This window comes from Oncorhynchus nerka, linkage group LG15 (assembly GCF_034236695.1).
Source record: "Oncorhynchus nerka isolate Pitt River linkage group LG15, Oner_Uvic_2.0, whole genome shotgun sequence".
Classification (NCBI taxonomy): domain Eukaryota; kingdom Metazoa; phylum Chordata; class Actinopteri; order Salmoniformes; family Salmonidae; genus Oncorhynchus; species Oncorhynchus nerka.
Window position 1 is genome coordinate 16,792,500 of NC_088410.1, and position 130,481 is coordinate 16,922,980.

At 42.8% G+C, this 130,481-nt stretch overlaps 2 protein-coding genes, 3 long non-coding RNA genes and 3 pseudogenes across 9 annotated transcripts; 5 read left to right on the forward strand and 3 right to left on the reverse strand.

The window, feature by feature from the left end:
* The window catches only part of LOC135560069 (zinc finger protein OZF-like), a 9,763-nt pseudogene extending 8,610 nt beyond the window's left edge, over positions 1-1,153 (reverse strand).
* A 19,920-nt stretch (positions 1,154-21,073) lies between these two features.
* LOC135560070 (zinc finger protein 501-like) lies at positions 21,074-29,050 on the reverse strand (annotated as a pseudogene).
* A 6-nt stretch (positions 29,051-29,056) lies between these two features.
* On the forward strand, positions 29,057-29,607 carry LOC135560076 (uncharacterized). The gene is made up of 2 exons (XR_010458673.1): positions 29,057-29,154; positions 29,377-29,607. It is a non-coding gene; the product is annotated as an uncharacterized LOC135560076 (long non-coding RNA).
* A 3,432-nt stretch (positions 29,608-33,039) lies between these two features.
* On the reverse strand, positions 33,040-41,201 carry LOC135560073 (uncharacterized). 2 transcript variants are annotated; one of them, XR_010458669.1, is made up of 4 exons: positions 41,116-41,201; positions 37,270-37,429; positions 35,452-35,681; positions 33,040-34,150 (listed from the first exon to the last, which is right to left on the reverse strand). It is a non-coding gene; the product is annotated as an uncharacterized LOC135560073 (long non-coding RNA). The 2 variants fall into 2 exon arrangements; XR_010458668.1 differs by lacking the exons at positions 33,040-34,150; positions 35,452-35,681 and having other exon boundaries at positions 36,492-37,429.
* An 8,208-nt stretch (positions 41,202-49,409) lies between these two features.
* LOC115127166 (zinc finger protein 883-like) lies at positions 49,410-61,287 on the forward strand. 2 transcript variants are annotated; one of them, XM_029656808.2, is made up of 3 exons: positions 49,410-49,761; positions 50,821-50,986; positions 59,213-61,287. In XM_029656808.2, the coding sequence occupies exons 1-3, from the start codon at positions 49,753-49,755 to the stop codon at positions 60,736-60,738; spliced, it is 1,701 nt and encodes a 566-aa protein (XP_029512668.2). In that variant the 5' UTR covers positions 49,410-49,752; the 3' UTR covers positions 60,739-61,287. The 2 variants fall into 2 exon arrangements, with proteins under 2 accessions (XP_029512668.2, XP_064857187.1); XM_065001115.1 differs by having other exon boundaries at positions 50,821-50,974.
* Positions 61,288-75,875: 14,588 nt separating this feature from the next.
* LOC115122756 (zinc finger protein 271-like) lies at positions 75,876-82,334 on the forward strand (annotated as a pseudogene).
* Positions 82,335-90,070: 7,736 nt separating this feature from the next.
* On the forward strand, positions 90,071-94,917 carry LOC135560067 (zinc finger protein 135-like). Of its 3 annotated transcripts, none has more exons than XM_065001116.1 (3): positions 90,071-90,995; positions 92,035-92,206; positions 93,209-94,917. In XM_065001116.1, the coding sequence occupies exons 1-3, from the start codon at positions 90,957-90,959 to the stop codon at positions 94,657-94,659; spliced, it is 1,662 nt and encodes a 553-aa protein (XP_064857188.1). In that variant the 5' UTR covers positions 90,071-90,956; the 3' UTR covers positions 94,660-94,917. The 3 variants fall into 3 exon arrangements, with proteins under 3 accessions (XP_064857188.1, XP_064857189.1, XP_064857190.1); XM_065001117.1 differs by having other exon boundaries at positions 92,035-92,194; XM_065001118.1 differs by lacking the exon at positions 92,035-92,206.
* A 28,968-nt stretch (positions 94,918-123,885) lies between these two features.
* Positions 123,886-127,961, forward strand: LOC115121988 (uncharacterized). Its single transcript, XR_003862392.2, has 3 exons — positions 123,886-123,936; positions 124,232-124,303; positions 124,647-127,961. It is a non-coding gene; the product is annotated as an uncharacterized LOC115121988 (long non-coding RNA).
* The last annotated feature ends 2,520 nt before the right edge of the window (positions 127,962-130,481 follow it).

Here is a 130,481-nt window from a genome sequence, read left to right on the forward strand (position 1 = left end):
TCTCCCTTTCCTTAAATAAACCTCGGAAATGATCAGTTGTCACCCTGACCATTTCCTCTGGTTTACTTACTATACTACCATTTTCTTCCCTAACGCCATGCATTACCTTCCTACTCTGCCTGGCCCTAACCGACTTAAAGAACATAGCGGAACAAGTCTCATTATGTTCTAAAAAGCCATTATGCGCATGCTCCAGGAAAGCTCGAGCCTTCTGCTCCTGCAGCTCCCTGAGCTGCGCCTTTAGGGCTGAGAATCTCTGCCAGTCAATCGACCCGCCGAGGTTGCCCGCCTCGTACTAGAGTTCAATTAACCTTTGGATACGATCCACCTCCCTCCTTTCCCTTTTACAATATCCTATTATAAAAGCCCTAATCCTCACCTTAACTAAATCCCACCACTCTAACACCCCCTCGCACATGGACCGGAGGCCGTCAAGCCTCCGAAAGAAACAAAAAAATGCGTCAACGAAAGCCTGCTCCTCCAGTATATCCCGATCTAACTTCCAGTACCCCCTACCGAAGAGGCAGACTGGCGACCCCACCTGCAGGAACACCCCGTCGTGATCCGTGAAGAAAACAGGCAACAGCCGCCCAGACAACTGACCCAAAGACCTGGATACAAAAATGTAGTCGAGCCTCCGCGCAACCCCCCTGGAGTTGCGCCATGTAGGACCGACCATTGCCGGAGTAGTGTGCAGGCCACCATCAACCAGACCATGGCAAGCCATTAGCCCAGAGATGGCACCTGCACTGCTATCACCGCCTACCCCTAAATCTATATTAAAGTCTCCTCCTATCACCAAGTGTCTGTTTGTAACACACAGGGGCGCCAGACAGTCCACCATCTCCCTCCTATCTGCCGCCACCTGTGGCCCATACACCCCAATTAACCTATATCTAGCTTCTCTATACTTTACATCTATCCCCAATACTCTACCCTGCATTATAACAAAAGTGCTCTCTACCTTAACCTCTCTATTCCCACACAGAATCCCTACTCCTGTTGAGTGCACCCCTCCTATGCCCCAAAAAGATTCCCCCTTATCCCACTCCCTCCTAAATCTACACACATCCCCACCACCTACCCGATCCATTGTGGAAGCTACTGTTTCTTGTATGATATGAACTGTTCGACCCTAGCTGTTCTCGTCAACAATTTCCTGTTGTCTTGTTCTTCTTTAGGGTTTTATGGCAGACTACACCAATTGGAGTATTACCGCCACCTACTGTACGGCGAGTGAACGAAGAAGAAAAATATCTATCCAAATTATTTATATCGTAGGTAAAGTATTCATGCAGTACATCTCTCCATAATTGTGTAAAATCTTCATGAATATGTTCCATTATAAATCTACTGATGTCTTGCCACAGATTCTTTACTTGAATACCATTAAAAAAAAAGATTCAACACGGTTTCTGGGTGGTCATTTCAAACGGTACAATTTGAATGTGTTTCTTTTTTAAAACTTCTTCATATAGTGGTTGGCAGGATAATATAAATTGATCATTTTATAATAAACATCCTTAATTGTGTTAGTCAGTACGTTTGTGTGAGACAACAAATATGATCAATAAAACAATTCCAATAAGGCATGACATAAGGTGTATAGATAGATACAAAATCCTGTTGATACAAGGCAAGTATCACTCTGTTGTTGAACAGACCAAAACAAGAACAAATCTTTACTACTATTTAGTCAACAGCTGTAATCGAAGGTAGGTTCTGAGGGTCTTAACATGTTCCTGAATAATAATGCAACACCTGAGGGAATTGAGACTAAAACAATTGCAAACTCTTTAGGCGAAATAGGGATCTTGTCAAGTGATAAGGATAGGATATTATTTCTGAACCAATATTCTAAAAACAAAGATTCATTGTTACACAATATGTGCTGATTATTCCAGATTTAATATACGTATGGAGAGAAATAATACTTCTAAATGAAGGATCATGACTAGAAAACCTGCTGATGAAAAGCAGAGCTTCACTGGAACTTTGTCAATAGCAAACCAACATGAAGTTAAGGCCACCAAAAGTAGAAAAGGCATGATGAGGAATAAGGTTTCACATAGAAGTAGGTCTTCTTAGGAAGTGTTTTATCAAATTGATCTTAAAAGTATTATTTAAGGTAGGAATGTCCAGACAATTCAGCCCACCATACTCATAAGTGTTCATTACAACAGTTTCCTAATGTGACGGGTTCGGTTTCTCCACAGAAAGTTAAAAAGCATCTGGTATGTTGAAAGGGTTCTACATGGAACCCTAAAGAGTTCTACCTGGAACCAAAGAGGTTCTAACTGAAACACAAAAGGGTTCTTCAAAGGGTTCTCCTATGGGGACAGCCGAAGAACCCTTTCAGGTTCTAGATAGCACCTTTTTTTCTTAGAGTGTAGTACTGCTAAACCCACTCCTCTACAACACTTCAACCGACCAAATAAATGATGTCATGGAGCATCACCATGGTGATGATGATTTGTGAGACGTCATTGGGTCGACAATCCACAATAGCGACTTAATGACATTTGGAGTCCCTGACATCATTTGTTTGGCTTCTAACTATTAGAGAGGATGGCTGCATCTGGAATGTCACCAGACAGTATATAGGTAATAGGATGCCATTTCAGACAGACTATGTGTAGGTCTGTTCTAGTCTGGTGGATGGATGGTGTAATAGATTGGTCCTGAGTGGCGTAGCGTTCTAAGGTACAGCATCTCAGTGCAAGAGTCATCACTGATGGAAGACCAGACTAAATGAAAAGTGGATAGGCGATGGCTAGAAGGTCGGTGACGTCGAACGCCAAACGCCGCCCGAACAAGAGGGGACCAACGTCGGCGGAAGTTGTGACACACGTTTCCTTTCTGGTGTTTTATCATTGACTCTTTCCACTGTGGTGGACATTTTAATATTATAGTTTTATATTATTCTACTATACTGTTAAATTAGACATACTATACTGTTTTTACTTAGAGAATTGTCTATTGTTATATGTTACTATATTGTAACTGACAGTTAGACTTACAGATTATGTCGTTGTCTTTTGTTTGAATTGTTTATGTGTCCGCTGTGCGGGGGAAATGATAATACAAGCGGAACTACGTAGCTAATGCTGTTGTAACGGGGATCCTTATTGTAGCAACACACTTTTGGAGGGAAGGCAATCCTGCACTGCGTTAGCTAAGTTTTCATGTCATCGGGTGTAGTTCATAAAGGTTGAAGAGTGTATGTTAGGATGAAGTGTGTATTCATGCCAGGAATAATAAGTGTGAAGTTTGATTTCCTCCCTTCTGTAATAAGCAGCCAATGAGGTATTTGTTCCTTTATTCATGTGTTTAATCTGAACCCGTTATAACGCCGGTTAAACTGTTATGTATGTAAGCACTTCAGAGTTATACCAAGCTAATAAGTCACTCGTAAGATAAGGTTGTAAGAGTGTGCTTAACTGTATTTTTCATTTACTTTATAGTTCTCACGGAAGGGGATAATTCTCACTGAAACTACAGAATAAAGCCGCCAGTTAAAATCAAGGAACGGTTGTGCTCGTGGTTACTGAAGGGAGCTACAAGACCATTATCCGTTTCGAATTCACCAACTCAAAGACGCTTGCCCGCTCCATCATAACTCCGTAAGTTTTCCCTCCCTGTGTAGATCAAACGTCCTGCCTGTAAATCCTGGGTATGCCCACATCATTAATGAATAAGATGTGTAGAAAACTGTTTAGCCATAGTTAAAGGCCTTTCATAAAGAGGCTGTCATGATTGCATGTGCCACATGTTTAACACGTATTGCTTGTTACCGAATACTACTGTTGTACATTTAATATCCACTAGCAGATTTCGTCGCATTTGCACAAATTCTGTCATGTTACTGTGGTCTTTTTAAAAGTCAATAAATATGTGTGTAAAGTGTACATGTTTGTTTCACTGTAGATCTGTTTAAGACCTCCTAGAAACACCTAATTTCATCCCACAGCATTAATTAATAAACTGTGTAGAAGCTGTTTAGCCATAAGTAAAGGCCTTTCATAAAGCGGCTGTCATGATAAACCTGAATCTGAAAGTACCTTTAGGATCTTTTCTTTGGGGTTCTAATCTCCCCGTGTGTACATGCACTGAAAATCCTTAGGCTGGAGCCATCTGGAAGCTCTGTGCCTGTACATATAAAGAGAACTAAATAGGAAACTAGGCTGAGAAACATTATTTAGATGGCTTTTTAATTGTTGTTTAAAGCCTGAAATGGACACAATGCCAAGGGACCTTGTTTCTAACACACACACACACACACCCACACATTCCTTGTTTCTAACACACACACACCCACACACATTCCTTGTTTCTAACACCCCCCCACACACACACCCACATATTTAGGTCTTAAAAATGGCTTGTTCTGGACATTTATAATGCCTATGCCCCAGATCCATAACCCAGGACATTCCTGCTTAATAGATAACAATCATAAGGGAGATAAAGCTGGGGGTGGGGGACATACACGGTCCCAAAAGTTCAAACACTCAACCCCCACCCTCCCCAGTTCAACCAGCCCCCCTAGACATCAAGCACCATGACTACTTCAAAGCATACCATAGAGATATAAAATAACACACACCCTCTAACACGGGACCACATGAACAGGGGGGGACGGGCCGGAGGCCCATATTCAGACATGTACACGTCATCATGACGTACGGTCATCAATCAATCATTTTGACCCGTGCCGTCTACTGTATTCTCTCTCAAGGCTGCTTTAAAGTGCTCTTTTACAAGTTCTCAGTTTAGGATTGTCCGGGATCAATTCACTTACTTGGGAGTAAAAGTGACGAGGAAATTTTCAAATTTGTTTCAGGAAAACTTTGTTGCTCTAGCAGACAGATTGAAACAATCTTTTACTTTTTGGAATTCGCTACCCCTTTCTCTTATCGGAAGGATTAATGTCATTAATATGAATGTGTTGCCCAAATGTTTATATTTATTTCAATGTTTACCCATTTTTATTCCAAAATCTTTTTTTATTTCACTGGATCAAACATTCATGCATTTGATTTGGGATGGCAAGGTACCACGGATTGGTAGAAAACATTTACAGAAGCCTAGGTCATTGGGGGGGTTTAGCTCTACCAAATTTTCAGACATTACTACTGGGCTGCAAATTTCAGAGCCGTTCTGTACTGGCTGCAGACTGATCCTACTGGCCCTAGACCACTCTGGGTCCAGATGGAGTCTGAATCGTGTAAACCTGCAGCACTTTCCTCTGTGCTGTGCTCGTCTCTCCCAGTGTCCCTAGGCAAAAGGTGTGTCAACCCAATTGTAAAGCAGTCTCTTAAAATTTGGAATCAGTTCCGTTTAGCCTTTAACCTCCGAGGCTTTTCTCTATCAGGCCCAATCAATCAGAACATTTTATTTCCTCCATCTTTGAATGATGGGGCTTTTGGCATTTGGCACTCACTAGGCCTCTCCTCGCTAGCCCAATTATTCTTTGATGATACATTTGCCTCTTTTTCTCAGCTGCAGGAAAAGTTCAATCTCCCCCAATCCCACTTTTTCCGCTATCTCCAGACTAGAAACTTTGTCAGGGCTAACACACCTGGATTTCCCAATAGGCCTGCGAATACAGCTATAGAGAGCATCTTGGAGCTGAACAAGCTTCCTAGGGGCGCAATTTCAGATGTATATACAATCATTCATGACTTACAGAACCCTTCTTTGGTGCCTTTAAAGACTCGATGGGAAAAGAATTTGGGGGAGGAACATGGGGAAGACGCCTGGGAATCTGTGCTGCACAGGGTGCATTCGTCCTCTTTTAGCACTAGACACAGCCTCATTCAATTCAAGGTGGTTCACCGTATCCACTGGTCGGGGGCCAAACTTGGAAGAATATTCTCTGATTTTGATCCTACCTGTGTCAGATGTAGAGTGGAACCAGCCACACTGTTGCATATGTTTTGGGGCTGTCATAAACTGTCAGGTGTCTGGGAATTAATATTTAAATGTTTCTCTGATATATATGACACTGTTATAGATCCGTCTCCCCTTACAGCCCTTTTTGGAGAACTGCCCATGGGTACCCCCCTATCAAGAATCCAGTCGGACACTGTTGCTTATACAACTCTTTTAGCTAGATGGCTAATACTACAGAACTGGAAGATGGCAGCTCCCCCATCTTATAAATATTGGGTGAGGGATGTGTTGTGCTCTCTGAAACTAGAAAAAATCAAATTCAATTCACGTGGGAACACCAAACTGTTTAATGGGGCTTGGGCTCCATTCCGGTCTTACTTTAAACAGTCCATCCTCTGATGGCATTCCAATTAATACTAAAATAAGTCTGTGACTTAAGGGTTGGAGGAGCCTCTCTCTGTGTTTTTGCTGGGGGGGGGCATTAAGGTCCATGTGCTTATTGATTGTGATCCGCAGATGCCTTGTTCATCTTGCTCGGGCAGAGACTGAAGTGTGAGCTTGTTTTTCCCAGTTATTTTTACACTTTGTTCACGCCTACATGAATAATCATTTTATTTTTTTTATTTTAAAGCATTGTAAAAGAAAACCTGTCCAGTGGATGGTCGGTCTGTGGCCATGACTCTCTGTGAGTGGTTGCATTTCTCCACCCTTATCTCTTGACTGTTTACAGGAACAATGGTGAGGTGTTTGCTCTGTCCCTGTACTATAGATTGCCCTTTAACCTCTGTAGCCTTCTGCCTGGTGTGTTTTACTTGTCTAAAGTATGGTATCTTTAAAGATATTTATTTTTGTATTTTTATTTGTATTTTTTTTTCTAGTTGAGTATATTATTTATATTGCTTTGTCTTGTCTATGTGTGTGTGTGTGTGTGTAAAACTTAATAAACAGAGTTAAAAAAATAAAATAAAAAATAAAAACTGTAGACCTCAACAAGTCTGGTTCATCCTTGGGAGCAATTTCTAAACGCCTGAAGGTACCACATTCATCTGTACAAACAATAGTACGCACGTATAAACACCATGGGACCCCGCAGCTGTCATACTGCTCAGGAAGGAGATGTGTTCTGTCTCCTAGAGATAAACGTACTTTGCAGAACGTATTTTGCAGAACAGATCAATCACAGAACAACAGCAAAGGACCTTGTGAAGATGCTGGAGGAAACAGGTACAAAAGTAACTATATCCACAGTAAAACGAGTCCTATATCGATATAACCTGAAAGGCCGCCCAGCAAGGAAGAAGCCACTGCTCCAAAACCGCAATAAAAAAGCCAGACTACGGTTTGCAACTGCACATGGGGACAAAGATCGTACTTTTTGGAGAAATGTCCTCTGGTCTGATGAAACAAAAATATAACTGTTTGGCCATAATGACCATCGTTATGTTTGGAGGAAAAAGGGGGATGCTTGCAAGCCGAAGAACACCATCCCAACCATCAAGCATGGGGGTGGCAGCATCATGTTGTAGGGGTGCTTTGCTGCAGGGACTGGTGCACTTTACAAAATAGATGGCATCATGAGGAAAGGAAAATTATGTGGATATATTGAAGCAACATCTCAAGACATCAGTCAGGAAGTTAAAGCTTGGTCGCAAATGGATCTTCCAAATGGACAATGACCCAAGCATACTTCCAAAGTTGTGGCAAAATGGCTTAAGCACAACAAAGTCAAGGTATTGAGTGGCCATCACAAAGCCCTGACCTCAATCCCATAGAAAATTAGTTGGCACAACTCCAAAAGTGTGTGCGAGCAAGGAGGCCAACAAACCCGACTCAGTTACACCAGCTCTGTCAGGAGGAATGGGCCAAAATTCACCCAACGTTTTGTGGGAAGCTAGTGGAATGCTGCTCAAAACATTTGACCCAAGTTAAACAATTTAAAGGCAATGCTACCAAATACTAATTGAGTGTATGTAAGCTTCTGACCTACTGGGAATGTGATGAAAGAAATCATTCTCTACTATTATTCTGACATTTCCCATTCTTAAAATAAAGCAGTGATCCTAACTGACCTAAAACAAGGAATTTTTACTAGGATTAAATGTCAGGAATTGTGAAAAACTGAGTTTAAATGTATTTGGCTACGGAGTATGTAAACTTCCGACTTCAACTGTACCTTCCTAATACAGGTACATGTCTAGTGGTTCCTGTAAATGATTAACTAATGTGCATGTCCAATAGCCTTCACAATACCAGGCTAATGGTGCCTATAAATGATTAACTAATGTGCATGTCCAATATCCTTCACAAGACCAGGCTAATGGTGCCCATAAATGATTAACTAATGTGCATGTCCAATATCCTTCACAAGACCAGGCTAATGGTGCCCATAAATGATTAACTAATGTGCATGTCCAATAGCCTTCACAAGACCAGGCTAATGGTGCCTATAAATGATTAACTAATGTGCATGTCCAATAGCCTTCACAAGACCAGGCTAATGGTGCCTATAAATTATTAACTAATGTGCATGTCCAATATCCTTCACAACAAAAGGCTAATGGTGCCTATAAATGATTAACTAATGTGCATGTCCAATATCCTTCACAGGACCAGGCTAATGGTGCCTATAAATGATTAACTAATGTGCATGTCCAATATCCTTCACAAGACCAGGCTAATGGTGCCTATAAATGATTAACTAAAGTGCATGTCCAATATCCTTCACAAGACCGGGCTAATGGTGCCTATAAATGATTAACTAATGTGCATGTCCAATATCCTTCACAAGACCAGGCTAATGGTGCCTAAATGATTAACTAATGTGCATGTCCAATATCCTTCACAAGACCAGGCTAATGGTGCCTATAAATGATTAACTAAATTGCATGTCCAATATCCTTCACAAGACCGGGCTAATGGTGCCTATAAATTATTAACTAATGTGCATGTCCAATATCCTTCACAAGACCAGGCTAATGGTGCCTATAAATGATTAACTAATGTACATGTCCAATATCCTTCACAAGACCAGGCTAATGGTGCCTATAAATGATTAACTAATGTGCATGTCCAATATCCTTCACAAGACCAGGCTAATGGTAACTATCAATGATTAACTAATGTGCAAGCTAGCTTTATATTTTTACTGAGATACCAAAAATGCAGGTTGTTGATTAAATTTGACACTTCGCGGGCACCAGAGTTTGACATGTAGTTTGCAATGAATTGTGGGTCATATCAACCCATCAAGTGACCAAAGTTGTTCACTCGCTCCTTCAAGCTAAATCGAGGGCTGAGGGGGCAACGTTGGGATTTGGACCTTCTTAAAATGGCAATCAAACTGCATCCGGTTTCGATGGGGATACCACGAGGGAAAAACAACGTGTTTGGACTGCAGCAATTTCTTTTCTATGTTAGAACGGCCACTTGAATATCTGGTCAAATAATGGCTAATGTGTAAGAAATCAGTGAAGGAATGTGAACACTTCGGGAGAAAGGAGATAATTAGGTCATTGTTACAGATTCCTAAACATGATTGTATGAACTGCCTTAATTTTGCTGGACCCCGGGAAGAGTAGCTGCTGCGTTGGCAGCGAATGGGGATCCATAATAAATACTGTAATGAAACAAGCAGGGAGCAGGTCTGGAACACTCGACATTCTAGCCCGAAGTCAAGCGCGCTATCCACTGTGCCGCAAAAGCATGCTCTGGCGGTATTTTGGCGGTATCCGTGCTTATAAACCCAGTGTGGTTACAATACAAATATAGTTGTTGACAACTTTTAAAAAAGGTTTTTACTTTAGTTAATTAGACAAGTCAGTTAAGAAGAAATTATTATTTTGAATGACGGCCTATAAACAGTGGGTTAAATGCCTTGTTCAGGGACAGAACGACATATGTTTATCTGGTCAGCTCGGTGATTCGGTTACTGACCCAACGCTCTAACCACTAGGCTACCTGCCGCTCCAAACAGAACACAGCAATGTGGAGGTTCAAATATGATGAAAACTAGGCCTAGACATTTTATACAACACAGCGGGCATATAATGTTAAAACCAGAATTACCCGATCCATTGTGGAGGCCACTGTTTCTTTGTATGATAAGAACTGTTCGACCCTAACTGTTCTCGTCAACAATGCCCTGTTGTCTTGTTCTTCTTTAAGGTTTTATGGCAGACTACACCTATTGCCTTATTGCTGCCACCTACTGTACGGCGGGTGAACGAAGAATAAAAATATCCATCCAAATCGTTTATATCGTAGGTGAAGAATTCATGCAGGACTTCTCTCCATAATAGTGTCAAATCTTCATGAATATGTTCCATTATAAATCTACTGATGTCTTGCCACAGATTATTTACATGAATACCATTAAAAAAAGATGCAACACAGTTTATGGGTGGTCTTTACAATTGGAACAATTTAAATGTATCTATTTTTTTTGTACTTCTTCATATAGTGGTTGGCAGGGTAATATGAATGAATAATTGTATAATACACTTCCTTATTAATTGTGTTAGTAAGTACGTATGTGTGAGACAACATATATTATGAATAAAACAATTCCAATAAGGCATGACATAAGGTATATAGAGAGATACAAAATCCTGTTGATACAAGGAAAGTATCGCTCTGTTGTTGAATGGACCAAAACAAAAACAAATCTTTACTACTATTGAGTCAACAGCTGTAAGCTAAGGAAGGTTCTGAGGGTCTTAACATGTTCCTGAATAATAAAGCAACACCTGAGGGAATGGCGAGTTGTCTCACCAATAGGATTTTATTTCTGAACCAAAAACAAAGATTTATTGTTATACAATATGTGCTGATTATTCCAGATATAATAAACTGTGGGGAGAAATTATGCTTCTAAATGAAGGATCATGACTAGAAAACCTGCTAATGAAAAGCGGAGCTTCACTGGAACTTTGTCAATAGCAAACCAACATGAAGTTAAGGCCACCAAAAGGAGAAAAGGCATGATGAGGAATAAAGTTTCACATAGAAGTAGTTCTTCTTGGGAAGTGTTTTATCAAATTGATCTTAAACATATTATTTAAGGTAGGATTGTCCAGACAATTCAGCCCACCATACTCATGTGTTCAATGCAACAGTTTCCTAATGTGACGGGTTCGGTTTCTCCACAGAAAGTTAAAAAGCATCTGGTCTGTTGAAAGGGTTCTACATGGAACCCTAAAGAGTTCTACCTGGAACCAAAGAGGTTCTATCTGCAACCAAAAAGGGTTCTTCAAAGGTTTCTCCTATGGGGACAGCTGAAGAAACCTTTAAGGTTCTAGATAGCGCCTTTTTTCCAAAGAGTGTAGTGTTGTTATGCCCACTCCTCGACAACACTTCAACCGTCCAAATAAATGTCATGGAGCATCACCATGGCGATGATGATTTGTGAGACATCATTGCAAAGACAATCCACAATAGTGACTTAATGACATTTGGAGTCCCTGACATTATTTGTTTGGCTTCTAACTATGGCTGCATCTGAAATGTCACCTGACAGTATGTAGGTAATAGGATGCCATTTCAGACAGACTATGTGTCTATTCTAGTCTGATGGATGGATGCTGTAATAGATTGGTCTATTAACATGGTAATCTGTCTAGATACAATTATCACTTACCTGATTGGTTAATCCTGTGACCTCTTAACTTTAATAAGTTCTCGCCTCAAACATGCTCCTGTGTTGTACTACCATGTATTTGATTAGTAAAGTTTCCCAAATGAGCTGCTCCCTCCTGTCCAGTTATTATTAGTTATTCTATAGGTGATAAAACCTCAAATACTACAGATGGAATGTGATGATTGACACTGTGTACATTTATTGCTAGGCCTCTTAAATAAAGCTGATTACATTGTGATATTTAATACATGGAGAGTACTTCGTCTGGGCTAGAGTTGATTGATTGATTGACTAACTCTGACTAACAACGTTCAGTTCATGTCCTTTGCAGATGCCACATTCCTGACAAAAGTTTGTAAGTGTAACAAATATCTGTAACCGAGTAAAAGGATAGTTAAAGTAAGAATTCAACATGTAAATGTTCATTCAGAGCCGTAACATACGTTTACAGATCGAATTTAACAGTTATGTTTCCTGCATTACTTTTCTTACAATCTTAAACAGTTTACGTATGGATTTTCTTACTCTAAAAATGTGTGGTTTAACAAGGGTTCTTCTAAGATCCTTAAAGTTCTTCAAAGAACCTTAGGGTTCTTGGCACTCAAAATGCCCCCCAAAAGGTTCTTCCAAGAACCCCATAGGAGGTGGGGTTCATCGAGAAACCTCTTTAGTTGGTGGGGGTTCTTGGAGGGTCTTATTTGCCCAACTGAAACACTTGGATTTGAATTTGAAAGGACAGAAGGTGCAGGGACTTAACTGACAAATGTAAAGATCTCAATGTAAGGTAAGGTTTGTCCATTGTATCATCTAAATGTATATTGTTTCATGATTATACCATCTATCTTTTCATATTTGTGAAAATATTTCATAACAAAAAATTGACACAATTCAATGGATATCAATCAACAAAAAGATAACAATATTTAGTCTATAAGAATATGTTGAAGAATAGCTGTGTTGGGTGCAGATGACTGAACTGCTCACTTTTGTGTCTGTAGGTAAACAAGGAGGCAAACAAAGGTATTTCAATTGGTATTGGTGTTATGCAGATCACAATTACCATCCTCCTCCCTTACATCTTCAATGAATATCCCATAGGCCTCTACATTATGGACAAGGTATGTATATGAAAAACATTATCAAAAGTTTTTTTTCATTCACATTCACCACAAAAAACAAAGTATGAATACTGACATGTGCATCATTTGTTAATCTGTATAATGACTATTTTGGCGATTCACAGACTTCTCCCTCTCTACACTCTCCCTCTCATACTCGTCGCCAAACCCACTGGCTCCATGTCATCTACAAGACCCTGCTAGGTAAAGTCCCCCCTTATCTCAGCTCGCTGGTCACCATAGCATCTCCCACCTGTAGCACACGCTCCAGCAGGTATATCTCTCTAGTCACCCCCAAAACCAATTCTTTCTTTGGCCGCCTCTCCTTCCAGTTCTCTGCTGCCAATGACTGGAACGAACTACAAAAATCTCTTAAATTGGAAACACTTATCTCCCTCACTAGCTTTAAGCACCAACTGTCAGAGCATCTTACAGATTACTGCACCTGTACATAGCCCACCTATAATTTAGCCCAAACAACTACCTCTTTCCCAACTGTATTTAATTTATTTATTTTGCTCCTTTGCACCCCATTATTTTTATTTCTACTTTGCACATTCTTCCATTGCAATACTACCATTCCAGTGTTTTACTTGCTATATTGTATTTACTTTGCCACCATGGCCTTTTTTGCCTTTACCTCCCTTCTCACCTAATTTGCTCACATTGTATATAGACTTGTTTTTTTTGTGTTTTTTTTACTGTATTATTGACTGTATGTTTGTTTTACTCCATGTGTAACTCTGTGTCGTTGTATGTGTCGAACTGCTTTGCTTTATCTTGGCCAGGTCGCAATTGTAAATGAGAACTTGTTCTCAACTTGCTTACCTGGTTAAATAAAGGTGAAATAAAAAATAAAAAAAACACTTCTGATGAGTAAAACAGGAAACCTGTTAGATGACCATCCACTGTGAAATCATTCTATAGATACAGAGAACATCTACACATTAACATCAACATCATCCACTGTGAACTCATTCTATAGATACAGAGAACATCTACACATTAACATCAACATCATCCACTGTGAAATCATTCTATAGATACAGAGAACATCTACACATTAACATCAACAGGACAGAGGAAAACCCATTGGACTTGGGGCTCTGCTGGGAGTTTTCCTCATATTTCCATTTTTTTTTCTTCTGCTTTGCCAATAAAATCAGAAAACACAGAACTAAAATACTGTATTTGTTATTGTTATGTATATTATTAATAATAATGGGGTGGGGGGGAAGGGTAGTTATTTGAGAATCCATAAAAAAAGGGGTTATTTGAATTCATAGGGGTTTCCCCAGTTAATTTGAAAAAACCCTAAAGGATACTCCAGGAATCTTTTCTTTTTAGAGTGTACGATCCTAACAATATGTATGTTCAACCATTTGGCAGCTATCTGTCTCCATAATAATTGTTACGCGGAGCGAACACAGGGTGAATGTAACGGCTTTCTTGTGGAGAAGGAGAGTCGGACCAAAATGCAGCGTGATGATGATTCATGATATTTTAATGAAGGAAAAAACTATACATGAAAAAAACTACAAAATAATGAAAACCGAAACAGCCCTATCTGGTGCAAACACAAAGACAGGAACAATCACCCACAAAACACTCACAGAATATGGCTGCCTAAATATGGTTCCCAATCAGAGACAACGATACACACCTACCTCTGATTGAGAACCACTCCAGACAGCCATAGACTTTGTTAGAAAACCCCACACACCCAACGACAAAACACACCACAATAAACCCATGTCACACCCTGGCCTGACCAAATAAATGAAGATAAACACAAAATACCTCGACCAGGGCGTGACAGTGAACTCAGATGTGGAAGCAGGGATGAATGAACCAAAATGTTTATTGTACACAGAGAAATATGGAGTGCAGAACCGGGGTAACTCAGTGTATTTGAGTGAATATTTGTAGAGGTGTTGATTTATGGAACGAGTTGCAGCTGATAGGGATCTGATCTGACTCCAACCACACACACAGAGAGAGAGAGAGAGAGAGAGAGAGAGAGAGAGAGAGAGAGAGAGAGAGAGAGAGAGAGAGAGAGAGAGAGAGAGAGAGAGAGAGAGAGAGAGAGAGGACTGCAGGTCAAGACACTGGACGAACACCAGAGGGCGTAACCAGAGCAAATGTGACAAATAATACACCATAATCCTGGATGCCAACCACCCATAAACCTCAGATTTGATTTGTATTATTATTGTTAGAGGCAACTTGAGTATCTGGTCATATAATCCATAATCTGTGTTTCAAAACAGTGAAGCGATGTAAACAAGTGCATACTTCAGGAGGCAGGAGTAATCGGCATAGATTCCGACGTATGATATTGAAGTTGGCTACGTTGCTGAAGGGAAAAAAAATCTCAAACGAGTTTTATCCTCATGTTTTTTTGTCCAGCAGTTTAAACCGAACACAGGAATGTGGAGGATCAAAGATGATGAAAATTAGTCCTAGATATTTTATACAACACAGCAGACCTATACTGTTAAAAGGAAACCAGGCTTACCGGAATTATCGTGGAAGCTATTGTTTCTTCAGTGTTTCTTACTCATCAAGACATGTGTAGGTGTACAGTTACTTTGTTGTCACAGTATTCAAATAAGGCTTAGGGGAGAATTCCAGTCTCAAGGCAGCAATTGACGCTCCCCAAGACCAGAGCAATCAAACATCTATTTAAATATCCAGCTCAATTACGTTATGACAACATAACTTCTCACATCTCATATAGGCTAATCTTACTTCAGAAAGTTCCTGGAGAAGATTTGACCGGATCTATAAAAGTAGAGTAAAGTCAAGAAAAAACGTTCAACAACAACCCTTTCACTAAGAATCCTGTTGTCTGTAATCATCTACTTTTACCTGACTACTTGGAACAAAGCTCTAAACTCAGCAAAAAAAAATAAACATCCCTTTTTCAGGACCCTGTCTTTCAAAGATAATTCGTAAAAATCGAAATAACTTCACAGATCTTCGCTGTAAAGGATTTAACACTGTTTCCCATGCTTGTTCAATGAACCATAAACAATTAATAAGCATGCAACACTGGAATGGTCGTTAAGACACTAACAGCTTACATACGGGAGGCAATTAAGGTTACAGTTATGAAAACTTAGGACACTAAAGAGGCCTTTCTACTGACTCTGAAAAACACCAGAAGAAAGATGCCCAGGGTCCCTGCTCATCTGCTTGAACGTGCCTTAGGCATGCTGCAAGGAGGCATGAGGACTGCAGACCTGGCCAGGGAAATACATTTCAATGTCCGTACTGTGAGATGCCTATGACAGCGCTACAGGGAGACAGGACGGCCAGCTGATCGCCCTCGCAATGGCAGACCACGTGTAACAACACCTGCACAGGATCGGTACATCTGAAGTGCTTTAAAAGGCTGGTCATGGCTCACATCAACACCATTATCCCAGAAACGCTAGACCCACTCCAATTTGCATACCGCCCGAACAGATCCACAGATGATGCAATCTCTATTGCACTCCACACTGCCCTTTCCTACCTGGACAAAAGGAACACCTATATGAGAATGCTGTTCATTGACTACAGCTCAGCGTTCAACACCATAGTGCCTTCAAAGCTCATCAATAAGCTAAGGACCCTGGGACTAAGCACCCCCCTCTGCAACTGGATCCAGCGGTGTAAAAGGGGGGGGCAATGCAATAGTCTGGGTAGCCATTCAATTAGATGTTCAAAAGTCTTATGGCTTGAGTGTAGAAGCTGTTTAGAAGCCTCTTAGACCTAGACTTGGCGCTCCGGTACCGCTTGCCGTGCGGTAGCAAAGAGAACCATCTATGACTGGGGTGGCTGGAGTCTTTGACAATTTTTAGTGCCTTCCTCTGACACATCCTGGTATAGAGGTCCTGGATGGCAGGAAGCTTGGCCCCAGTTATGTACTTGGCCGTACGTACTACCCTCTGGAGTGCCTTGCGGTTGGAGGCCGAGCAGTTGCCACACCACTACTCTCTTATTATCTATGCATAGCCACTTTAATAACTCTACCTACATGTACATTTACCTCAATTACCTCGACTAACCGGTGCCCCCGCACATTGACTCTGTACCGGTACACCCTGTATATAGTCTCGCTAGTGTTATTTTTACTACTGCTCTTTAATTACTTGTTACTTTTATTTCTTATTCTTATTCATGTTTTTTTTAACTACATTGTTGGTTAGGGGCTTGTAAGTAAGCCTTTCACTGTAAGGTCTACACCTGTTGTATTCGGCACATGTGACTAATAAAATGTGATGTGATCTCTTCAGGCCCTCCGCACCTCTCTGAATGCATTCAGTTGTACAACTGACGAGGTATCTCTTTCACAGACCACTGTAGTTCTCAGTCCACTGATTCCAACACTCACCTGTCCATTCTCTACTGTGTCTCTTCGGTTTCTTGTGTCAGAGGTGGATATGGAGGCCTTCTTCCTGTTTTGTAAATGAAAGAATGAATGAACAGATGAATGGAAGAATCAATCAATCAATCAATAAAAATGTGTCAAGATCAATGATTAAAAAAACAGAATGTGAATAAGGGTAAATTCATCTCACTCACCTGAACCACATGAACCCAATGAGACAGAATATGAGAATCAGAACAACAACAATGATTCCAACAACTGCATTCTTCAAAGACTTCGGTTCCCCAACAAACATAACAGGAGAACGGAGATTCTCGTAGCTTTTAACACTACAGTAGTAGCTGACTGCGTCCACACTGCTGATTTGGTCTAAGTAGAAGTAGTTATCTTGTCTGTTTGGGTTGGTGAGAATATGATAGAAAAATGACATACAGTGCCTTGCGAAAGTATTCGGCCCCCTTGAACTTTGCGACCTTTTGCCACATTTCAGGCTTCAAACATAAAGATCTATACGTCTATACGTGCAGGTAATGTCCACTGTTGACCACTTCAAGGCACAGATACTCCTCTTGGTGTAAGTCACATTCAAACATCTCAGACCATGAACACCTGAAACAAAATGTATCTTATCAATTCCCCAAACGATAATGAGACGATTTCAAGTGTTTAAGATGTATTGGACTGGTTAATTTAAAATGAATAAAATATATAGACACACACAGAGCATTCAGAAAGTATTCAGAACCCTTGACCTTTTTCACATTTTGTTACGTTACAGTCTTATTCTAAAATGGAATAACTAGATAACATACCATCAGCCATTTTCTACCTTGTATATTATACTGTATAATGTCTACTAGTGTTACTATCCAAGAGTGCACAGATTTGTCTGTTTTCCCCAGATGTTCTACTATTGGTCCACAGGCCTTAATGATTGATACTTAAGATGATTATTATAGGTGAGTTCAGACTCACACACTGTAGGAGCGAGAAAATCCTCATGGTCTTTTACAGCACAGGAGTAACTGTCTGCAGAGTAACACCCGACCACTAGAGTATTACAGGAGTATTGTTGGGAAGTAGGGTCATGGAGATGTTGTCCATTGTTGTACCAGATGTAGGTGAGGTTGGGGTTGTCAGTCAGAAGACAGGTGGTGCTACAGGTCAGTGTTCTCTTCTATTCCTCTGTGGAGGAAGACACCTTCACCTGCAGCTCTGAATGATTCTAATGAATTATTAGAATTAGATATTATATATTACCTGTGTCAGTCAGAGTTGTTCCAGGGAAGCTGTACCCCCATTCTGTGTTTTAAATCTGAACATGTACTCAGCTGAATCAGTTTCAGGTCTGTGATTCTCAGGGTGCAGTCTTTCTCTTCAGTCCCAAGGTACTCAGCACAACCTGCATACTCTTGACCGAGCTCAGGATTTTAGGCGCCTCATTACATTTCTCTTGGATATACCAGTTTGGTTCTGAGACTACATGATAACTTGGATGTTGATATGTGCAGGGCAGTTCCACTGTTGAGCCCTTCACAGCACATATACTCTGATGGGTGTAACTCACGTTGACAGTTCTGACCCAGAACACCTAAAACAGTAGTAGGCCCAATCATTTATGCAATTAGTTAATTCTATAATTTTTTCACTCAACACGATTTTACTGAGTTACAGTTCATATAAAGAAATCAGTCAATTGTTATAAATGAATTAGACCCTAATCTATGGATTTCACATGACTGGGAATACAGATACAATTAAAGTCAGAAGTTTACATACACTTAGGTTGGAGTCATTAAAACTTGTTTTTCAACCACTCCACACATTTCTTGTTAACAAACTATAGTGTTGGCAAGTCGGTTAGGACATCTACTTTGTGCATGACACAAGTAATTTTTCCAACAAATGTTTACAGACAGATTATGTCACTTATAATTCACTATATCACAATTCCAGTGGGTCAGAAGTTTACATACACTAAGTTGACTGTGTCTTTAAACAGCTTGGTGTCACATTTGTCGTAAGAACATTCGGACCAAAGCGCATTGTGATATGGGTTCCACATGTTTATTAAACGAAACGCACAAAAACATAGAACGAAAGGAACGTGAAGTAGATGAATTGCTGACAGGCAACTACATATAAACAAGATCCCACAATACACAGTGGGGAAATGGCTGCCTAACCAAAATAGAGAATAAAAAGGCTCTCTACGCTCAGGGCGTGACAGACTGTTGACCGTCGCTGGAGGTTCCAGACTGTTGACCGTCGCCGGAGGTTCCAGACTGTTGACCATCGCTGGAGGTTCCAGACTGTTGACCGTCGCTGGAGGTTCCAGACCGTTGACTGTCGCAGGAGGTTCCGGACTGTGAACCGTAGCAGGAAGCTCTGGACTGGGAACCGTCGCCGGAAGCTCTGGACTACCAAATACTAATTGAGTGTATGTAAACTTCTGACCCACTGGGTATGTGATGAAAGAAATAAAAGCTGAAATAAATCACACTCTACTATTATTCTGACATTTCACATTCTTTGGACACTGTGTTAACAACCCTCCAGGCAAGCTTCAATGCCATACAACTCTCCTTCCGTGGCCTCCAATTGCTCTTAAATACAAGTAAAACTAAATGCATGCTCTTCAACCGATCGCTACCTGCACCTACCCGCCTGTCCAACATCACTACTCTGGACGGCTCTGACTTAGAATACGTGGACAACTACAAATACTTAGGTGTCTCGTTAGACTGTAAACTCTCCTTCCAGACCCATATCAAACATCTCCAATCCAAAGTTAAATCTAGAATTGGCTTCCTATTTCTCAACAAAGCATCCTTCACTCATGCTGCCAAACATACCCTTGTAAAACTGACCATCCTACCAATCCTCGACTTTGACGATGTCATTTACAAAATAGCCTCCAATACCCTACTCAACAAATTGGATGCAGTCTATCACAGTGCAATCCGTTTTGTCACCAAAGCCCCATATACTACCCACCATTGCGACCTGTACGCTCTCGTTGGCTGGCCCTCGCTTCATACTCGTCGCCAAACCCACTGGCTCCATGTCATCTACAAGACCCTGCTAGGTAAAGTCCCCCCTTATCTCAGCTCGCTGGTCACCATAGCATCTCCCACCTGTAGCACACGCTCCAGCAGGTATATCTCTCTAGTCACCCCCAAAACCAATTCTTTCTTTGGCCGCCTCTCCTTCCAGTTCTCTGCTGCCAATGACTGGAACGAACTACAAAAATCTCTGAAACTGGAAACACTTACCTCCCTCACTAGCTTTAAGCACCAACTGTCAGAGCAGCTCACAGATTACTGCACCTGTACATAGCCCACCTATAATTTAGCCCAAACAACTACCTCTTTCCCAACTGTATTTAATTAATTTATTTATTTTGCTCCTTTGCACCCCATTATTTTTATTTCTACTTTGCACATTCTTCCATTGCAAAACTACCATTCCAGTGTTTTACTTGCAATATTGTATTTACTTTGCCACCATGGCCTTTTTTTGCCTTTACCTCCCTTCTCACCTCATTTGCTCACATTGTATATAGACTTGTTTATACTGTATTATTGACTGTATGTTTGTTTTACTCCATGTGTAACTCTGTGTCGTTGTATCTGTCGAACTGCTTTGCTTTATCTTGGCCAGGTCGCAATTGTAAATGAGAACTTGTTCTCAACTTGCCTACCTGGTTAAATAAAGGTGAAATAAAATAAAATAAATAAAAAATTCTTAAAATAAAGTGGTGATCCTAACTGACCTAAAACAGGGAATTTTTTACTAGGATTAAATGTCATGATTTGTGAAAAACTGAGTTTAAATGTATTTGGCTAAGGTGTATGTAAACTTCCGCCTTCAACTGTATGCATCTGTTGTTCACAGATACCTTAAAAAAAACGGTAGTCAGTATCTGGTGTGACCACCATTTGTCTCATGCAGTGCAACATAAGATAAAGGATTTAATGTGTTTTTGTATTGAATACATGTGTCGTGGAAATTACTACCAAGGACTCAGTTAAACTTAAATTAATAATTATTTATTATTAGCCAGCTGGAGAGATTCCAACCAACTTAATGCACCATAGTACACGTCGGTCAGGAGCTCTTTCGGGGCAGTCCCGTTAGTTATCTTATATACTGGTAACACAGACAAGTTATATTTGCATGATTTACATTATTCATCATTAACATTTGGTTCCTGCATGTAAATTATAGAACATATTCTGAGCGTTCTGCCAAAAGGTCTGAGGGGGTCATGACCGTCTCCCCCTCATATCTCTACCCAGCACCTACAGGAACCAATGACTGTATGAGACATGATGTACAATTCAAGACTCTCTCTTCAGATAACATTTCCCCCACACATGAATATACACCTACCATTGGTGAAACATTTTTATTATACATTATTTAATGGATAATATGAGTTCATAAATTAAAAGATAGCTCTGAACACCTCCTCCTCCACCCCACCACACACACAGCACTTCTACTCCAAGACGTTTGTAACAGATGCATATTATGCTACACATGTTACCATGGCAATCAGACATACTAAAGTGTTGGAGAATGGGAGATGGATGACTGTTTACAAGATGTTTTCTATTTAAACTTTATTTAGGGATCTGGAACTGGTGCCAGAGAGAAGGGAGATGAAAGAAAACATGTTTGTGCTTTCTGGTGTTTTATCAGTGACCCTGAACGAGCAAAACTCTTCCCACACTGATCACATCTATAAGGCTTCTCTCCTGTGTGTATGAGTTGGTGTGTAGTCAGGGATCCTGATCGACTGAAGCTCTTCCCACACTGATCACAGCTATAAGGCTTCTCTCCTGTGTGTATGCGTTGGTGTTTAGTCAGGTGATCTGACGTCCTGAAACTCTTCCCACACTGATCACAGCTATAAGGCTTCTCTCCTGTGTGTATGTGTTGGTGTATAGTCAGGTGATCTGACGTCCTGAAAATCTTCTCACACTGATCACAGCTATAAGGCTTCTCTCCTGTGTGTATGCGTTGGTGTGCAGTCAGGTGTCCTGATTGATTGAAGTTCTTCCCACATTGATCACAGCTATAAGGCTTCTCTCCTGTGTGTATGCGTTGGTGTTTGATCAGGTCTCCTGATCGACTGAAGCTCTTTCCACAATGATCACAGTTATAAGGCTTCGCTCCTGTGTGTATGAGTTGGTGTGTAGTCAGGTTTCCTAAATGATTGAAGCTCTTCCCACACTGATCACAGCTATAAGGCTTCTCTCCTGTGTGTATGCGTTGGTGTAGAGTCAGGGATCCTGATTGATTGAAGCTCTTCCCACACTGATCACAGCTATAAGGCTTCTCTCCTGTGTGTATGCGTTGGTGTAGAGTCAGGGATCCTGAATGATTGAAGCTCTTCCCACACTGATCACAGCTATAAGGCTTCTCTCCTGTGTGTATGCGCTGGTGTATAGTCAGGTGTACTAATTGATTGAATCTCTTCCCACACTGATCACAGCTATAAGGCGGTCCTGTGTGTTTTTGTGTAGTCTGGAATCCTGATTGTTTGAAGCATTTCTCACAACCAGAGTAGGGGAAGGCCTCTCCCTGTATGAATTCTCTGATGAGATTTTAAAGTTTTAGATGCAGTGAAACTCTTCCCGCACTGAGAGCAGTGGAACGGTTTCTCTCCGGTGTGAATTTGCTCATGAATAGTCAAGTCTTGTTTAGCAAAACTCTTCCCACAGACAGAGCAGTGGTGATGTTTCTTCCCTGTACCTCTATGCTGGTGTTTGAGGTGTTCTGATCTGGAGAGACTCTTCTCTTTCTTGTCAGCATCATGATGTTGTTGAGGCTCCCCAGATGATAAGCCCCTCCCACTTAGAGAGCAACGATTAGGGATGTCCCCTGTGAAACAAAAGGCATTGAATAGTTAGGTTTTGCAAATATGAGTCCGTAAACAGATGGGTCCTTCCATGAAATGAAGGCCTTTTGGGTCCCTTTCATATTTTTCCAGTAGAAATTGTGCATCAGTATTACATTTTAAATCGTTGACCTGCTTTGAAAGAACAATCTCTCTAATAAACCTGTTTACATGGACACATCTGAAATCAGGCTGATGGGACTTTGATAAACGCAGAAAATGGCCAATCAAAATAAACTTTCTACCACAGCCACTGTGGTTTATGAAGCAATAGGTAAAAATAAGGTTTGTATGTGCAAACTATTTCTAAGCTGCATATTTTCAGTTTCCTGAACTCACTGCAAATAATGTTTTGTGCTGCTTGTGTTAGCACATACACAGATTAAATACACCTCTATAACTCTGATTAAAGTGTTTACATGTCCTAATCATTCTAAAGATTGTTCAGAAAACCAGGTGTTTTTAAAGGTGTATCCTTACTTCTGTTATGACCTTACACCAATTAAGATCAGCAGAGTAAGATGTTTACATGACTAATGACAAACCCAGCCTACTTCCATAATCAGTTTAATAGGAAATGATTAGTGTGCATGTAAAGCCCTAGTTATTTGGTTACTTTGACAGTCATTTCTGAACATTATTCATTTAATTTAATTAGTGATTCATTTACATCTGTCCCCCATTTTAAGGTCAACCCATGTTGTAATATGGTGAAACGGTTCCTTACATTTTTGGGGAAAAAGAAACATTGGACATTAAACAGTCAAATTATAGAGCAAAGGCAGGTAAGCTGGTTCTAGTCTTTTTATTTACATTTACATTTAAGTCATTTAGCAGACGCTCTTATCCAGAGCGACTTACAAATTGGTGCGTTCACCTTAAGACATCCAGTGGAACAGCCACTTTACAATAGTGCATCTAAATCTTTTAAGGGGGGTGAGAAGGATTACTTTATCCTATCCTAGGTATTCCTGAAAGAGGTGGGGTTTCAGGTGTCTCCGGAAGGTGGTGATTGACTCCGCTGTCCTGGCGTCGTGAGAGAGTTTGTTCCACCATTGGGGGGCCAGAGCAGCGAACAGTTTTGACTGGGCTGCGCGGGAACTGTATTTCCTCAGTGGTAGGGAGGCGAGCAGGCCAGAGGTGGATGAACGCAGTGCCCTTGTTTGGGTGTAGGGCCTGATCAGAGCCTGGAGGTACTGAGGTACCGTTCCCCTCACAGCTCCGTAGGCAAGCACCATGGTCTTGTAGCGGATGCGAGCTTCAACTGGAAGCCAGTGGAGAGAGCGGAGGAGCGGGGTGACGTGAGAGAACTTGGGAAGGTTGAACACCAGACGGGCTGCGGCGTTCTGGATGAGTTGTAGGGGTTTAATGGCACAGGCAGGGAGCCCAGCCAACAGCGAGTTGCAGTAATCCAGACGGGAGATGACAAGTGCCTGGATTAGGACCTGCGCTGCTTCCTGTGTGAGGCAGGGTCGTACTCTGCGGATGTTGTAGAGCATGAACCTACAGGAACGGGCCACCGCCTTGATGTTAGTTGAGAACGACAGGGTGTTGTCCAGAATCACGCCAAGGTTCTTAGCGCTCTGGGAGGAGGACACAATGGAGTTGTCAACCGTGATGGCGAGATCATGGAACGGGCAGTCCTTCCCCGGGAGGAAGAGCAGCTCCGTCTTGCCGAGGTTCAGCTTGAGGTGGTGATCCGTCATCCACACTGATATGTCTGCCAGACATGCAGAGATGCGATTCGCCACCTCTTGGGACAAATGTAGGACCTTCCACCCCCACCTGGGATATGGATGCCTGATGAAGACCTTAGGGTCCAAACGTTGTTATAAATAAATATCACCCGAGAGGATGAGCAGCAGTTATCATTTTCTTTCTAATTTACTTCGATGTCAGTCTGCATTAAAGACAGTGATAGTTTTGTGCATGATAGTGACACCTGAATTGATCCATTGTTGAGTTGTATACCTCTGGTGTGATTAGTTATGTTAAAGAGGAACGGTGAGGCTTCCTCATCTGTTGTCTGCATTAGGTTACATAACAAAAATGAAGACTGATGGATCAGACGCCTCAGCTCTTTAGCGGTCCAACAGAAACTGTCTGCAACTCTTCCCCAGAACGTTCCAGTAATCAATGTAGCTAGTGAAAAATCTCAATTAACGTCCTTGGTAAAAATGATGGTCAACAAAAACAAACTTGACATCCGAGGTACATAAGGTGTGATGTGACTTACTCGGCGACATCACTGCGGATCCCACGGAGCTCCTCCAAGAGGTTATCTATCCCAGAATGCCATGCGGTGTTCCAGGCCAGCTGCAGGGTCTCCTTGGCGGGGGTCAGGGAGAGGAGGTCAGAGTAGGGGGGCAGGACGGAGCAGTAGGGGCTCACCGCATGGTGGGACGCGGCCTGGAACGGTAGGCTGTACCTTCGTATGACAGATCAATTCTCTGGTGTTTTTTGTTGAAAACCGAGCAAGTGAACCATTTTGCCCATAAATTGATATGGTAGAATTGAAGCTTGTATTCAATGTTCACTCCCGGTGGAACAAAAGTAGCTTCCATTGACCCTGTCATAAGCAAATTTGTGGCTGATTTAAAGGACTAATTTTACCAATGTAAACTAGTGGTTTTGTTGTTTTCAGTTGTCCCCTGTTACTTTATTTAGCACATTGGCACTTAGTACAGTATTTATTTTCATATAACCTCTGGAGAAAACATGTTTTTATGAAGTTGAACATGTGCTCTTCATGAAAGAATGTTAAAATTAGGTGAAATCTGAAAGTGTTTTGGGGGGAGCTTCTCAAAATTAGGTGGAACGACCAGATATTGTCAGCAATATATAATTAACCAATTAATTGTTAAATAAGCAGACTAATCTAATCCACATGGTTCTTACTTAATGAAATCATATCTCCATGTTCCTCTTCTCCTTCTCCTCTCTCAGTTCCACTCTGCCCTGGTGTTTTCCTGCAGTCGACCAGAACCAGCAGTAGAGTACGGAGAGGCAGTCGACCTGGGGACTCCTGGAGGGTGGAGGGGGACAGGCTTGCTTTGTCCTGTTGGCCGCAATCAGTTTTACAGTTGATCATTAAACCAAATATTGTATTAATTCAGTCTAACCCTCTGATTTGGGTGCATCCCTGGAATATCCCCTTTTACCTGAAATGTTCAATCGTTCACTATAAACCACAAATCTAAGAGCGTTGGATTGGTGGGTATGGGCTAGTTTCCACCATATTTCTTTATAGCAGTCATTTCCTATCAAACAGCGCGGAATTGGAGAAGCAAGAGGGATAACTGGGCCCAAAATCTGGCTTCTGGCTTATTTGATCATATATACATTTTCGTAACGAGTTGGTTGTTATGAGTGTATTGGTAAAAGTAGGCAACTTTGAGAAAGAAAAAAAAACACTTTGTATGGAAGTAGTGCCTGATCGTCACTAGTTACCACAAACAAAGCCATAGAACACACCCATTTCTACAACTGATATTTTTAAATGTGATTTTAACCCTAACATTGAAAACACTACCTTTATGCCTAAACTTAAATACAAATACGATATAGACGTTTGACTTTGTGGCAACACGGACCATTGCCTATAATGGTCCCACCTGATCTTGCATCTTCCTGATTGCCTTCCAGCTGCGTTTCAAACTCAACAGCCTTCGGCTAAACCCTCAACCCTTGAATTGCGTTTTACATCCGAGTGCCTTAAATGTCCCTTGCCCAAGCGAGGGAGAGTGATGATCCGAGAGGCAACGTCCTTGGTGTAAATCTTGAAGTTTAACATAAAAACAACCAACCTAAAGCTATCAATGTACCTAGTAAGCTAACGCACCCAGCTAGCGTCGAGGATACCGGAACATTACATTTATATAGACTTTATTACATGGCTTGGCACAAAACCAAGCTGGTCCATTTCTTTATGTAATCTTAATTTAACTAGGCAAGTCAGATATTCTTATTTACAATGGTGGCCTAGAAACAGTGGGTTAACTGCCCTTTTCAGGTGCAGAATGACAGATTTGTACCTTGTCAGCTCGGGGATTCGACCTAGCAAACTTTCGGTTACTGGCCCAACGCTGTAACCACTAGGCTACCTGCCGCTCCATACCGCCCTAATAGAGGCTACCTGCCGCCCGTAATAGAGGTGCATATTGACTCAGGTGGCACATACACATTGGTTCTGCTTACACATATACTAATAGTTAAGTCCATATCCATATCGATTCTGCTTACTACTTCTAAGAAAACAGTATAGGAACTGGAAAATCCAACACCAGCACTCCTATCAGGTAGCTAGTATTGTGAATTGTTCAGTACATATGTGGCAATTATTTATTTCAGAAGGAGCCAGCAAAACTAGTGCATCTATGTGCTCTCTGTCTTTGGACACCATTAGACAAGCACATGGTTATTCTTGTAACTGTTATGGCCAACTATGGTTACACCTCTTGGGTTTTTCCCAGAACAGGGGTTCCCCTTTCAGTAGAGTCAGCAGGATGTCATGTATTGGTTAATCCTATAGAGTGCCAATGTAACGGATGTGAAACGGCTAGCTCAGTTAGCGGTGCACGCTAAATAGCGTTTCAATCACTGACGTCACTTGCTCTGAGACCTTGAAGTAGTAGTTCCCCTTGCTCTGCAAGGGCCGCGGCTTTTGTGGAGCGATGGGTAACGATGCTTCGTGGGTGACTGTTGTTGATGTTGTGTGCAGAGGGTCCCTGGTTCGCGCCCGGGTATGGGCGAGGGGACGGTCTAAAGTTATACTGCTACACCAAGATCTGTTGCTGTGGCCCTACATGTTTAAAACTATTTATGTGACTCTACAGGTTGCATGTCCTAATATGAAGGCAATATGATAACAGTGGCTAAATGCAACAGGTGATAAGCCATTAAGAGGAGTTAGTATGAATGTGAAGTAAGAAGGACAAATGTATAAATATTCTGTGTCAAGACTGGAAGGCACTCGTTTTCATGATTCCATCTCTGCTTGTATTATTGTTACTGTAATTTACTTATGCTAATGTGTTTTCATTAATTGAAAACCCTTAAACTATTTTATTAGAATTTGAAGATTCTTGTTTGCATAAAATAGACGGAGCCCAGTCTTTTAATAATAGGTAACATAATTTATTCTCGGAGCGCGCTGCCACTTCACCATGAGCAACAGTTTATATACAAAACATGACGTCTTTTCATTGCTTAACAGAAACCCCTCCTCTCTCGACAGGGACAAAGTGAGGTGAAAAGTTCATTCTAACTTACAACACACTCCCAGGTAACTTTTGACCCCTCAACATTATCAATCACCACTTAGATGACAGTTCTAATTAACAGAAAACCTAGGAATGCACTCACTGTCTTATCTAAAACCCCCAGAGGTCAGTTTCGTCGGTTCAACCATAGGTTAACGACCTTATCTGTTTACACAGTTCACTTCTTTCTTCCTAGTTGGAATGGTGTTCATTAACTTTAATTACTCCTTGTCTGTGTCACACAATCACATCTTATGAACTCATATTGTTAATCAGATATAAAACAGAGTATAAGTTTACTTAGTTACAGTTCCATTTAAAATGATTTGTTCAGTCATTTAATCATAATTTTACCAACAATTATGAAGTAATAAAAATCTACTTGAACTCACAGGCTCCAGTATTTGTGAAATGTGATTACCCAAATATTTCCACGACACTAGCTAGTTTACCATAACTGGCTAAACATGATTGTATTTACTGCCTTAATTTTGCTGGACCCCAGGAAGAGTAGCTGCTGCCTTGGCAGCTAATGGGGATCCATAATACATACAAAGTTGGTTAAACTGCCTTGTTCAGGGACAGAATGACATATGTTTATCTGGTCAGCTCGGGGATTCGGTTACTGACCCAACGCTCTAACCACTAGGCTACCTGCCGCTCCAAACAGAACACAGCAATGTAGAAGTTCAAATATGATGAAAACTAGGCCTAGACATTTTATACAACACAGCGGGCATATAATGTTAAAACCAGAGTTACCCAATCCATTGTGGAAGCTACTGTTTCTTGTATGATATGAACTGTTCGACCCTAGCTGTTCTCGTCAACAATTTCCTGTTGTCTTGTTCTTCTTTAGGGTTTTATGGCAGACTACACCAATTGGAGTTTTACCGCCACCTACTGTACGGCGAGTGAACGAAGAAGAAAAATATCTATCCAAATTATTTATATCGTAGGTAAAGTATTCATGCAGTACATCTCTCCATAATTGTGTAAAATCTTCATGAATATGTTCCATTATAAATCTGTCACGGTTCATGAATCCACTGCCTCCTTTTCTCTCTCTCTCTCCCGTGTTTGTGTGGGCGTGGTTCCCAATCTCGGCCTGATTGTCTGCGCCAGCTGGAATCACTTATCTTCCCTTTATATGTTCTGTAACCAGTGTTTCTTGTTGTCAGATCGTTGTTACTTCCCTGAGGTTGTGTCGTGTGTCCGTACTCATCTCTCGCCGCCCTTGTGTGGATTATCTGCTGTGCTCCTTCCTACCCATCCGGACACTCTCACCTGGGTTTCTCAGCACGCTCACATAGGAGGATGCGCCCTAGTCCCTGGGTCGGATTCCGTCTGAGTACAGTCTGTCTGTCCTGTTGCTGCTGTAACCTGTATTCATTAAACCATCGTTGCTTGCATCTTGCATCCGCCTCTGTATTGTTACAAAATCTACTGATGTCTTGCCACAGATTCTTTACTTGAATACCATAAAAAAAAGATTCAACACGGTTTCTGGGTGGTCATTTCAAACGGTACAATTTGAATGTGTTTCTTTTTTAAAACCTCTTCATATAGTGGTTGGCAGGATGATATAAATTGATCATTTTATAATAAACATCCTTAATTGTGTTAGTCAGTACGTTTATGTGAGACAACAAATATGATCAATAAAACAATTCCAATAAGGCATGACATAAGGTGTATAGATAGATACAAATTCCTGTTGATACAAGGCAAGTATCACTCTGTTGTTGAATGGACCAAAACAAGAACAAATCTTTACTACTATTGAGTCAACAGGGGTAATCGATGGTAGGTTCTGAGGGTCTTAACATGTTCCTGAATAATAAAGCAACACCTGAGGGAATTGAGACTAAAACAATTGCAAACTCTTTAGGCGAAATAGGGATCTTGTCAAGTGATAAGGATAGGATATTATTTCTGAACCAATATTCTAAAAACAAAGATTTATTGTTACACAATATGTGCTGATTATTCCAGATATAATATACGTATGGAGAGAAATTATACTTCTAAATGAAGGATCATGACTAGAAAACCTGCTGATGAAAAGCAGAGCTTCACTGGAACTTTGTCAATAGCAAACCAACATGAAGTTAAGGCCACCAAAAGTAGAAAAGGCATGATGAGGAATAAGGTTTCACATAGAAGTAGGTCTTCTTATGTAGTGTTTTATCAAATTGATCTTAAAAGTATTATTTAAGGTAGGAATGTCCAGACAATTCAGCCCACCATACTCATAAGTGTTCATTACAACAGTTTCCTAATGTGACGGGTTCGGTTTCTCCACAGAAAGTTAAAAAGCATCTGGTCTGTTGAAAGGGTTCTACATGGAACCCTAAAGAGTTCTACCTGGAACCAAAGAGGTTCTAACTGAAACACAAAAGGGTTCTTCAAAGGGTTCTCCTATGGGGACAGCCGAAGAACCCTTTCAGGTTCTAGATAGCACCTTTTTTTCTTAGAGTGTAGTACTGCTACACCCACTCCTCTACAACACTTCAACCGACCAAATAAATGATGTCATGGAGAATCACCATGGCGATGATGATTTGTGAGACGTCATTGGGTCGACAATCCACAATAGCGACTTAATGACATTTGGAGTCCCTGACATCATTTGTTTGGCTTCTAACTGTTAGAGAGGATGGCTGCATCTGAAATGTCACCTGACAGTATATAGGTAATAGGATGCCATTTCAGACAGACTCTGTGTAGGTCTGTTCTAGTCTGGTGGATGGATGGTGTAATAGATTGCTCCTGAGTGGCGTAGCGTTCTAAGGTACAGCATCTCAGTGCAAGAGTCATCACTGATGGAAGACAAGACTAAATGAAAAGTGGATCGGCGATGGCTAGAAGGTCGGTGACGTCGAACGCCAAACGCCGCCCGAACAAGAGGGGACCAACGTCGGCGGAAGTTGTGACACACGTTTGCTTTCTGGTGTTTTATCATCGACTCTTTCCACTGTGGTGGACATTTTAATATTATAGTTTTATATTATTCTACTATACTGTTAAATTAGACATACTATACTGTTTTTACTTAGAGAATTGTCTATTGTTATATGTTACTATATTACTGAGGGAATTGTCTATTGTTATATGCTAATATTCTTTGCTGATACAGGCCTGTCTTGTGTGACTTAGTCATAACTCTGAGCGTACAGATGTATGAGCTGTTTGGGTGCTACCACAGTATGTGACCTCCGCTGTTTACAATCAGCAGGAATGTAGCTATGTGGGAAGTGCAGGGAGGAACAGTGAGTGGTGGCGATATCAGCCATCATGATCTACACAGACCAGCTAAATTACTTTGTGCAAATCTGTTTCCAGTGCCTGTTTCTGAACATCTGCTAACTGTCAAAGATTTTTAAAAAGGATGTACTTTCAATAAAAGGCAAAAGACTCATTGAGCTTTCAACACGGACTATTCTTAGTGATGGTTGATTGCTTCATTTCTGCATATCTTACAATAAATATATTGTTTGAAAAGTCTCTCTTCCTATAGCATTTCTCTGACACCACAAAGACAGGAGTAAGGATTCTCTCCAGCGTGTGCAAGCAGGAATTGAGTTTAATAAGAAGAACATTGTTAGATACAGTCGTAAATATTGATACTTTTAAGAGAACGAGGCTGGGAGATAGGATTTAGTTGCTGGCCCACACTCCAGTACAGTAGGTGGTGTAATGTACCATAAAGTTGATAGGATTTAGTTGCTGACCCACACTCCAGTACAGTAGGTGGTGTAATGTACCATAAAGTTGATAGGATTTAGTTGCTGGCCCACACTCCAGTACAGTAGGTGGTGTAATGTACCATAAAGTTGATAGGATTTAGTTGCTGGCCCACACAAGTGCACATTTTGGGAGGAAGTAGAGATATATTAGGTAATATGACAGATTTCCAAACACGATATAGCTGTAGATTAACGTTACTTTGCTGAGGGAAAAAATATCCTAACAAGTTTTTACAATCATGTTTATTTTTGTCCAGCAGTTTAAACCGAACACAGGAATGTGGAGGATAAAGGTGATGAAAACTAGTCCTAGACATTTTAAACAACACAGCGGGCATATGTTAAAACCAGATTTACCTGATCCATTGCGGAAGCCATTGTTTCTTTGTATGGCATGAAATGTTGTAGGGTACAGTTTGACAACTTTGTTGTAGTGTTCGGATAATGACAGCTAGTAATGAATTGCCGAGAGAAAATTCGATTCTCAAGACTGCAACTGATGCGCCCCTAGACCAGTGTAGCCTAGTATTACTTCAGAAAGTTCCTGGATAACATTTTACGTGATCAATAAAAGTCGAGTAAAGTCAAGAAAATGTTCAACAACACCCCTTTCACTTAGAATCCTGTTGTCTGCTATCGTCTACTTTTACCTGGCAGCCACTTGGAACAGATGCACAAAGAGGGAGGATCTCAACAGGCCTCTCTCTCGTGAGGAAGTGTCTGGGAATTAAATGTTCCGGTCTTTCGCTGCTGATACAATGGCAGCTGCTGTTCACTACCAGCACAGATAGGAAAAAAGAGCTAGTTATGCAAGTCTTTGCAATGGATGCATCAAACCTAATTCACAAGTAATTCTCCGGTCAAAAATAAACGTAAGTCCAGTGGTGGAAAAAGTACCCAATAGTCATACTTGAGTCAAAGTAAAGATACCATAATAGAAAATGACTCAAGTAAAAGTCACACAGTTAAATCTACTTGAGTAAAAGTATTTGGTTTGAAATATACTTAAGTATCAAAGGTAAATGTAATTGTTCAAGTATAAGTATGAATAATTCAAATGTCTTTATACAAAGCAAACCGGAAGGCACAAATGTATTGTTTTTTAAATTATTTACTGATAGGCAGGGGCACACTCCAACACTCAGACATAATTTACAAAAAAGTATTTGTATTTAGTGAGTCCGCTAGATCAGAGGAAGTAGGGATGACCAGGGATGTTCTCTTGATAAGTGTGTGAATTGAACCATTTTCCGGTCCTGCTAAGCATTCAAAATGTAACGAGTACATTTAAGGAGTAAAAAGTACATCATTTTCTACAGGAATGTAGTAAAGTAAAAGTTTTCAAATATATAAATAGTAAAGTACAGATACCCCAAAAAACGAATTATGTAGTACTTTAAAATATTGTTTATTTAAGTACTTCACACCACTGTGTAAGTCTTTCTTCTTAACTAAACTACAGTCAAATATACTGTATTTATAACTAACACCCTTCTGTCTATGTATATAACTTGAGTACAATAAATAAACAAAAGCCAAGCACAGCACAGCAGGCCTATACTGTTAAAAGTAAACCAGACTTACCGGATCCATCGTGGAAGCTATTGTTTTCTTCAGTGTTTCTTACTAAGACAAGAAATGGGTAGGCTACATACAGTCCAGTTACTATGTTCTCACAGAGTTCAGATAAGGATTAGGGGGTTGCAGGGGGAGAATTCCTGTCTCAAGTCTGCAACTGATGCACCCCTAGACCAGAGCAATCAAACATCTATTGAAATATCCAAGCTTGATTACATTATGACAGCATAACGTCTCACATCTTTATTCAACTAGGCAAGTCAGATAAGAACACATTTTTATTTACAATGACGGCAGAGGAACAGTGGGATAACTGCCTTGTTCAAGGGCAGAACTAAAGTTGTTTACCTTGTCGGCTCGGGGATTCGATTTAGCAGCCTTTCGGTTACTGGCCCAACGGTCTAACCACTAGGCTACCTGCTGTCCCAGGCTAATCTTATTTCAGAAAGTTCCTCGATAAGATTTTACCAAAACTATACAGATTGAGTAAAGTCAAGAACATGTTCAACAACACCCCTTTCCAAAAGTATCCTGTTGTCTGCTATCGTCTACTTTTACCTGACAGCAACTTGGAACAGAGTTCTATTTGAGTCCAGATGTTCTCAAGGCTGTTGTTGCATCTCCCTCCCTGCAGCATAGAAACATAAAGAGAGACAACAAACACACTTTATAACTGGTGAAAAACTACACCTGATACTTCAATTAAGCAGGAAAAAGTCTCTATTATAACAGATGTGTAGCACTGTAAGACACGTGTTTCTCTGTTGTTGTTTTAAACCTGTTTTATTCTCAGGACCAGGACTATAACACTGAGTATTGGGACCCAGGACAACAACATATCCTGGTCTCTATTCTCAGGACCAGGACTATAACACTGAGTATTGGGACCCAGGCCAACAACATATCCTGGTCTCTATTCTCAGGACCAGGACTATAACACTGAGTATTGGGACCCAGGACAACAACATATCCTGGTCTCTATTCTCAGGACCAGGACTATAACACTGAGTATTGGGATCCAGGACAACAACATATCCTGGTCTCTATTCTCAGGACCAGGACTATAACACTGAGTATTGGGACCCAGGACAACAACATATCCTGGTCTCTATTCTCAGGACCAGGACTATAACACTGAGTATTGGGACCCAGGACAACAACATATCATGGTCTCTATTCTCAGGACCAGGACTATAACACTGAGTATTGGGACCCAGGCCAACAACATATCCTGGTCTCTATTCTCAGGACCAGGACTATAACACTGAGTATTGGGATCCAGGACAACAACATATCCTGGTCTCTATTCTCAGGACCAGGACTATAACACTGAGTATTGGGACCCAGGACAACAACATATCCTGGTCTCTATTCTCAGGACCAGGACTATAACACTGAGTATTGGGATCCAGGCTAACAACATATCCTGGTCTCTATTCTCAGGACCAGGACTATAACACTGAGTATTGGGACCCAGGCCAACAACATATCCTGGTCTCCTCTACATACTCAAATAGTCTTTCTTTTAAACAGTCTTTATTAAAACATTTATGTGGAATCAGCATGAAAATATATTAATATTGGTCTCTCCATGTTCACCAAACATTAGTATGTCCAGATGTAACAAATGTAGTTATGGGTCTTAGCTAATGTAGTCCTGTACATTAGCTAATGTAATTAATTGGCAAGAGTTTTGCTCAGAAACAGCAAATGCACTAGGTGACATCATTTCTGCATTAGCAAAATGTAATTATTGGCCTGATCTCTCCTCAGAAATGGCAAATGTAATTAGTGACATCTAATTATCTCCCACACACTCTCCTTGGGCCATCTAGTGTTGGGAATGACATACACATGAACATACAGTGTAACCAAAGTATAATACTAGAACTAAATTACAGTGAGATTATATATATGTATAGTACTTACATGTGACAGTGAGTCTCTTCAGCAGAGAGGAGATCCTCATGGCTGTTGACAGAACAGGAGTATCTGTCTGTATCCTTACTGCTGACTGGGTCTAGGTAGTTATTTTGGTATTTGGGTTGGTGAGACGTCTGTTCTTGTACCAGATGTTGGTGGGGTTGTCAGTCAGAGTACAGGTGGTGCTACAGGTCAGTGTCAGTCTGTCACTATAGTTTGAACTTTTGCCTTCGGGCCTGTGATGAAAAACAAATAACAAACGACAACCATTGTAATCAAACGATGTCTCTGTGACTGTATGACCTCTGGGATATGTGTAAGAGCAGGACAGATCCACTGTTGACCTCTTTTAAGGCACAAATACTCTGAGGGGTGTAAGTCACCCTCCAATTGAAGTGATTGAAGTTTTTCCCACACTGATCACAGCTATAAGGCTTCTCTCCTGTGTGTATGAGTTGGTGTTTAGTCAGGTGTCCTGACTCATTGTACATCAGTATTACATTTTAAATCTGTTATTAAATAATATGAATAAAGACTTATTTTAAAAGTTCCTCCATCAACCCTGTGTCACTTCTATTAAGATTTTAACCCAACTAATACAATCATTTCTCCAAGTTTTACCATCGTTGAGTAAAGTTACAAGTTCAGAATAATACGATTATTGTGAAGTCAATTAGTATAAGAGTTTGATTTAAACGTTGACATGCTTTGAAAGAACAATTTCCCTCATAAACCTGTTTACATGGACACATCTGAAATCAGGCTGCTCTGATGGGACTTTTACAGCGATTATCAATCAAAATAAACATTCTTCCACAGCGACTATGTTATGTTTTTTAAGCAGTATAAAGTTTGTATGTGAAAGCTATTTCTAAACTGTTTTTCCTGAACTCAGTCAAAAGAAGTTGTGTTAGCACATACACAGATTAAATACACCTCTATAACTCTGATTAAAATGTTTACATGTCCTAATCATTCTAAAGATTGTTCAGAAAACCAGGTGTTTTTAAAGGCGTATCCTTACTTCAGTTATGACATTACACCAATTAAGATCAGCAGAGTAAGGTGTTTACATGACTAATGACACACCCAGCCTACTGCCATAATCAGTTTAATAGCAAATGATTTGTGTGCATGTAAAGCACTAGTTATTTGGTTATTTAACAGTCATTTCTGAACATAATTTATTTCATGTGATTAGTGATTCATTTGCATCCGTCCCTCATTTTAAGGTCTGTTACATGAACTGAACTCTTGTTTTAATATGGTGAAACTGTTCCTTACATTTTTGGGGGAAAAGAAACATTGAATGTCAAATCATAGAGTAAAAACAGGTTTGCTGGTTCTAGTCTTTTTATAGATTCTCTGGTGTTTTTTGTAGAAAACTGAGCAAGTGAACCATTTTACCCATAAAGTAAAATGGTAGAATATATTTTTTTGTGAAGCATTCAATTTTCACTCCCTGTGGAACAAAACTAGCTTCCATTACCCCTGTCATAAGCACATTTGTGGCTGATTTTACTACTTTACCAATGTAAACTAGTGGTTGTTGATTTCAGTTGTCCCCTGTTACTTTATTTAGCACATTGGCACTTAGTACAGTATGTGTTGTCATATAACCTCTTGGGAAAACATGTTTTTATGAAATTGAACATGTGCTCTTCATGAAAGAATGTTAAAATTAGGTGAAATCAAAAGTGTTTTGGGGGGGACCAAGTTACACTTCTCAGAATTGGGTGGAACGACCAAATATTTTCATCAATATATAATTAACCAATTCATTGTTACAGAAGCAGACTGTAATCTAATCCACATGGTTATTACTTAATGAAATCATATCTCCATGTTCCTCTTCTCCTTCTCGTCTCTCAGTTCCACTCTGCCCCGGTGTTTTCCTGCAGTCGACCAGAACCAGCATTAAAGTACGGAGAGGCAGTCGACCTGGGGACTCCTGGAGGGTGGAGGGGGACGGGCTAGCTTTGTCCTGTTGGCCGCAAGAAGTATTACAGGTGATTATTAAACCAAATATTGTATAATTCAGTCTAAACCTCTGATTTGGGTGCATCCCTCGAATATCTCCTTTAACCGGAAATGTTCAACCGTTCACTATAAGCCACAAATCTAAGAGCGTTGGATTGGTGGGTATGGGCTAGTTTCCACCATATTTCTTATACTAGTCATTTCCTATCAAACAACACGGAAGAGGAGAAGCAAGAGGGATAACTGGGCCCAAAATCTGGCTTCTGGCTTATTTGATCATATAAACATTTTCGTAACGAGTTGGTTGTTAGGAGTGTATTGGTAACGAGTTGGTTGTTAGGAGTGTATTGGTAAACGTAGGACGTGTGACATCCTGGCAACTTTGAGAAAAAACAAACACTTTGTTTGGCAGTAGTGCCTGGTCGTCACGAGTTACCACAAACAAAGCCATAAACCACACCCATTTCTACAACAGATCTTTTTAAATGTGATTTTAACCCTAACCTTGAAAACACTAACTTTATGCCTAACCCTAAATAAATAAAATTACGATATAGATGTTTGACATTGTGGCAACTAGTGAAAACACGCATATCTGCCCTCTCATTGGCTATAATGGTCAGACCTGATCTTGCCTCTTCCCGATTGCCTTCGTTTCAAACTCAACACCCCTCAGCCCTTGAATTGCGTTTTACATCCGAGTGTACCTTAAATGTCCCTTGCCCAAGCGAGGGAGAGTGATGATCAGAGGCAACATCCTTGGTGGAAATCTTAAAGTATAACTTAAAAACAACCAACCGAAAGCTATCAATGTACCTAGTAAGCTAATGTATAAAGCTGGTGTCGTGGAAATATTGGTCCAATAATATTTCTCAGATACCGGAACATAAAGACTATTACAAAGCCAAGCTGGTCCAAGGATCATCTGACTTCGCCAGTCTCAGCACACTCCTTTTATAGTTTCATCCTTCCATAACATACAGTCACTCCTCTTTATGCAAAACACCCTTTGACATTTAGCCACCATTATCGTTTTGTCTCACTTCTGACTTATTTACACCCATCTTAGATTATACTGGTGGCGTCACCATATTACTAATACAAAAATATATGTATTTCTTAACTAGGCAGGTCATTTAAGAACAAATTCTTATTTAAAATGACAGCCTAGGAGCAGTGAATGAACGGTCATGTTCAGGACAACAGATTTGCACCTTGTCAGCTCGGGGATTCGGTTACTGGCCCAATGCTCTAACCACTAGGCTACCTGACGCCCCCATACATACATACATACATACATACATACATACATACATACAATAGTACTTAATTAATACAAACATACAGTTGAAGTCGGAAGTTAACATACACTTAGGTTAGAGTCATTAAAACTCGTTTTTCAACCACTCCACAAATTTCTTGTTAAACAGAATTTTTACTAGGATTAAATGTCAGGAATTGTGAAAAACTGAGTTTAAATGTATTTGGCTACGGAGTATGTAAACTTCCAACTTCAACTGTACCTTCCTAATACAGGTACATGTCTAGTGGTTCCTGTAAATGATTAACTAATGTGCATGTCCAATATCCTTCACAAGACCAGGCTAATGGCGCCTATAAATGATTAACTAATGTGCATGTCCAATATCCTTCACAAGACCAGGCTAATGGCGCCTATAAATGATTAACTAATGTGCATGTCCAATAGCCTTCACAAGACCAGGCTAATGGCGCCTATAAATTATTAACTAATGTGCATGTCCAATAGCTTTCACAAGACCAGGCTAATGGTGCCTATAAATTATTAACTAATGTGCATGTCCAATATCCTTCACAAGAAAAGGCTAATGGTGCCTATAAATTATTAACTAATGTGCATGTCCAATAGCCTTCACAAGACCAGGCTAATGTTGCCTATAAATGATTAACTAAAGTGCATGTCCAATAGCCTTCACAGGACCAGGCTAATGGCGCCTATAAATTATTAACTAATGTGCATGTCCAATAGCCTTCACAAGACCAGGCTAATGGTGCCTATAAATGATTAACTAATGTGCATGTCCAATAGCTTTCACAAGACCAGGCTAATGGTGCCTATAAATTATTAACTAATGTGCATGTCCAATAGCCTTCACAGGACCAGGCTAATGGCGCCTATAAATGATTAACTAATGTGCATGTCCAATAGCCTTCACAAGACTAGGCTAATGGTGCCTATAAATGATTAACTAATGTGCATGTCCAATAGCCTTCACAAGACCAGGCTAATGGCGCCTATAAATGATTAACTAATGTGCATGTCCAATAGCCTTCACAAGACCAGGCTAATGGCGCCTATAAATGATTAACTAATGTGCATGTCCAATAGCCTTCACAAGACCAGGCTAATGGCGCCTATAAATGATTAACTAATGTGCATGTCCAATAGCAATCACAAGACCAGGCATGACCCAGAATGGTTAAGCCTGTATTGACTCAGCTTGAACATAAACATTGGTTCTGCTTACACATATACTAATGGTTAACCCTATATCGATTCTGCTTACTACTTCTAAGAAAACAGTATAGGTACTGGAAAATCCCCAACACGAGCACTCCTGTCAGCTAGCTAGCTACAGTTACCCATAGCTGGCTAGCTACAGTTACCCATAGCTAGCTACAGTTACCCATAGCTGGCTAGCTAGTTTTATAATTTATTCCAAAACATTTCAGAATTGCACCCCTCACTACAAAACTAAGGCAATTTGCCAACACTAAGAAATATTTTTATAATTGCAAGCTAGCATCATATGTTTTTTTACTGAGATACCGAAATGCTCGTTGTTGATTAAATTTGACACTTAGCGGCCACCTGAGTTTGACAATGTGACTACAGTTTGTATTGAATTGTGGGTCATATCAACTCCGCAAGTGACAAAAGTTGTTCACGCTAAATCGAGGGCCAACGTTGGGATTTGGACCTCCCTTAAAATGGCAATCAAACTGCATCCGGTTATGACGGGGATACAACAGAGGGAAAAACAACGTGACTGCAGCCATTTATTTTCTTTGTTAGAACGGCCACTTGAATATCTGGTCAAATAATGGCTCATGGTGTAAGAAATCAGTGAAGGAATGAGAATATGTGAACACTACGGGAGAAAGGAGAGAATTAGGTCATAGTCACAGATTCCTAAACATGATTGTATGAACTGCCTTAATTTTGCTGGACCCCAGGAAGAGTATCTGCTGCGTCGGCAGCTAATGGCTTTCCATAATAAATACTGTAATGAAACGAGCAGGGAACAGGTCTCGAACCCTCGACCTTCTAAGCCCGAAGTCCAGCACGCTATCGTATGCCGAAAAAGCAATATCCGCCCTAATAAACCCAGGGTCGTTACAATACAAATTATAGTTGTAGGGTAGTTTTTTTTTTTTAAATGTAACCTTTATTTAACTAGGCAAGTCCGATATAAAAACTTATTTAGAATGACGGTCTATGAACAACGGTTTAACTGCCTTGTTCAGGAACAGAACGACAGGTGTTTATCTGGTCAGCTCGGGGATTCGGTTACTGACCCAACGCTCTAACCACTAGGCTACCTGCCGCTCCAAACAGAACACAGCAATGTGGAGGTTCAAATATGATGATAACTAGGCCTAGACATGTTATACAACACAGCGGGCATATAATGTTAAAACCAGATTTACCCGATCCATTGTGGAAGCTACTGTGTCTCTGTAGGATATGAACTGCTGTCCGCGTCAACAATTTGCTGTTGTCTTGTTCTTCTTTAGTGTTTTATGGCAGACTAGACCTGTTGCCGTATTGCTGCCACCTACTGTACGGGCGTGTGGACGAAGAAGAAAAAAATCCATCCAAATGATTTCCATCGTAGGCAAAGAATTCATGCAGTACATCTCTCCATAATTGTGTAAAATCTTCATGAATTTGTTCCATTATAAATCTACTGATATCTTGCCACAGATTATTTACATAAATACCACTAAAAATAGATGCAACACTGTTTCTGGGTGGTCATTACAAAAGGTACAATTTAAATGTATCTATTTTTTTGTACTTCTTCATATAGTGGTTGGCAGGGTAATATGAATGAATAATTTTATAATAATCTTCCTTATTAATTGTGTTAGTAAGTACGTATGTGTGAGACAACATATATTATGAATAAAACAATTCCAATAAGGCATGACATAAGGTATATAGAGAGATACAAAATCCTGTTGATACAAGGAAAGTATCGCTCTGTTGTTGAATGGACCAAAACAAAAACACATCTTTACTACTATTGAGTCAACAGCTGTAATCGAAGGTAGGTTCTGAGGGTCTTAACATGTTCCTGAATAATAAAGCAACACCTGAGGGAATGGAGACTAAAATAATTGTAAACTCTTTAGGCGTTAAAGGAATCTTGTAAAGTGATAAGAATGAGTCATAATGAAGTAAATGACTCTCTGCATTTACAAGTTGTCTCGCCAATAGGATATCATTTCTGAACCAATATTCTAAAAACAAAGATTTATTGTTATACAATATGTGCTGATTATTCCAGATATAATATACTGTGGGGAGAAATTATTCTTCTAAATGAAGGACCATGACTAGAAAACCTGCTGATGAAAAGCAGAGCTTCACTGGAACTTTGTCAATAGCAAACCAACATGAAGTTAAGGCCACCAAAAGTAGAAAAGAAATTATGAGGAATAAGGTTTCACATAGAAGTAGGTCTTCTTAGGAAGTGTTTTATCAAATTGATCTTAAAAGTATTATTTAAGGTAGGATTGTCCAGAAAATTCAGCCCACCACACTCATAAGTGTCAATGCAACAGTTTCCTAATGTGACGGGTAGCATCTGGTCTGTAGAAAGAGTTCTACATGGAACCCTAAAGAGTTCTAGCTGGAACCAAAGAGGTTCTACCTGAAACTCAAAAGGGTTCTCCTATGGGGACAGCTGAAGAAACCTTTAAGGTTCTAAATAGCACCTTTTTCCCAAAGGGTGTAGTGTTGTTACGCCCACTCCTCTACAACACTTCAACCGTCCAAATAAATGTCATGGAGCATCACCATGGCGATGATGATTTGTGAGACGTCATTGGGTCGACAATCCACAATAGTGACTTAATGACATTTGGAGTCCCTGACATCATTTGTTTGGCTTCTAACTATTAGAGAGGATGGCTGCATCTGGAATGTCACCAGACAGTATATAGGTAATAGGATGCCATTTCAGACAGACTCTGTGTAGGTCTGTTCTAGTCTGGTGGATGGATGGTGTAATAGATTGGTCCTGAGTGGCCTAGCGTTCTAAGGTACAGCATCTCAGTGCAAGAGTCATCACTGATGGAAGACAAGACTAAATGAAAAGTGGATCGGCAATGGCTAGAAGGTCGGTGCCAGAGTCATCACTGTAGTCCCTGGTTTGAATCCAGGCTGCATCACATCCGGCTGAGTCCCATAGAGTGAAACACAATTGGCCCAGCATCGTCCAGGTTTTGACTTGCCTAGTTAAATACAGGTTAAAAAATATATTTTTGAACATGGTAATCTGCCTAGATACAATTATCGCTTACCTGATTGGTTATGTTACCCTTTCTATGAGCTTATAATATAAACAGTGAAGTTGTAAGAAAAATAAATGTTAAGGAAAAAAATTCAACAAATAATGAAGGAGTAGCAGTAAAATAGCATTAGTGAGGGTATATACAGGGGGTACCGGTACAGAGAATCAATCTGCGGGGGCACCGGTTAGTCGAGGTAATTGAGGTAATATGTACATGTAGGTAGAGGTAAAGTGACTATGCATAGATAATAAACAGGTTAGTCGAGGTAATTGAGGTAATAATGTAGGCAGAGGTAAAGGGACTATACATAGATAATAAACAGGTTAGTCGAGGTAATTGAGGTAATATGTACATGTAGGTAGAGGTAAAGTGACTATACATAGATAATATACAGATTAGTCAAGGTAATTGAGGTAATATGTACATGTAGGTAGAGTTAAAGTGAATATGCATAGATAATAAACAGGTTAGTTGAGGTAGTTTGTACATGTAGGTGGGGGTAAAGTGACTATACATAGATAATAAACAGGGTAGTTGAGGTAATATGTACATGTAGGTAGAGGTAAAGTGGCTATGCATAGATAATAAACAGGTTAGTCGAGGTAATTGAGGTCATATGTACATGTAGGTAGAGGTAAAGTGACTATACATAGATAATAAACAGAGTAGCAGCAGCGTAAAGGGGGTCAATAGTCTGGTGGCCATTTGATTAGCTGTTCAGGAGTCTTATGGCTTGGGGGTAGAAGCTGTTAAAAAGCCTTTTGGACCTAGACTTGGCGCTCCGGTACCGCTTACCGTGGGGTAGCAGAGAAAACAGTCTAAGACTAGGGTAGCTGGAGTCTTTGACCATTTTTAGGGCCTTCCTCTGACACCGCCTGGTATAGAGGTCCTGGATGGCAGGAAGCTTGGACCCAGTGACTGGACTGTACGCACTACCCTCTGTAGGGCCTTGAGGTCGGAGGCCGATGGTGCAGTTGTAGAACATTTTGAGGTTCAGAGGACCCATGCCAAATCTTTTCAGTCTGCTGAGGGGGAATAAGATTTAAAGATGTTTGAAGTGTATACAGTTTACACAACTTCCAATGGGGAAAGGGGCGTTACAATGAATGTGACATTGGATGGAAAGGATTTGGACATGCAATTAGACAGAAGCCGCTGTCTCTCTGGTCTCGGAAATGTGTTACCATGATGCTCTGAGTCACCTGCCATTAAGGAAAACGCAGTGAGAAAATTCCTTTGCTAGGTGAGACGATTCCTTTGCTAGGTGAGACAATGCCTTTGCTAGGTGAGACAATTCCTTTGCGAGGTGAGCACGTTCCTTTGCGAGGTGAGAACGTTCCTTTGCGAGGTGAGACAATTCCTTTGCGAGGTGAAACAATTCCTTTGTTAGGTAAGTAAGAACATTCCTTTGTTAGGTAAGTAAGAACATTCCTTTGTGAGGTGAGACAATTCCTTTGTTAGGTAAGTAAGAACATTCCTTTGTTAGGTAAGTAAGAACATTCCTTTGTGAGGTGAGAACATTCCTTTGTGAGGTGAGAACATTCCATTGTGAGGTGAGACAATTCCTTTGTTAGGTAAGTAAGAACATTCCTTTGTTAGGTAAGTAAGAACATTCCTTTGTGAGGTGAGAACATTCCTTTGTGAGGTGAGAACATTCCATTGTGAGGTGAGAACATTCCTTTGCGATGTGAGACAATTCCTTTGTTAGGTAAGTAAGAACATTCCTTTGTTAGGTAAGTAAGAACATTCCTTTGTGAGGTGAGAACATTCCTTTGTGAGGTGAGAACATTCCATTGTGAGGTGAGAACATTCCTTTGTGAGGTGAGAACATTCCTTTGTGGGGTGAGAACATTCCTTTGTGAGGTGAGAACATTCCTTTGTGAGGTAAGAACATTCCATTGTTAGGTGAGAACATTCCTTTGTGAGGTGAGAACATTCCTTTGTGAGGTGAGAACATTCCTTTGTGGGGTGAGAACATTCCTTTGTGAGGTGAGAACATTCCTTTGTGAGGTAAGAACATTCCTTTGTGAGGTGAGAACATTCCTTTGTGAGGTAAGAACATTCCTTTGTGAGGTGAGAACATTCCTTTGTGAGGTGAGAACATTCCTTTACGAGGTGATAATCGACAGCCATTCAAAGTGGTTGGAAGTTTTTCACATAACTTCAATGACATCAACGAACTTCATGAAAAACCTACGATGGCTGTTTGCAGTCTATGGATTGTGCAAATAAATTGTCTCTGATAATGGACTCCAGTTGGTCTCTTCTGATTTCAAACAATTCCTACAAAACAACAGAATCAAACAGACCCTTGTTCCTGCTTACCATCCTGACTCGAATGGCGCAGCAGAAAGGTCAGTCTAGATCCTCAAGCGAGCTCTGAAGAAAAAAGGAATTGGAGGACAACAGACAATCTACTGTCTTTCTCGAGCATCGCTGAGCCAATGTTCCGCAGGACCCCCCCACAGAGTCACATGTCAGACCCCTGCTGAGCTCTTCCTGAAGCGCCAGATCCGAACACGCTTCAACCTACTTCCGACCTGACTTAGCTAAAACAGTGGAAGAAAAACATGCCAAACAAAAGAAACACCATGACCATGGTAGACTACACCTTCGAGTTTTTCAGGAGGAAGAACAAGTGTGACAGGGAAAGAGAAATGGATTCAGGCGACAGTAATCTTACCTAATTCAAGACGGAAAGAGAAAAAGTTTAAATCACTGTGTAGATGTATTGTTAGGCCTCATTAAATAAAGCTGATTATATTGTGTTATTTAATACATGGAGCGTACTAAGTGAAATCAAGTCCAGCAAATACTTTTGTTTTAAAAGAGATGGTTTAACCCCAAATCATTTTCATGATAAATGATGTTGATTTGACAAAAAATCAAAACAATTACAATGTTAATTGCATGATGTGTATGAAGGGCCCGATTCAGACTTGAGATATGTTCACGTAACATGGAGTTTAGTCAAGGACCATATCACCTGCACCCTACCTGACACCCTAGACCCACTCCAATTTGCTTACTGCCCAAATAGGTCCACAGACGATGCAATCTCAACCACACTGCACACTGCCCTAACCCATCTGGACAAGAGGAATACCTATGTGAGAATGCTGTTCATCGACTACAGCTCGGCATTTAACACCATAGTACCCTCCAAGCTCGTCATGAAGCTCGAGACCCTGGGTCTCGACCCCGCCCTGTGCAACTGGGTACTGGACTTCCTGACGGGCCGCCCCCAGGTGGTGAGGGTAGGCAACAACATCTCCACCCCGCTGATCCTCAACACTGGGGCCCCACAAGGGTAAGTTCTGAGCCCTCTCCTGTACTCCCTGTTCACCCACGACTGTGTGGCCACGCACGCCTCCAACTCAATCATCAAGTTTGCGGACGACACAACAGTGGTAGGCTTGATTACCAACAACGACGAGACGGCCTACAGGGAGGAGGCGAGGGCCCTCGGAGTGTGGTGTCAGGAAAATAACCTCACACTCAATGTCAACAAAACTAAGGAGATGATTGTGGACTTCAGGAAACAGCAGAGGGAACACCCCCCTATCCACATCGATGGAACAGTAGTGGAGAGGGTAGCAAGTTTTAAGTTCCTCGGCATACACATCACAGACAAACTGAATTGGTCCACCCACACAGACAGCATCGTGAAGAAGGCGCAGCAGCGCCTCTTCAACCTCAGGAGGCTGAAGAAATTCGGCTTGTCACCAAAAGCACTCACAAACTTCTACAGATGCACAATCGAGAGCATCCTGGCGGGCTGTATCACCGCCTGGTACGGCAACTGCTCCGCCCACAACCGTAAGGATCTCCAGAGGGTAGTGAGGTCTGCACAACGCATCACCGGGGGCAAACTACCTGCCGTCCAGGACACCTAGACCACCCGATGTCACAGGAAGGCCATAAAGATCATCAAGGACAACAACCACCCGACCCACTGCCTGTTCACCCCGCTATCATCCAGAAGGCGAGGTCAGTACAGATGCATCAAAGCTGGGACTGAGAGACTGAAAAACAGCTTCTATCTCAAGGCCATCAGACTGTTAAACAGCCACCACTAACATTGAGTGGCTGCTGCCAACACACTGACTCAACTCCAGCCACTTTAATAATGGGAATTGATGGAAATTGATGTAAAATATATCACTAGCCACTTGTAGCAACAATGCTACTTAATATAATGTTTACATTCCCTACATTATTCATCTCATATGTATATGTATATACTATACTCTATATCATCTACTGCATCTTTATGTAATGCATGTATCACTAGCCACTTTAAACTATGCCACTTTGTTTACATACCCTACATTACTCATCTCATATGTATATACTGTACTCAATACCATCTACTGCATCTTGCCTATGCCGTTCTGTACCATCACTCATTCATATATCTTTATGTACATATTCTTTATCCCTTTGCACTTGTGTGTATAAGGTAGTAGTTTTGGAATTGTTAGGTTAGATTACTCATTGGTTATTACTGCATTGTCGGAACTAGAAGCACAAGCATTTCGCTACACTCGCATTAACATCTGCTAACCATGTGTATGTGACAAATAAATTTGATTTGATTTAGAGGGTTCATCTGTGGAGTGGCCTCCAAACCTGTAGTCCACACACACAGTGTCAATGTTACAATCAACTAACGTTAGTTAAACCTGTTGTCAGCACACAGACAGTGTCAATGTTGCAATCAACTAACATTTGTTAGCTAGCATTCGAGGGCTGACTGTTCTCAAATATTTTTGCAGTGTAAAAATAAAATGTTGGTAATTCGTGTAGTCTGACTACTGCAGCAGGCTACTGCTTGTCCATGTGATAGCTAACAACATGTTATGGGATTTTCATGAATAATGACTAAATTATGTATACATTTCGCTTAGAATTATAACTAAACAGAGTACTACTCTGTTAATGTATGAATCTTATTATAATCATAATACTGAATATAAGGTGTGTAGTTTTAGTCAAGAATTAGAACAAGGACTTTCTGTTCCTTGTTAGAAACGAGCAGAGCTATCGTCAGACCGGCTGGAATACTGTGTTCGTTACTGGACATTCTGTCCCTACCCAGGGAGGGGAGAGACCTTGGGCTTGTAGTAGATTGTTTAAAAGGTGGCAGACAATGTGAGAAGGCTTGTGAACTATATTGCCATTGTATCTGAGAGGAGGGACATTTATGATGAAATGTGAGGTATATAAACCAATGTACATGGTATTATGACCAGAGCTCTCAGGAATAAACGCTACTGATTAATTTTGAGGCTGATCTTTGTCTATTTTATGCAAATAAGAACCTTACAAATTCTTAGAAACGGACAGTGTTTTGCTTTGTTACAATTGAATTGGTTAATGAACATCTAGGAATTCAATTCCTCCAACACACAAGAAACCCAGACGAGGGAAACGTGATAGCATCCAGGCAGCAGCGATGAGCTTGTCATTAGTTCTCCAACGTCAGCTTTATTGTAGCGATAAAGCATTATGTTTATTGTTATGTTTTATTGTATACAAGTTATATACATAGACAGAAGGGAGTTAGTTATAAATAGAATACATTTGGCTGTAATTTAGTTTAGAAGAAAGACTTACGCAGTGGTGTAAAATACTTAAGCAGTACTTTAAAGTATTTTTACTTACGTAGTTTTTTGGTGGGAATCTGTACTTTACTTAAGTATTTAAATATTTGACAACTTTTACTTTTACTTCACTACATTCCCAAAGAAAAGTATATACCTTTTACTCCATACATTTTCCCTGACACTCAAAAGTACTCGTTACATTTTGAATGCTTAGCAGGACCGAAAATGGTTAAATTCACACACTTATCAAGAGAACATCCCTGGTCATCCCTACTTCCTCTAATATGGCGGACTCACTAAACACAAATGTGTTGTTTCTAAATTAAGTCTGAGTGTTGGAGTGTGCCCCTGTCTAACCGTAAATTTTAAAAAAAAAAGAAAATTGTGCTGTCTGGTTTGCTAAGTATAAGGACATTTTAATTATTCATACTTTTACTTTCAATACTTAAGTATATTTGAGCAATTACATTTATTTTGATACATAAGTATATTTAAAGCCAAATACTTTTAGACTTTTACTCAAATAGAATTTTACCAGTTGACTATCACTTGGACTTGTCATTTTCTATTGTGGTATCTTTACTTTGACTCAAGTATGACTATTGGGTACTTTTTCCACCACCAGACTTACGTTTATTTTTGACCAGAGAATTACTTGTGAATTAGTTTTGATGCACCCATTGCAAAGACTTGAATAAACAGCTCTTTGTCCTGTCTGTGCTGTTAGTGAACAGCAGCTGCCATTACAGCAGCAGCCAAAGACCGGAAATAGTCATTCTCAGACACCCCCTCACGAGAGGCCTATTCAGATACTCCCTCTTTGCCTATGTGTTCCAAGTTACTGCCAGGCAAGGGTAGACGATAACAAACTACAAGATTCTTAACGTTTTCTTGACTTTTATAGATCACCTCAAATGTTATCCAGGAACTTTCTGAAGAAATATTAGGATACATGAGACGTTTATTTGTTTGAACTTAATTCCGTGTTGATATTGAAGTAGATGTTTGATTGCTCTGGTCTAGGGACGCATCATTTGCAGCCTTGGGAATCTAATTTTCTCTCCGCAACTCCCTAATCTCTACACTACAACAAAGTAGTCTACTGTACTGTAGCCTACAATTATTCATTCAATACAAAGAAATAATAGCTTCCACAATGGATCGGGTAAGTCTGGCTTTAACAGTATAGGCCTGCTGTGTTGTACAAAATGTTTCGGCCTAGTTTCAATCGTCTTTGATCCTCCACATTCCTGTGTTGGGTTTAAACGTTTCGACCAAAAAAGCATGACGGTAAAACTTGTTGCGATTTTTTTTCTTCGTCAAAGTAGTCTGCTACTATATCATATTTAGGAATATGTAACTATGACCTAATAATCTCTCCTTCCTCCACAAAGTTCACATTCATTCACTGATTTCGAACACATTGTCCATTATTTGACCAGATACTCAAGGGTCCGTTCAAACAAAGAAAATAAATGTCTTCAACAATGGAAGGCAATCGGTAAAGAGGCAAGATCAGGTGGGAACATTATAGCCAATGAGAGGGCAGATATGCGTGTTTCCACTAGTTTCCACAGCCACAAATGTCTATATCGCATTTTTATTTATTTAAGGTTAGACATAAAGCTAGAAGTGGTGTTAAGGTTAGGGTTAAAAAATAAAACATTTAAATCATTGCCACATAAGTACTGGAAAATTCACAATAAGATCAGGTGGGACCATTATTAGGCATAAAGTTAGAACGCACCAATTTGTAAGTCGCTCTGGATAAGAGCGTCTGCTAAATGACTTAAATGTAAATGTAAATGTTAATAAGATCAATGGTAGAAATGGGCGTGGTTTATGGCTTTGTTTGCGGTAACGAGTGACGACAAGTCACTACTACCATATAAAGTTTCCTATTTTTATCAATACACTCCTAACAACCTAATCGTTACGAAATGTATATTCGATCAAATAAGGCAGAAGCCAGATTTTGGGCCCAGTTATCCCTCTCGCTTCACCTCTTCATCGCTGTTTGAAAGGAAATGACTGGTATGAGATATATGGTGTAAACTAGCCCATTCCTCCACCAATCTAATGCTCTTAGATTTGTGGGAAGTAGTGTACAATTGAACATTTGAGGAAAAAGGAGATGTTCGAGGGATGCACCCAAATCAGAGGTTTAGACTAAATTAATATAATATTTGGTTTAATGTTAATCCATGTTGAATATTTCCAACAGGACAAATCTAGGCCGTTCCCCTCCACCCTCCCAGAGTCCCCAGGTCGATCGCCTCCCTGTACTTTACTGCTGGGTCTGGTTGACTGCAGGAAAACACCGGGGCAGAGTGGAACTGAGAGAGGAGAAGAGGAATATGGAGATGTGATTTCATTAAGTAAGAACCATGGTGGGTGGATGAGACTACAGTCTGCTTCTGTAACAATTAATTATATATTGATGAAAATATCTGGTCGTTCCACCCAAAGTGTACCAAAAAAAAGTTTGATTTCACATTTTAACATTCTGTCATAAAAAGCACATGTTCAACTTAATAAAATACATGTTTTGCCATCTCAAGGTTTAATGAAATATAAATACTATAGTCAGAGCCAATGTACCAAATAAAGTAACCGGGTGGGCCGTAACAGGGGACTACTGAAAACAACAAAACACTACATTGGTAAAATAGTCCTTTAAATCAGCCATGAATCTGCTTGTGACGGGGGAATGGAAGCTAGTATTGTGCAACAGGAAGTAGTAATTGAATGCAGTCTTCACATAAAAAGTTATTGTTAAAACATCTCTATCATGTCTGTGTCTGGATAGAAGGGTTGAGATGCTCAGTTTCCCACCACAAAACAGAATTTACAAAAATAGTAGAACCATCATCTGCTTTTACTCTATGATGTGACTATTATATGTTCAATGTTTCTTATGCAAAAAAATATTTATTTTCAAAAAATATTTTTTGAAAGAATAGTTTCACCATATTAAAACAAGAGTTCAGTTCATGTAACAGGGTTGACCTTAAAATGAGGGACAGACGTAAATGAATCACTAATCACACAAAATAAATAATGTTCAGAAATGACTGTTAAAGTAACCAAATAACTAGGGCTTTACATGCACACTAATCATTTCCTATTAAACTGATTATGGCAGTAGGCCGAGTATGTCATTAGTCATGTAAACACCTTACTCTGTAATGGGAAGTAAGGATACACCTTTAAAAACACCTGGTTTTCTGAACAATCTTTAGACTGATTAGGACATGTAAACACTTTAATCAGAGTTATAGAGGTGTATTTAATCTGTGTATGTTCTAACACAAGCAGCGCCAGCTAACATCTTTTGACCGAGGGCAGTGAGTTCAGGAAAAACTAAAAGTATGCTGCTTAGAAATAGTTTTCACATACAAACTACATTTTTAATAACTCAGAATTAAATATGCTTAAAAAAAATAACATGATCGCTTTTACAGAACCTTTATTTTGATAGTAATTTTTATTTATTTATCAAAGTCCCATCAGAGCAGCCTGATTTCAGATGTGTCCATGTAAACAGGTTTATGAGGGAAATTGTTCTACTTTCCAAGCATGTCAACGTTTAAATTAAACTCCTATACTAATTGACTTCACAATAATCATATTATTCTGCGCTTGTAACTTTACTCAATGATGGTAAAAATTGGAGTAATTATTGTATTAGATGGGTTAAAATCTTTCTAGAAGTTACACGGTTGACGGAGGGACCTGTCAAAATGCTGATTTGTGTCACTTTAGTCCCCCCCCCCCAAAAAAAAAATCTGATTAATTGAATTCTCCATGTGTTCTGTATTAAATGGCACTTTATTGAATATTACAGTTTTAAAATGCAATATTAGCATGCAATTATTACAGGAAAAATCTCAAAGGGATCCAAAAGGCAGTCTTTCATAGACATCTGTTTATGGATCCTATTCTGCCCTTGAGTTGCGTTCCCATGCAAAACTAGACAGATAGCTAACAACTAAGTCTTCAATAAAACTCCCAAGGCTTGACTTTTCTTGAATTAATATATTGAAAACGTTTATGTTGTGAAACTGCAAAATACAGAAAATAATATACTTTAGTGTTCAATTCACACCGACATACTGTAGCTGTACATTAAACATTTGAAGTTGCATAAATACAAAGCACGCGCTAAAGTACCATGCATCTGGCATGATGCCAAACCATATAGCTAATTGTTAACCATATGGTAATTGGCTCCTTTCATTACTCTAATAATGTATAACCATCTATGTAGAATAACAAAGCATATTACACTACAAACAGTAACAAAACTACAGTATTGTATTGTAATGACCTGACTAGCTCATAAATGAACAATTGTCCAGACAGAAGCTTGAGTTTGCGAATTGACGGTTTATTGAACCAACTCTACACAGGCTACTGTTTGGGCCGTAGCACACGCCAAATAGATAACCCACAATCCAACCGTGACCTTCTCTTGTGAAGCCCAGATGTAAGAGAGAGAGAACAAAGGCTGAACCTGGTCTTAACTTCCAATGCCCAACCCCCCCTCCACGCCACTCCGCCAACCACCAGGATGCCCGGCATCAGAACATTCCAGGCATTCCCGTGATTGGCAGATAGCAGGTTGATTGACATGTCGGACCCCGCGAACACCGGGTACTGGTCAGTACAACACAACCACCTCCTAGCCTAGCACATAACACACAGCTGTCTGTGCGGGTCGCTACACAGCCCCCCCACCACAAAGTCCCTCGTCCCCGAGGGAACAAACAAAGTCTCTGAAGCGACCCGGAGGTCTCCTTTGCCTGCGTGGGCCGTGATGGTCGCAGAGTGCCCCTCTGGGAACCCGGGGATGAAGGCAGGGATATGGGGGACAAGGAAGCGGGAACGGGTAATACAGTCCGTGGTTCTGGGGAACCACGCGGTGACACAGGGGGGGAGACAGGGGGAGTGGGCTGTCTGGAGCCTTGTCTGTGGCACCTGAGGGTGGGTGCCTGGAGAATGTCATTGCCAGAGAGGGGAATTGTGGGGGTTCCTGGGGTTTGGGGAGAAGAGGCCCCTCTGTATGGGGCTAACCTGTCCCGGTGCAGTGCCACCTTTCTCCCCCTGGGAGGAAGCTGCACCCGGTACACAACCTCCCCTACCCTCTCCAGGACACTGCAGGGTCCCACCCAGTGACTGTCCAACTTGGGGCATCTGCCTTTTTTTCCTTAGGGGGCTGTAGACCCAGACCAGCTCCCCAGCCACAAAGTGCCTTCCCCGGGTGTGCACGTCATAGTTCCTTTTCTGCCTCACACCTGCATTCACCAGCTGCTCTCTGGCGAAGGTGTGGGCTGTCTCCAGGCGGTCCTGGAGTCTCCGGGCATACTCCGGCCCCGGAGGAACATGAGGGCTATCCAGGGGCCGACCAAACGCCATCTCCGCAGGGGTGCGGATCTCTCTCCCCAGCATGAGGAGGGCAGGCGTGCAGGAGGTGGAGTCTTGGACAGCGGAGCGGCATGCCATGAGGACCATAGGCAGGTGCTTGTCCCAGTCACGCTGGTGTTTGGAAGAGACGATGGCCAGCTGCTGTCCAAGCGTTTTGTTGAAGCGCTCCACAAGGCCATCACTTTGAGGATGGAGAGGAGTAGTGCGGGTCTTGTGCATACCCAGCCTCTCACACATGGTGGCGAACACACGGGACTCAAAGTTTCTGCCTTGGTCGCTGTGGATGGACTCTGCAGCTCCAAACCTGCTGAACATCCCCGCTGTCAGGGCGTCGACGATGGTCTCTGCCTCCTGGTCAGGCAGAGCATAGGCCTCGGGCCATTTTGTGAAATAGTCCATGGCCGTGAGCACCCAGCGGTTTCCACTGTCTGTGGTGGGGAACGGCCCAACTACATCCACTCCCACCCTCTCCATGGGAGCCCCCACTGGGAACTGTTGGAGCTGAGCATGAGAGCGGCCTGGGGGCCCTTTCTCGCTGTGCAGTTGTCACAGCGGCGACAAAAGTCCTCCACATCCCTCTTGTGCTGCCCCCAGTAGAAGCCCTGACGGAGACGGCGCAGTGTTTTTGTGACCCCAAAGTGTCCAGTCCCCACCCCCCATGAGTACTCTGGAGCACAGCCTCCCGCAATGCTTTTGGGACCACCACCTGCCACCTCTCCTCTCCCGTAGCTGACTCCTTCCATGCCCGCTGTAGCACGCCATCAGCCAGCCGCAGTCTCTCAAACTTCGACCACAACCCTTTGGTCGCGAGTGAGAGCGCTGTCACCTCTTCCCATGGTGGCCTCACCTGCGCCTCTACCCACTGTAGCACTGGCTGTAGGTCTGTGTCCCGTCCCTGCTGCTGCCGCCATTCAGCCACGTCGACAGTCTGCAGCTCACAGCAGACAGGCCCGCTCGCCCGACACACTGTGGCACAGACACCCTCCTCTGCCCGCAGCTCTCTCTCCCGTCCCTCTCTCCGTTCACAGTGGCGGCAGCCGTCTGCAGTACAGGGCCGACGGGACATGGCGTCGGCGTTGGAGTGGCGTGCTCCTGCCCTGTGCACCACCGTGAAGTCATACGGCTGAAGCTCCTCCAACCAGCGTGCCACCTGCCCCTCTGGCTCTCTGAAAGACATGAGCCACTGGAGAGCAGAGTGGTCAGTCCTTACAGTAAAGGGCAGACCACCCAGGTAGTACTTGAAGTGTTTGACGGAAGCCACAACAGCCAAGAGCTCCCGCCGGGTGACACAGTAGCGGCGCTCATGTTTGTCAAATGTTTTGCTGAAGTACGCCACCACTCTCTCCCCTCTGGCCCCACCTGGGCCAGCACCCCACCCATGCCCACATTGCTCGCGTCTGTGTCCAGGATAAAGGGCAAGGTGAGGTCAGGGGGCGAGCACGGGGCCTCGATCAGTGCACGTTTGAGGGTGTTGAACGCCTCCTCACACTCCACTGTCCAAGTGAAAGCCTTGTCCTTCGGCAGCAGGCGGTTCAGTGGAGCAGCAACGCTTGAGAAGCCCCGTACAAACCTCCTGTAGTATGAGGCCAGGCCCAGGAAGCTCTTCAGCTGACGCTGGTCGGTGGGGTGGGCCAGTCTCTGACAGCCCCTACCTTGTCCTCCATGGTGCTGATCCCCTCCTTCCCCACTCGGTGGCCCAAGAAGGACACCTCTCTCCTCATGAAGTGGCACTTCTCGGGGTGGAGCTTCAGACCTGCGGCAGCCACCCTCTCCAGCACACGCCGTAGCGCCCCAGGGCTGACTGGAAGGAGCTGCCATGGGCCAGGATGTCATCGAGGTATACCAGACACTGCTGTCGGGGGATGCCATCCAGCACCCTGTCCATCAAACGCTCAAAAGTAGCTGGAGCGTTGCACAGGCCAAAGCACAGGACCTTGAACTGCCAGTGTCCTCTGTTAGTGGAGAACGCAGTTTTGGCTCTGGCCTCTGGGGAGAGGGGCACCTGCCAGTAGCCGCTGCGGAGGTCTAGTGAGGAGAACCAGGAGGACCCCCTAACCAGGTCCAGCGACTCATCGATACGTGGTATGGGGTATGAGTCCTTCCTGGTTACCTCATTCAGCCGCCTGTAGTCCGCACAGAACCTCAGCTTGCCCCCTTCTTCGGAACCATGACGACTGGCGCGCCCAGGGGCTGTCTGAGGGCTCAATGAAGTCTGCCCGCTGCATCTCCAACACAGCCTTGTCTGCCGCCTCCTGGCGTGCCAGCGGGATACGGCGGGGACGCATCTTGATGGGTCGAGCATCACCTGTGTCGATCTCATGCTGCACCAGAAGAGTCTGACCCACCTCTTCCTCACTCAACGCAAAGCTGTCTCTGAATTCAAACAGCAACTGCCACAACCGTTCCTGCTGCTCAGGGTCAAGACCAACACAGTTCCTCCCCATATCTCCCTCACTGCAGACAGTGTCCTCTCCTCTCCCATCTGGGGTAGCTGGGCTGGGGGGTGCGGCCCGGGCTCACAGAGGGCTGTGTCATGGAGGTAGCTGGGGGAATGTAACACACCGCCGTAGGTGACAGGGGACTGGGGAAAAGTCACACACAGCTGTGGGGAGGGGGCAGCCATGAGTCTCTGCTGCTTTAACTGTTGGAGTAAAGGGTTTGTTGGGTTGAGTGAATGTGACATTAGGGGGGCCATGGTGACTTCCGTCCCTCCCTGGAAGCTCAGTGTGCCCCTATTTAGGTCTAACTGGCAGCCTGTGCTCCTAAGAAAGTCCAACCCCAGGATACAAGGGTCCTGCACAGCCGCCACCCACACAGGATGACGCACAGTCCTGCCCCTACTGTCAGAGTCATTATTCCCTTCCCTTTCATGGGTGCCAGCTCACCTGTGACTGTGCGGAGCTGCACAGTTGTAGGCTCACACTGAGTCCAACCTGGCACAATATCTGGCCTCACCAGGGTTACTGTGGACCCAGTGTCCACCAGGGCGGAGCAGGGCACCCCTCCACAGTGACAGGGACATGACAAAAGTCCCCAACACAGGTCCGGCCCACCACAACAACAGGCTCCCTCCGCTTGCCCTCGTCTGCTTCTGGGGGAAGTGGAGCCTTGCTTCCCCGTCTGTGCCGGTGGGCTCCTCCTGAAGATGATGGTGGTTGGGATAGAAAGCCAGGGGTCCGCACTACCCGGTCTATGCGGACCCCGAGCCGTTTCCCTGAGCTCTGGGGGACATGGGGCAATCTCGGCGCAGATGGCCTGGCTGGCCACAACCCCAGCAGACCCTGGGACCAGGGCTTGTGTTTCGTGCCGCCTGTAGCGACACAGCCCGAATGAGTTCTGTCATTTCGGCCACCCAAGCAGGCTTTTCCGGCTCCGGGCTGCTCTGCCCCCAGCTCGCACAGAGGGTGTGTCTCCCTGCACCCCCACCAAAGCCCCAGCTGAAGCCCCAGCCCACACCAGCTCCCTCTCCAAAGCCATCTCCAAGGCTGTCTGCAATGACTCAGGATGAGCCAGCTGGGTCTGTATGCGCAGCTCCGTAGGGAGAGCGCCTGTATGAACTGGTCCCGTGCTAGCTCGCTCTGCACGGAGGGGGCATGTGAGCATATGCCCGCCGAGAGAGGCTCTCAATGTCATTAGCTAGCACCCGTAGAGGCTCTCCAGGCTGCCTGCGTCTATTCCTCAGTTCGGAGCGCAGTAGCCCGGGCTGTACACACTGTCCATAGCGCCTCCTCAGTGCTCCCACTAGAGCACCATAATCATGCCTGTCCTCGGGGCTAATCAATATCAAACAGGACACAGCTTCATCCGTGAGGCATAAAGCCAACTGCAGTGCCCTTTCTTCATCCGACCACCCCTAAAATGAGCTAACAGTTCAAACTGAGCATGAAAAGCTTCCCAATCCGCCTTACCGGAATACTTGGGGTCTTAACAGATACGGACGCAGCCGGGAACTGGGCGCCGCCATGTTTGTTTACATTCTGAGCCCCAGATTCCTCGTCACGCCGCGTCGACGTCGCCACTTCGGTCCGCCCACCAGAATCCGCGCGAAATACACTCGACGAAGCACTCATGCCCGCTTCAGCCACCATCACTTTAACGTCCTCCCTCAAGCGGCCTCTGCGCTCCGACGCCCTGGCGATCTCCTCAGACAGAACCCCCGACGTCCATTCACACGCACCTCCTTGGCCATAATCGTCCCCTACCTCCACCTTCACTTTCGGATTCCCTCGAAGCATTTTCAATCCCCGTTCTCACCTACGGTAGCTAGCCACATAAGTCAGCTAGCTAGCTGGCTAACTTGTATCAACGTTTTTACTTCTGACACCAATGTAATGACCTGACTAGCTCATAAATGAACAATTGTCCAGACAGAAGCTTGAGTTTGCGAATTGACGGTTTATTGAACCAACTCTACACAGGCTACTGTTTGGGCCGTAGCACACGCCAAATAGATAACCCACAATCCAACCGTGACCTTCTCTTGTGAAGCCCAGATGTAAGAGAGAGAGAACAAAGGCTGAACCTGGTCTTAACTTCCAATGCCCAACCCCCCCTCCACGCCACTCCGCCAACCACCAGGATGCCCGGCATCAGAACATTCCAGGCATTCCCGTGATTGGCAGATAGCAGGTTGATTGACATGTCGGACCCCGCGAACACCGGGTACTGGTCAGTACAACACAACCACCTCCTAGCCTAGCACATAACACACAGCTGTCTGTGCGGGTCGCTACAGTATATTTTACAATTCGTTTGCATGACGCTTGAGCAAAGTAATACAGCTAACGACATACATTAAAGGCATTGCAATTTGTGAGTAAATGCAACCAACATTGATATGTAAGCAACTCTATCAATAACAAGATTATCATCATTAGCTAAATGCTTGAATCGAACTTACAAACAAATATTTTTCCAAGGCTAAAGCGTGACAAGAAATAACTACATTGAAAGACCTGCACCGTAGCATTGTTTGTAGCTGCTTCTATGCGTGCAAAACAAATTCTGTACTTCCTGTTTGCGTCGTCTTTCTAAGTACCAGAAAGCGCCACTAGGGGCCAAATAACACCATTGAACACAATGAAAATCCAATTTAACCATTGTAATAAAATCATCTGTTACCTTCTAACAGGATGGCAGCACAGATCCATATTTGCAAAATGTAGTTATTCAATGTCTTTTTTTCACAGGCGACAGCCCTAATCGTTGCTCTCTCAGTGGGAGGGGCTTATCATCTGTGGAGCCTCAACAACATCATGATGCTGACAAGAAAGAGAAGAGCCTCTCCAGATCAGAACACCTCAAGAAACACCAGCATAGAGGTATAGGGAAGAAACCTCACTGCTGCTCTGACTGTGGGAAGAGTTTTGCTAAACAGAAGGAATTGACGATTCATGAGCATATTCTCAATGGAGAGAAACCATACCACTGCTCTCAGAGTGGTAAGAGTTTTGCTGCATTTAAAATCTTAAAATCTAATCAGAGAATTCATACAAGGGAGAGGACTTACACCTGCTTTGATTGTGGGAAATACTTTAGTCGATCAGGAGACCTGACTGCACACCAACGCATACACACAGGAGTGAAGCCTTATAGCTGTGTCCAATGTGGGAAGAGCTTTGCTGTATCCGGAAACCTGACTACACACCAACGCATACACACAGGAGAGAAGCCTTATAGCTGTGATCAATGTGGGAAGAGCTTCAATCATTCAGGATCCCTGACTAAACACCAACGCATACACACAGGAGAGAAGCCTTATTGCTGTCATCAGTGTGGGAAGAGCTTCCGTCATTCAGGATCCCTGACTACACACCAACGCATGCACACAGGAGAGAAGCCTTATGGCTGTGATCAGTGTGGGAAGAGCTTCAATCATCCAGGATCCCTGACTAAACACCAACGCATACACACAGGGGAGAAGCCTTATAGCTGTGATCAATGTGGGAAGAGCTTTGCTGTATCAGGAGACCTGACTACACACCAACGCATACACACAGGAGAGAAGCCTTATAGCTGTGATCAATGTGGGAAGAGCTTCAATCAATCAGGAGCACTGACTACACACCAGCGCATACACACGGGAGAGAAGCCTTATAGCTGTGATCAATGTGGGAAGAGCTTCAGTCAATCAGGAGCACTGACTACACACCAATGCATACACACAGCACATAAACCTTATAGCTGTGATCAGTGTGGGAAGAGCTTCAATCAATCAGGAGCCCTGACTACACACCAACGCATACACACAGGAGAGAAGCCTTATAGCTGTGATCAGTGTGGGAAGAGTTTCAATCATTCAGGATCCCTGACTAAACACCAACGCATACACACAGGAGAGAAGCCTTATAGCTGTGATCAGTGTGGGAAGAGTTTCAATCATTCAGGATCCCTGACTAAACACCAACGCATACACACAGGAGAGAAGCCTTATAGCTGTGATCAGTGTGGGAAGAGCTTCCATCAATCAGGAGACCTGACTGCACACCAACGTATACACACAGGAGAGAAACCTTATAGCTGTGATCAGTGTGGGAAGTGTTTTGCTCTAGATTTCACCCTGACAACACACCAGCGAATACACACTGGAGAGAAACCTTACTCCTGTCTATGTGGAAAGAGCTTTGCTCATTCAGGGTCACTGAAAAACCACCAGAAAACACAAACATGTCATCTTTCATCTCCCTCCTCTCCGACACCAGTTCCAGATCCCTAAATAAAGTTTACATAGAAAACATCTTGTAAAGAGTCATCCATCTCCCATTCTCTAACAGTTACTAAGTCTGATTACCATGGTAACCTGTGTAGCATAATATGCATCTCTGGATCCATGTGTATCAAGCGGCTTGGAGTAGGAGTGGTGTGTGGTGGGGAGTAGGAGTGTTCAGAGCTGTATCTTATTTCTATATCTCCTATTATCCATTAAATAACTTTAATGTAGAATGTTTCAACAATACAAGGTGTGTATTCATTTATTCAATAGAAAAATAAATTACATCCATTATCTGCTCAACAATGTCTGCTTATCACATTAATTATATGTTTTTAAAATCTATAATAATTTTTAATGAGGATCATTGGCCTCTTGTATAAATAATTTGGTCCTAAAAGATGTTCTGCCAATTGGTCTGAGGGGGACAGTTACCTGCATGAACCAAAACCGAGTGAGAAAAGAGCGAGCACTCTCTTCAGAAATACAATTCCAGCACAATGTCCTATACATGACCATTCTACTTCTTTTTGGTGAGTTGTTACGTGGAACAAATGCTTGTATGAAAATATTGTAAAACATCTGGAATGTGGTTTCATGTTTTCTTGTTTTGTTTTACATTGCTGATTGCATATTCATTGTTTAATTGTTTAGTTGTATTCTGTAGAAGAGACCAGGATATGTTGTTGGCCTGGGTCCCAATACTCAGTGTTATAGTCCTGGTCCTGAGAATAGAGACCAGGATATGTTGTTAGCCTGGGTCCCAATACTCAGTATTATAATCCTGGTCCTGAGAATAGAGACCAGGATATGTTGTTGTCCTGGGTCCCAATACTCAGTATTATAGTCCTGGTCCTGACAATAGAGACCAGGATATGTTGTTGGCCTGGATCCCAATACTCAATGTTATAGTCCTGGTCCTGAGAATAGAGACCAGGATATGTTGTTGGCCTGGGTCCCAATACTCAGTGTTATAGTCCTGGTCCTGAGAATAGAGACCAGGATATGTTGTTGGCCTGGATCCCAATACTCAGTGTTATAGTCCTGGTCCTGAGAATAGAGACCAGGATATGTTGTTGGCCTGGGTCCCAATACTCAGTGTTATAGTCCTGGTCCTGAGAATAGAGACCAGGATATGTTGTTGGCCTGGGTCCCAATACTCAGTGTTATAGTCCTGGTCCTGAGAATAGAGACCAGGATATGTTGTTGGCCTGGATCCCAATACTCAGTGTTATAGTCCTGGTCCTGAGAATAGAGACCAGGATATGTTGTTGGCCTGGGTCCCAATACTCAGTGTTATAGTCCTGGTCCTGAGAATAGAGACCAGGATATGTTGTTGGCCTGGGTCCCAATACTCAGTGTTATAGTCCTGGTCCTGAGAATAGAGACCAGGATATGTTGTTGGCCTGGATCCCAATACTCAGTGTTATAGTCCTGGTCCTGAGAATAGAGACCAGGATATGTTGTTGGCCTGGGTCCCAATACTCAGTGTTATAGTCCTGGTCCTGAGAATAGAGACCAGGATATGTTGTTGGCCTGGATCCCAATACTCAATGTTATAGTCCTGGTCCTGAGAATAGAGACCAGGATATGTTGTTGTCCTGGGTCCCAATACTCAGTGTTATAGTCCTGGTCCTGAGAATAGAGACCAGGATATGTTGTTGTCCTGGGTCCCAATACTCAGTGTTATAGTCCTGGTCCTGAGAATAGAGACCAGGATATGTTGTTGGCCTGGATCCCAATACTCAGTGTTATAGTCCTGGTCCTGAGAATAGAGACCAGGATATGTTGTTGTCCTGGGTCCCAATACTCAGTGTTATAGTCCTGGTCCTGAGAATAGAGACCAGGATATGTTGTTGTCCTGGGTCCCAATACTCAGTGTTATAATCCTGGTCCTGAGAATAAAACAGGTTTAAAACAACAACAGAGAAACACGTGTCTTACAGTGCTACACATCTGTTATGATAGAGACTTTTTCCTGCTTAATTGAAGTATCAGGTGTAGTTTTTCACCAGTTATAAAGTGTGTTTGTTGTCTCTCTTTATGTTTCTATGGCTGCAGAGAGGGAGATGCAACAACAGCCTTGAGAACATCTGGACTCAAATTGAACTATTTCCCAAGTTGCTGTCAGGTAAAAGTAGACGAAAGCAGACTTACAGGATTATTTTTGAAAGGGGTGTTGTTGAATGTTCCCTTTGCAGAATAACAGCCCCAAAGCATGATGTTTCCACCCCCATGCTTCACAGTAGGTATGGTGTTCTTTGGATGCAACTCAGCATTCTTTTTTTTACCAAAAAGTTATATTTTGGTTTCATCTTTACCAAATCAAATTTAGTTATATAGCCCTTCGTACATCAGCTGATATCTCAAAGTGCTGTACAGAAACCCAGCCTAAAACCCCAAACAGCAAGCAATGCAGGTGTAGAAGCACGGTGGCTAGGAAAAACTCCCTAGAAAGGCCAAAACCTAGGAAGAAACCTAGAGAGGAACCAGGCTATGTGGGGTGGCCAGTCCTCTTCTGGCTGTGCCGGGTGGAGATTATAACAGAACATGGCCAAGATGTTCAAATGTTCATAAATTACCAGCATGTTCGAATAATAAGAAGGCAGAACAGTTGAAATTGGAGCAGCAGCACGGCCAGGTGGACTGGGGACAGCAAGGAGTCATCATGTCAGGTAATCCTGGGGCATGGTCCTAGGGCTCAGGTCCTCCGAGAGAGAGAAGGAAAGAGAGAAGGAGAGAATTAGAGAACGCACACTTAGCTTCACACAGGACACCGAATAGGACAGGAGAAGTACTCCAGATATAAAAAACTGACCCTAGCCCCCCGACACATAAACTACTGCAGCATAAATACTGGAGGCTGAGACAGGAGGGGTCAGGAGACACTGTGGACCCATCTGAGGACACCCCCGGACAGGGCCAAACAGGAAGGATCTAACCCCACCCACTTTGCCAAAGCACAGCCCCCACACCACTAGAGGGATATCTTCAACTTACCATCCTGAGGCAGGGCCGAATATAGCCCACAAAGATCTCCGCCATGGCACAACCCAAGGGGGGGCGCCAACCCAGAGAGGATGACCACATCAGTGAATCAACCCACTCAGGTGACGCACCCCTTCCAGGGACGGCATGAGAGAGCCCCAGTAAGCCAGTGACTCAGCCCCTGTAATAGGGTTAGAGGCAGAGAATCCCAGTGGAAAGAGGGGAACCGGCCAGGCAGAGACAGCAAGGGCGGTTCGTTGCTCCAGAGCCTTTCCGTTCACCTTCCCACTCCTGGGCCAGACTACACTCAATCATATGACCCACTGAAGAGATGAGTCTTCAGTAAAGACTTAAAGGTTGAGACCGAGTTTGCGTCTCTGACATGGGTAGGCAGACCGTTCCATAAAAATGGAGCTCTATAGGAGAAAGCCCTGCCTCCAGCTGTTTGCTTAGAAATTCTAGGGACAATTAGGAGGCCTGCGTCTTGTGACCGTAGCGTACGTGTAGGTATGTACGGCAGGACCAAATCAGAGAGATAGGTAGGAGCAAGCCCATGTAATGCTTTGTAGGTTAGCAGTAAAACCTTGAAATCAGCCCTTGCTTTGACAGGAAGCCAGTGTAGAGAGGCTAGCACTGGAGTAATATGATCAAATTCTTTGGTTCTAGTCAGGATTCTAGCAGCCGTATTTAGCACCAACTGAAGTTTATTTAGTGCTTTATCCGGGTAGCCGGAAAGTAGAGCATTGCAGTAGTCTAACTTAGAAGTGACAAAAGCATGGATTAATTTTTCTGCATAATTTTTGGACAGAAAGTTTCTGATTTTTGCAATGTTACGTAGATGGAAAAAAGCTGTCCTTGAAATGGTCTTGATATGTTCTTCAAAAGAGAGATCAGGGTCCAGAGTAACGCCGAGGTCCTTCACAGTTTTATTTGAGACGACTGTACAACCATTACGATTAATTGTCAGATTCAACAGAAGATCTCTTTGTTTCTTGGGACCTAGAACAAGCATCTCTGTTTTGTCCGAGTTTAAAAGTAGAAAGTTTGCAGCCATCCACTTCCTTATGTCTGAAACACATGCTTCTAGCAAGGGCAATTTTGGGGCTTCACCATGTTTCATTGAAATGTACAGCTGTGTGTCATCTGCATAGCAGTGAAAGTTAACATTATGTTTTCGAATAACATCCCCAAGAGGTAAAATATATAGTGAAAACAATAGTGGTCCTAAAATGGAACCTTGAGGAACACCGAAATTTACAGTTGATTTGTCAGAGGACAAACCATTCACAGAGACAAACTGATATCTTTCCGACAGATAAGATCTAAACCAGGCCAGAACTTGTCCGTGTAGACCAATTTGGGTTTCCAATCTCTCCAAAAGAATGTGGTGATCGATGGTATCAAAAGCAGCACTAAGGTCTAGGAGTACGAGGACAGATGCAGAGCCTCGGTCCGATGCCATTAAAATGTCATTTACCACCTTCACAAGTGCCGTTTCAGTGCTATGATGGGGTCTAAAACCAGACGGAAGCATTTCGTATACATTGTTTGTCTTCAGGAAGGCAGTAAGTTGCTGCGCAACAGCCTTTTCTAAAAAATTTGAGAGGAATGGAAGATTCGATATAGGCCGATAGTTTTTTATATTTTCTGGATCAAGGTTTGGCTTTTTCAAGACAGGCTTTATTACTGCCACTTTTAGTGAGTTTGGTACACATCCGGTGGATAGAGAGCTGTTTATTATGTTCAACATAGGAGGGCCAAACACAGGAAGCAGCTCTTTCAGTAGTTTAGTTGGAATAGGGTCCAGTATGCAGCTTGAAGGTTTTGAGGCCATGATTATTTTCAACATTGTGTCAAGAGATATATTACTAAAACACTTGAGCGTCTCTCTTGATCCTAGGTCCTGGGAGAGTTGTGCAGACTCAGGACAACTGAGCTTTGAAGAAATACGCAGATTTAAAGAGGAGTCCGTAATTTGCTTTCTAATAATCATAATCTTTTCCTCAAAGAAGTTCATGATATTATCACTGCTAAAGTGAAAGTCATCCTCTCTTGGGGAATGCTGCTTTTTAGTTAGCTTTGCGACAGTATCAAAAAGGAATTTCGGATTGTTCTTATTTTCCTCAATTAAGTTAGAAAAATAGGATGATCGAGCAGCAGTAAGGGCTCTTCGGTACTGCACGGTACTGTCTTTCCAAGCTAGTCGGAAGACTTCCAGTTTGGTGTGGCGCCATTTCCGTTCCAATTTTCTGGAAGCTTTCTTCAGAGCTCGGGTATTTTCTGTGTACCAGGGAGCTAGTTTCTTATGAGAAATGTTTTTAGGGGTGCAACTGCATCTAGGGTATTGCGCAAGGTTAAATTGAGTTCCTCAGTTAGGTGGTTAACTGATTTTTGTCCTCTGGCGTCCTTGGGTAGACAGAGGGAATCTGGAAGGACATCAAGGAATCTTTGTGTAGTCTGTGAATTTATAGGACGACTTTTGATGTTCCTTGGTTGGGGTCTGAAAAGATTATTTGTTGCAATTGCAAACGTAATAAAATGGTTGTCCGATAGTCCAGGATTATGAGGATAAACATTAAGATCCACAACATTTATTCCATGGGACAAAACTAGGTCCAGCGTATGACTGTGACAGTGAGTGGGTCCAGAGACATGTTGGACAAAACCCACTGAGTCGATGATGGCTCCGAAAGCCTTTTGGAGTGGGTCTGTGGACTTTTCCATGTGAATATTAAAGTCACCAAAGATTAGAATATTATCTGCTATGACTACAAGGTCCGATAGGAATTCATACCATATGACATTCTCCCAATCTTCTTCTGGATCATCCAAATACTCTCTAGCAAACTTCAGATGGGCCTGGACATGTACTGGTTTAAGCAGGGGGACACGTCTGGCACTGCAGGATTTGAGTCCCTGGCGGCGTAGTGTGTTACTGATGGTAGCCTTTGTTACTTTGGTCCCAGCTCTCTGCAGGTCATTCACTAGGTCCCCCCGTGAGGTTCTGGGATTTTTGCTCACCGTTCTTATGATCACTTTGACCCCACAGGGTGAGATTTTGCGTGGAGCCCCAGATCAAGGGAGATTATCAGTGGTCTTGTATGTCTTCCATTTCCTAATAATTGCTCCCACAGTTGATTTCTTCAAACCAAGCTGTTTACCTATTGCAGATTCAGTCTTCCCAGCCTGGTGCAGGTCTACAATTTTGTTTTTTGTGTCCTTTGACAGCTCTTTGGTATTGGCCATAGTGGAGTTTGGAGTGTGACTGTTTGAGGTTGTGGACAGGTGTCTTTTATACTGATAACAAGTTCAAACAGGTGCCATTAATACAGGTAACGAGTGGAGGACAGAGCCTCTTAAAGAAGAAGTTACAGGTCTGTGAGAGCCAGAAATCTTGCTTGTTTGTAGGTGACCAAATACTATTTTCCACCATAATTTGCAAATAAATTCATTAAAAATCCTACAATGTGATTTTCTGGATTTTCTTTTCTCATTTTGTCTGTAATAGTTGAAGTGTACCTATGATGAAAATTACAGGCCTCACTCATCTTTTAAAGTGGGAGAACTTGCACAATTGGTGGCTGACTAAATACTTTTTTTGCCCCACTGTACACCCACACTTCGAACCCTATTCAGACTTGAGAACTTAACATCGACGAGAGTCCAAAAATATTGCCTAATGTCCACATTTTATTGACTTAAGTCCATGTTACGTCAACATATCTCAAGATTGAATCGGGCCCTTCATACACATCATGCAATATACATTGTAATTGTTGTAGTTTTTAGTCAAATGTTTTGTAAAATGCAGTATAATTTTTCATGACAATGATTTGGGGTTAAACCATCTATTTTAAAACAAAAGTATTTGCTGGACTTGATTTCACTTAGTACGCTCCATGTATTAAATAACACAATATAATCAGCTTTATTTAATGAGTCCTAACAATACATCTACACAGTGATTTAAATGTTTTTTCTTTCCGTCCTGAATGAGGTAAGTCACAGGTCCCAGTCTCCAGATTACTGTCGCCTGAATCCATTTCCCTGTCACACTTATTCTTCCTCCTGGAAAACTCGAAGGTGTAGTCTACCATGGTCATGGTGTTTCTTTTGTTTGGCATGTTTTTCTTCCACTGTTTTAGCTAAGTCAGGTCGGAAGTAGGTTGAAGCGTGTTTGGATCTGGCGCTTCAGGAAGAGCTCAGCAGGGGTCTGACATGTGACTCTGTGGGGGGGTCCTGCGGAACATTGGCTCAGCGATGCTTGAGAAAGACAGTAGATTGTCTGTTGTACTCAAACGTTTTTTATCAGAGCTCGCTTGAGTATCTGGACTGACCTTTCTGCTGCACCATTCGAGGCAGGATGGAAGGAAGGGTCTGCTTGATTCTGTTGTTTTTTAGGAATTGTTTGAAAGCAGAAGAGACCAGCTGGGGTCCATTATCAGAGACAATTCCATTGCACAATCCATAGGCTGCAAACAGCCTTCGTAGGTTTTTGATGAAGTTCGTTAATGTCTTTGAAGTTTTATGAAAAACTTCCAACCACTTTGAATCACTATCGATTATCACCTCATAAAGGAATGTTCTTACCTAACAAAGGAATGTTCTCACATCGCAAAGGAATGTTCTCACATCGCAAAGGTAAAGTAAACTGTATACACCCCAAAAAACCTGAATCATCCTCCTTACTCTTGCCATGGCTCTGAGCAGTATCAACATAGTGTGTCTGTCCTGCTCTGCCGTTCCTACATGCAGAGGCAATGTGTCCAACTTTAGAACAGACATGTATTTCTCATTTTTGAATCTGCAACCACGAGCAGAATGTTTTCCTCTGCACCTGTAGCATGGTTGCTGACCAGAATTCTCTTGCCCTGTGTTATCTTTTTATACTGTTTCTCTACATTGTCATTTCTGCCCTTGAACTGTCCGTTTCCTGTCCTGGGAAATGTTTTAGCATTTCTATTCACTGCATTTACTGGAGACTCTTTTGTTACTCTGTAATATCCCTGGTGTACTTGGAAGCTAACTCCATTGATAATGACATCTCACATGCCTTTCTGAATGTTAGATCCTTCTCTGCTAGCATCTTGTGCTGCAAAGCTTCAGAGCACAGTCCACTAACAAACTGATCACTCAATGCTTTTCCTAGATATGGCCAAAAACACAACTACCTGATAACTATTGCAAAGCCAGCGCATAATCAGACACATACTCTCCTTCCTTCTGGTTATGTTTTTTTTTAATGAAATTGCTCCGCAATCACCAGAGGTTCTGGTTTGTAGTGAGCTAGCAACACTAGCTTCAGTTCCTCATACTGGAAAGTACTTGTATCAGGTGTGATCAGTCTCTTTAATAGTCCATATGTCTCTGCACCGATCACAGAAAGAAACACTGACATTCTTGTCGTCTTTAATGTCATTTGCAAACATCCATAGCTCCAAAAGCTCAAGGTAGCTTTCAAAATCCTCCCGCGATTCTTTGTACTCGTCCACTTGTCCGCCTTGTTTAGTAGCCATTTTCCATCGCTAATGTTCTCTGGGTTAATATCTCTGCAATAGTTCTGTATGTTCTTCCTGACAGATGCATGGCTGCTCCATTTACAATCCTCACGTTTGTTCTTTTGAATCCATTTGTCGTATTTTAGGTTTTATCACCTATAGAACAACTAATAATAACAACTGGACAGGAGAGAGGAGCTCATCTGGGAAACTTTACTAATTCAAAAAATGATAGTACAACACCCGCATGTTTGAGGCAGCACGTTCTGCTGGGTCTGGTCGACTGCAGGAAAACACCGGGGCAGAGTGGAACTGAGAGACGAGAAGAGGAAGATGGAGATTTGATTTCATTAAGAACCATGTGGATTAGATTACAGTCTGCTTCTGTAACAATTAATTGGTTAATTATATATTGGATGAAAATATCTGGTAGTTCCACCCAATTGAGAAGTGTAACTTGGTGCCCACAAGATTTCACCTCATTTTAAAATTCTGTCATGAAGTGCACATGTTCAACTTCATAAAAACATGTTTTCCCATCTCGAGGTTATGTGAAAATAAATACTATACTAAGTGCCAATGTGCTAAATATAGTAACATGGGACAACTGAAAACAACAAAACCACTATTTCACATTGGTAAAATAGTCCTTTAAATCAGCCACATATTTTCTTATGACAGGTGTCGTGTCTTTACTATCATTAAATTGAAGACATAGTTTTATCAAAGATTCCCTGTAATTAGTATAACGCGATCAAAGTAATTAATCCTGTAACTGTAATTAACTAGAAAGTCGGGGCACCAAGGAAAGTATTCCGATTACAAAGTTATAATTTACCAATATAATCTTTCAGATATTTTCATATCTGATCAATAGTCTTCCGATTAATGATTTATTTATTTTACCTCACGTTAGTCTCATTCCAAACGTCGTAAATTGTTGGTTATATCTGCGCGAATCCAGTCTTGACTATGAGTCATCCATACATCAATTGTCTTAAATAATTTATTTATTACTAAGTAATTCACAGAAATGCATAAACAAACAGTAAATATGGTTACATGAAATGATAGAATGTGTCCTAGTGGGCTGACCCGGCATCGCGGCTTGTTTGACAAAAGGGGAGTGGGGGGTCGACTGAGATGTCACAACAGAGTTAATAATTTTACAATTGAAATGCTATTCCTTACACATGGACCCTCACTCAGTCGGGAACAATTGCAATCAATATATATATTTACGCTCAGTATGTCGTCTTGATCGCTGGTGAAAAGTTAATTTATTTTGCAGAATTGTCCTTCTCTCATCCTCACTCTCTCTCTCGGTTGGGGTTAGAGGGGTTATTCGGAGTGACATTCGTTATAGAATGGATGTTTCGGCGGTTGTCGTTCTTCGCGTTCAATGATGCCGAATTCCTAACTGCAGTCTCTCCATTAGGGAGACTGTAGTCCCATGTATGACAACATCTCAGGCTCTGCAGCACAGAGCGCAGACAGAGGAGAGCAGGATGACAGTCACTACACCAGCGTCCACTTCTCTTGGTCCAATAACCAGGAAGTGCCTCTGCATTCCACTGTTCAACTGCCTCAACCCCAGAAAGAGGATGAGGATGTCCAGCGTGATGCTGTGAAATTCTACCATCCCAGTGCTGCCACCCGGTGAGCAAGTCCAGATATTACAACATCTCAGATAAATTATAAAATAAATGGTTAATGTGCTTGCTTGACAGTTAGGAATGCATAAGACTTGTATGTTAAGCAGATCAGCAGTTGTTCAGATAAATGTATTAAGATGTACAATGACTTCAAAGTTGTTTAGTTTAAATGTATTAGCATCTATACAGACTATACGGTGCCTGAGGAAGGCCCCCAGCATCATCAAGGACCCCACACACCCCAGCCACGAGCTGTTCACACCCTTACCGTCGGGCTGACGGTATCAGAGCATGAGGTCTAACACCAACGGGTCAGAGACAGTTTCTATCTACAAGCCATCAGACTGCTTAACACATGAACTGGACTGACCACCTGCACTGTTTCCTCGCACCTTAACACACACACACACACACACATGCGCACACGCACACACTCATGCACAAACACACACGCATGCACACACACATGCACAAACAGATACACACACACACACACACATACATACATACATTCATGCTACACATCACAACTGATCCTACCAGACTCTTATTATGATGGATAAAAACTGTACAATTGAACCCATTGCCCCTCATCCTCCCCTTCCCCAAAACACAAGAAAATATTGTACTATTAATCATCTCCCTTGTATTATACTTATGCTAAAATGTTTATTCTATTCTACTGAGACATTTTCTTTGTTTTTATTATGTCTTATTGTTGTTGCATTATTAAGAAGGAACCTGCCAGTAAGCATTTAGTTGGACAGTGTATACCATGAGTATCCTGTACATACGACTAATATAACTTGAAACGATGACTTTAAATGAGACCCCAGAAGTGAGGATTGATGATAACATGTTGCATCTCCTTTCTCATCAGACCTCTCTCACAGGAAGCTGAGGAGGACATCTCTGTGTTCTATAGAACAGTTAACAAACCCAGAACCAAGAAGACCTGAACACAAGATGATCTTTGTTGCGTCCCAAATGATACCTTGTTCCCTCTAGTGCACTATGTAGTCGTGGGTCGTGGGCTCTTGGCTTGAGACTGAGCTTTGCTTTGTATAACTGAAAGGGAACAAGACAATACCAAACTTGTCATTAAGCAGTATTACTTTAGCTCTTTGCGTGAGGTTTAGCAAGAGGAAAATGTTGCCCTTAATGCTTTAGGTCGTCACGGGTGGTGGCACAACAAATTGGGGAATAATTACTGTAGCTTCAGTACTGTTAAAGATTAATGTACAATACTATACAGCCACACTGTTATTCACTTCAGAACCTATTCAGACTTTAGATAAGTTGACTTCACATGGACATTAGTCCAAAATGGTTGCCTACTTATCTCAAGTCTGAATTGGGCCAAAGATACACATCTTGCTATTAATAATGTTAAAAAAATGTTTTAAATCATTTAGTGTTGAACTATCCTCTTGAATAAAAGTACATGATAAAACTGGGCTTGATTTCACCCCCCAGAAATGTCACCTATGTTTAACTAGGCAAGTCAGTTAAGAACAAATTCTTATTTACAATGACGGCCTACAATGACGGCCTATACTCAGTACGAGCCATGTATTAAAAAAGCACAATGTAATCCGCTTTATTTAACTTCTTATGGCTGCAGGGGCAGTATTGAGTAGCTTGGATGAAAGGTGCCCAGAGTAAACGGCCTGCTCCTCGTTCCCAGTTGCTAATAGATGTATATTATTATTAGTATTGGATAGAAAACACTCTGAAGTTTTAAAACTGTTGGTTTGAATGACGTCTGTGAGTATAACAGAACTCATTTGACAGGCAAAAACCTGAGAAGAAATCCAAACAGGAAGTGTTGTGTAGTGTTGAACTATCCTCTTGAATAAAAGTACATGATAAAACTGGGCTTGATTTCACCCCCCAGAAATGTCACCTATGTTTAACTAGGCAAGTCAGTTAAGAACAAATTATTTTTTACAATGACAGCCTACAATGACGACCTACACTCACTGTGCTCCATGTATTAAATAGCACAATGTAATCCGCTTTACTTAAGAGGCCTAACAATAAATGTACATAGTGATTTGATCATCACATCCCAACTGTAGTATTTTAGGTTTTATCACCTATAGAATAACTAATAATAACTGGACAGGAGGGAGCAGCTCATTTGGGAAACTTTACTAATCCAAAACATGGTAGTACAACACAGGGGCATGTTTGAGGCAGCAAATTCTATCAATGTATTAAAGTTAAGAGGTCACAGGATTAACCAATCAGGTAAGTGATAATCGTATCTAGGCAGATTACCATGTTAAAACCTCTTAGAACTACCCATCCCGGATCCGGAATATTTGTCATCAGCAACGCTGAATAGCACAGTCAAAAAATATTACTAGAAAATATTCATATTCATGAAATCACAAGTGAAATATAGCGAAACACATCTTAGCCTTTTGTTAATCACCCTGTTGTCTCAGATTTTGAAATTATGCTTTACAGCGAAAGCAATACAAGCGTTTGTGTAAGTTTATCGATAGCCTAGCATAGCATTATGTACACTTAGCATCAGGAAGCTTGGTCACGAAAATCAGAAAAGCAATCAAATTAATCGTTTACCTTTGATGAGCTTCGGATGTTTTCACTCACGAGACTCCCAGTTAGACAGCAAATGTTCCTTTTGTTCCATAAAGATATTTTTATATATCCAAATACCTCCGTTAGTTTGATGCATTATGCCTAGGAATAGACCGGAAATAGCGGTCACGACAACTTAGACAAAAATTCCAAATTATATCCATAATATCGACAGAAACATGGCAAATGTTTTTTATAATCAATCCTCAAGGGGTTTTTCAAATATCTATTCGATAATATATCAACCGGGACAGTTGGCTTTTCCCTAGGACCGGGAGGAAAAATGGCTACCTCTCTATTTTGTGCAAAAATCACACTGAGAGCTAACAACAGACCACTTAAGCAATGTGGACGTTTACTCTCATTCTTCAAAATAAAGGCCTGAAACTATGTCTAAAGGCTGTAGACACCTTAGGGAAGCAACAGAAAACGGAATCTGGTTGATATCCCTTTCAATGGACAATAGGGATGCATAGAAAAACAGGGGTTTCAAAATAAGAGTCACTTCCTGATTGGATTTTTCTCAGGATTTCGCCTGCAATAGCAGTTATGTTATACTCACAGACAATAATTTTACAGTTTTGGAAACTTTAGAGTGTTTTCTATCATAAGCTGTCAATTATATGCATATTCTAGTATCTGGTCCTGAGAAATAGGCAGTTTACTTTGGGGACGTTATTTTTCCAAAAATAAAAATAGTGCCCCCTAGCTTCAAGAGGTTTTAATAGACCAATCTATTACACCATCCATCCACCAGACTAGAATAGACCTACACATAGTCTGTGTCTGAAATGGCATCCTATTACCTATATACTGTCAGGTGACATTTCAGATGAAGCCATCCTCTCTAATAGTTAGAAGTCAAACAAATGATGTCAGGAACTCCAAATGTCAAGTCACTCTTGGGGATGGTCTTTGCAATGACGTCTCACAAATCATCAACGCCATGGTGATGCTCCATGACAATTTATTTGGATGGTTGAAGTGTTGAAGAGGAGTTGGAGTAACAACACTACACCCTTTGGGAAAACCTTAAAGAATTGTTTCGGCTGTCCCCATTGGAGAACCCTTTGAAGAACCCTTTTTGGTTGCAGGTAGAACCTCTTTCGTTCCATGTAGAACTCTTTAGGGTTCCATGTAGAACCCTTTCAACAGACCAGATGTTTTTTAACTTTCTGTGGAGAAACCGTACCCGTCACATTAGGAAACTGTTGCATTGAACACATGAGTATGGTGGGCTGAATTTTCTGGACAATCCTACTTTAAGTAATACTTTTAAGATCAATTTGATAAAACACTTCCTAAGAAGACCTACTTCTATGTGAAACCTTATTCCTCATCATGCCTTTTCTACTTTTGGTGGCCTTAACTTCATGTTGGTTTGTTATTGACAAAGTTCCAGTGAAACTCTGCTTTTCATCAACAGGTTTTCTAGTCATGATCCTTCATTTAGAAGCACCATTTCTCTCCACACATATATTATATTTGTAATAACCAGCACATGTTGTACAACAATGAATCTTTGTTTTTTAAATATTGGTTCAGAAATAATATCCTATTGGTGAGACAACTTGTAAATGCAGTCTTTTACTTCATTATGACTCATTGTTATCACTTTACAAGATTCCTTTAACGCCTAAAGAGTTTACAATTATTTTTGTCTCCATTCCCTCAAGTGTTGCTTTATTTTTTATTTACTTATTTAACTAGGCAAGTCAGATAAGAACAAATTTTTATTTTCAATGACAGCGGGTTAAAAATGGCTTTGTTCGGGGGAAAAACAACAGACTTCTACCTTGTCAGCTCGGGGACTCAATCTCACAACCTTCCGGTTACTAGTCCAATGCTTTAACCACTAGGCTACCTGCCGCCCCATTATTCAGGAGCATGTTAAGACCCTCAGAACCTACCTTCAATTACCCCTGTTGACTCAATAGTAGTAAAGATTGGTTTTTGTTTTAGTCCATTCAACAACAGAGCGATACTTGCCTTGTATCAACAGGATTTTATATCTATCTATACACCTTATGTAATTCCTTATTGGAATCGTTTTATTGATAATATCTGTTGTCTCATACATACGTAATTTCTAACACAATTAAGGAAGGTTATTATAAAATGATTCATTAATATTACCCTGCCAACCACTAAATGAAGATTTAAAAATAGATACATTCAAATTGTACCTTTTGCAACAGTTTTGCATCTTCTTTTGAATGGTATTAATGTAAAGAATTTTTGGCAAGACATCAGTAGATTTATAATGGAAAATCTGCATTTAGATTTGACACTATTATGGAGAGACGTATTACATTCATTCTTTACCGACGATAGAAATCATTTGGATGGACATTTTTATTATTCATTCACTCGCCGTACAGTAGGTGGCAGCAATACGGCAATAGGTGTAGTCTGCCATAAAACCTTAAAGAAGAACAAGACAACAGGAAATTGTTTACGAGCACAGCTCGGGTCGAACATTTCATATCATACAAAGGAACAGTGGCTTCCACAATGGATCGGGTAAGTCTGATTTTAACATTATATGCCCGCTGTGTTGTATAAAATGTCTAGGCCTAGTTTTCATCATCTTTGAACCTCTACATTGCTGTGTTGTTTGGAGCGGCAGGTAGCCTAGTGGTTAGAGCGTTGGGTCAGTAACCGAATCCCCGAGCTGTCAAAGTAAACATATGTCGTTCTGTTCCTGAACAAGGCTGTTGACCCATTGTTGATGGTCCGTCATTGGAAATAATAATTTGTTCTTAACTGACTTGCCTAGTTAATATCTTTTTTTAAATAGCCTACAATTATATCATTTGTATTTATGGATACTCTTCCTGGGGTCCAGCAAAATTAAGACAGTTCATACAATCATGTTTAGGAATCTGTGACTATGACCTAATTCTCTTCTTCCGCCCAGTGTGCACATGTTCACATTCCTTCACCGATTTCTTACACATTAGCCATTATTTGACCAGATATTCAAGTGGCCGTTCTAACAAAGAAAAGAAATGGCTGCAGTTCCAAACACGTTGTTTTTCCCTCGTGGTATCCCCGTCGAAACCGGATGCAGTTTGATTGCCATCTTAATAAGGGAGGTCTAATTCCCTAAAGTTGGCCCTCAATTTTGCTTGAAGGAGCGATTGAACAACTTTGGTCGCTTGCGGGGATGATATGACCCACAATTCAATGGAAACTGTAGTCACATGTCAAACTCTGGTGGCCGCGACGTGTCAAATTTAATCAACAACCTGCACTTTCAGCATCTCAGGAATATGAATCGAGCTGTCTAAAAAAATCTATTGATTTTTAGCTTTGGGAAATTGGCTCAGTTTCGTAGTGATTGCAATTCAGAAATGTATTGGAATAAATTACCAAACTATGGGTAACTGTAGCTAGCTACCTGTTAGCTTACTCGGTTCATTAATAGCTTTAGGTTGGTTGTTTTTAAGTTAAACTTCAAGATTTCCACCAAGGACGTTGCCTCTCCCATAATCACTCTCCCTCGCTTGGGCAATGGACATTTTAAGGTACACTCGGATGTAAAACGTCATTCAAGGGCTGAGGGTTTAGAGCCGAGGGCTTTTGAATTTGAATTGTAGCTGGAAGGCAATCAGGAAGATGCAAGATCAGGTGGGACCATTATAGTCAATGAGAGGGCAGATATGCGTGTTTCCACTAGTTACACAGCCACAGAGTCAAACGCCTATAACGTATTTTTATTAATTTAGGGTTATGCATAAAGTTAGTGTTTGCGAGGTTAGGGTTAAAATTACATTTAAAAAGACCAGTTGTATAAATGGACATGGGTTGTGGTAACTAGTGATGACCAGGCACTACTTCCATACAAAGTGTTTTTTTTTCTTCTCAAAGTTGCCTGGATGTGACGTGTCCTACTTTTACCAATACACTCCTAACAACCTACTTGTTTCAAAAATGTATATATGATCAAATAAGCCAGATTTTGGGCACAATTATCCCTTTTGTTACTCCTCTTCTGCGCTGTTCGATAGGAAATGACTGGTATAAGAAATACGGTGGAAACTAGCCCATGCCTCCACCAATCCAACGCTCTTATATTTGTGGGTTGCAGTGAACGATTGAACATTTCTTGTAAAAGGAGATTTACGAGGGATGCACCCAAATCAGAGGTTTAGACTGAATTAATACAATATTTGGTTTAATGATCAACTGTAATACGTCTTGTCGAACAGGAAGAGCTTAGCCTGTCCCCCTCCACCCTCCAGGAGTCCCCAGGTCAACCGCCTCTCCGTACTTTACTGCTGGTTCTGGTCGACTGCAGGAAAACACCGGGGCAGACTGGAACTGAGAGAGGAGAAGAAATGGAAGATGGAGATTTGATTTCATTAAGTATGTGGATTAGATTAGTCTGCTTCTGTTACAATGAATTGGTTCATTATATACTGATGAAAATATCTGGTCGTTCCACCTAATTTTGAGAAGTGTAACTTGCTCCCCCAAACGTTTGATTTCACCTAATTGTAACGTTCTTTCATGAAGCGCACATGTTCAACTTCATAAAAACATGTTTTCCCAAGAGGTTATATGAAAATACATACTGTACTAAGTGCCAATGTGCTAAATAAAGTAACAGGGGACAACTGAAAACAACAAAACCACTAGTTTACATTGGTAAAATAGTCCTTTTAAATCAGCCACAAATGTGCTTATGACAGGGGTAATGGAAGCTACTTTTGTTCCACAGGTGGTGAAAATTGAATGCAAGCTTCAAAAAAAATATTCTACCATATCAATTTATGGGTAAAATGGTTCACTTGCTCAGTTTTCTACAGAAAACACCAGATAATTGATAAAAAGACTAGAACCAGCTTACCTGCCTTTGCTCTATAATTGGACTATTTGATGTTCGATGTTTCTTTTGCCCAAAAATGTAAGGAACCGTTTCACCATATTACAACATGGGTTGACCTTAAAATGGGGGACAGACGTAAATTAATCACTAATTAAATGAAATAAATCATGTTCAGAAATGACTGTCAAAGTAACCAAATAACTAGGGCTTTACATGCACACTCATAATTTCCTATTAAACTGATTATGGCATTAGTCATGTAAACACCTTACTCTGCTGATCTTAATTGGTGTAAGGTCATAACCGAAGTAAGGATACACCTTTAAAAACACCTGGTTTTCTGAACAATCTTTAGACTGATTAGGACATGTAAACACTTTAATCAGAGTTATAGAGGTGTATTTAATCTGTGTATGTGCTAACACAAGCAGCGCCAGCTAACTTCTTTTGACCAAGTGCAGTGAACGTTTATTTTGTCAATTTTTTTAGATGTGTCCATGTAAACAGGTTTATTAGGGAAATTGTTAATTCAAAGCATGTCAACATCTAAATCAAACTCTTCTACTAATTGACTTCACAATTAACCTATTATTCTGCACTTGTAACTTTACTCAACGATGGTAAAACTTGGAGAAATGATTGTATTAGTTCTGTTAAAATCTTTCTAGAAGTGACACAGGGTTGATGTGACACAGGGTTGATGGAGAGACTTTTCAAATTCAGAATTGTCACTTTATCAAGTCTTTATTCATATTATTTAATAACAGATTTAAAATATAATACTGATGCACAATTTCTACTGGAAAATATGAAAGTGACCCAAAAGGCCTTAATTTCATGGTAGGACCCATCTGTTTATGGACCCATATTTGCAAAACCTAACTATTCAATGCCTTTGTTTCACAGGGGACATCCCTAATCGTTGCTCTCTAAGTGGGAGGGGCTTATCGTCTGGGGAGCCTCAACAACATCATGATGCTGACAAGAAAGAGAAGAGTCTCTCCAGATCAGAACACCTCAAACACCAGCATAGAGGTACAGGGAAGAAACCTCACCACTGCTCTGTCTGTGGGAAGAGTTTTGATAAACAAGACTTGACTATTAATGAGCAAATTCACACTGGAGAGAAACCGTTCCACTGCTCTCAGTGCGGGAAGAGTTTCACTGCATCTAAAACTTTAAAATCTCATCAGAGAATTCATGCAGGGGAGAGGCCTTACCCCTACTTTGATTGTTTGAAGCATTTCTCACAATCAGGATTCCAGACGACACAAAAACACACAGGACCGCCTTATAGCTGTGATCAGTGTGGGAAGAGATTCAATCAATTAATACACCTGACTATACACCAGCGCATACACACAGGAGAGAAGCCTTATAGCTGTGATCAGTGTGGGAAGAGCTTCAATCAATCAGGACACCTGACTAAACACCAACGCATACACACAGGAGAGAAGCCTTATAGCTGTGATCAGTGTGGGAAGAGCTTCAATCAATCAGGAGACCTGACTAAACACCAACGCATACACACAGGAGAGAAGCCTTATAGCTGTGATCAGTGTGGGAAGAGCTTCAATCAATCAGGACACCTGACTAAACACCAACGCATACACACAGGAGAGAAGCCTTATAGCTGTGATCAGTGTGGAAGAGCTTCAATCATTCAGATCACCTGACTATACACCAACGCATACACACAGGAGAGAAGCCTTATAGCTGTGATCAGTGTGGAAGAGCTTCAATCAATCAGATCCCTGACTATACACCAACGCATACACACAGGAGAGAAGCCTTATAGCTGTGATCAGTGTGGGAAGAGCTTCAATCATTCAGGACACCTGACTATACACCAACGCATACACACAGGAGAGAAGCCTTATAGCTGTGATCAGTGTGGGAAGAGCTTCAATCAATCAGGAAACCTGACTAAACACCAACGCATACACACAGGAGAGAAGCCTTATAGCTGTGATCAGTGTGGGAAGAGCTTCAATCAATCAGGAAACCTGACTAAACACCAACGCATACACACAGGAGCGAAGCCTTATAGCTGTGATCAGTGTGAGAAGAGTTTCAGGACGTCAGATCACCTGACTATACACCAACGCATACACACAGGAGAGAAGCCTTATAGCTGTGATCAGTGTGGAAGAAGAGCAGATCACCTGACTATACACCAACACATACACACAGGAGAGAAGCCTTATAGCTGTGATCAGTGTGGGAAGAGTTTCAATCTTAACACCTGACTATACACCAGCGCATACACACAGGGGAGAAGCCTTATAGCTGTGATCAGTGTGGGAAGAGCTTCAAGCACTCAGGAGTCCTGACTAAACACCAACACATACACACAGGAGAGAAGCCTTATAGCTGTGATCAGTGTGGGAAGAGCTTCAATCAATCAGGACACCTGACTATTCACCAACGCATACACACAGGAGCGAAGCCTTATAGCTGTGATCAGTGTGGGAAGAGCTTCAGTCGATCAGGAGACCTAACTGCACACCAGCGCATACACACAGGGGAGAAGCCTTATAGCTGTGATCAGTGTGGGAAGAGCTTCAATCAATCAGGACACCTGACTATTCACCAACGCATACACACAGGAGAGAAGCCTTATAGCTGTGATCAGTGTGGGAAGAGCTTCAATCATTCAGGATCCCTGATTATACACCAGCGCATACACACAGGAGAGAAGCCTTATAGCTGTGATCAGTGTGGGAAGAGCTTCAATCATTCAGGATCCCTGACTAAACACCAACGCATACACTTTGGAGAGAAGCCTTATAGCTGTGATCAGTGTGGGAAGAGCTTCAATCAATCAGGACACCTGACTATTCACCAACGCATACACACAGGGGAGAAGCCTTATAGCTGTGATCAGTGTGGGAAGAGCTTCAATCAATCAGGAGACCTGACTAAACACCAACGCATACACACAGGAGAGAAACCTTATAGCTGTGATCAGTGTGGGAAGAGTTTCAATCAATCAGATCACCTGACTAAACACCAACGCATACACACAGGAGAGAAGCCTTATAGCTGTGATCAGTGTGGGAAGAGCTTCCATCAATCAGGAGACCTGACTAAACACCAACGCATACACACAGGAGAGAAGCCTTATAGCTGTGATCAGTGTGGGAAGAGCTTCAATCAATCAGGACACCTGACTAAACACCAACGCATACACACAGGAGAGAATCCTTAGCTGTGATCAGTGTGAGAAGAGTTTCAGGACATCAGATCACCTGACTATACACCAACGCATACACTTTGGAGAGAAGCCTTATAGCTGTGATCAGTGTGGGAAGAGCTTCAATCAATCAGGACACCTGACTAAACACCAACGCATACACACAGGAGAGAAGCCTTAGCTGTGATCAGTGTGAGAAGAGTTTCAGGACATCAGATCACCTGATTATACACCAGCGCATACACAGAGGAGAGAAGCCTTATAGCTGTGATCAGTGTGAGAAGAGTTTCAGGATGTCAGATCACCTGACTAAACACCAACGCATACACACAGGAGAGAAGCCTTATAGCTGTGATCAGTGTGGGAAGAGCTTCAATCATTCAGGATACCTGACAACACACCAGCTCACACACACTGGAGAGGAACCTTACTCTTGTCTAAGTGGAAAAAGCTTTGCTCATTCAGGGACACTGAAAAAACACCAGAAATCACAAACATGTTTTCTTTCATCTCCCTCCTCTCTGGCACCGTTTCCAGATCCCTAAATAAAGTTTCAATAGAAAACCTCTTGTAAAGAGTCATCCATTTCCCATTCTCTAACTAAGTCTGATTACCATGGTAACCTGTGTAGCATAATATGCATCTCTGGATCCATATTTATCAAGCGTCTTGGAGTAGGAGTCCTGTGTGTGTGGTGGCGTGTTCAGAGCTGTATCTATTTCATTAACTCCTACTATCCTTTAAATAATAATAGAATAATGTTTCAACAATACTAGGTGTGTATTCAGGAGATCAATAAATTAAATCCATTATCTGCTCAACCCCATCTGCTTCTCACTTCTTTTATATGTTTTTTATATGGACCAGAGGCCTTTTCTAGAATATTTTGCTCCAAAAAGATCTTGGCATATTTATTGTAAAACCCTTTAACAGGTTTTAGTGCATCTGATGGGCCATACAGAAGAATGCAGCTATAGGAAATGTTGTTCTCATCCTCTGTCTCTCTGGCTTCATGTGGTTCAGGTGACCATTTTTCTAAAGACTTATCTTTCACTTTATCATCTTGATTGTTATTCAATGACTGATTCATTAATTTGTGTAAAAAAAACATGAAGAAAGGCTCAATCTGACACGGGGCACAGCAGGGAATGGACAGGTGAGTTGAGGTCAAAAAGTATTTGTTTTCTTTCAGATCTTTTTTATCAGTGTTTGATTCATCTTGCCTGGCCCAGTGGAACCAATGGAATAGTCCCAAGGTATGTTTGTCTGTCTTTTCTCCTCTCCAGGGAGACTCAGTCCAGTTTATGACAACGTCTCAGGAATGGCCATGGCCCCTACTGCGGCACAGACTAACAAGGTGATGCTGACTACACCAATGCCCACCTCTCTTGCTCCAATAACCAGGAAGTGCCTCTGTACTCCACTGTCCAACCTCCTCAACCCCAGAAAGAAGATGAGTATATTCTTGGGTTTAATTTAGTATACTATATGGTTTAATATACCTTTGGCCAAACCCAAAGTGCTATACAGAGACCCAGCCTAAAACCCCAAACAGCAAGCAATGCAGGTGTAGAAGCACGATGGCTAGGAAAAACTCCCTAGAAAGGCCACAACCTAGGAAGAAACCGCGAGAGGAACCAGGCTATGTGGGGTGGACAGTCCTCTTCTGGCTGTGCCGGGTGGAGATTATGACAGAACATGGCCAAGATGTTCAAATGTTCATAAATGACCAGCATGGTCAAATAATAGTAATCACAGTGAACAGGTCAGGGTTCCATAGCCACAGGCAGAACAGTTGAAACGAGCAGCAGCACGGCCAGGTGGACTGGGGACAACGAGTCATCATGCCAGGTAATCCTTAGGCATAGTCCTAGGGCTCATGTCCTCCGAGATAGAGAAATAGAAAATTAGAGAGAGCATACTTAAATTCACACAGGACACCGGATAAGACAGGAGATATACTCCAGATATAACAAACTGACCCTAGCCCCCTGACACAAACTACTGCATCATAAATACTGGAGGCTGAGACAGGAGGGGTCAGGAGACACTGTGGCCCCATCCGATGATACCCCCGGACGGGACCAAACAGGCAGGATATAACCCCACCCACTTTGCCAAAGCACAGCCCCCACAATACTAGAGGGATATCTTCAACCACCAACTTTCCATCCTGAGACAAGGCCGAGTATAGCCCACAAAGATCTCCGCCACGGCACAACCCAAAGGGGGTGCCAACCCAGACAGGAAGACCACGTCAGTGACTCGACACACTCAAGTGACGCACCCCTTCTAGGGACGGCATAGAAAAGCACCAGTAAATCAGTTACTCAGCCCCTGTAATAGGGTTAGAGGCAGAGAATCCCAGTGGAGAGAGGGGAACTGGTCAGGCAGAGGCAGCAAGGGCGGTTTGTTGCTCCAGTGCCTTTCCGTTCACCTTCACACTCCTGGGACAGACTACACTCAATCATAGGACCTACTGAGTTGAGTCTTCAGTAAAGACTTAAAGGTTGAGACCGAGTCTGCGTCTCTCACATGGGTAGGCAGACCATTCCATAAAAATGGAGCTCTACAGGAGAAAGCCCTGCCTCCAGCTGTTTGCTTAGAAATTCTAGGGACAATTAGGAGGCCTGCATCTTGTGACCGTAGCGTACATGTAAGTATGTACGACAGGACCAAATCAGAAAGATAGGTAGGAGCAAGCCCATGTAATGCTTTGTAGGTTAGCAGTAAAACCTTGAAATCACCCCTTGCATTAACAGGAAGCCAGTGTAGAGAGGCTAGCACTGAAGTAATATGATACATTTTTGGGGTTCTAGTCAGGATTCAAGCAGCCGTATTTAGCACTAACTGAAGTTTATTTAGTGCTTTATCCGGGTAGCCGGAAAGTAGAGCATTGCAGTAGTCTAACCTAGAAGTAACAAAAGCATGGATTCATTTTTCTGCATAATATTTGGACAGAAAATTTCAGATTTTTGCAATGTTATGAAATGGAAAAAAGCTGTCTTTGAAACCGTCTTTAAGTTCCTCAAAAGAGAGATCAGGGTCCAGAGTAACGCAGAGGTCCTTCACAGTTTTATTTGAGACGACTGTACAACCATCAAGATTAATTGTCAGATTCAACAGAAGATCTCTTTGTTTCTTGGGCCGAGAACAAGCATCTCTGTTTTGTCCGAGTTTAAAAGTAGAACGTTTGCAGCCATCCACTTCCTTATGTCTGAAACACAGACTTCCAGCGAGGGCAATTTTGGGGCTCTGCCATGTTTCATTGAAATATACAGCTGTGTGTCATCCGCATAGCAGTAAAAGTTAACATTATGTTTTCGAATGACATCCCCAAAAGGTAAAATTCATAGTGAAAACAATAGTGGTTCTAAAACGGAACCTTGAGGAACACCGAAATTTACAGTTGATTTGTCAGAGGACAAACCATTCAAAGAGACAAATTTATATCTTTCCGACAGATAAGATCTAAACCAGGCCAGAACTTGTCTGTGTAGACCAATTTGGGTTTCCAATCTCTCCAAAAGAATGTGGTGATCGATGGTATCAAAAGCAGCACTAATGTCTAGGAGCACGAGGACAGATGCAGAGCCTCGGTTTGACGCCATTAAAAGGTCATTTACCACCTTCACAGGTGCAGTCTCAGTGCTATGATGGGGTCTAAAACCCGACTGAAGCATTTCGTACACATTGTTTGTCTTCAGGAAGCCAGTGAGTTGCCGCGCAACAGCTTTTTCCCCCCAAAATTGAGAGGAATGGAAGATTCGATATAGGCCGATAGTTTTTTATATTTTCTGGTTTGGCTTTTTCAAGAGAGGCATTACTGCCACTTTTAGTGAGTTTGGTACACATCCGGTGGATAGAGAGCCATTTATTATGTTCAACATAGGAGGGTCAAGAACAGGAAGCAGCTGTTTCACTAGTTTAGTTGGAATAGGGTCCAGTATGCAGCTTGAAGGTTTAGAGGCCATGATTATTTTCATCACTGTGTAAAGAGATATAGTATGAGAACACTTGAGTGTCTCCCTTGATCCTATGTCCTGGCAGAGTTGTGCAGACTCAGGACAACTGAGCTTTGGAGGAATACGCAGATTTAAAGAGGAGTCCGTAATTTGCTTTCTAATGATCATGATCTTTTTCTCAAAGAAGTTCATGAATTTATTACTGCTGAAGTGAAAGCCATCCTCTCTTAGGGAATGCTGCTTTTTAGTTAGCTTTGCAACAGTACCAAAAATACATTTCTGATTGTTCTTATTTTCCTCAATTAAGTTTGAAAAATAGGATGATCGAGCAGCAGTAAGGGCTCTTTGATACTGCACGGTACTGTCTTTCCAAGCTAGTCGGAAGACTTCCAGTTTGGTGTGGAGCCATTTCCGTTCCAATTTTCTGGAAGCTTGCTTCAGAGCTCTGGTATTTTCTTATAGCAGGGAGCTAGTTTCTTATGACAAATGTTTTTAGGGGTGCAACTGCATCTAGGGTATTGCGCAAGGTTAAACTGAGTTCTTCAGTTAGGTGGTTAACTGATTTTTGTCCTCTGACGTCCTTGGGTAGGCAGAGGGAGTCTGGAAGGGCATCAAGGAATCTTTGGGTTGTCTGAGAATTTATAGCACGACTTTTGATGCTCCTTGGTTGGGGTCTGAGCAGATTATTTGTTGCGATTGCAAACGTAATAAAATGGTGGTCCGATAGTCCAGGATTATTAGGAAAAACATTAAGATCCACAACATTTATTCCATGGGACAAAACTAGGTCCAGAGTATGACTGTGGCAGTGAGTAGGTCCGGAGACTGTTGGACAAAACCCACTGAGTCGACGATGGCTCCGAAAGCCTTTTGGAGTGGGTCTGTGGACTTTTCCATGTGAATATTAAAGTCACCAAAAATTAGAATATTATCTGCTATGACTACAAGGTCAGATAGGAACTCAGTGAGGAACGCTGTACATGGCCCAGGAGGCCGGTAAACAGTAGCTATAATACATGATTGAGTAGGCTGCAAAGTTTTCATGACTAGAAGCTCAAAAGACAAACGTTGTTTTTTTGTTGTAAATTGACATTTGCTATCGTAAATTTGCAATACCTCCACCTGCAATACCTCCACCTTTGCGGGATGCGCGGGGGGATATGGTCACTAGTGTAACCAGGAGGTGAGGCCTCATTTAACACAGTAAAGTCCTCAGGCTTAAGCCATGTTTCAGTCAGGTCAATCACGTCAAGATTATGATCAGTGATTAGTTAATTGACTATAACTGTGTTGGAATTGAGGGATCTAACATTAAGTAGCCCTATTTTGAGATGTGAGGTATCACGATCTCTTTCAATAATGGCAGGAATGGAGGAGGTCTTTTCTAGTGAGATTGATAAGGCGAACACCGCCATGTTTAGTTTTGCCCAACCTAGGTTGAGGCACAGACACGGTCTCAATGGGGATAGCTGAGCTGACTACACTGACTGTGCTAGTGGCAGACTCCACTAAGCTGGCAGGCTGGCTAAAAGCCTGCTGCCTGGCCTGCACCCCATTTCATTGCGGAGCTAGAGGAGTTAGAGCCCTGTCTATGTTCGTAGATAAGATGAGAGCACCCCTCCAGCTAGGATGGAGTCCATTACTCCTCAACAGGCCAGGCTTGGTCCTGTTTGTGGGTGAGTTCCAGAAAGAGGGCAAATTATCTACAAATTCTATCTTTTGGGAGGGGCAGAAAACAGTTTTCAACCAGCGATTGAGTTGTGAGACTCTGCTGTAGAGCTCATCACTCCCCCTAACTGGGAGGGGGCCAAAGACAATTACTAAATGCAGACACATCTTTCTAGCTGATTTACACGCTGAATCTATGTTGCGCTTGGCGATCTCTGACTGTTTCATCCTAACATTGTTGGTGCCGATGTGGATAACAATGGAGGGAGGGAGAACAGTGAGGGTGGTGGGTTGAGCACCTGCAGTGAAGCTGCTGAAGCTTGCTCTGGCTCAACACATCTTGACTAAAAGATTTAGAAATTAGTTTGACATTGCCATAGTTCAACAGCTGGAAAGCCGTCAGTAACATACTCCCAGAGATAGCAATATATTCAGTATTCACTGAATGAAGTAGCCTACCCATCCCCATTTACAATTGTATTCATCAACTAAATAAATGATACTATATCCTTCCTGTTTGGCCCTGTCCGGGGGTGTCCTCGGATGGGGCCACAGTGTCTCCTGACCCCTCCTGTCTCAGCCTCCAGTATTTATGCTGCAGTAGTTTATGTGTCGGGGGGCTAGGTTCAGTTTGTTATATCTGGAGTCCTTCTCCTGTCATATTCGGTGTCCTGTGTGAATTTAAGTGTGCTCTCTCTAATTCTCTTTCTTTCTCTCTCTCGGAGGACCTGAGCCCTAGGACCATGCCTCAGGACTACCTGACATGATGACTCCTTGCTGTCCGCAGTCCACCTGGCCGTGCTGCTGCTCCAGTTTCAACTGTTCTGGCTTATTATTATTGGACCATGCTGGTCATTTATGAACATTTGAACATCTTGGCCATGTTCTGTTATCTCCACCCGGCACAGCCAGAAGAGGACTGGCCACCCCACATAGCCTGGTTCCTCTCTAGGTTTCTTCCTAGGTTTTGGCCTTTCTAGGGAGTTTTTCCTAGCCACCGTGCTTCTACACCTGCATTGCTTGCTGTTTGGGGTTTTAGGCTGGGTTTCTGTACAGCGCTTTGAGATATCAGCTGATGTACGAAGGGCTATATAAATACATTTGATTTGATTACTATTGGGACGACCTTCGCCTAAACCCTAAACTAACACTAATCTTAACCAATTTACATTTATACTTTATACTTTATAGAGGTGTGGACATCCCAATGATCCCGAATAGCACAGACCCTCTGGGAAGGTCTATGAACTGCTCTATTCGACTGAAGGGACATCTCAAGTTGTCTGATGTGGAACTGGTAACAACACAGTCTGTGATTGACTAACAACATTTAGATCTGAATACAGCGACATAAATTACATGCCATGACATGAGGTGCTGAGGGAAAGACAGATTATCTATGATATTAACTAGGCCATTAGCGATAACAGGAAATACACAAGCCGTAGGCTCCACTATAGTTCAAGGTGGCTATGCCGGATTGTCTGCTTGCACGGGAAAAATTGTACGTTTCTAACATTTATGGTTGAGATTGAATTAATATAAACTATGCACATTATGACTTTCATTAACACGCGATGCAGGCGTCACGCAGACGTTAGTAGCATGTCATGTAAGTCAGACGCGTCACACTAGTAAGGCGTTTGTGTCATGTCAGGTGGTACGGTTGCCTAGGCTTATATATGTCCCTTATCACCCCCCATAGAACTCTGCAGGGCGCTTGCCATCCTCCTGTCTCTCTCAACAGTCACAGGTAAATTTGAAGGAAGGGATCTAGCCTCCTAATGTTCATTTCTCTCTTTAAAAATCCTTGATTTCCTTTTTCTTTTGGAAAACATTCCTTTCCAGTGTGGTGATCAACCCAGAGTAACCATTAGCCGTGGTCTCCAGGCTGGTCATGTGGTGGGGATCAACCCAGAGTAGCCATTAGCCGTGGTCTCCAGGCTGGTCATGTGGTGGTGATCAACCCAGTGTAGCCATTAGCCGTGGTCTCCAGGCTGGTCATGTGGTGGGGATCAACCCAGAGTAGCCATTAGCCGTGGTCTCCAGGCTGGTCATGTGGTGGTGATCAACCCAGAGTAGCCATTAGCCATGGTCTCCAGGCTGGTCATGCGGTGGTGATCAACCCAGAGTAGCCATTAGCCGTGGTCTCCAGGCTGGTCATGTGGTGGTGATCAACCCAGAGTAGCCATTAGCAGTGGTCTCCAGGCTGGTCATGTGGTGGTGATCAACCCAGAGTAGCCATTAGCCGTGGTCTCCAGGCTGGTCATGTGGTGGTGATCAACCCAGAGTAGCCATTAGCCGTGGTCTCCAGGCTGGTCATGTGGTGGTGATCAACCCAGAGTAGCCATTAGCCGTGGTCTCCAGGCTGGTCATGTGGTGGTGATCAACCCAGAGTAGCCATTAGCCGTGGTCTCCAGGCTGGTCATGTGGTGGTGATCAACCCAGAGTAGACATGTGGTGGTGATCAACCCAGAGTAGACATTAGCCGTGGTCTCCAGGCTGGTCATGTGGTGGTGATCAACCCAGAGTAACCATTAGCCGTGGTCTCCAGGCTGGTCATGTGGTGGTGATCAACCCAGAGTAACCATTAGCCGTGGTCTCCAGGCTGGTCATGTGGTGGTGATCAACCCAGAGTAGACATTAGCCGTGGTCTCCAGGCTGGTCATGTGGTGGTGATCAACCCAGAGTAGACATTAGCCGTGGTCTCCAGGCTGGTCATGTGGTGGTGATCAACCCAGAGTAGCCATTAGCCGTGGTCTCCAGGCTGGTCATGCGGTGGTGATCAACCCAGAGTAGCCATTAGCCGTGGTCTCCAGGCTGGTCATGCGGTGGGGATCAACCCAGAGTAGCCATTAGCCGTGGTCTCCAGGCTGGTCATGCGGTGGTGATCAACCCAGAGTAGCCATTAGCCATGGTCTCCAGGCTGGTCATGCGGATGTCCAGTGCCTTGTGGTTGGATCTAGTCTGTTCAGTGGCAGTTTTCAGCTCCTCTCTCAGCTGGCTAACCTAGTTTCGTAGCTCTGCCGACTGTATATCCGTCCATTTTGTCAATTAATTCCTGCTTCATTTCAGTTAATGCCTGTAGAACAGCTTCTTGTCCAGTCGCCTCGGCTGTGCATTGTTCAGTTGTTGGTGTAGATTCATGGTCCTTGGCTAGGCTAGCTGGTCTGTTAGAATTAGCCCTAGGCTGATTCTTGCTGTTGGTGCCTGACATCTTTGACAAAAACGTGACATTAAGCCTTAAAATGGAGTCTCAGGTTGTAGAGGGGTATTTTGATCCAAATTAAAATTGTATTTGATTTTACTAGGCAACTAAATAAGAATTTGTTATTAACTGACAATGATCCTGGACGACTCTGGGCCAATTGTGCTCCACCCTTTGGGACTCCTAAACACGGCCAGTTGAGATACAGCCTGGAATAAAAACAGGGTCCGTAGTAACGCCTCTAGCACTGAGATGTAGTACCTTAGACCGCTGCGCCACTCGGGAACCCCGAAATACAATCTGCACAAATATTTAAATGTTCTGTTGAGGAGCTCAGAAAAGTACATCCTCACATGGCGCCGCTCCCTCATCGCCCCTGCGGGTATTTGGGGATTAACAACATTTTTGTTATTGTATATGATGATGATGGTGGTACTGTATCCCCCCCTCCCGCATTCATTTCCCACAATGGACTTTTTCCCCCCGTTCACTACCCGTCCAGTAGGTGGCGGTAATACGCCAATAGGTGTAGTCTGACATTAAACCTTAAAGAAGAAGACAACAAAGTAGCCTAACTGTTCTGTTGTAGCCGACCACATTTCATGTCTTACAAAGAAACAATAGCTTCCACAATGAATCGGGTGAGTCTGGTTTTAACAGTATATGCCTGCTGTGCTGTATAAAATGTCTAGGCCTAGTTATCATCTTTGCACCTCTACATTCCTGTTTTCGGTTAAATGTCGTTACAAAATAAAATACAAGACAGTAAAACTTGTTGGGATTTTTTTTTTTACTTCAACAAAGTAGCCTGTTGAGGAATCTGTGGCTATAACCTAATTATCTCTCCTTCCACAAAGTGTGCACATGTTAACATTATTTCTACTGATTTCGAACACATTATCCATTATTTGACCAGATGCTCAAGTGGCCGCTCTAACAAAGAAAGAAAATGTAAGGCAATCGTGAAGAGTCAAGATCACGTGGGACCATAATATGCAATGAGGGCAGATGTGCGTGTTTCCACTAGTTAACACGGCCACAAAGTCAAATGTCTATATCGTGTTTATATTTATTTAGGGTTAGGCATAAAGTTAGAAGTGGCGCAGTCTAAGTCACTGCGTGTCAATGCTAGAGGCGTCACTACAGGCACCCTGGTTCGAATCCCACTGGGCGGCGCACAATTGCCCCAGCGTCATCCCGGTATGGCCAGTGTAGGCCGTCATTGTAAATAATTTGTTCTTACTGACATGCCTAGTTAAATAAAAAAGTAGTATGGTTAGAGTTCAAATCAAATGTTAATAAGATCCATTGTAGAAATGGGCGTGGTTTATGACTAGTGACGACCAGGCACTACTCTCATATAAAGTGTGCTACTTTTATCAATACACTCCAAACAACCTACTCGTTACGAAATGTATATTCGATCAAATAAGTCAGAAGCCAGATTCTGGGCTTCGCCTCTAAATTGCTGTTTGAAAGGAAATTACTGGTATGAGATATATGGTGGAAACTAGCCCAAGCTTCCACCAATCTAATGCTCTTAGATTTGTGGGTTGTAGTGAACGATTGAATATGTCAATCAGATTTAAGGGATGCACTCAAATCAATCGGAGGTTTAGACTAAATTAATACAATATTTGGTTTAATTATACACCTTTTAATACTTCTTGCGGCCAACAGGACAACGCTAGCCCGTTCCCCTGCACCCTCCCGGAGTCCCCGTGTCAAACGCCTCCCAGTTCCGCTTTACTGCGGGGTCTGGTCGACTGCTGGAAAACACCGGGGCAGAGTGGAACTGAGACAGGAGAAAAGAAAGAGGATGGAGAATTGATTTCATTAAGTAAAAACCATGGTGTGTAGATTAGACTACAATCTGCTTCTGAAACAATAGCGAAGGTGCATAAAGATGGCGGCCCGCATGTACTTACCACAAAATTACTCCTTTTGCTGAGTTCACTGTATTATACATTGCTCTTTTTTACTGTTTTTTTTAATGGTCATTAGCGCATTAAACATGATTCCAATTTTTGCTTCAAGACGGCGGCGATTTGAAAAATCAAAAAAGTAGATTGTGCTGATATATTGGAACATTGAACCATGTCGCACACCGTAGTTCCAAAACTCAGTAGATAGTGCTAAAACAAAGATATATCTGAATTCTGCCATTTTATGAGATTTAGTCATTAATTGACTAATGATATATTGATAAAAATATCTGGGTAGTTCCACACATTTTTAAAATTAACTTAAAATTAGGTGAAATATATCAATATATATTTAACATGGTCATAAAGACAACATGTTCAATTTCATGAAAACATGTTTTCCCATCTCAAGATATTGAATAAAAATATAACTATACTAAGTGCCTATGTACCAAATAAAGTAACAGGGTTGACTGTAAAAGTCTTAAATCAGCCATCAATTCACTTGTGACAGGGAATGGAAGCTTGTTTTTTGCAACAGTTAGTGTCAATTTAATGCAATCCAGAAAATGGAATTGTTCAAAGATTACTAGCATGTCTATGTATGGGTAAATGGGTTGACATGCTCAGTTTTCCACCACAAAACAGCTTAAGTTGACAATCGAAGTAACACTGTTAAAAACACCTGTTTTTCTGAGCAATATTTCAAATTATTAAGACACGTAAAGGCCTTCATCAGATTCATAGAGGCATATTTATTCTGCATATGTTCTAGCACGAGCAGCGCAAGTTTCCTTCATGCTTCTCAAAACTAACCTTTTTGCTGTGGTAGTACATTTATTTAGATTGGCAATTTTCAGCATTTATCAAAGTCCCATCAGGTAGCCTGATTTCAGATGGCCATGCTATTCAATATCTTTGTTTCACAGGGGACAGCCCGAACCGTTGCTCTCTCAGTGGGAGGGGCTTATCATCTGCGGAGCCTCGACAACGTCATGATGCTGACAAGAAAGAGAAGAGTCTCTCCAGACCAGAACACCTCAAGAAACACCATCAGAGACTTACAGGGATGAAACCTGACCACTGCTGCTTTGACTGTGGGAAGAGTTCTGCTAAACAGAGGGAATTGGTCATTTACAAGCAGATTCATACTGGGAGGAAAATGTACCGCTGCTCTCAGTGTGGGAAGAGTTTTGCTGCATCTAAAACCTTACAATCTCAGAGAATTCATACAGGGGAGAGGCCTTACCCCTGCTTTGATTGTGGGAAGAGCTTCAGTCAATCAGGAGCCCTGACTACACACCAACGCATACACACAGGAGAGAAGCCTTATAGCTGTGTTCAGTGTGGGAAGAGCTTTGCTCTATCCGGAAACCTGAGTACGCACCAGCGTGTACACACAGGAGAGAAGCCTTATAGCTGCGATCAGTGTGGGAAAAGCTTCAACCAATCAGGAAACCTGACTACGCACCAGCGTGTACACACAAGAGAGAAGCCTTATAGCTGTGATCACTGTGGGAAGAGCTTTGCTCTATCCGGGAACCTGACTAGACACCAGCGCATACACACAGGAGAGAAGCCTTATAGCTGTGATCAGTGTGGGAAGAGTTTCAATCAATCAGGAGAACTGACTAGACACCAATGCATACACACAGGAGAGAAGCCTTATAGCTGTGATCAGTGTTGGAAGAGCTTTGCTCTGTCCGAAGACCTGACTAGACACCAGCGCATACACACAGGAGAGAAGCCTTATAGCTGTGAACAGTGTGGGAAGAGCTTCATGGATTCAGGTAGTCTGACTAGACACCAGCGCATACACACAGGAGAGAAGCCTTATAGCTGTGAACAGTGTGGGAAGAGCTTCATGGATTCAGGTAGTCTGACTAGACACCAGCGCATACACACAGGAGAGAAGCCTTATAGCTGTGATCAGTGTGGTAAGAGCTTCATGGATTCAGGTAGTCTGACTAGACACCAGCGCATACACACAGGAGCAAAGCCTTATAGCTGTGATCAATGCGGGAAGAGTTTTGCTCAATATTCCACTCTGACTGCACACCAACGCATACACACAGGAGAGAAGCCTTATAGCTGTGATCAGTGTGGGAAGAGCTTCAATCGTTCAGGAGCCCTGACTACACACCAACGCATACACACAGGAGAGAAGCCTTATATCTGTGATCAGTGTGGGAAGAGCTTCAATCATTCAGGAGCCCTGACTAGACACCAGCTCACACACACTGGAGAGAAACCTTACTCTTGTCTATGTGGAAAGTGCTTTGCTCGTTCAGGGTCACTGAAACAACACCAGAAAGCATCTCCCTCCTACAGCACCGGTTACAGATCTCTAAATAAAGTTACAATAGAAAACATCTTGTAAAGAGTCATCCATCTCCCATTCGCTAACAGTTTACTAAGTCTTATTACCATGGTAACATGTGTAGATAATATGCAGCTCTGGATCCATATGTATCAAGCGTCTTGGAGTAGGAGTACTGTGTGTGGTGGGGTGGGGGGGTTCAGAGCTGTGTCTTATTTCATTAATTCCTATTATCCATTAAATAATTGTGTAATGTAGAATGTTTCAACAATACTAGGTATGTATTCAAAAGATCAATAAATTACATCCATTATCTGCTCAACATCTGCTTATCACATTCATTTTATGTTTTTATTATCTATAATAATAAAAAATGTATAAGGAGCATAGGACTTAGTTTGCTCCTAAAAGATGTTCATATATTTATTGTAAAACCCTTCACCAGGTCAAATCAAATGTATTTGTCACATACACATGGTTAGCAGATGTTAATGCGAGTGTAGCGAAATGCTTGTGCTTCTAGTTCCGACAATGCAGTAATAACCAACGAGTAATCTAGCTAACAATTCCAAAACTACTACCTTATACACACAAGTGTAAAGGGATAAAGAATATGTGCATAAAGATATGAATGAGTGATGATACAGAGCGGCATAGGCAAGATGCAGTAGTGTAGCTGATGGGACATATGGAAGTACAGAAGACATAGGACTATTAGTGTGGTCTAATTATGTTGTATTTATTTTAAAGGATTTTAATAGTGATATCTTTCAAGTTTCCTTGTTGTATTTTAAGTGTGTTCCAGAAAGATGTTCACACATTTGGTTGTTAGGATGAGTCGTCATGGTGGCAGGAAGCCAGCTCTGCCCATCAGTACCTGTAGGTCATGTGAACCACAGACCTCACACTCTTCTGTTTCCTCACAGCCAGTAAGTTCTCCTACCAAACCTCTCTCTCTTCACTCTGGAAATACACTTGATAATATTGTTGTGGAAATTCTACACAGGGTTCACTGGAAGTCAAACTTAAATGAATCATTGTTTATTGACAGTTAACTGGAGAGTTTCCAACCAACTCAATGCACCATAGTACACATCGATCGGGAGCTCTGCTGGGGCAGTCCCAGCAGTTGTCCTATATACAGCTAAACTCAAATCTACAGATTGTTGTTAGCCTGGGCCCCAATACTCAGTGTTATAGTCCTGAGAATAGAGACCAGGATATGTTGTTGGCCTGGGCCCCAATACTCAGTGTTATAGTCCTGAGAATAGAGACTAGGATATGTTGTTGGCCTGGGCCCCAATACTCAGTGTTATAGTCCTGAGAATAGAGACCAGGATATGTTGTTGGCCTGGGCCCCAATACTCAGTGTTATAGTCCTGAGAATAGAGACCAGGATATGTTGTTGGCCTGGGCCCCAATACTCAGTGTTATAGTCCTGAGAATAGAGACCAGGATATGTTGTTGGCCTGGGCCCCAATACTCAGTGTTATAGTCCTGGTCCTGAGAATAGAGACCAGGATATGTTGTTGTCCTGGGTCCCAATACTCAGTGTTATAGTCCTGGTCCTGAGAATAGAGACCAGGATATGTTGTTGTCCTGGGTCCCAATACTCAGTGTTATAGTCCTGGTCCTGAGAATAGAGACCAGGATATGTTGTTGGCCTGGATCCCAATACTCAGTGTTATAGTCCTGGTCCTGAGAATAGAGACCAGGATATGTTGTTGTCCTGGGTCCCAATACTCAGTGTTATAGTCCTGGTCCTGAGAATAGAGACCAGGATATGTTGTTGTCCTGGGTCCCAATACTCAGTGTTATAGTCCTGGTCCTGAGAATAGAGACCAGGATATGTTGTTGTCCTGGGTCCCAATACTCAGTGTTATAGTCCTGGTCCTGAGAATAGAGACCAGGATATGTTGTTGTCCTGGGTCCCAATACTCAGTGTTATAGTCCTGGTCCTGAGAATAGAGACCAGGATATGTTGTTGTCCTGGATCCCAATACTCAGTGTTATAGTCCTGGTCCTGAGAATAGAGACCAGGATATGTTGTTGGCCTGGATCCCAATACTCAGTGTTATAGTCCTGGTCCTGAGAATAGAGACCAGGATATGTTGTTGTCCTGGGTCCCAATACTCAGTGTTATAGTCCTGGTCCTGAGAATAGAGACCAGGATATGTTGTTGGCCTGGATCCCAATACTCAGTGTTATAGTCCTGGTCCTGAGAATAGAGACCAGGATATGTTGTTGTCCTGGGTCCCAATACTCAGTGTTATAGTCCTGGTCCTGAGAATAGAGACCAGGATATGTTGTTGTCCTGGATCCCAATACTCAGTGTTATAGTCCTGGTCCTGAGAATAGAGACCAGGATATGTTGTTGTCCTGGGTCCCAATACTCAGTGTTATAGTCCTGGTCCTGAGAATAGAGACCAGGATATGTTGTTGTCCTGGATCCCAATACTCAGTGTTATAGTCCTGGTCCTGAGAATAGAGACCAGGATATGTTGTTGTCCTGGATCCCAATACTCAGTGTTATAGTCCTGGTCCTGAGAATAGAGACCAGGATATGTTGTTGTCCTGGGTCCCAATACTCAGTGTTATAGTCCTGGTCCTGAGAATAGAGACCAGGATATGTTGTTGGCCTGGATCCCAATACTCAGTGTTATAGTCCTGGTCCTGAGAATAGAGACCAGGATATGTTGTTGTCCTGGGTCCCAATACTCAGTGTTATAGTCCTGGTCCTGAGAATAGAGACCAGGATATGTTGTTGTCCTGGGTCCCAATACTCAGTGTTATAGTCCTGGTCCTGAGAATAGAGACCAGGATATGTTGTTGTCCTGGGTCCCAATACTCAGTGTTATAGTCATGGTCCTGAGAATAGAGACCAGGATATGTTGTTGTCCTGGGTCCCAATACTCAGTGTTATAGTCATGGTCATGAGAATAGAGACCAGGATATGTTGTTGTCCTGGGTCCCAATACTCAGTGTTATAGTCATGGTCCTGAGAATAGAGACCAGGATATGTTGTTGTCCTGGGTCCCAATACTCAGTGTTATAGTCCTGGTCCTGAGAATAGAGACCAGGATATGTTGTTGTCCTGGGTCCCAATACTCAGTGTTATAGTCCTGGTCCTGAGAATAGAGACCAGGATATGTTGTTGTCCTGGGTCCCAATACTCAGTGTTATAGTCCTGGTCCTGAGAATAGAGACCAGGATATGTTGTTGTCCTGGGTCCCAATACTCAGTGTTATAGTCCTGGTCCTGAGAATAGAGACCAGGATATGTTGTTGGCCTGGATCCCAATACTCAGTGTTATAGTCCTGGTCCTGAGAATAGAGACCAGGATATGTTGTTGTCCTGGGTCCCAATACTCAGTGTTATAGTCCTGGTCCTGAGAATAGAGACCAGGATATGTTGTTGTCCTGGGTCCCAATACTCAGTGTTATAGTCCTGGTCCTGAGAATAGAGACCAGGATATGTTGTTGTCCTGGGTCCCAATACTCAGTGTTATAGTCCTGGTCCTGAGAATAGAGACCAGGATATGTTGTTGTCCTGGATCCCAATACTCAGTGTTATAGTCCTGGTCCTGAGAATAGAGACCAGGATATGTTGTTGTCCTGGGTCCCAATACTCAGTGTTATAGTCCTGGTCCTGAGAATAGAGACCAGGATATGTTGTTGGCCTGGATCCCAATACTCAGTGTTATAGTCCTGGTCCTGAGAATAGAGACCAGGATATGTTGTTGTCCTGGGTCCCAATACTCAGTGTTATAGTCCTGGTCCTGAGAATAGAGACCAGGATATGTTGTTGTCCTGGATCCCAATACTCAGTGTTATAGTCCTGGTCCTGAGAATAGAGACCAGGATATGTTGTTGTCCTGGGTCCCAATACTCAGTGTTATAGTCCTGGTCCTGAGAATAGAGACCAGGATATGTTGTTGTCCTGGGTCCCAATACTCAGTGTTATAGTCCTGGTCCTGAGAATAGAGACCAGGATATGTTGTTGTCCTGGATCCCAATACTCAGTGTTATAGTCCTGGTCCTGAGAATAGAGACCAGGATATGTTGTTGTCCTGGGTCCCATAGAGACCAGGATATGTTGTTGTCCTGGGTCCCAATACTCAGTGTTATAGTCCTGGTCCTGAGAATAGAGACCAGGATATGTTGTTGTCCTGGGTCCCAATACTCAGTGTTATAGTCCTGGTCCTGAGAATAGAGACCAGGATATGTTGTTGTCCTGGGTCCCAATACTCAGTGTTATAGTCCTGGTCCTGAGAATAGAGACCAGGATATGTTGTTGTCCTGGGTCCCAATACTCAGTGTTATAGTCCTGGTCCTGAGAATAGAGACCAGGATATGTTGTTGTCCTGGGTCCCAATACTCAGTGTTATAGTCCTGGTCCTGAGAATAGAGACCAGGATATGTTGTTGTCCTGGGTCCCAATACTCAGTGTTATAGTCCTGGTCCTGAGAATAGAGACCAGGATATGTTGTTGTCCTGGGTCCCAATACTCAGTGTTATAGTCCTGGTCCTGAGAATAGAGACCAGGATATGTTGTTGTCCTGGGTCCCAATACTCAGTGTTATAGTCCTGGTCCTGAGAATAGAGACCAGGATATGTTGTTGTCCTGGGTCCCAATACTCAGTGTTATAGTCCTGGTCCTGAGAATAGAGACCAGGATATGTTGTTGTCCTGGGTCCCAATACTCAGTGTTATAGTCCTGGTCCTGAGAATAGAGACCAGGATATGTTGTTGTCCTGGGTCCCAATACTCAGTGTTATAGTCCTGGTCCTGAGAATAGAGACCAGGATATGTTGTTGTCCTGGGTCCCAATACTCAGTGTTATAGTCCTGGTCCTGAGAATAGAGACCAGGATATGTTGTTGTCCTGGGTCCCAATACTCAGTGTTATAGTCCTGGTCCTGAGAATAGAGACCAGGATATGTTGTTGTCCTGGATCCCAATACTCAGTGTTATAGTCCTGGTCCTGAGAATAGAGACCAGGATATGTTGTTGTCCTGGGTCCCAATACTCAGTGTTATAGTCCTGGTCCTGAGAATAGAGACCAGGATATGTTGTTGTCCTGGGTCCCAATACTCAGTGTTATAGTCCTGGTCCTGAGAATAGAGACCAGGATATGTTGTTGGCCTGGATCCCAATACTCAGTGTTATAGTCCTGGTCCTGAGAATAGAGACCAGGATATGTTGTTGTCCTGGGTCCCAATACTCAGTGTTATAGTCCTGGTCCTGAGAATAGAGACCAGGATATGTTGTTGTCCTGGGTCCCAATACTCAGTGTTATAGTCCTGGTCCTGAGAATAGAGACCAGGATATGTTGTTGTCCTGGGTCCCAATACTCAGTGTTATAGTCCTGGTCCTGAGAATAGAGACCAGGATATGTTGTTGTCCTGGGTCCCAATACTCAGTGTTATAGTCCTGGTCCTGAGAATAGAGACCAGGATATGTTGTTGTCCTGGGTCCCAATACTCAGTGTTATAGTCCTGGTCCTGAGAATAGAGACCAGGATATGTTGTTGTCCTGGGTCCCAATACTCAGTGTTATAGTCCTGGTCCTGAGAATAGAGACCAGGATATGTTGTTGTCCTGGGTCCCAATACTCAGTGTTATAGTCCTGGTCCTGAGAATAGAGACCAGGATATGTTGTTGTCCTGGGTCCCAATACTCAGTGTTATAGTCCTGGTCCTGAGAATAGAGACCAGGATATGTTGTTGTCCTGGGTCCCAATACTCAGTGTTATAGTCCTGGTCCTGAGAATAGAGACCAGGATATGTTGTTGTCCTGGGTCCCAATACTCAGTGTTATAGTCCTGGTCCTGAGAATAGAGACCAGGATATGTTGTTGTCCTGGGTCCCAATACTCAGTGTTATAGTCCTGGTCCTGAGAATAGAGACCAGGATATGTTGTTGTCCTGGGTCCCAATACTCAGTGTTATAGTCCTGGTCCTGAGAATAGAGACCAGGATATGTTGTTGTCCTGGGTCCCAATACTCAGTGTTATAGTCCTGGTCCTGAGAATAGAGACCAGGATATGTTGTTGTCCTGGGTCCCAATACTCAGTGTTATAGTCCTGGTCCTGAGAATAGAGACCAGGATATGTTGTTGTCCTGGGTCCCAATACTCAGTGTTATAGTCCTGGTCCTGAGAATAGAGACCAGGATATGTTGTTGTCCTGGGTCCCAATACTCAGTGTTATAGTCCTGGTCCTGAGAATAGAGACCAGGATATGTTGTTGTCCTGGATCCCAATACTCAGTGTTATAGTCCTGGTCCTGAGAATAGAGACCAGGATATGTTGTTGTCCTGGGTCCCAATACTCAGTGTTATAGTCCTGGTCCTGAGAATAGAGACCAGGATATGTTGTTGTCCTGGGTCCCAATACTCAGTGTTATAGTCCTGGTCCTGAGAATAGAGACCAGGATATGTTGTTGTCCTGGGTCCCAATACTCAGTGTTATAGTCCTGGTCCTGAGAATAGAGACCAGGATATGTTGTTGTCCTGGGTCCCAATACTCAGTGTTATAGTCCTGGTCCTGAGAATAGAGACCAGGATATGTTGTTGTCCTGGATCCCAATACTCAGTGTTATAGTCCTGGTCCTGAGAATAGAGACCAGGATATGTTGTTGTCCTGGGTCCCAATACTCAGTGTTATAGTCCTGGTCCTGAGAATAGAGACCAGGATATGTTGTTGTCCTGGGTCCCAATACTCAGTGTTATAGTCCTGGTCCTGAGAATAGAGACCAGGATATGTTGTTGTCCTGGGTCCCAATACTCAGTGTTATAGTCCTGGTCCTGAGAATAGAGACCAGGATATGTTGTTGTCCTGGGTCCCAATACTCAGTGTTATAGTCCTGGTCCTGAGAATAGAGACCAGGATATGTTGTTGTCCTGGGTCCCAATACTCAGTGTTATAGTCCTGGTCCTGAGAATAGAGACCAGGATATGTTGTTGTCCTGGGTCCCAATACTCAGTGTTATAGTCCTGGTCCTGAGAATAGAGACCAGGATATGTTGTTGTCCTGGGTCCCAATACTCAGTGTTATAGTCCTGGTCCTGAGAATAGAGACCAGGATATGTTGTTGTCCTGGGTCCCAATACTCAGTGTTATAGTCCTGGTCCTGAGAATAGAGACCAGGATATGTTGTTGTCCTGGGTCCCAATACTCAGTGTTATAGTCCTGGTCCTGAGAATAGAGACCAGGATATGTTGTTGTCCTGGGTCCCAATACTCAGTGTTATAGTCCTGGTCCTGAGAATAGAGACCAGGATATGTTGTTGTCCTGGGTCCCAATACTCAGTGTTATAGTCCTGGTCCTGAGAATAGAGACCAGGATATGTTGTTGTCCTGGGTCCCAATACTCAGTGTTATAGTCCTGGTCCTGAGAATAGAGACCAGGATATGTTGTTGTCCTGGGTCCCAATACTCAGTGTTATAGTCCTGGTCCTGAGAATAGAGACCAGGATATGTTGTTGTCCTGGGTCCCAATACTCAGTGTTATAGTCCTGGTCCTGAGAATAGAGACCAGGATATGTTGTTGTCCTGGGTCCCAATACTCAGTGTTATAGTCCTGGTCCTGAGAATAGAGACCAGGATATGTTGTTGTCCTGGGTCCCAATACTCAGTGTTATAGTCCTGGTCCTGAGAATAGAGACCAGGATATGTTGTTGTCCTGGGTCCCAATACTCAGTGTTATAGTCCTGGTCCTGAGAATAGAGACCAGGATATGTTGTTGTCCTGGGTCCCAATACTCAGTGTTATAGTCCTGGTCCTGAGAATAGAGACCAGGATATGTTGTTGTCCTGGGTCCCAATACTCAGTGTTATAGTCCTGGTCCTGAGAATAGAGACCAGGATATGTTGTTGTCCTGGGTCCCAATACTCAGTGTTATAGTCCTGGTCCTGAGAATAGAGACCAGGATATGTTGTTGTCCTGGGTCCCAATACTCAGTGTTATAGTCCTGGTCCTGAGAATAGAGACCAGGATATGTTGTTGTCCTGGGTCCCAATACTCAGTGTTATAGTCCTGGTCCTGAGAATAGAGACCAGGATATGTTGTTGTCCTGGGTCCCAATACTCAGTGTTATAGTCCTGGTCCTGAGAATAGAGACCAGGATATGTTGTTGTCCTGGGTCCCAATACTCAGTGTTATAGTCCTGGTCCTGAGAATAGAGACCAGGATATGTTGTTGTCCTGGGTCCCAATACTCAGTGTTATAGTCCTGGTCCTGAGAATAGAGACCAGGATATGTTGTTGTCCTGGGTCCCAATACTCAGTGTTATAGTCCTGGTCCTGAGAATAGAGACCAGGATATGTTGTTGTCCTGGGTCCCAATACTCAGTGTTATAGTCCTGGTCCTGAGAATAGAGACCAGGATATGTTGTTGTCCTGGGTCCCAATACTCAGTGTTATAGTCCTGGTCCTGAGAATAGAGACCAGGATATGTTGTTGTCCTGGGTCCCAATACTCAGTGTTATAGTCCTGGTCCTGAGAATAGAGACCAGGATATGTTGTTGTCCTGGGTCCCAATACTCAGTGTTATAGTCCTGGTCCTGAGAATAGAGACCAGGATATGTTGTTGTCCTGGGTCCCAATACTCAGTGTTATAGTCCTGGTCCTGAGAATAGAGACCAGGATATGTTGTTGTCCTGGGTCCCAATACTCAGTGTTATAGTCCTGGTCCTGAGAATAGAGACCAGGATATGTTGTTGTCCTGGGTCCCAATACTCAGTGTTATAGTCCTGGTCCTGAGAATAGAGACCAGGATATGTTGTTGTCCTGGGTCCCAATACTCAGTGTTATAGTCCTGGTCCTGAGAATAGAGACCAGGATATGTTGTTGTCCTGGGTCCCAATACTCAGTGTTATAGTCCTGGTCCTGAGAATAGAGACCAGGATATGTTGTTGTCCTGGGTCCCAATACTCAGTGTTATAGTCCTGGTCCTGAGAATAGAGACCAGGATATGTTGTTGTCCTGGGTCCCAATACTCAGTGTTATAGTCCTGGTCCTGAGAATAGAGACCAGGATATGTTGTTGTCCTGGGTCCCAATACTCAGTGTTATAGTCCTGGTCCTGAGAATAGAGACCAGGATATGTTGTTGTCCTGGGTCCCAATACTCAGTGTTATAGTCCTGGTCCTGAGAATAGAGACCAGGATATGTTGTTGTCCTGGGTCCCAATACTCAGTGTTATAGTCCTGGTCCTGAGAATAGAGACCAGGATATGTTGTTGTCCTGGGTCCCAATACTCAGTGTTATAGTCCTGGTCCTGAGAATAGAGACCAGGATATGTTGTTGTCCTGGGTCCCAATACTCAGTGTTATAGTCCTGGTCCTGAGAATAGAGACCAGGATATGTTGTTGTCCTGGGTCCCAATACTCAGTGTTATAGTCCTGGTCCTGAGAATAGAGACCAGGATATGTTGTTGTCCTGGGTCCCAATACTCAGTGTTATAGTCCTGGTCCTGAGAATAGAGACCAGGATATGTTGTTGTCCTGGGTCCCAATACTCAGTGTTATAGTCCTGGTCCTGAGAATAGAGACCAGGATATGTTGTTGTCCTGGGTCCCAATACTCAGTGTTATAGTCCTGGTCCTGAGAATAGAGACCAGGATATGTTGTTGTCCTGGGTCCCAATACTCAGTGTTATAGTCCTGGTCCTGAGAATAGAGACCAGGATATGTTGTTGTCCTGGGTCCCAATACTCAGTGTTATAGTCCTGGTCCTGAGAATAGAGACCAGGATATGTTGTTGTCCTGGGTCCCAATACTCAGTGTTATAGTCCTGGTCCTGAGAATAGAGACCAGGATATGTTGTTGTCCTGGGTCCCAATACTCAGTGTTATAGTCCTGGTCCTGAGAATAGAGACCAGGATATGTTGTTGTCCTGGGTCCCAATACTCAGTGTTATAGTCCTGGTCCTGAGAATAGAGACCAGGATATGTTGTTGTCCTGGGTCCCAATACTCAGTGTTATAGTCCTGGTCCTGAGAATAGAGACCAGGATATGTTGTTGTCCTGGGTCCCAATACTCAGTGTTATAGTCCTGGTCCTGAGAATAGAGACCAGGATATGTTGTTGTCCTGGGTCCCAATACTCAGTGTTATAGTCCTGGTCCTGAGAATAGAGACCAGGATATGTTGTTGTCCTGGGTCCCAATACTCAGTGTTATAGTCCTGGTCCTGAGAATAGAGACCAGGATATGTTGTTGTCCTGGGTCCCAATACTCAGTGTTATAGTCCTGGTCCTGAGAATAGAGACCAGGATATGTTGTTGTCCTGGGTCCCAATACTCAGTGTTATAGTCCTGGTCCTGAGAATAGAGACCAGGATATGTTGTTGTCCTGGGTCCCAATACTCAGTGTTATAGTCCTGGTCCTGAGAATAGAGACCAGGATATGTTGTTGTCCTGGGTCCCAATACTCAGTGTTATAGTCCTGGTCCTGAGAATAGAGACCAGGATATGTTGTTGTCCTGGGTCCCAATACTCAGTGTTATAGTCCTGGTCCTGAGAATAGAGACCAGGATATGTTGTTGTCCTGGGTCCCAATACTCAGTGTTATAGTCCTGGTCCTGAGAATAGAGACCAGGATATGTTGTTGTCCTGGGTCCCAATACTCAGTGTTATAGTCCTGGTCCTGAGAATAGAGACCAGGATATGTTGTTGTCCTGGGTCCCAATACTCAGTGTTATAGTCCTGGTCCTGAGAATAGAGACCAGGATATGTTGTTGTCCTGGGTCCCAATACTCAGTGTTATAGTCCTGGTCCTGAGAATAGAGACCAGGATATGTTGTTGTCCTGGGTCCCAATACTCAGTGTTATAGTCCTGGTCCTGAGAATAGAGACCAGGATATGTTGTTGTCCTGGGTCCCAATACTCAGTGTTATAGTCCTGGTCCTGAGAATAGAGACCAGGATATGTTGTTGTCCTGGGTCCCAATACTCAGTGTTATAGTCCTGGTCCTGAGAATAGAGACCAGGATATGTTGTTGTCCTGGGTCCCAATACTCAGTGTTATAGTCCTGGTCCTGAGAATAGAGACCAGGATATGTTGTTGTCCTGGGTCCCAATACTCAGTGTTATAGTCCTGGTCCTGAGAATAGAGACCAGGATATGTTGTTGTCCTGGGTCCCAATACTCAGTGTTATAGTCCTGGTCCTGAGAATAGAGACCAGGATATGTTGTTGTCCTGGGTCCCAATACTCAGTGTTATAGTCCTGGTCCTGAGAATAGAGACCAGGATATGTTGTTGTCCTGGGTCCCAATACTCAGTGTTATAGTCCTGGTCCTGAGAATAGAGACCAGGATATGTTGTTGTCCTGGGTCCCAATACTCAGTGTTATAGTCCTGGTCCTGAGAATAGAGACCAGGATATGTTGTTGTCCTGGGTCCCAATACTCAGTGTTATAGTCCTGGTCCTGAGAATAGAGACCAGGATATGTTGTTGTCCTGGGTCCCAATACTCAGTGTTATAGTCCTGGTCCTGAGAATAGAGACCAGGATATGTTGTTGTCCTGGGTCCCAATACTCAGTGTTATAGTCCTGGTCCTGAGAATAGAGACCAGGATATGTTGTTGTCCTGGGTCCCAATACTCAGTGTTATAGTCCTGGTCCTGAGAATAGAGACCAGGATATGTTGTTGTCCTGGGTCCCAATACTCAGTGTTATAGTCCTGGTCCTGAGAATAGAGACCAGGATATGTTGTTGTCCTGGGTCCCAATACTCAGTGTTATAGTCCTGGTCCTGAGAATAGAGACCAGGATATGTTGTTGTCCTGGGTCCCAATACTCAGTGTTATAGTCCTGGTCCTGAGAATAGAGACCAGGATATGTTGTTGTCCTGGGTCCCAATACTCAGTGTTATAGTCCTGGTCCTGAGAATAGAGACCAGGATATGTTGTTGTCCTGGGTCCCAATACTCAGTGTTATAGTCCTGGTCCTGAGAATAGAGACCAGGATATGTTGTTGTCCTGGGTCCCAATACTCAGTGTTATAGTCCTGGTCCTGAGAATAGAGACCAGGATATGTTGTTGTCCTGGGTCCCAATACTCAGTGTTATAGTCCTGGTCCTGAGAATAGAGACCAGGATATGTTGTTGTCCTGGGTCCCAATACTCAGTGTTATAGTCCTGGTCCTGAGAATAGAGACCAGGATATGTTGTTGTCCTGGGTCCCAATACTCAGTGTTATAGTCCTGGTCCTGAGAATAGAGACCAGGATATGTTGTTGTCCTGGGTCCCAATACTCAGTGTTATAGTCCTGGTCCTGAGAATAGAGACCAGGATATGTTGTTGTCCTGGGTCCCAATACTCAGTGTTATAGTCCTGGTCCTGAGAATAGAGACCAGGATATGTTGTTGTCCTGGGTCCCAATACTCAGTGTTATAGTCCTGGTCCTGAGAATAGAGACCAGGATATGTTGTTGTCCTGGGTCCCAATACTCAGTGTTATAGTCCTGGTCCTGAGAATAGAGACCAGGATATGTTGTTGTCCTGGGTCCCAATACTCAGTGTTATAGTCCTGGTCCTGAGAATAGAGACCAGGATATGTTGTTGTCCTGGGTCCCAATACTCAGTGTTATAGTCCTGGTCCTGAGAATAGAGACCAGGATATGTTGTTGTCCTGGGTCCCAATACTCAGTGTTATAGTCCTGGTCCTGAGAATAGAGACCAGGATATGTTGTTGTCCTGGGTCCCAATACTCAGTGTTATAGTCCTGGTCCTGAGAATAGAGACCAGGATATGTTGTTGTCCTGGGTCCCAATACTCAGTGTTATAGTCCTGGTCCTGAGAATAGAGACCAGGATATGTTGTTGTCCTGGGTCCCAATACTCAGTGTTATAGTCCTGGTCCTGAGAATAGAGACCAGGATATGTTGTTGTCCTGGGTCCCAATACTCAGTGTTATAGTCCTGGTCCTGAGAATAGAGACCAGGATATGTTGTTGTCCTGGGTCCCAATACTCAGTGTTATAGTCCTGGTCCTGAGAATAGAGACCAGGATATGTTGTTGTCCTGGGTCCCAATACTCAGTGTTATAGTCCTGGTCCTGAGAATAGAGACCAGGATATGTTGTTGTCCTATACTCAGTGGTCCCAATACTCAGTGTTATAGTCCTGGTCCTGAGAATAGAGACCAGGATATGTTGTTGTCCTGGGTCCCAATACTCAGTGTTATAGTCCTGGTCCTGAGAATAGAGACCAGGATATGTTGTTGTCCTGGGTCCCAATACTCAGTGTTATAGTCCTGGTCCTGAGAATAGAGACCAGGATATGTTGTTGTCCTGGGTCCCAATACTCAGTGTTATAGTCCTGGTCCTGAGAATAGAGACCAGGATATGTTGTTGTCCTGGGTCCCAATACTCAGTGTTATAGTCCTGGTCCTGAGAATAGAGACCAGGATATGTTGTTGTCCTGGGTCCCAATACTCAGTGTTATAGTCCTGGTCCTGAGAATAGAGACCAGGATATGTTGTTGTCCTGGGTCCCAATACTCAGTGTTATAGTCCTGGTCCTGAGAATAGAGACCAGGATATGTTGTTGTCCTGGGTCCCAATACTCAGTGTTATAGTCCTGGTCCTGAGAATAGAGACCAGGATATGTTGTTGTCCTGGGTCCCAATACTCAGTGTTATAGTCCTGGTCCTGAGAATAGAGACCAGGATATGTTGTTGTCCTGGGTCCCAATACTCAGTGTTATAGTCCTGGTCCTGAGAATAGAGACCAGGATATGTTGTTGTCCTGGGTCCCAATACTCAGTGTTATAGTCCTGGTCCTGAGAATAGAGACCAGGATATGTTGTTGTCCTGGGTCCCAATACTCAGTGTTATAGTCCTGGTCCTGAGAATAGAGACCAGGATATGTTGTTGTCCTGGGTCCCAATACTCAGTGTTATAGTCCTGGTCCTGAGAATAGAGACCAGGATATGTTGTTGTCCTGGGTCCCAATACTCAGTGTTATAGTCCTGGTCCTGAGAATAGAGACCAGGATATGTTGTTGTCCTGGGTCCCAATACTCAGTGTTATAGTCCTGGTCCTGAGAATAGAGACCAGGATATGTTGTTGTCCTGGGTCCCAATACTCAGTGTTATAGTCCTGGTCCTGAGAATAGAGACCAGGATATGTTGTTGTCCTGGGTCCCAATACTCAGTGTTATAGTCCTGGTCCTGAGAATAGAGACCAGGATATGTTGTTGTCCTGGGTCCCAATACTCAGTGTTATAGTCCTGGTCCTGAGAATAGAGACCAGGATATGTTGTTGTCCTGGGTCCCAATACTCAGTGTTATAGTCCTGGTCCTGAGAATAGAGACCAGGATATGTTGTTGTCCTGGGTCCCAATACTCAGTGTTATAGTCCTGGTCCTGAGAATAGAGACCAGGATATGTTGTTGTCCTGGGTCCCAATACTCAGTGTTATAGTCCTGGTCCTGAGAATAGAGACCAGGATATGTTGTTGTCCTGGGTCCCAATACTCAGTGTTATAGTCCTGGTCCTGAGAATAGAGACCAGGATATGTTGTTGTCCTGGGTCCCAATACTCAGTGTTATAGTCCTGGTCCTGAGAATAGAGACCAGGATATGTTGTTGTCCTGGGTCCCAATACTCAGTGTTATAGTCCTGGTCCTGAGAATAGAGACCAGGATATGTTGTTGTCCTGGGTCCCAATACTCAGTGTTATAGTCCTGGTCCTGAGAATAGAGACCAGGATATGTTGTTGTCCTGGGTCCCAATACTCAGTGTTATAGTCCTGGTCCTGAGAATAGAGACCAGGATATGTTGTTGTCCTGGGTCCCAATACTCAGTGTTATAGTCCTGGTCCTGAGAATAGAGACCAGGATATGTTGTTGTCCTGGGTCCCAATACTCAGTGTTATAGTCCTGGTCCTGAGAATAGAGACCAGGATATGTTGTTGTCCTGGGTCCCAATACTCAGTGTTATAGTCCTGGTCCTGAGAATAGAGACCAGGATATGTTGTTGTCCTGGGTCCCAATACTCAGTGTTATAGTCCTGGTCCTGAGAATAGAGACCAGGATATGTTGTTGTCCTGGGTCCCAATACTCAGTGTTATAGTCCTGGTCCTGAGAATAGAGACCAGGATATGTTGTTGTCCTGGGTCCCAATACTCAGTGTTATAGTCCTGGTCCTGAGAATAGAGACCAGGATATGTTGTTGTCCTGGGTCCCAATACTCAGTGTTATAGTCCTGGTCCTGAGAATAGAGACCAGGATATGTTGTTGTCCTGGGTCCCAATACTCAGTGTTATAGTCCTGGTCCTGAGAATAGAGACCAGGATATGTTGTTGTCCTGGGTCCCAATACTCAGTGTTATAGTCCTGGTCCTGAGAATAGAGACCAGGATATGTTGTTGTCCTGGGTCCCAATACTCAGTGTTATAGTCCTGGTCCTGAGAATAGAGACCAGGATATGTTGTTGTCCTGGATCCCAATACTCAGTGTTATAGTCCTGGTCCTGAGAATAGAGACCAGGATATGTTGTTGTCCTGGGTCCCAATACTCAGTGTTATAGTCCTGGTCCTGAGAATAGAGACCAGGATATGTTGTTGTCCTGGGTCCCAATACTCAGTGTTATAGTCCTGGTCCTGAGAATAGAGACCAGGATATGTTGTTGTCCTGGGTCCCAATACTCAGTGTTATAGTCCTGGTCCTGAGAATAGAGACCAGGATATGTTGTTGTCCTGGGTCCCAATACTCAGTGTTATAGTCCTGGTCCTGAGAATAGAGACCAGGATATGTTGTTGTCCTGGGTCCCAATACTCAGTGTTATAGTCCTGGTCCTGAGAATAGAGACCAGGATATGTTGTTGTCCTGGGTCCCAATACTCAGTGTTATAGTCCTGGTCCTGAGAATAGAGACCAGGATATGTTGTTGTCCTGGGTCCCAATACTCAGTGTTATAGTCCTGGTCCTGAGAATAGAGACCAGGATATGTTGTTGTCCTGGGTCCCAATACTCAGTGTTATAGTCCTGGTCCTGAGAATAGAGACCAGGATATGTTGTTGTCCTGGGTCCCAATACTCAGTGTTATAGTCCTGGTCCTGAGAATAGAGACCAGGATATGTTGTTGTCCTGGGTCCCAATACTCAGTGTTATAGTCCTGGTCCTGAGAATAGAGACCAGGATATGTTGTTGTCCTGGGTCCCAATACTCAGTGTTATAGTCCTGGTCCTGAGAATAGAGACCAGGATATGTTGTTGTCCTGGGTCCCAATACTCAGTGTTATAGTCCTGGTCCTGAGAATAGAGACCAGGATATGTTGTTGTCCTGGGTCCCAATACTCAGTGTTATAGTCCTGGTCCTGAGAATAGAGACCAGGATATGTTGTTGTCCTGGGTCCCAATACTCAGTGTTATAGTCCTGGTCCTGAGAATAGAGACCAGGATATGTTGTTGTCCTGGGTCCCAATACTCAGTGTTATAGTCCTGGTCCTGAGAATAGAGACCAGGATATGTTGTTGTCCTGGGTCCCAATACTCAGTGTTATAGTCCTGGTCCTGAGAATAGAGACCAGGATATGTTGTTGTCCTGGGTCCCAATACTCAGTGTTATAGTCCTGGTCCTGAGAATAGAGACCAGGTCCTGAGAATAGAGACCAGATATGTTGTTGTCCTGGGTCCCAATACTCAGTGTTATAGTCCTGGTCCTGAGAATAGAGACCAGGATATGTTGTTGTCCTGGGTCCCAATACTCAGTGTTATAGTCCTGGTCCTGAGAATAGAGACCAGGATATGTTGTTGTCCTGGGTCCCAATACTCAGTGTTATAGTCCTGGTCCTGAGAATAGAGACCAGGATATGTTGTTGTCCTGGGTCCCAATACTCAGTGTTATAGTCCTGGTCCTGAGAATAGAGACCAGGATATGTTGTTGTCCTGGGTCCCAATACTCAGTGTTATAGTCCTGGTCCTGAGAATAGAGACCAGGATATGTTGTTGTCCTGGGTCCCAATACTCAGTGTTATAGTCCTGGTCCTGAGAATAGAGACCAGGATATGTTGTTGTCCTGGGTCCCAATACTCAGTGTTATAGTCCTGGTCCTGAGAATAGAGACCAGGATATGTTGTTGTCCTGGGTCCCAATACTCAGTGTTATAGTCCTGGTCCTGAGAATAGAGACCAGGATATGTTGTTGTCCTGGGTCCCAATACTCAGTGTTATAGTCCTGGTCCTGAGAATAGAGACCAGGATATGTTGTTGTCCTGGGTCCCAATACTCAGTGTTATAGTCCTGGTCCTGAGAATAGAGACCAGGATATGTTGTTGTCCTGGGTCCCAATACTCAGTGTTATAGTCCTGGTCCTGAGAATAGAGACCAGGATATGTTGTTGTCCTGGGTCCCAATACTCAGTGTTATAGTCCTGGTCCTGAGAATAGAGACCAGGATATGTTGTTGTCCTGGGTCCCAATACTCAGTGTTATAGTCCTGGTCCTGAGAATAGAGACCAGGATATGTTGTTGTCCTGGGTCCCAATACTCAGTGTTATAGTCCTGGTCCTGAGAATAGAGACCAGGATATGTTGTTGTCCTGGGTCCCAATACTCAGTGTTATAGTCCTGGTCCTGAGAATAGAGACCAGGATATGTTGTTGTCCTGGGTCCCAATACTCAGTGTTATAGTCCTGGTCCTGAGAATAGAGACCAGGATATGTTGTTGTCCTGGGTCCCAATACTCAGTGTTATAGTCCTGGTCCTGAGAATAGAGACCAGGATATGTTGTTGTCCTGGGTCCCAATACTCAGTGTTATAGTCCTGGTCCTGAGAATAGAGACCAGGATATGTTGTTGTCCTGGGTCCCAATACTCAGTGTTATAGTCCTGGTCCTGAGAATAGAGACCAGGATATGTTGTTGTCCTGGGTCCCAATACTCAGTGTTATAGTCCTGGTCCTGAGAATAGAGACCAGGATATGTTGTTGTCCTGGGTCCCAATACTCAGTGTTATAGTCCTGGTCCTGAGAATAGAGACCAGGATATGTTGTTGTCCTGGGTCCCAATACTCAGTGTTATAGTCCTGGTCCTGAGAATAGAGACCAGGATATGTTGTTGTCCTGGGTCCCAATACTCAGTGTTATAGTCCTGGTCCTGAGAATAGAGACCAGGATATGTTGTTGTCCTGGGTCCCAATACTCAGTGTTATAGTCCTGGTCCTGAGAATAGAGACCAGGATATGTTGTTGTCCTGGGTCCCAATACTCAGTGTTATAGTCCTGGTCCTGAGAATAGAGACCAGGATATGTTGTTGTCCTGGGTCCCAATACTCAGTGTTATAGTCCTGGTCCTGAGAATAGAGACCAGGATATGTTGTTGTCCTGGGTCCCAATACTCAGTGTTATAGTCCTGGTCCTGAGAATAGAGACCAGGATATGTTGTTGTCCTGGGTCCCAATACTCAGTGTTATAGTCCTGGTCCTGAGAATAGAGACCAGGATATGTTGTTGTCCTGGATCCCAATACTCAGTGTTATAGTCCTGGTCCTGAGAATAGAGACCAGGATATGTTGTTGTCCTGGGTCCCAATACTCAGTGTTATAGTCCTGGTCCTGAGAATAGAGACCAGGATATGTTGTTGTCCTGGGTCCCAATACTCAGTGTTATAGTCCTGGTCCTGAGAATAGAGACCAGACCAGGATATGTTGTTGTCCTGGGTCCCAATACTCAGTGTTATAGTCCTGGTCCTGAGAATAGAGACCAGGATATGTTGTTGTCCTGGGTCCCAATACTCAGTGTTATAGTCCTGGTCCTGAGAATAGAGACCAGGATATGTTGTTGTCCTGGGTCCCAATACTCAGTGTTATAGTCCTGGTCCTGAGAATAGAGACCAGGATATGTTGTTGTCCTGGGTCCCAATACTCAGTGTTATAGTCCTGGTCCTGAGAATAGAGACCAGGATATGTTGTTGTCCTGGGTCCCAATACTCAGTGTTATAGTCCTGGTCCTGAGAATAGAGACCAGGATATGTTGTTGTCCTGGGTCCCAATACTCAGTGTTATAGTCCTGGTCCTGAGAATAGAGACCAGGATATGTTGTTGTCCTGGGTCCCAATACTCAGTGTTATAGTCCTGGTCCTGAGAATAGAGACCAGGATATGTTGTTGTCCTGGGTCCCAATACTCAGTGTTATAGTCCTGGTCCTGAGAATAGAGACCAGGATATGTTGTTGTCCTGGGTCCCAATACTCAGTGTTATAGTCCTGGTCCTGAGAATAGAGACCAGGATATGTTGTTGTCCTGGGTCCCAATACTCAGTGTTATAGTCCTGGTCCTGAGAATAGAGACCAGGATATGTTGTTGTCCTGGGTCCCAGGATATGTTGTTGTCCTGGGTCCCAATACTCAGTGTTATAGTCCTGGTCCTGAGAATAGAGACCAGGATATGTTGTTGTCCTGGGTCCCAATACTCAGTGTTATAGTCCTGGTCCTGAGAATAGAGACCAGGATATGTTGTTGTCCTGGGTCCCAATACTCAGTGTTATAGTCCTGGTCCTGAGAATAGAGACCAGGATATGTTGTTGTCCTGGGTCCCAATACTCAGTGTTATAGTCCTGGTCCTGAGAATAGAGACCAGGATATGTTGTTGTCCTGGGTCCCAATACTCAGTGTTATAGTCCTGGTCCTGAGAATAGAGACCAGGATATGTTGTTGTCCTGGGTCCCAATACTCAGTGTTATAGTCCTGGTCCTGAGAATAGAGACCAGGATATGTTGTTGTCCTGGGTCCCAATACTCAGTGTTATAGTCCTGGTCCTGAGAATAGAGACCAGGATATGTTGTTGTCCTGGGTCCCAATACTCAGTGTTATAGTCCTGGTCCTGAGAATAGAGACCAGGATATGTTGTTGTCCTGGGTCCCAATACTCAGTGTTATAGTCCTGGTCCTGAGAATAGAGACCAGGATATGTTGTTGTCCTGGGTCCCAATACTCAGTGTTATAGTCCTGGTCCTGAGAATAGAGACCAGGATATGTTGTTGTCCTGGGTCCCAATACTCAGTGTTATAGTCCTGGTCCTGAGAATAGAGACCAGGATATGTTGTTGTCCTGGGTCCCAATACTCAGTGTTATAGTCCTGGTCCTGAGAATAGAGACCAGGATATGTTGTTGTCCTGGGTCCCAATACTCAGTGTTATAGTCCTGGTCCTGAGAATAGAGACCAGGATATGTTGTTGTCCTGGGTCCCAATACTCAGTGTTATAGTCCTGGTCCTGAGAATAGAGACCAGGATATGTTGTTGTCCTGGGTCCCAATACTCAGTGTTATAGTCCTGGTCCTGAGAATAGAGACCAGGATATGTTGTTGTCCTGGGTCCCAATACTCAGTGTTATAGTCCTGGTCCTGAGAATAGAGACCAGGATATGTTGTTGGCCTGGATCCCAATACTCAGTGTTATAGTCCTGGTCCTGAGAATAGAGACCAGGATATGTTGTTGTCCTGGGTCCCAATACTCAGTGTTATAGTCCTGGTCCTGAGAATAGAGACCAGGATATGTTGTTGTCCTGGGTCCCAATACTCAGTGTTATAGTCCTGGTCCTGAGAATAGAGACCAGGATATGTTGTTGGCCTGGATCCCAATACTCAGTGTTATAGTCCTGGTCCTGAGAATAGAGACCAGGATATGTTGTTGTCCTGGGTCCCAATACTCAGTGTTATAGTCCTGGTCCTGAGAATAAAACAGGTTTAAAATAACAACAGAGAAACACGTGTCTTACAGTGCTACACATCTGTTATAATAACAGATTTTTCAGTATCAGGATTAGTTGTTTACCAGTTATAAAGTATGTTTTAGTTGTTTATCTTCATGTTTCTAAGACTGCAGGGAGGGAGATGCAACAACGGCCTCGAGAACAGCAGGAAGTGTGTTGGTCTTTCTCTGTTCTGTGACAGGTTTGGCCTCATTCATAATATTTCAGTAACCATTTTTCTCCTATGCTTTGCAATTCAATCTATAGACATTTTTAATAAAGGAAAGTTGTTCCTCAATGTTTTTCTGGCATGCATTGTTCATATTTAGGAGCTGTTCTTCACAGATGCACTAGTGGTTTCTATAACTCTCTCAGCAGATGTGAAACTAACTGAGTCAGAGGGATCAGAGGGATGCTTGTCTGAGGTTGCTATTCTCACTCAACTCTGCAACTACGGTAAACAAGTGTGGACAAACTCTACTGTCAGTATGAGGCAACAGGTTTGTGCTTAATTTAATGTCCTTATTTTGAGCGATTGTGTTTCGGTGGTACTGGGTCAGGAATCTGTAGGAATCACAGATTCTCATTCTCCATCTCTCTGGAATCATATGGTTCAGGTGAGAATCTAAGACTTTCACTTCACGTTATCATTTTGATTTAATAACTTGATTCTTTATTCATTCACGTATAAAACAGAAAGAAGGCCTCCAAATCCAACTCTGACATAAGGGACACAGCAGACGACGGACAGGTGAGTTAAGATCACAAAGTATTTAATTAATTAAAGCTCCAGCAGCACTACACCCTGGTTACACCTCCACACCTGGTGACATTAATTTACTACACCACTACACCCTGGTTACACCTCCACACCTGGTGATATTAATATACTACATCACTACACCCTGGTTACACCTCCACACCTGGTGACATTAATTTACTACACCACTACACCCTGGTTACACCTCCACACCTGGTGATATTAATATACTACATCACTACACCCTGGTTACACCTCCACACCTGGTGACATTAATTTACTACATCACTACACCCGGGTTACACCTCCACACCTGGTGACATTAATTTACTACATCACTACACCCTGGTTACACCTCCACACCTGGTGACATTAACTTACTACATCACTACACCCTGGTTACACCTCCACACCTGGTGACATTAATATACTACATAACTACACCCTGGTTACACCTCCACACCTGGTGACATTAACTTACTACATCACTACACCCTGGTTACACCTCCACACCTGGTGACATTAATTTACTACATCACTACACCCTGGTTACACCTCCACACCTGGTGATATTAAATTACTACATCACTACACCCTGGTTACACCTCCACACCTGGTGACATTAATTTACTACATCACTACACCCTGGTTACACCTCCACACCTGGTGACATTAATATACTACATAACTATACCCTGGTTACACCTCCACACCTGGTGACATTAATATACTACATCACTACACCCTGGTTACACCTCCACACCTGGTGACATTAATTTACTACACCACTACACCCTGGTTACACCTCCACACCTGGTGACATTAATATACTACATCACTACACCCTGGTTACACCTCCACACCTGGTGACATTAATTTACTACACCACTACACCCTGGTTACACCTCCACACCTGGTGACATTACTATACTACATCACTACACCCTGGTTACACCTCCACACCTGGTGACATTAATATACTACATCACTACACCCTGGTTACACCTCCACACCTGGTGACATTAATATACTACACCACTACACCCTGGTTACACCTCCACACCTGGTGACATTAATTTACTACACCACTACACCCTGGTTACACCTCCACACCTGGTGATATTAAATTACATACATTTACATTTACATTTAAGTCATTTAGCAGACGCTCTTATCCAGAGCGTCTGCTAATTACTACATCACTACACCCTGGTTACACCTCCACATCTAGTGACATTAACTTACTACATCACTACACCCTGGTTACACCTCCACCTGATGACGTTGTAAAATGATGGAAAGGATGATCAGGGAGAGAGAATTCGCCATCAGAGTAGGAGTGCTGATCTGGGATCAGGTCGACTCTGTCCATATAAACACTTGTATTCATTAGTATCTGACCTTTGGTAAATTCTTGGTCTGGATTGTTGTCTTGTGTCAAAATGGACCCTGTACATTCATGAAATATGCTTAATAAATGAGGGCTCACCTGCTACCACTGTAGTCTCTCCACTGGCTTCCAGTTGAAGCTCGCATCCGCTACAAGACCATGGTGCTTGCCTACGGAGCTGTGAGGGGAACGGCACCTCAGTACCTCCAGGCTCTGATCAGGCCCTACACCCAAACAAGGGCACTGCGTTCATCCACCTCTGGCCTGCTCGCCTCCCTACCACTGAGGAAGTACAGTTCCCGCGCAGCCCAGTCAAAACTGTTCGCTGCTCTGGCCCCCCAATGGTGGAACAAACTCCCTCACGACGCCAGGACAGCGGAGTCAATCACCACCTTCCGGAGACACCTGAAACCCCACCTCTTTCAGGAATACCTAGGATAGGATAAAGTAATCCTTCTCACCCTCCCCCCCCTTAAAAGATTTAGATGCACTATTGTAAAGTGGCTGTTCCACTGGATGTCTTAAGGTGAATGCACCAATTTGTAAGTCGCTCTGGATAAGAGCGTCTGCTAAATGACTTAAATGTAAATGTAGTAGTACCTAATACATGTAGAATACTTGTACCAGCTGTTATATATACACACATTTTATGATGATGAGCTCTTACATTTTCTCCAGTATTAAAGTTGCCTTCCAGTGGCCACCACTCCTCCAGCCACATCTGGAAGTACAAGACAGACAGACAGAGAAACACACACAGAGTCTGAGAGCTGGGAAAATAGACAAATGTAAAACAAATGTTGCTTATTCATAGGTTGCACCTCAATCAGTGGGTAGCAACATGTCATTGTTATGAATGTTCTCCAAGCCTCCCCCTGCTGTCGGTGCCATAGACGTGCACAAAAGTTGAAATGGATCGAGGCTCATGACAATATAATAACAAAGGTTTTTCTGTTTTTTAATTTTTGTATCCAACCACAGGAGTTCACTCTACATTTTCAAAATACACCAGAGAGCATCATTTAGCCACAGAGGATCAATAGTTTCAAAAAATAACTGTGGAAGTTTACATTTTATCACAAGCAAATACAGGTAACTGCCGAGCCCTTTCTCAACAATGCAGAGTTAAAAAGTTTTTTTTTTTAATGCTTTGGAAAATAGTAACACTAAATAATAATAACGAAGCTATATACAAGGAGTACCGGTACCAAGTCAATGTGAAGGAGTACAAGGTCGTTTAGGTAATTGTGGTAGTATGTACATGTAGGTAGGGGTAAAAGTGACTAGGCAATCAGCATGTGTGTAATGTTGAGATTGAATTGTCAACCCTTAAAGCAGAAGCCAAAGGGTTAATAAGAACAGTGGTTAAAAACAAATGGCAAGAGTTGTGGAACGAGGAGGGAAAGGGAAGACACCTGTATGAGATCCAGGAACAGGGAGAGAAAGGGAAGACACCTGTATGAGATCCAGGAACAGGGAGAGAAAGGGAAGAGACCTGTATGAGATCCAGGAACAGGGAGAGAAAGGGAAGAGACCTGTATGAGATCCAGGAACAGGGAGGGAAAGGGAAGACACCTGGATGAGATCCAGGAACAGGGAGAGAAAGGGAAGACACCTGGATGAGATCCAGGAACAGGGAGAGAAAGGGAAGACACCTGTATGAGATCCAGGAACAGGGAGAGAAAGGGAAGACACCTGTATGAGATCCAGGAACAGGGAGGGAAAGGGAAGACACCTGTATGAGATCCAGGAACAGGGAGAGAAAGGGAAGACACCTGTATGAGATCCAGGAACAGGGAGAGAAAGGGAAGACACCTGTATGAGATCCATCAGGGAGAGAAAGGGAAGACACCTGGATGAGATCCAGGAACAGGGAGAGAAAGGAAGACACCTGGATGAGATCCAGGAACATGGAGAGAAAGGGACGACACCTGGATGAGATCCAGGAACAAGGAGAGAAAGGGAAGACACCTGGATGAGATCCAGGAACAGGGAGAGAAAGGGAAGACACCTGGATGAGATCCAGGAACAGGGAGAGAAAGGGAAGACACCTGTATGAGATCCAGGAACAGGGAGAGAAAGGGAAGACACCTGTATGAGATCCAGGAACAGGGAGAGAAAGGGAAGACACCTGTATGAGATCCAGGAACAGGGAGGGAAAGGGAAGACACCTGTATGAGATCCAGGAACAGGGAGAGAAAGGGAAGACACCTGTATGAGATCCAGGAACAGGGAGAGAAAGGGAAGACACCTGTATGAGATCCAGGAACAGGGAGGGAAAGGGAAGACACCTGTATGAGATCCAGGAACAGGGAGAGAACGGGAAGACACCTGGATGAGATCCAGGAACATGGAGAGAAAGGGACGACACCTGGATGAGATCCAGGAACAAGGAGAGAAAGGGAAGACACCTGTATGAGATCCAGGAACAGGGAGAGAAAGGGAAGACACCTGGATGAGATCCAGGAACAGGGAGAGAAGGGGAAGACACCTGGATGAGATCCAGGAACAGGGAGGGAAAGGGAAGACACCTGTATGAGAACCAGGAACAGGGAGAGAAAGGGAAGACACCTGGATGAGATCCAGGAACAGGGAGAGAAAGGGAAGACACCTGTATGAGATCCAGGAACAGGGAGAGAAAGGGAAGACACCTGGATGAGATCCAGGAACAGGGAGAGAAAGGGAAGACACCTGGATGAGATCCAGGAACAGGGAGAGAAAGGGAAGACACCTGGATGAGATCCAGGAACAGGGAGAGAAAGGGAAGACACCTGGATGAGATCCAGGAACAGGGAGAGAAAGGAAGACACCTGTATGAGATCCAGGAACAGATGTATGAGATCCAGGAACAGGGAGAGAAAGGGAAGACACCTGTATGAGATCCAGGAACAGGGAGAGAAAGGGAAGACACCTGGATGAGATCCAGGAACAGGGAGAGAAAGGGAAGACACCTGTATGAGATCCAGGAACAGGGAGAGAAAGGGAAGACACCTGTATGAGATCCAGGAACAGGGAGAGAAAGGGAAGACACCTGTATGAGATCCAGGAACAGGGAGAGAAAGGGAAGACACCTGGATGAGATCCAGGAACAGGGAGAGAAAGGGAAGACACCTGTATGAGATCCAGGAACAGGGAGAGAAAGGGAAGACACCTGTATGAGATCCAGGAACAGGGAGAGAAAGGGAACACCTGGATGAGATCCAGGAACAGGGAGAGAAAGGGAAGACACCTGTATGAGATCCAGGAACAGGGAGAGAAAGGGAAGACACCTGTATGAGATCCAGGAACAAGGAGAGAAAGGGAAGACACCTGTATGAGATCCAGGAACAGGGAGAGAAAGGGAAGACACCTGTATGAGATCCAGGAACAGGGAGAGAAAGGGAAGACACCTGGATGAGATCCAGGAACAGGGAGAGAAAGGGAAGACACCTGTATGAGATCCAGGAACAGGGAGAGAAAGGGAAGACACCTGTATGAGATCCAGGAACAGGAGAGAAAGGGAAGACACCTGTATGAGATCCAGGAACAGGGAGGAAAGGGAAGACACCTGTATGAGATCCAGGAACAGGGAGAGAAAAGGGAAGACACCTGGATGAGATCCAGGAACATGGAGAGAAAGGGAAGACACCTGGATGAGATCCAGGAACAAGGAGAGAAAGGGAAGACACCTGTATGAGATCCAGGAACAGGGAGAGAAAGGGAAGACACCTGTATGAGATCCAGGAACAGGGAGAGAAAGGGAAGACACCTGTATGAGATCCAGGAACAGGGAGGGAAAGGGAAGACACCTGTATGAGATCCAGGAACAGGGAGAGAAAGGGAAGACACCTGGATGAGATCCAGGAACAGGGAGAGAAAGGGAAGACACCTGGATGAGATCCAGGAACAGGGAGAGAAAGCGAAGACACCTGTATGAGATCCAGGAACAGGGAGAGAAAGGGAAGACACCTGTATGAGATCCAGGAACAGGGAGGGAAAGGGAAGACACCTGTATGAGATCCAGGAACAGGGAGAGAACGGGAAGACACCTGGATGAGATCCAGGAACATGGAGAGAAAGGGAAGACACCTGGATGAGATCCAGGAACAAGGAGAGAAAGGGAAGACACCTGTATGAGATCCAGGAACAGGGAGAGAAAGGGAAGACACCTGTATGAGATCCAGGAACAGGGAGAGAAAGGGAAGACACCTGTATGAGATCCAGGAACAGGGAGGGAAAGGGAAGACACCTGTATGAGATCCAGGAACAGGAGAGAAAGGGAAGACACCTGGATGAGATCCAGGAACATGGAGAGAAAGGGAAGACACCTGGATGAGATCCAGGAACAAGGAGAGAAAGGGACACCTGTAGAGATCACCTGTATGAGATCCAGGAACAGGGAGAGAAAGGGAAGACACCTGTATGAGATCCAGGAACAGGGAGGGAAAGGGAAGACACCTGTATGAGATCCAGGGACAGGGAGAGAACGGGAAGACACCTGGATGAGATCCAGGAACATGGAGAGAAAGGGAAGACACCTGGATGAGATCCAGGAACAAGGAGAGAAAGGGAAGACACCTGTATGAGATCCAGGAACAGGGAGAGAAAGGGAAGACACCTGTATGAGATCCAGGAACAGGGAGAGAAAGGGAAGACACCTGTATGAGATCCAGGAACAGGGAGAGAAAGGGAAGACACCTGTATGAGATCCAGGAACAAGGAAAGAAAGGGAAGACACCTGGATGAGATCCAGGAAAAGGTGGGGGCAGGGAGGTCCTCAGGCCGAGAGAGAAGGGAAAAGGGTTGTCACAAGGCTGATTAACACAAGGCTCAATAGTACATTGAAATTGGTTGGGAGACATCTGACTGGGAGGTGTGATCATTCCTAGAAATATGTGAGGGAAAGGGAGCGATTGTTATTAGTTTTGAGGAGTAATGGGGTTGATGAACCAGGATTAAGTGAACTGCTGGAGAAATCTTCAGGGGATGAAGAAGAAAGAAGAGAGCAAACTGGAAGCTATTAGGCCCTAAACAGAGAGGACACAGTGGCAGAATACCTGACCTCTGAGACTGACCCAGAATTAAGGAAATCTTTGACTATGTACAGACTCAGTGAGCATAGAGAAGAGAAGACAGGCCAAGTGCACACTGCCCACAAAATGAGGTGGAAACTGAGCTGAACTTCCTAACTTCTTAATTAACATCCTGCCAAATGTATGACCATATTAGAGACACATATTTCCCTCAGATTAAACAGACCCACAAAGAATTTGAAAGCAAATACAATTTTGATAAACTCACATATCTATTAGGTGAAATACCACAGTGTGCAATCCCAGCAGCAAGATTTGTGACCTGTTGCCACAAGAAAAGGTCAACCAGTTAATTAAGAACAAACACCATTGTAAATACAACCTATATTAATGTTTATTTATTTTCCATTTTGTCCTTCAACTATTTGCACATCATTACAACACTGTATATAGACATAATATGACATTTGAATTGTCTTCATTCATTTTGAACTTTTTTGAGTGTAAAATTGACTGTTCATTTTTGTATTGTTTATTTCACTTTGTTTATTAACCATTTCACTTGTAAACATGTGTTTCCCATGTCAATAAAGCACCTTAAATTGAAATTGAGAGAGAAAGAAAAGAGAGAGAGCAGGGTTGTACACTGAGGTTAGATGGGAATTCAATACGTAAATTCCAAAATGGTGACAAATACTGACATTTAATCAATTACAAATTAAATGACCCTCCCCTGGACTAAACTTTAAAAAACACAAAATCCTCCCCCTGACTGAAATTGAAATAATATGACCCTCCACCGTTTTCCTCCGTGAAATGCAGTAATTGCATTCATTTCTGCCTGTCTCTAAAGCATAAATGGATTTATACTATAGTATTGGTGCAGTAATGCAAGATATTGGATTACATATGTCAGAAAACGAACTAGTAGCCAGTTGTTGTTGTCCATGGTGGAATAATATCAAACCCACAGGCTCCTGAAGCACATATGTCCCACACGAACTCCCGAGTTTAGTTAGCATTTCGCTACCTAGCTAGGCTGTTTTATGACAAAACGGATGATCTGAATCAAACACTAACGTTAGTTAGCCATCCTCGGCGACAATGTTATTGTGGCGCAGGAATGTCATATTTGTGTTTTAACTTTATGTTAACTGTCATTGAAGTTGATGCTTACTATTAGGTTTCAGATTCGAAGTAGGATCAATTGCCCGTTATGTTTTGTGTTTCGTGCCTTTCTTACGGAAGGAAATGTAAGTCTGGTTCTTTTAACAGTATAGGCCTGCTGTTGCAATATAAAATGTATAGGCCTATGTAACAGGTGTAAAATATACGTTATGTATTTCCCCGAAAATCCCTCATATTTATTTTAAGGTTATTTTTGGATATATTACATTACTTTCATGAGTGAACTATTTTATTGTAATTATTTTCTAAATTGTGTTAATGCTGTGATGTCATCAACGGGAGCCATTATTTTACTCCTCAGTTTTCTCAGAGCCTGATGAGGAGAGGTATGTATGTATATATGTATGTGTTATGTATGCTCCGGTCTTTTGAATGCACATGTTCACAAATGCACAAGAAGAGACGAGCAAAAGTGATATCGTCACTGATTTACTGTTGCATTGCTGTTTATATGAATATACATTCATGTGAACGGGGATCATGTTCCGAGTGCAACTTTTCAAGGCTAGCCCAGCTACCGCTAGCTTTGTTGCGGGAGAGGGTCTCTTTCAGGTGCAGACATCTTGAGTTTTCTGATGATTTTCTCACGGGCATTCTGCACTGTCTTTTGTCTTTTATCAGGCAAATATACTTGTGTGGGAGTCCAGACGGCAGCATTAACATTGGCCTTGTATTTGTATCCCTTCCTTGCAGGTATGTTGTGAAATGTGACGATTTTGTATTTCATGTTTAATGTGCCTAGTTAGCTGTCGTTTTCTTTTTTTTTTAGCTGTCCGGTTATGTAAAAAATGGCTTTGTTGCTTCATTAGTATGCCTCAGTATAATGGTACAATAGTACTCTCTCTAAGAAATATTTAGCACTTATTAGCAAATTATTATTGTATTGGTGTACAACATTTTTGAAACGAAATATTTTTTGTTGATGCTTTTACTAATGAGTTTGCTCAGAGCGTGATGAGGAGAGGCAAATATACTTGTATGGGAGTCCAGACGGCAGCATTAACTTTTGCCTTGTATTTGTATCCATTCCATGCAGTCATTACTAGAGAGACAACCGGCAGAATTGTGTCCAGAGCCTTGTCTTCCACCTACACCTTACCAGAACCCAATGCAGAAAGGTACCGGTGCAGAGCCGGTTACATTGGTGCCAAGACGCAGATCGACGTGGATCATTATGAATCGCTGTTGATCAACACCAGCTTGGTCACCGGGAGTTGCTATGCTATAAATAGGTTGGAAGTCAAATCTCTTAAACACACCACAAAATAGCTAATGTTTTTTTGGTATATCTCTTAGATTAACTGATACATTTGAAATTGTTGTTACATATATTCCATTTTATTTGTGTATTTTGATAGTGAATATGACTTCAAGTTGAAGTCGGAAGTTTACATACACTTAGGTTGAAATTCATTAAAAGTCGTCTTTCAATCACTCCACAAATGTCTTGTTAACAAACTATAGTTTTGGCAAGTCTGTTAGGATATCTACTTTGTGCATGACAAGTAATTTTTCCAACAATTGTATAGACATATTATTTCACTGTGTCACAATTCCAGTGGGTCAGAAGTTTATGTACACTAAGTTTACTGCCTTTAAACAGTTTGGAAAGTTCCAGAAAATGATGTCATGGCTTTAGAACCTTCTGTTGGGCTAATTGACATCATTTGAGTCAATTGGAGGTGTACATGTGGATGTATTTCAAGGCCTACCATCAAACTCAGTGCCTCTTTCCTTGACATTATGGGAAAATCAAAAGAAATCAGCCAAGACCTCAGAAAGAAAATTGTAGACCTCCACGAGTCTGGTTCATCCTTGGGAGCAATTTCCGAATGCCTTAAGGTACCACGTTCATCTGTACAAACAATAGTATTCAAGTATAAACACCATGGGACCACACAGCCGTCATACCGCTCAGGAAGGAGACTCGTTCTGTCTCCTAGAGATGAACGTACTTTGGTGCGAAAAGTGCAAATCAATCCCAGAACAACAGCAAAGGACCTTGTGAAGATGCTGGAGGAAACGGGTACAAAAGTATCTATATCCACAGTAAAACGAGTCCTATATCGATATAACCTGAAAGGCCGCTCAGCAAAGAAGAAGCCACTGCTCCAAAACCGCCATTAAAAAAGCCAGACAACGGTTTGCAACTGCACATGGGGACAAAGATCGTACTTTTTGGAAAAATGTCCTCTGGTCTAATGAAACAAAAACAGAACTGTTTGGCCATAATGACCATCATTATGTTTGGGGGAAAAGGGGGGAGGCTTGCAAGCCGAAGAACACAATCCCAACCATGAAGCACAAGGGTGGCAGCATCATGTTGTGGGGGTGCTTTGCTGCAGGAGGGACTGGTGCACTTCTCAAAATAGATGGCATCACGATGAGGAAAATTATGTGGATATATTGAAGCAACATCAGTCAGGATGTTAAAGCTTGGTTTTCAAATGGGTCTTCCAAATGGACAATGACCCCAAGTATACTTCCAAAGTTGTGGCAAAATGGCTTAAGGACAACAAAGTCAAGGTATTGGGAGTGGCCATCACAAAGCCCTGACCTCAATCCTATAGAACATTTGTGGGTAGAACTGAAAAAGCATGTGTGAGCAAGGAGGCCTACAAACCTGACTCAGTTACACCAGCTCTGTCAGGAGGAATGGGCCAAAATTCATCCAACTTATTGTGGGAAGCTTGTGGAAGGCTACCCACAATGTTTGGCCCAAGTTAAACAATTTAAAGGCAATTCTACCAAATACTAATTGAGTGTACGTGAACTTCTGACCCACTGGAAATGTGATGAAACAAAAAAGCTGAAATAAATAATTCTCTACTATTATTCTGACATTTCACATTCTTAAAATAAAGTGGTGATCCTAACTGACCAAAGACAGGGATTTTTTTACTAGGATTAAATGTCAGGAAATGTGAAACTTGAGTTTCAATGTATTTTGCTAAGGTGTATGTAAACTTCCGACTTCAACTGTATATTGTTGATAAAGGAGATCGTGTTTTCAGTGATGAGCTTCAACTGGGTCTTGGGAGAGGGATGTTTTTCAGGGAGTTGCCTCAGACCCCAGGTAGAACTATAGATGTTGTCATTTCACCACATTTTTGCTCCACTCGGGTGCCTAACGACACACCGTCAGCTCCTTTCATTATGCTTAGTGACACTCAGATAGTTCAGAGGTGGCCAGTCCTGACTTGGGAGATCTTACCACACAACTCGCCCATCAGATAGGACAGTCTATATCAGCTCAGATTAGGAAGGAAGGTGAGAGGAAGGAGGATAGAGGCGCACATTCTCAGAGCTCCAGTGCAGGACAGACATTCACTGACACACCCTCCCTTCATTTATCTGGTATGAAGTTGGTCGTGCAGTCTGACGTGAGAGAGACTCCATGTTTCAGAGGGGAGGGGTCTGACAAGTACTCAGTACATGAATGGGAGGAGCTCATGGACGCTTACCTGAGAAAGATGGGCGTGTCGGTCATAGAACAGTCACAGGAGATCATGTCCAAGCTTCTGGGGAGAGGTAGAGACATCGTAAAGATGAAACTCCGCAGCAATACATCTCTGAAACCTCACGAGAACCCCAAAGTGATAGATATACTGAAATAACTTTTCAGTGAGTCGACATATTCATCCATGCCTCTTGCCGATTTCTTTTTATAACAATTTGCAAGTACTAGGAGAAAATGCCATGGAGTACTGGATCCATTTGAACAAGGCAGTAGATGTGGCCGAGGAGTGTTTGAGGAGGCAGGGTCGGCGCATCGAGTACTTCAGCCGAGAGGTAACGAGATGATGTTTGTGAAACACTGCCTTGATAGGTGGATAGCAGCTGAGATACAAAAATAATTTTCTCACTGGCATTCTGCACTGTCTTTTATCAGGCAAATATACTTGTATGGGAGTCCAGACGGTAGCATTAACTTTTGCCTTGTTACTGTTCCATGCAGGTATGTTGTGAAATGTGACGATTTTGTATTTCATGTTTAATGTGCCTAGTTAGCTGTCGTTCATTTTGTTACCGGTCCGGTCATGTCAAAATGGCGTCGTTGCTTCATTTGTATGCCTCAAGTATAATGGGACAATAGTACACTAAGAAATATTTAGCACTTATTAGCAAATTATTATTGTATTGGTGTACAACATTTATCAAATGAAATGTGAGTCTTTTGTACATGTTCATATTTTCAATGTATTTTTTTGTTGACGCTTTTACTAATGAGTTTGCTCAGAGTGTGATGAGGAGAGGCAAATATACTTGTATGGGAGTCCAGACTGCAGCATTAACTTTCGTCTTGGATTTGTATCCATTCCATGCAGTCATTAAAATAGAGACAACCGGATTGTGTCCAGAGCCTTGTCTTCCACCTACACCTTACAAGAACACAATGCAGAACGGTACTGGTACAGAACCGGTTACAACTAGTTTTCAGAGTCTTTGATCCACCACATTCCTGTGGACTGTTAATGGCTGGACAAAGAAAACATGACGGTAAAACTGGTTGGGATTTTTTTTCCAACCGCAAAGTAACTTACTACTTTATTAAGTGTATGCATCTGTGTCTCTTACTTAATTATCTCTCATTCCTTGTAAAAGTGTGTACTTATTCACCTCCACTGATTTGAAAGTCAGATTATCCATTACATGACCAGACACTAACGATGAAAATACGTCTTCTGTGGGGTTTATCAGCGGTAGGCAACCAACATTATGGTGCATTAAGCCATCTCCTGTGCTGGAGTGTGGGCCAGCGACAGGGATCGAGGAACTAAATCCTATCTGCCTGCCCTGTTTCTCTTAAAAAATACAAATATTTGTGACTGTATCTAACAATGTTCTACTCAGTATGCTGATCAAACTCAATTCCTGTACCCCTTTCTCCCTCATACTGGACCAGTCTCTCTCTTTCCCACTGTATCAGTACATTCTCCACGGTCTCTGTTTCCCTACACTGTATCAGTACATTCTCCACGGTCTCTGTTTCCCTATCATACTGCCCACACTGTATCAGTACATTCTCCACTGTCTCTGTTTCCCTATCATACTGCCCACACTGTATCAGTACATTCTCCACTGTCTCTGTTTCCCTATCATACTGCCCACACTGTATCAGTACATTCTCCACTGTCTCTGTTTCCCTATCATACTGCCCACACTGTATCAGTACATTCTCCACTGTCTCTGTTTCCCTATCATACTGCCATTCTCCACTGTCTCCCCTATCATACTGCCCACACTGTATCAGTACATTCTCCACTTGTCTCTGTTTCCCTATCATCATACTGCCCACACTGTATCAGTACATTCTCCACTGTCTCTGTTTCCCTATCATACTGCCCACACTGTATCAGTACATTCTCCACTGTCTCTGTTTCCCTATCATACTGCCCACACTGTATCAGTACATTCTCCACTGTCTCTGTTTCCCTATCATACTGCCCACACTGTATCAGTACATTCTCCACTGTCTCTGTTTCCCTATCATACTGCCCACACTGTATCAGTACATTCTCCACTGTCTCTGTTTCCCTATCATACTGCCCACACTGTATCAGTACATTCTCCACTGTCTCTGTTTCCCTATCATACTGCCCACACTGTATCAGTACATTCTCCACTGTCTCTGTTTCCCTATCATACTGCCCACACTGTATCAGTACATTCTCCACTGTCTCTGTTTCCCTATCATACTGCCCACACTGTATCAGTACATTCTCCACTGTCTCTGTTTCCCTATCATACTGCCCACACTGTATCAGTACATTCTCCACTGTCTCTGTTTCCTATCATACTGCCCACACTGTATCAGTACATTCTCCACTGTCTCTGTTTCCCTATCATGTATCAGTACATTCTCCACTGTCTCTGTTTCCCTATCATACTGCCCACACTGTATCAGTACATTCTCCACTGTCTCTGTTTCCCTATCATACTGCCCACACTGTATCAGTACATTCTCCACTGTCTCTGTTTCCCTATCATACTGCCCACACTGTATCAGTACATTCTCCACTGTCTCTGTTTCCCTATCATACTGCCCACACTGTATCAGTACATTCTCCACTGTCTCTGTTTCCCTATCATACTGCCCACACTGTATCAGTACATGCTCCACTGTCTCTGTTTCCCTATCATACTGCCCACACTGTATCAGTACATTCTCCACTGTCTCTGTTTCCCTATCATACTGCCCACACTGTATCAGTACATGCTCCACTGTCTCTGTTTCCCTATCATACTGCCCACACTGTATCAGTACATTCTCCACTTTCTCTGTTTCCTGGCAGTAATCACACCTTCCTGTTGAATGATTTCCTATCACATTTAATAACTTATGCAGCTGGCTGTGTCCTACTCTTAGCCTTGTAAGGAAAGCCTCCTCTCTTCTGTCCATTCCTACCATCCTCCCCTACTTTACTCTGTACCTGGAGTAGGGGTGGCAGGTAGCCTAGCGGTTTATAGCGTTGGGCCAGTAACCTGAGCCGACTAGGTGGAAAATCAGTGTGGTTAGGTTTAAGATGATATTTTAAGTAGATACATTTTTGAAATAGTCGTGGTTCATGACTTTGTGGCTGTGGTAACTAATGTCAACCTGGCAATACTGTTGTTTTTTTTCTCCAAGTTGCTGGCATGTCACGTGTCCTACTTTTATCAGTACAATCGTAACAACCTAATAATTACGAAATGTATATTCAATCATTTACGTCACAAGTCGCCTCTTCCTCTGTTTTGAAAGGAAATTACTGGTATAATAAATATGGTGGAAACTCTTGACTAGCCCATGCCTCCACCAACCCAATGCTATTAGATTTTTGGGAAGTAGTTAACAATTGAACATTTGAGGAAAAAATAGATTCTAGGG

What these genes read in the sequence shown, in the direction of transcription:
- LOC115127166 (XM_029656808.2), top strand. An exon ending in TTCATTAAGTAAGAACCATG is followed by an intron (nt 50,987 to 59,212) that starts GTGGGTGGATGA and finishes TTTTTTTCACAG; the next exon opens with GCGACAGCCCTAATCGTTGC.
- LOC135560067 (XM_065001116.1), top strand. Translation starts at nt 90,957, where the DNA reads ATGTCTTACAAAGAAACAATAGCTTCCACAATGAATCGG. An exon ending in TAGCTTCCACAATGAATCGG is followed by an intron (nt 90,996 to 92,034) that starts GTGAGTCTGGTT and finishes TGCGGCCAACAG; the next exon opens with GACAACGCTAGCCCGTTCCC. An exon ending in TTCATTAAGTAAAAACCATG is followed by an intron (nt 92,207 to 93,208) that starts GTGTGTAGATTA and finishes TTTGTTTCACAG; the next exon opens with GGGACAGCCCGAACCGTTGC.